The sequence below is a fragment of the Carica papaya genome, chromosome 3 (assembly GCF_054855325.1).
Source record: "Carica papaya isolate Zhongbai chromosome 3, ASM5485532v1, whole genome shotgun sequence".
Lineage (NCBI taxonomy): Eukaryota > Viridiplantae > Streptophyta > Magnoliopsida > Brassicales > Caricaceae > Carica > Carica papaya.
Window position 1 is genome coordinate 31,511,540 of NC_142311.1, and position 140,402 is coordinate 31,651,941.

General features: G+C 34.6%; 14 protein-coding genes, 1 long non-coding RNA gene and 1 other non-coding gene across 37 annotated transcripts in view; 9 read left to right on the plus strand and 7 right to left on the minus strand.

Annotated features, from left to right (window-relative positions):
- Positions 1-5,744: 5,744 nt before the first annotated feature.
- Positions 5,745-11,859, minus strand: LOC110819973 (adenylyl cyclase). 5 transcript variants are annotated; one of them, XR_002540776.2, is made up of 12 exons: positions 11,547-11,859; positions 10,879-10,986; positions 10,641-10,795; positions 10,434-10,527; positions 10,128-10,198; positions 9,929-10,035; positions 9,632-9,753; positions 8,905-8,993; positions 8,675-8,734; positions 8,113-8,214; positions 7,813-7,961; positions 5,745-6,168 (listed from the first exon to the last, which is right to left on the minus strand). XR_002540776.2 is itself a non-coding variant. In XM_022049332.2 (12 exons), exons 1-11 carry the CDS (start codon positions 11,704-11,706, stop codon positions 7,863-7,865), a joined length of 1,167 nt encoding a protein of 388 aa, XP_021905024.1. In that variant the 5' UTR covers positions 11,707-11,859; the 3' UTR covers positions 5,745-6,168; positions 7,836-7,862. The 5 variants fall into 5 exon arrangements, 3 of the variants coding, with proteins under 3 accessions (XP_021905024.1, XP_021905023.1, XP_021905025.1); XR_002540775.2 differs by having other exon boundaries at positions 5,745-6,206; XM_022049332.2 differs by having other exon boundaries at positions 7,836-7,961.
- Positions 11,860-12,075: 216 nt separating this feature from the next.
- On the plus strand, positions 12,076-16,513 carry LOC110819957 (transcription termination factor MTERF8, chloroplastic-like). 2 transcript variants are annotated; one of them, XM_088216505.1, is made up of 2 exons: positions 12,076-13,461; positions 15,676-16,513. In XM_088216505.1, the coding sequence occupies exon 1, from the start codon at positions 12,261-12,263 to the stop codon at positions 13,413-13,415; it is 1,155 nt and encodes a 384-aa protein (XP_088072631.1). In that variant the 5' UTR covers positions 12,076-12,260; the 3' UTR covers positions 13,416-13,461; positions 15,676-16,513. The 2 variants fall into 2 exon arrangements, with proteins under 2 accessions (XP_088072631.1, XP_021905004.2); XM_022049312.2 differs by having other exon boundaries at positions 15,746-16,513.
- An 819-nt stretch (positions 16,514-17,332) lies between these two features.
- Positions 17,333-21,338, minus strand: LOC110820001 (CHY-type/CTCHY-type/RING-type Zinc finger protein). 2 transcript variants are annotated; one of them, XM_088216507.1, is made up of 12 exons: positions 20,723-21,338; positions 20,524-20,611; positions 20,339-20,395; positions 20,174-20,206; positions 19,977-20,054; positions 19,741-19,784; positions 19,606-19,646; positions 18,641-18,723; positions 18,472-18,563; positions 18,290-18,359; positions 18,100-18,141; positions 17,333-17,837 (listed from the first exon to the last, which is right to left on the minus strand). In XM_088216507.1, the coding sequence occupies exons 1-12, from the start codon at positions 20,770-20,772 to the stop codon at positions 17,712-17,714; spliced, it is 804 nt and encodes a 267-aa protein (XP_088072633.1). In that variant the 5' UTR covers positions 20,773-21,338; the 3' UTR covers positions 17,333-17,711. The 2 variants fall into 2 exon arrangements, with proteins under 2 accessions (XP_088072633.1, XP_088072634.1); XM_088216508.1 differs by having other exon boundaries at positions 19,741-19,812; positions 20,723-20,775.
- Positions 21,339-24,750: 3,412 nt separating this feature from the next.
- Positions 24,751-26,089, plus strand: LOC110819982 (kinase-like protein). Its single transcript, XM_022049339.2, has 2 exons — positions 24,751-25,521; positions 25,602-26,089. Exons 1-2 carry the CDS (start codon positions 25,017-25,019, stop codon positions 25,805-25,807), a joined length of 711 nt encoding a protein of 236 aa, XP_021905031.1. The 5' UTR covers positions 24,751-25,016; the 3' UTR covers positions 25,808-26,089.
- Positions 26,090-27,111: 1,022 nt separating this feature from the next.
- On the minus strand, positions 27,112-31,845 carry LOC110819942 (lipase-like). Of its 2 annotated transcripts, none has more exons than XM_022049297.2 (11): positions 31,642-31,845; positions 31,421-31,490; positions 30,701-30,780; positions 30,070-30,135; positions 29,928-29,975; positions 29,734-29,801; positions 29,433-29,505; positions 29,144-29,305; positions 28,835-29,029; positions 27,799-27,887; positions 27,112-27,546 (listed from the first exon to the last, which is right to left on the minus strand). In XM_022049297.2, the coding sequence occupies exons 2-11, from the start codon at positions 31,485-31,487 to the stop codon at positions 27,333-27,335; spliced, it is 1,062 nt and encodes a 353-aa protein (XP_021904989.1). In that variant the 5' UTR covers positions 31,488-31,490; positions 31,642-31,845; the 3' UTR covers positions 27,112-27,332. The 2 variants fall into 2 exon arrangements, with proteins under 2 accessions (XP_021904989.1, XP_021904988.1); XM_022049296.2 differs by having other exon boundaries at positions 31,646-31,844.
- Positions 31,846-35,169: 3,324 nt separating this feature from the next.
- CHR17 (chromatin remodeling factor17) lies at positions 35,170-44,810 on the plus strand. 3 transcript variants are annotated; one of them, XR_002540763.2, is made up of 26 exons: positions 35,170-35,458; positions 36,164-36,295; positions 36,386-36,492; positions 37,547-37,659; positions 38,174-38,271; positions 38,413-38,592; positions 38,745-38,966; positions 39,591-39,725; positions 39,808-40,090; positions 40,178-40,251; positions 40,485-40,705; positions 40,780-40,867; positions 40,948-41,041; positions 41,126-41,314; positions 41,406-41,437; positions 41,529-41,605; positions 41,697-41,786; positions 41,887-41,956; positions 42,064-42,118; positions 42,202-42,260; positions 42,406-42,571; positions 43,300-43,478; positions 43,562-43,777; positions 43,981-44,082; positions 44,186-44,368; positions 44,473-44,810. XR_002540763.2 is itself a non-coding variant. In XM_022049208.2 (25 exons), exons 1-25 carry the CDS (start codon positions 35,255-35,257, stop codon positions 44,201-44,203), a joined length of 3,204 nt encoding a protein of 1,067 aa, XP_021904900.1. In that variant the 5' UTR covers positions 35,170-35,254; the 3' UTR covers positions 44,204-44,461. The 3 variants fall into 3 exon arrangements, 2 of the variants coding, with proteins under 2 accessions (XP_021904900.1, XP_021904901.1); XM_022049208.2 differs by lacking the exon at positions 44,473-44,810 and having other exon boundaries at positions 44,186-44,461; XM_022049209.2 differs by lacking the exon at positions 44,473-44,810 and having other exon boundaries at positions 42,205-42,260; positions 44,186-44,461.
- A 1,562-nt stretch (positions 44,811-46,372) lies between these two features.
- LOC110819901 (Protein kinase superfamily protein) lies at positions 46,373-54,031 on the minus strand. The gene is made up of 5 exons (XM_022049234.2): positions 53,509-54,031; positions 52,362-52,561; positions 51,423-51,612; positions 47,874-48,265; positions 46,373-47,695 (listed from the first exon to the last, which is right to left on the minus strand). The coding sequence occupies exons 1-5, from the start codon at positions 53,648-53,650 to the stop codon at positions 47,075-47,077; spliced, it is 1,545 nt and encodes a 514-aa protein (XP_021904926.2). The 5' UTR covers positions 53,651-54,031; the 3' UTR covers positions 46,373-47,074.
- Positions 54,032-55,504: 1,473 nt separating this feature from the next.
- On the plus strand, positions 55,505-76,063 carry LOC110820006 (Tetratricopeptide repeat (TPR)-like superfamily protein). 8 transcript variants are annotated; one of them, XM_088216519.1, is made up of 5 exons: positions 55,505-57,650; positions 58,047-58,540; positions 58,695-58,834; positions 70,246-70,930; positions 75,663-76,063. In XM_088216519.1, exon 1 carries the CDS (start codon positions 55,571-55,573, stop codon positions 57,347-57,349), a length of 1,779 nt encoding a protein of 592 aa, XP_088072645.1. In that variant the 5' UTR covers positions 55,505-55,570; the 3' UTR covers positions 57,350-57,650; positions 58,047-58,540; positions 58,695-58,834; positions 70,246-70,930; positions 75,663-76,063. The 8 variants fall into 8 exon arrangements, with proteins under 8 accessions (XP_088072645.1, XP_088072646.1, XP_088072649.1 ...); XM_088216520.1 differs by lacking the exon at positions 75,663-76,063 and adding an exon at positions 74,239-74,773; XM_088216523.1 differs by lacking the exon at positions 75,663-76,063 and having other exon boundaries at positions 58,047-58,114; positions 58,215-58,540; positions 70,246-74,773.
- Positions 76,064-78,090: 2,027 nt separating this feature from the next.
- On the minus strand, positions 78,091-78,919 carry LOC110819861 (Glutaredoxin family protein). Its single transcript, XM_022049183.2, has one exon. It carries the CDS (start codon positions 78,597-78,599, stop codon positions 78,291-78,293), a length of 309 nt encoding a protein of 102 aa, XP_021904875.2. The 5' UTR covers positions 78,600-78,919; the 3' UTR covers positions 78,091-78,290.
- Positions 78,920-86,946: 8,027 nt separating this feature from the next.
- On the plus strand, positions 86,947-87,838 carry LOC110812311 (Thioredoxin superfamily protein). Its single transcript, XM_022039092.2, has one exon. It carries the CDS (start codon positions 87,146-87,148, stop codon positions 87,452-87,454), a length of 309 nt encoding a protein of 102 aa, XP_021894784.1. The 5' UTR covers positions 86,947-87,145; the 3' UTR covers positions 87,455-87,838.
- Positions 87,839-92,775: 4,937 nt separating this feature from the next.
- Positions 92,776-100,131, plus strand: LOC110812104 (Galactose oxidase/kelch repeat superfamily protein). Its single transcript, XM_022038783.2, has 17 exons — positions 92,776-93,144; positions 93,271-93,346; positions 93,699-93,780; positions 93,862-94,014; positions 94,128-94,205; positions 94,359-94,463; positions 95,111-95,177; positions 95,266-95,327; positions 95,652-95,791; positions 96,190-96,316; positions 96,467-96,581; positions 96,792-96,880; positions 97,283-97,366; positions 97,443-97,793; positions 98,201-98,725; positions 98,829-98,888; positions 99,349-100,131. Exons 2-17 carry the CDS (start codon positions 93,309-93,311, stop codon positions 99,427-99,429), a joined length of 2,157 nt encoding a protein of 718 aa, XP_021894475.1. The 5' UTR covers positions 92,776-93,144; positions 93,271-93,308; the 3' UTR covers positions 99,430-100,131.
- A 298-nt stretch (positions 100,132-100,429) lies between these two features.
- Positions 100,430-108,819, minus strand: APC7 (tetratricopeptide repeat (TPR)-containing protein). 3 transcript variants are annotated; one of them, XM_088216524.1, is made up of 18 exons: positions 108,615-108,817; positions 108,445-108,513; positions 108,287-108,337; positions 107,880-108,017; positions 107,699-107,761; positions 107,220-107,335; positions 106,371-106,455; positions 105,986-106,045; positions 105,221-105,266; positions 103,497-103,582; positions 103,331-103,381; positions 103,041-103,241; positions 102,912-102,956; positions 102,691-102,784; positions 102,374-102,519; positions 102,032-102,261; positions 101,807-101,867; positions 100,430-101,103 (listed from the first exon to the last, which is right to left on the minus strand). In XM_088216524.1, the coding sequence occupies exons 1-18, from the start codon at positions 108,681-108,683 to the stop codon at positions 101,017-101,019; spliced, it is 1,698 nt and encodes a 565-aa protein (XP_088072650.1). In that variant the 5' UTR covers positions 108,684-108,817; the 3' UTR covers positions 100,430-101,016. The 3 variants fall into 3 exon arrangements, with proteins under 3 accessions (XP_088072650.1, XP_088072651.1, XP_088072652.1); XM_088216525.1 differs by lacking the exon at positions 103,497-103,582 and adding an exon at positions 104,746-104,819 and having other exon boundaries at positions 108,615-108,816; XM_088216526.1 differs by lacking the exon at positions 102,912-102,956 and having other exon boundaries at positions 108,615-108,819.
- A 13,357-nt stretch (positions 108,820-122,176) lies between these two features.
- FASS (tonneau 2 (TON2)) lies at positions 122,177-134,313 on the plus strand. Its single transcript, XM_088216528.1, has 12 exons — positions 122,177-122,516; positions 122,961-123,052; positions 123,216-123,278; positions 123,434-123,532; positions 124,206-124,364; positions 126,607-126,678; positions 126,842-126,974; positions 127,768-127,832; positions 128,344-128,419; positions 133,031-133,132; positions 133,238-133,430; positions 133,891-134,313. The coding sequence occupies exons 1-12, from the start codon at positions 122,375-122,377 to the stop codon at positions 134,126-134,128; spliced, it is 1,434 nt and encodes a 477-aa protein (XP_088072654.1). The 5' UTR covers positions 122,177-122,374; the 3' UTR covers positions 134,129-134,313.
- Positions 133,626-133,742, plus strand: LOC148268566 (small nucleolar RNA snoR104). The gene has a single exon (XR_015818178.1). It is a non-coding gene; the product is annotated as a small nucleolar RNA snoR104 (small nucleolar RNA).
- A 3,357-nt stretch (positions 134,314-137,670) lies between the features above and the next one.
- On the minus strand, positions 137,671-138,907 carry LOC110820005 (uncharacterized). The gene is made up of 2 exons (XR_002540783.2): positions 138,769-138,907; positions 137,671-137,782 (listed from the first exon to the last, which is right to left on the minus strand). It is a non-coding gene; the product is annotated as an uncharacterized LOC110820005 (long non-coding RNA).
- Positions 138,555-140,402, plus strand: part of LOC110820003 (proline-rich receptor-like protein kinase PERK13) — a 3,412-nt gene continuing 1,564 nt past the window's right edge. Inside the window, exons 1-3 of one of the 4 annotated variants that reach the window (XM_022049372.2) lie at positions 138,555-138,858; positions 139,841-140,021; positions 140,117-140,349. In XM_022049372.2, coding sequence (XP_021905064.1) covers positions 139,865-140,021; positions 140,117-140,349 — 390 coding nt within the window. In that variant the 5' untranslated portion in view covers positions 138,555-138,858; positions 139,841-139,864. Of the gene's footprint in view, positions 138,859-138,973; positions 139,694-139,785; positions 140,022-140,116; positions 140,350-140,402 lie in introns of those variants that run through there. The other 3 variants (XM_022049369.2, XM_022049367.2, XM_022049371.2) reach the window with 3 other exon arrangements.

A 140,402-nucleotide genomic window follows, 5' to 3' on the forward strand; every position in this document is an offset into this window, starting at 1 on the left:
GAAGTTAGCATAATGTTAACAAAATTTATCAGTTTTTTGTGTGAGACAATGCTATTTTCTCTTCAGAGAAAGCAGATTGTTACAATTATTATGATCTAAATTTGAATTCCTTAATTGTGCATTAGTTTAGCAACAGCATGATAATTTTCTTAATGTTTTTCCATAATGCCAAAATTAAATATAATAGATGAGAATTTAGGTAATAAGCATAGATTTTAAGTGCAAGAATTTTGTAAATTAATTGGTTAATCCTAATTAATTTCATGGGAATACTCCATGATTCTCATAAATCAGGGGGCTGAAGATCTTGCACTATAAGCTTACGTCTGTCTTATGCTGGTGTTTTCATCATTGTTCACAAGAATAATCAATCAATCTAACTTATTATCATCATAATATTAAATCCTTTTAACTGGAGAAAAAATTTCTTTATAATAGAAATTAAAATTAATAATACACTTCTTCGCTTACGATACATTTATTTTTTTATTTGATAATAACACAATAATAATTTAATTTAATTAAACTTCTTTTGCTTGCAACTAGTATAACATGTGTCTACAAAATCCCCCACATACTCTGCAGCTGTAAAATACAAAACCAAATTTCAGAAGTGAGATAAAGATAACTAAAAATTATAAGTAAGAATTGGAGAAAAATATACCGGGAGAAATGTTGCTGACAATAGAACTTGCACAATCACTAGTACAACTGTAAAGAGCTGGATTGGGATTAGTCTTGCAGCCAACCATGCAAAGACCAAAACAAAGAGCAAAGTTGATCGGTTTAGAAATTTGGAGGATGCATTTTCCCACGCACTCTTTGCCGCAAGCCCATGAAAGTTCATTTGGAACTCCACCTTGTTGCGCATGTGCCCTCAACACCATCGCCAATATAGCTAATAAGACTGTTACGAATCTGTTGAGTTTATTACATTTTCCCTCCATTTCTAAATACTTAATCTCTTTTTCTTCAAGAATTTCTTGTTTTTGTACCAGCTGTGATGATGGAAAACTAAGATTAACTCATATTTATAGATGTTTTAGCCCATGTAATATCACTTTTTACCATAATAAAAAATTTACAAATTGACTGCTAAGAGTTAATTTTCATTAACTATAAAAAGGTAAAGAAATCACTGATTAATCTCTTTATGGCAATTCATTTACATCTATATATTGCTTTCTGGGATTATGTTTCAAGTAGAAATCCATAATTTCCTTGATATAAAATTTTTTATTTCAAAAAACTTGGGTAAATTTTCTTATACACCCAGAATATTCCACGATTCTCTCAATTAAATCTGGGAATTGATCCAAAAATTTTCGAAAATCATATCTATTACTTTGTATAGTAAAGGTTCCTCAAGTGCAAATGTTTCTTCAGAATCTATAAGGAAAGAAAGATAAGGTAAGCTCATAATTCAGTGAATAATTTTAAAATAGAATTAGTATGTATTAAAGAAAAGAAAAGATTTAGGTAATTCCCAAAACAATCTTTAGTCTAAGTTTTCGACTAAATACATTAAACATTTATAACTTCAAATAAAATTTTTAAAGTCTTTAGCAGATTACGATCACATTATATTCCTGTAACAAAAAGTAAAACTATAGTTAACTCGTAGGTAAAGGTGAATTTCGGCCTTCTACTTTTTTTGTTAAAGACCAAACAACCAAACAAGTGCTTCTATATAGATCAAATACGGATGGTCTTTATTTTATGCCACCACCAACTTCAAAGATGGAGAATGTGGCATAATTGATCTTTGATGACCGGCATAGAAAATTGGAGTATCCAAATTCCAAGTCTGTGTCCAAAATAATTCAGCAAAATAACCTAGTTTCAAGTCCTTCATGCTTATCCTCCAAGTGCAATGTGTGCATTATGGGAAAAATATCCAAACATACTCTTCCTAGTGTCACTCAGCACAGTCAAGCTTTTTTGGAGTAGTATTTTATGATGTTTGGGGTCATTCCCTTACAATTTTCAATCTTGCCTTTCGCTATTTTCTTATTTTGTTGATGATTTTACCAAATATACCTGAATTTTTATTTTATTAAATATAAGAGTGATATTTGTGATTACTTTATCAAGTTTTAATTTTTAGTTGAAAACAAATTAAATTTAAAAAATTAAGACTTTTAAGTCAAATTAGGGCAGTGAATACCAAAAATTACATCACCATCTCACTAAACATGACATCCTCGATCGCCTTACATGTCCACACACGCATGAGCAAAATAAAAATTGAAAGAAAAATAACTAACTTTTGATGACCGACATAGAAAATTGAAGCATCTAAATTCCAAGTTAGTGTCCAAAATAATTCAGCAGAACAACCTAGTTTCAAATGATTCTTCCTTGGCCTCCAAGTGCATTGTGTGCATTATGAAAAAAATGTCTAAACACAATCTTCCTAATGTCACTCACCACTGTCAAGCTGTGTTAGAGCTAGTATTTTCTTATGTTTAGGGTCCTTCCCTTATAATTTTTAATCTTGGCTTTCGCTATTTTCTATATTTGTTGATGATTTTACTCGATATACCTAGATTTATTTTATTAAATATAAGATTGATGTTTGTGATTACTTCATCAAGTTTTAATTTTTAGTTGAAAACTAATTCAATTTAAAAAATCAAAGCTTTCTGGCTCGATTAGGGCAGTGAATACTGAAAATTACGTCACTATCTAACTAAACACAACATCCCCCATCGCCTTGCATGTCCACACACGCATGAACAAAATAAAAATTGAAAGAAAAATAACTGATCCTTGATGAGCAGCATAGAAAATTGGAGCATCCAAATTCTAAGTCTGTGTCCAAAATAATTCAGCAAAACAACCTAGTTTCAAGTCCTTCTTCCTTATCCTCTAAGTGATTTATTTTATTAAATATAAGATTGATGTTTGTGATCACTTTATCAAGTTTTAATCTTTAGTTGAAAACCAATTCAATTTAAAAAATCAAAGCTTTCCAGTCCTATTAGGGCTGTGAATACCGAAAATTACATCACCATCTCACTAAACACGACATCCTCCATCACCTTGCATGTCCACACACGCATGAGCAAAATAGAAATTGAAAGAAACATAACTAACTTTGATGATTGACATAGAAAATTGGAGCATTTATATTCCAAGTTAATGTCAAAAATAATTCAATAAAACAACCTAGTTTCAAATTATTCTTCTTTGGCTCCAGGTGCAATGTTTGGAGTCAGTCATTAATACTTTTGTAAGCAAGATCAAATACTAGAGGGTCTAAATTTTTATATGAAATGAAATAAGGTGTTAGTTACATCACTTGTGATATATCATATTATTTATTGATTTGCATACCTAAATTATTTATTATTATTATTTTGATTTTTTGTTCTATTTTTATTTATTTTTATTATCTTCTTTTTATCTTCTTTGTGATGTGTATATTGTACTCCATTCATTTATACTCGATTTACTATATTATTTACAAATCACAAGGGAGATGGGAATTTAAAATACATAAAATTAAAAATAAAAACTAAAACCTAAAAAACAACATTACAAATCATAAGTTCATGTATGATTATTTACCATAATGAAATAAATTGATTAAATACATTTAATTGCATATTACAAAAATTAAACCATCATAATCTCCTCTTATTAATTCATTTTATTCCTATTGTTATTATGATTTGAAGTTGAATTCCTTAATTATGCTTAGTTTAGCCACAGCAGGAGTTTCTTAATTTTTTCCACAATGCCAAGATTAAATATAATATATGAAAATTTAGATTATAAGCATAGATTTAAGAGCTAGAATTTTGTAAATTAATTTTGTAAAAAATTTTAAACTAAAATTGATAATGTACTTTTATTGCTTCATCATTTACAAACCGTACAATACATTTACTCTTATGGATAATAACACAATAATAATTTAATTTAATTTAATTTAATTCAACTTCTGTTGCTTGCAACTAGTATAACATGTGTCTACAAAATCCCCCACATACTCTGCAGCTGTAAAATACAAAAACAAATTTCAAAAGTGAGATAAAGATAACTAAAAATTATAAGTAAGAATTGGAGAAAAATATACCGGGAGAAATGTTGCCGACAATAGAACTTGCACAATCACTAGTACAACTATAAAGAGCTGGACTGGGATTAGTCTTGCAACCAACCATGCAAAGACCAAAACAAAGAGCAAAGTTGATAGGTTGAGAAATTTGGAGGATGCATTTTCCCACGCACTCTTTGCCACAAGCCCATGAAAGTTCGTTTGGAACTCCACCTTGTTGCGCATGTGCCCTCAACATCATCGCCAATATAGCTAATAAGACTGCTACGAATCTGTTGAGTTTATTACATTTTCCCTCCATTTCTAAATACTTAATCTCTTTTTCTTCAAGAATTTCTTGTTTTTGTACCAGCTGTGATGATGGAAAACTAAAATTAACTCATATTTATAGATGTTTTAGTCCCACGTAATATCACTTTTTACCATAATAAAAAATTTACATATTGACTGCTAAGAGTTAATTTTCATTAACTGTAAAATGGTGAAGGAATCACTCATTAATCTCTTTATGGCAATTCATTTACATCTATATATTGCTTTCTGGGATTATGTTTCAAGTAGAATTCTTTTTCTTCAAGAATTTATACAACACTTATTGTTCTTGCTTAGACCCTGTCGGGATGCTCATATTTATAGATGTTTCAACTAATTGTAATATCACTTATTACCATAACAAAAGATTCATACATTTAATAGCTAAGAGTTAAATTTGATTTCAATGAAAATGTAAATGAATCACTTGATTAATCTCTTTATACAAATTCATTTATATTTATATTTATATTTATGTATTGCTTTCTGGATTAAACTCAGAGTATAAATCCTTAATTTCCTCAATGTTTTATAAATTAATTTAACAAAATTAAACTCGATCCTTTACGTTATGAAAATGTCTATTTTTAGTCTATTGTATATTTCAAAGTTTTTAATTAGCAAATTTTCTAATGTAGAATTTTTTATTTCAAGAGAAAAAAATATTGAATATTACAATTCTTATACACCGAGAATATTTCATGGTTCTCTTAATTAAATCAGGGAATTAATCTTAAAATTTCAGGAAATTAAACATCGATTACTTTATGTTCTTGCCACATCCAATCTAGGCAGAAAATTATCAACTTCTTATGTTTGATTAATTAAATGACATAACACTCTAATAGTGTCTAGTAGAAAAGAAAATTAAAATTTCCAATTCCAAACTCTTATAATATATCATCTCATTCTTTAAAAAAAAAAAAAATTATAATTCATCAAAAGGTAAGCTTGATCCAAAATTTCTGAAGGAATAGGTTCAAGCTCAAGAATAAGAGGCAGGCATAGGAGGAAAGCTAATAAAGGAAGAGGCACAGAGACAATGAAGAAAAAGAGAGACATGAGAGAAAAGATATACTTTGAATTTTGATCTCCTTCAAACCATCATCTCTAATCTTCTTCCTATCATTAAATTTTCGGGTCTGTACTTTAAATTTAATTAAAATATATATACAAGGACTATATTTATTAATATGTTTTAGTAACATGGTGTCAAAACTAGATTATAATATAAAAAAAAAATAGTGATAAATGAAAATTACCATAGTAATAAAATATAATAAAATAATAACTAAATCTTCTAAGCTACCGATCGCTCCAAATAGAGGAACGTACAGTTACCTCCTATATAGAAACACATACTATATAATTGTCAATAAATAATAAGTTTATCAATTATTAAACTTTTAAAATAACAGGGGGGTTAAAGCAATCAGTTAACATGATGATCATCCCATTTTTTCATAATTTCTCTATCAACAGTTATAGGTTTCTTTAGCTTTGATTCCAAGTTGACAGATCACCTGGTTTGCTCTTTATTTTGTAAGGCTACAATACATTGAGTGAAAGTCTTGCATGCATATTAGATGCCTAAAAGGGGAGATAACAAGACTGAATAAGTCAAAGAATTCCATCTGAACTAAATGGGAGGATGCTAGATGTACTCAAATCCAAACTCCTCAATCGATGTAACTATATCCAGCAATGTAGTCTTTTTTTCCGAGATTCAATCACCAATTCGACAGTGTTGGCGCACTGCACAAGTCTTCACCATCTTCATAAACACAAGGCTGAAGATGTGGGAGCAAATCTTTCAGTCAATAATTGCCTGGTAAGACCAACAGTTACAACAGTCTTAAATGGCCATGCATACTCCATTATTGACATGACAAGAATTTTATGAGTTGGGAGGTGTTTTTTTTTTTGGGGTGGGGGGGGGAAGGGGAGGGGTTTGGGTTTATGAAAAAGGGAAATTGTATATACATAAGAAAAAAATATGATAAAGAGAAGAAATTAAAAATAAAAATGAAAAGAGATAGATGGGTCGTTGTTTTATCTTGACAAATATGTTTGGCTGGGCAGAGTAGTCAATTGGTGAGAAAGATGAAGAAAGGCAATCTTGTCGTTGATTCTTAGATCTTCCTTATTCCTGTAGTTTATTCAGAATACAAGGCGGCAAAATTATTTCTTTAGAGTATGACGTTTCTCTCTATCTCCCTCCATGTTCTGCTACAGATTAGTCATGCAAAAGAGATTTACTTGTATCACTTTTGCCTTAAGTAACTCAAGAGAGAAAAAATTGAAACTCAACTCCAATCTTGGTTTAACTCAACTAAACTCAGATTATGGAATTGTTGTAATCAAGAACAAAACAGAAAAAATTCAAAATTCGTAGCTTTTTTACAATATTTTAAACCCAAATTCTTTAATCATATTAACATTGCATATTAAACACATGCATCAAATCAAATATTCCATGCAATACTATATCTCCATAACTGTTACTCTTCAACCGCACAAGGACATTGATGCTTAGACCACATCTAGGACAAACAGAATAATTACATTGACATCCTAACACCAAAAAAGAAGAGAACCCCATGACGATGCTTTAGGCAAGGGTGGAAAATACCATATTAGATCGACAACTCTCTTAAGACACCCCAAATCCCTCTTATTGTTCTTGCTTATCCATCAGGAAGAAATAGAGGTTGATTATTTTTCTTCTCTTGGGTCAAATAGAAGTTAAGTTTGAAAACAACAAAAATACGGAAGAGATAACAGTGTGTGCAGTGTGGTGATGATAAATGAGAGAAGCAAAATCTGAAAATGTCAACTAAACCAACAAAGGGACCTATTGTTCTCCCGTTATTTCTCTCTTCTATTTCGCTCCACTATCAATCATAATTCAGGTATTTCTTTTTTCCTTTATGACCTCCTGACTAATTTCCAGGTTAGGATATTTCAAGGCACATGCAATCGCATCTCCCAGCCCTATTTGAGCCACACTTCAAATGGTCCAAACCTTGCCTATAAGGCTTTATCTTGTAAAATAAACCTCTTAAATAAGTCAGAAGAAGAAATTTCATTTAATCAATTTGTAAAACAAAAAATATTAACAGGCAATAATTTTTAACTAAATCAAGCATCAGACTGGAAATATGTGCCCATCCCAGTACCTACAAAGAATAATCAATCTCATAATGATACAACCATGCATTTGGCATAGGCAACCTTTCATAAAATGGATGCCCAATCTTGTGCTATCTATTCATCTAACCTAATTGGGCTACCAGATCTCAAGTTTCTTTGTTTTTTTAAGGCACCGAAGCATGAATTGGTTCCATCTCAAAAGCAAAAACACGAATTGGGAGGGGACAAGTAAAGAGAATAAATGGAGTTTAATGCAACTTGAAAAAGTCATTAGCAAAAACCTTGCTTCAAGTGAGAAAGGTACCAATAAATGCTCATGCAGCCTCCCACATTAGATAGGAATAGTGTCTTTCAAAGGAGCACCTAATCCAGTCTTTTGAAGATGGGTAACCATGGTAGTAACATCAGTGTTCAAAGCAGCAGCCAATCCCTGATTTCAGTATAATAAAAGGGCAAAGCCATTTGAGCAATTAGGCCAACACATTGACTAAGAAAACAAATATAGGAGTTTTCATTTTCAAATAGTTTGAATATATATATCATTGAATATATATATATATATATATCGTTGAACGCTATACCTTATCGTCCCCCATTTGGTGTTTAACAACATCCAAAGGCCATTCATTTACCAACTTCTGAAGTTCGACCATGATAACTGACTTCTTCTCATCGGGTAGAGTCTGATATAAATGTCAACAGTTCACAGAGTGAGTAAAAAAGTACAAAATACATAAGCAAAGATATGAATTTGAATTCTTAATCAGTAGGTCCAAGACATTACCTTCTTATTTGATTTTACCAGACATATCATATATAAAATGAACTTGTATAATAACTTATCTGTTTTAGATATAGTAAAGCACAGTTCTCACAGAACCAAGGAATTAGGTTTCTCCAGGTCGCAAGCATGAACCTATACCTGATATGACCAATACTGCCCCATAGAGGCCATAGAATATTTCTACACTTCAAGGTTGTTTCTTGAGTAAGGTGAAAAAGCATATTTGCTTCCCCCTTTCAATAAATGGTACAAAGAGTTGGCAAGTGCTGGCTCAAGATTCAAGAACTGCTATCACACAACTCAAACACAAAATCCTTTTATTATATAGATATACCAGAAATAAGTGACACCTAATTTACCTGATTAAGGACTTCAATAACAGCAGCAGCATCCTCAGGCTTGTGTTCAAGTAGAAGACCCTACAAAATGAGGCAGGTATTTTTATATAAAGCAAAGTTCTAGATAGTGGACACCACAGAGGTCAGCCAAACAAGAGGCCCCATGATGCTCAATCCATTGGGTAATCACAAAAACTATGAAAATTCAAATTGAACCATGACTTGAAAATAGATGATATAAGATTTATCACCTTCACACATGAAAATCCACTAGCAAGAGTGTGATGCTTGAAAGACTCGAATCTCTTCTTCTCAATTTCCCATAATGACTTATTGTCTCCTGTAATAAAGAAAATGTAATGAATTTAGAAATAAAATATTTGGCCTTAAGTGTCTCCACCAATAAAGTTAGAAACCATAATAACCAAAGCAGAGAAGAAGATTCATATAAATGAAATGCAATCAGGAAATCAAGAACCACATGCAAGGCAATTTTGCTCTTGAGGAGTTAAGCTCCCCATCTTCAGCCCTCTTGGCTCTCTGTATGAATGTGGGTGGGTTTGCCATAACAGCTCTCCTTTTCAACCATCCAGAGACATGCTAGCAACAACAATATTTACTTCAAATGGCCAGCAGAATACATCTACAAATGCAATATATGAGAAGCATCTGATGTGATGCAACGAAAAACTAACCATTCAATAAATACTAATAATCCTAAAGGTAAATAATCCTAAAGGTGAGTCTGCAGTATCAAAACCAGTAAAACAACCATATATAAGATCTTCTAACAGACATTGATCATGCCATAATTTCTAACTCTTCAGATACATAGATCTATTTCTTCCATGTTGTCCCAACCAGACCATGCTTGCCAATAAGACACTAAAATTCATGTTTAATATGTGACAATAAATGGCAGGATATAAACAGAAATGGAACAATGAACTAGCGTGAAACAATGTCACTTGCAGAGACCTATTTTGGCAGCAAATGTCATCCATGTGTCAAATGTCGTTTTCCGAAATTTAACTCCAGCTTTTGCAAACCTTTTTGAATACTTGGTCAGCAACTCCCAATTATTCAGATCGTAACAAATCCTGCATATGAGCATTTTAATATAATGTTAGTATCTTCTTAAACAGTCCAAATATATTGTGTCTACATGCATATAATACATATAAAGTGAATGATACATACTTCTTGGTAAGTACAGAATCTGGCATTTCCGGAAAGCAAAACAAAAGAATAAAGTCATAGTAACTTCCAATATACCTAAAAACAATATCAGCCGTGCCAGGTTGTAATGGTAAACCATTCCTCGTCACTAGTTTTAGAATTTCAACCATGAGCTCTAAATCCTTGTGATCTTGAGCATATGACTGCAGTCCAATAGCAAATATTTAAAGATTGTGAAACACAGATCACAAAAAAATGCCAAATGCATAAAAGAAGACTCAGTTGCCCCTAATACCAGTAAATGGTGGGCCGAACCAATACTAGGACTCAATCCATATACGTTATGTTTGCACAAAGTTTTCTTTCCTGCATTCAACATTTTAGGAATGTCAATATCATTATAGGCTGTTAGTTATACACTACACAAAACTTCTTTTCTAAGTTTTGCTGATGCAAAATTTTAAATGCAAGAAAGAGAGGATTAATATTATGTTCATATTTTTGTAAAGCCCTGATTTAAAGTAATGGAACAGCTTAATGATGTCCACATTATCAGTAAAAATCAGGTTTCAAGCATCGAAAAGACAGTGGAAAGGCATACCAAAGTCAAGGGCCCCAACACGAACACATGTCTTAGCAATTTCTCTGCAAAGATTGCAATTAAAATTGGCATGAATGTGAAGATTTGACAATCTCTGCAACCAAAAACCAGCATCTTGAAGTATCAATAGTTAACAACTAAATTTTGCATTTAGAAAGACAAATATAGAAATATAACATATTAAAAATGGGTGCAACAGGAACTAACAAATCTTCGAAGATTCTGCAAAATGTCAAATAAAAGTTCAATATCATCTTGATTCTGACAATTTTCAATCAGTGACCACAACCAGGCATTTGGGGGCATTGATCGCTTAACATTTACAGATTCCAGCATTTTATCATATAGTTCCTTCACAGCCTCTGCATTCAGAAATTCAAAGCAATTAACATAAAACAAACTTAACAAACATTCACAAATGAATTGTGCAGAGAAACTCAAGAACCTGTTGGACTGCTCTCAGCACTTCCTGCTTTCGTAGAAAAAGACGCCCCCCATGTCATTGAATAAACCGGCACAGATGGTATCTGGACATAACTGCCTTGACTAAAGCCTGCAAAACTAAGTACATTAATATTGCCAAATCATTATCTCAGTTGGAGACTCCATTATATTAAAGAGAAAAGTATCGTGGTCAATATTTTTTGACAGATTATAATTTCTATGTTCAAACAATTATTTGAACCACAGAGATGCTCTACTTAATTGAGAATAACACAGTTCTTTGACCTATTTATGTGGCAAATTTTCATTTTCCAGCCGCATAAACAAGTAACTAGCTAGTCTGTTCGTGTGTATGTGTGTATGTGTGTATGTGGTTATATATATAACCTCCAAAAATTTCAATACTTTACTTCATTTATACTTCTTTCGTCTTCTAAATGTTCTTCAACTCTAGGAGAAATCCTAAAAACCCAATCATTTTTATACACTACGAACTCTTAAAAAAGTAAAATAGAAAACAAAATGCTCTCATCAAGTAATCAGAGTTAAGGGAAAGCAGCTCAATCTTCAAGCATCACAGCCAACACAGACGACATGAAAACAACCAGAAACAAACGCATAATCAATTTATGTCAGTGGCAACGCATACATGAAATATCCATGTGGTACCTGAAAAGAACGAAATTTGAGAAAAGAAAGCTTCTTGGCCTTGCCATTGAGGAGAATGAAGGATTTGAGAAAGAGAAGGAAGAGCTCCGTGATTGGTGTCGCCGATAATTGGGGGTTTCAAAACCCTAGCGAGCTTGCGCGATTTTGAGAGCGCTTGCATTGGACCGAGTGGGTAACTGAAAAGGAAATGAATTCTCTGAGTTAATTTGGAGGATGTTTGGAGGGAGCAATGCGCCTTACAGGCCTATGGCTAGTCGTGTACTGTGAAATCTAATCAGGGTTTAAGGTAGAAGAAAGGGAGATCAGAATCACATACTCCCCACCCTATCGTTTGTACCATGGACTTGCATTTTTCTGATTGACTAAACTCACTTTGGTCATCACTCATCATCTGATTAAAACTTAAAAGTAGTTTAAAAAATGTTTAATACTTAATCATAGGTATTAATAACTTTTACAAATTTTCTAATATATAAACTTTACAAAAAATTAATTCGATAAATTTATAAATAAAATTAAATATTTTACAAACTGCACTTAAACTGTGCGTTTTAACTGGTCTGTCTCTTCGAGTTTGACAGTGTCGAGCCAGTTTCCCCGCTGAACCCTCTCGTCAAATCTCTATGATTTTTCTTCTGGCGGGATCCAATTTTGGTTTTCTTCTGTCCTTTCGGAGTTTCCGAATTCTCATATACTCTTCCATTTCAATCTTCAATGTCTTTTATTCATCTTCTTCGCAAAACCATCAATATCACATCATCAGGTATCCCTAAACTTCACGTTCTTCAACATTGGGAGTTCTTAGTGTTATCTTCTAGATACATTTGCAGCGAACCAAAGGAGCATCGATTTTCAGTCACATACCTTATAAACAAATGTGGGTTATCTCCAGAATCTGCTTTTTCAGCTTCAAGGTATGTTAATTTTGAAACCCCGGATAAAGCCGACTCTGTTCTTGCTCTCTTCGAGAATTATGGCTTCTCGAAAACGCAGATAGGAATTCTCGTTAAGGGTCTTCCTCAAGTGCTTTCATCTGATCCTGCAAAGACCCTTCTCCCCAAACTCGAGTTTTTCCGCTCTAGATGTGTTTCGACTACTGACATCACGAAGATCTTCTGCTACAATCCGGGACTATTGAAAAGAAGCTTAGAGAAGCATATAATCCCTTCGTTTAATATCTTGAAAGAGTTGCTAAAATCAGAGGAGAAGACTATTGCTTCGATCAAACGATTTGGAAAGATTCTGTTGATTGATCTTGACACTTTCTTTGTACCGAATATCAACGTGTTGAGAGAATATGGAGTGCCTGAGTCGAAAATCATCACTCTAATTCACTACCAGCCAAGGTCGATTGCAGGCAAGACCCATATATTCAGAGAGAATGTTGAGGAAGTAAAGAAAATGGGATTCAATCCTTTGAGGTTGAAGTTTGTTCTGGCAGTGTATGCATTGAGGACAATGAGCAGATCCACATGGGACACCAAGTTCAAGGTTTATAAAAGATGGGGTTGGTCTGAGAAAGATATAATTGAAGCTTTTAAGAGGCATCCATGGTGTATGATGGTGTCTGAGAAAAAGATTATGGGAGTAATGGATGTTCTTGTAAAAGATTTGGATATTGATTACTCTGAGATTGTTCGACGTCCTAGTATTATTTCATTGAGTTTGGAGAAGAGAATTGTTCCGAGGGGTTTAGTTGCTCGAGCTTTGTTATTGAAAGGCTTGCTTAAGAAAGGTTTCAGCTTGGCTAAATTTTTTGAGACTACAGAGGAAGTTTTCCTTAAGAGCTTTATAAACTGTCATGAAGATAAGGATGAAGTTTCTCAGCTGTTAAAAATATATGAAGAAAACTTGATTCTTTCAAGATAATGCAGAACTGGGTGACAAAGAAAGTGCAGAGTGCGGCTTTTATGGTGTATGTTCCGGTTCCCTTGATTAACAAATTGATTTAGTTTTAGATATTATCTAGTTTTTATTCTATGTGAATGCTATACTAATTCATTTACTAATCCAATTTACCTCCCTACTATCCTGCATGGAGTTTTCAATTGATTGTTGTGTCACATCATGTGATCATAGAGCTATCTGCTTTTGAATTTGAAGTTTATCTTGCTTATGGTTGCTAGTGAATTATCTTTTAACTCAACAGAATACATACTTACATTATATGTCCCGTACGTTTCTTTCTCACTTCTATTTGTGGAGCTTATTTTATGATGGTTTTGTTGCATTGAGTTAGACTTCCACTTCATTGCTTTATAGTTATTGCAGTGAGATTAATTATGCTTCTAGCAGAGGCAACTTGCACATGATATTTTTCCTTTAGTATTATATTTACCTTAGCCTGGAAAGTTTTGAATGAGCAGTAGTGTGGTGCTCTTGGCTGATATAGTTGTTTCTGAACATATATAAAAATAATGCCAAAATACTAAATTCATCTCTGTATTATAAACTTAATGTCTGTACTTTTAAAAATATTCTGATTTAGTTCTTAATCGCAAATGCACACTAATGCTATTGGTGGTTGTGTCACGTTGTAATGAATTGAACACATGTCACATTCTGGTTAGAAGAATTTGCACGTTAGATGTCACGTGTATACTGATGTGGCATTGGACATAGCAAGTTTTAAAAATCTATAAACCCGTGAAACGGTCCAAAAATAAATAAATAAAACTGGTTTGAACCAATCTGTATGCTGTCCCAACAAATGATGAGCTGGACAATTCCAATAACTTCCTCATTGACTTCCTCAATCAATGATGAGCTGGAAGTCGTGCAGAAGGAGAGGAGTCTTTACAAGTCAATACTGCAACTTATCGCAACTTGATAAGATGCACGAGGCCTATAGGAAGCTCTTAAAGGGGGCAGATGCAAGGCGCAAGAGGATTTATGAGTTAGCAGAGAAGGTTGCGGACGGTGTTCTCCGCTAACTCATAAATCCTCTTGCGCCTTGCATCTGCCCCCTTTAAGAGCTTCCTATAGGCCTCGTGCATCTTATCAAGTTGCAGTATTGACTTGTAAAGACTCCTCTCCTTCTGCATGACTTCGAGCACTGTTTGTTCTTCCCCACCGTGAGAGACTGTCACTGGAGGCAGTCCACGTTAGCAGGGTGTGGGGAAAGGACTAGTTCCTCAAGTGATTTAAAGAGGGAAGAGTTGATCTCCTCCAATTTTGCTTAGGCCCTATCAATAGTCTCATGGTTGGGGTGAGGCCCCAATGTGCAAAGGACGAATTGGATCTGGGTAACATCAGATATAACGTTGATCAATGAAGCCAAGGCCTTGGATTGGTTGAGGTGGCGCATCCAGGTAACAGTTTCTTGGGTTTGATGTGGAAATGAAGGAGGAGGAGGAAGAGGACAGAGAGTGTGGGGTGGCAGTGACCATGGAGGAGGAGAAATATAGATTAGGGGTTATGTAAAATTTGAAGAGAAATGGAGGTAGGATACCAGAGCGATGAAGCCTATTTGCCACTGCAAAAGGAGTGGAACTTAATAAAGAAAAAAGAAAGATAACACCATAGAAGAAGATGCAGGAATGCTCCTGCATCTTCTCTTTCAATTAAACGCTAATATTGAATCTATAGGGAAAAGATGCAGAACTCCCAATGGTAAGGAAGCAGAGGAGAGGAGAAACAAACATGGAAGAAAAGCAGTGCGGAGTTTATATATAGACCGGTTCAATTGATAAAAACTGGTTTTCTTTATTTTTTTAACTGATTCATGGGTTCCAAATTTCCAAAATTTTAAAACTCGTTACATTAGGTATCATATCGCCAATGTATCATATCGCCGGACACATAACATTTGATGTACATATTAATCCAACTAGAATGTGGCATATGTCCAACTTGTTATGTGACTACCATTAACAGTAATAGTCTGCATTAATAGTTATTGATTAAATCAGAAAATTTTTTAAAATACAGAGACTAGATTTGCAAAACAAATTAGTATACAAAGCAATTTGAATATTTTAAAATAATATAAAGACTAATCTAATATTTTAGTGTAAGAATAAGTATTTAAGAGAAATATGCATAAGATATGAGAGGTTGAATTACATTCAAACAAGATCATAAAGATATTAGAAAGGAATCACTAATTTTTTTTCCATTGGATTCTCAGGATGCATTAGGAAAGTAGTGATACCAGAAAATAACATCCTATTCACTGATAGCCATTTTCCCATCCACAGGACCAGAGACAGAAAGAGAATACGTACAAGGAGGCCAAAGAACATTTATTAACAAAAGGAATCTGAGATGTCGTTATTCATGATGATGAAGCTCCATTGGCATTCCTTTGCTGTGTGAACCACTTGCATACAGTTTCCAAGTCTGCGCCATCACCAGTTAAGAAAAGATGGTCTGGACCAATTTCCGCTGCATGAATTTGTCTTCTGGCAAAAGAACCTTCGGCCGAGTGCATTTGTGTTCTCGCAAAAGAACCTTTCCTCTCCATGAAAGAAGGAAACTCATACACAAACGAACACAGTTATACTCCCAAGAGCAGCAAAATATGCGGTGACTTTGCCATGATAAATGCCCTTAAAACCAACAATTCCATGTTCTTGTTTATGTGAGCACACTTTTGGCAGGCCTTCGTTGTGGATGATGATTGTCCACTCTTATGCAGTCTTGTCCACTGAAGGCGTGATCAAGTAATCAACCCAGTAGAGAGGGGAAGTGACAGGGTTGGTGCAGATCTCCGCCAACCAAAAAGGGTTAGAATCAGCCGAGCAAGAAACTCTGTTCCACCAGAACTCACTCGAAAGAATATATGGATTTGTAGCAGGAAACAGAAGTTGTTAGGGAATGGAACATAGTGATCTGTGTTGAGTAGAAAAACACAGAGCAGATCAGAAGGTGAAGGTGATGGCTTTTCTTTTTCTCTTTTGAAGATGACGAAAATTGAAAAGTTCAATTAATTTTTCTATTCAATGTTAAATGTCATGTTATCTTAATGATTTTAAACTAAAATGTATCTTGGTGAGAAAACAAAAATATGAAATGGGTCCCTTTTATTTTCGTCTAATCTTTAATCCGAAACAAAAAAAAAAAGTCATTCTAATCTTTTACTCAGAAGCAAAAATCACATCTTTGATTCATGGTTTGAAGAGAATGAACACACTGCATTACGTTTTTCTGTTGCCACTATTCATAAATGTCAATATCTTAGTTTGAAAATTAAGCAAATAAAAAGATTGATGAACAGTGTGTAACAAATGACAAAGCCAAAAACCATATTAGATAGGCTACAGCTTACTGGTAAATAAGTATTTCAATCTATATGCATATGGATTTGCGCTCACGGGATGTGTTTAAAAGAAAGTACATATATATATATGTATACAGATATATATTTCTGTTGCCACTATTCATAAATGTCAATATCTTAGTTTGAAAATTAAGCAAATAAAAATATTGATGAACAGTGCAACAAATGACAAAGCCAAAAATCATATTAGATAGGCTACAGCTTACTGGTAAATACGTATTTCAATCTATATGCATATGAATTTGCGCTCACGGGATGTGTTTGAAAGAAAGCACCTATATATATATATATGTATACAGAGATATATAGATATAGAGAGAGAGAGAAAGCAATCATTGATCTACTTTACCCCTACCATATAATGATAATGAGGATAAGAACTCAGTAACTGCCAACCAAAAGAGCATCTTTTTGGGGATTCACAAGTGAGAATCATACAAATCCAATCTCAACAGAGAATCAAATGGAAATCATAACTGAAACATAAGAAAGAAATGCCTGAAAATAGAAAAACCACATCAAGATTCTGCATTTATCAATTTCAAAAACCATTGTAATCCATAAAAGGCAAACAATGCTCCCTTGAATATCTGTATGTATAGTTTTTACATCGACCTAGATGGGTTTGGGTTTCAATTTTGGAACTCCATAAATTGGAGGAAAGAATAACCTGGGGAAAGTCACTGGTGCACATGGTCAATCATTTTAATCTTATGATACATGATAAGATTACAGAATCGATGTTTTAAAATTATATATGTATGGATACTACTGTTGGACTGACTTGGACATACAACGAAGAATCATCCACCACTTATGTTTTCATTCTCAGGATGCTTCAAATGTGCCTACCTTACAGATACATTCCTAAAACCACCATCTTGTCATTGAGGAAGAACTGGAGGAGCAATTGTGCGAGTATTGTATGATTTGCAATGGCTGCATTTCTGACCAATTATGTGAAAGTAAACTTCAGTTGTGTCATTGCAATCATTACAGAGGATCCAAACCTGCAATTTCATCTCTTTCACTTAGCCTTCAAGTAAGTTATAGTTGCTATGAATAGAAACTCTTTAGATGATAACTTGGGATCCCATGTTGATTCAGACCAAATAATGATATTATGCTCACTTGACATAACGTCATGCATTTCAGGAATTTAGTTTAGCCAGAGCCCTTGAATAAATAAAATATATGCATCTTCACAAAGACAATAATGAGATGTGTGGCATCCAGTTAATAAGAGGAATAAGGAGAAAAACTTGTTGGCACCTTTCTGTCGCGGTAGTCATCAGGCATGACAGTGTTTTCTATCTGTAACAATAGATTACAACAAATATTATCTTAGGATGAATCTGTCACAAGCTAGCTTGACCAACATATCATCAGATCTTAAATGCAGAAATACAAAGTTCCCCTGCAACCATACTCAATTTGAAAAGCTAATACAAAAGAAGCTCACCTCCTCATCTATTCGCTGCCATGTTTTGGACATGTCAATCACTGACTTGGAGCATATTGGACAACAATATCTGTGTGGCATCACAAAAATCTAAGTAATCAAATTCAGATGCTTTGATTTGTATCTGACAAAAATGTTCAAATACCACAGATTAGGCAACAAGAGGAACAAGGATCACTCACTTGTCACGCTTTATCATTTCATGGTAACACTCTGAATGCATCGTGTGCCCACATTTCATTACCGCAGTGTCTTTCAGCGAATCAAAGAGGTACTGCAGGGTGAGCTTGCAAATGTTAGAACTCTGAGAAACTTTCCACTTCATAATTGGATGAGTTTGTAAACACAAACCTCAAAACATATGGGACAGTGGTGACGCATAGAGTTCTCAACACACAAATGATTATTGCGCAGGCCAATCGAATAGCATGACCCTGCTCCAAAACAACACTCATAATGTAGAAGATCGTAAAAAAATTTATTAGACTAGAAATAACTATTCAATAGTATAATAGAAAAGAAACAGTAGACAAATATAGGTGGAAGGAAATTCAGATATTAGTTCCTAGCACATCAAAGGATATTCTCCACTTATGTCAAACTCAATAAGTTTAAGTTGACATAATCCACCCGTTGCACATTCTAATTTTCCATTTCTTGACGTCTTTTTCATAAGAGCACGGGGTAACAAGTGGCTAAAAGTTCCAGAATGTAGGCCCATATTTGATTACCCTTTTTAATATGGCAAAATTCCAAATTCTTCTCCTCTATCTTTTTTTGTTATTATAGCAACTTTCCAATGTAACCAACCTTTTTTTTTTGTGAAATACAAAAACCCCCATCATTAGAAAATATCTGGAACAATCTATCTCGCACTGCTAAAATTCCGGCAGCCAAGAGCTGGTTATGTGGACCAATTTTGTTGTCTGCAGCTGTGTTAACTTACTGCCTGGGTAATACTAAACCCAGCCAGCTCGGCCAGCTGCACACTGACATAACAAATTTTTATCAAATACTTAACAGTTATGCTAAGCATATGACTCAAGTTGATGCTTATAAGCTCTAAGCAGTTACAACCTAAATAGAAAAAACCAATCCAAAACGGCCCAAATTGTTCAAACAAGCAAAGCCAAGACCCAATTACTCCATTGAAACCCAACACATTTCTTGCAACAATTGTTTAAGATACTTATGTTACCCAACAACTAAACGAATTGAACTCATTCATAAGATAACCAATTGGGAATAAATATATTTTAGTAAAATGAAGTGTCCCTATTAATAATGAGAAAAGGAATACTGCACTGAATGCTTACCGCACTTCTTGCAGTGAAAGAAGTTCTCGCGGCCACCAATTCTGTTTTGAACATGATCAAAAGTCGGTATTAATGTCATAAATTCATAAAAGGTCATGAGGAACAAAGCCATATGGGTTCATCTGAGCTACTGACCTGCAAATCCCACAATCATCACAATGAAACTGCCCTTTCTTGGTCTGCAGCAAGCATAAAGGAAAGTTAAACCTACAGAACATAATGATGAAAATGATACAACAATTGTCACATCTAAATACAGTACAACTCAAACCAGAGAGAATTACAAATCAATTAGAATATTATAGATATTCCACTGAAATATATTCCTTTGTCCTAATTTTAGTGGTTAAATCTGCAAGTAGAACCCTTACATCATCGTCATAGAATCTGCAAATCTCACAGAAATATTCCCCCATGCTAACACCGCAGTTTGTACAAACTTGAGCAACCTGAAAAATATGTTGAGAAGTATAATGTTAAATTAAATAAATTAAGATTGTAAAATCATTCCATGCCAAATCAAGACCTCATAAAGAAACTCATTATAAAAATCTAGATAGATATATACCGGCTGCTCTGTATCACAAACTGAACATATAACCTGCAAGATCATTGCAAACCCCATACATCCAATTGTTAACAGCCTTCTTATGTATATGAACTTCATGAAAAGTGAAAAAAAGAAAATAATAACAGAAATTGAACAAGAAAGGAAGACTCGCATGAATCATACTTGGCTAACATCTTGTCGAACAATCTCATGGCGATCACTGAAGTTTCTCAACATGCTCTAAACAATCCAAAGCATAGCCAAGCATAATAAAGAAAAAACACCCAGATCAAGATATGGCAAATAAAGTACTATTGAGCTAACAGATCAATAGACCAAACCAAAGCAATAACCAGTTATGGCCATACCGTGGCCTCGTTATGACAATGGCGACAAGAGAAGACCTCGTTGCAACAAGGAGCTCTTATCCTGCATCTCCTCCTATAATGCTTGCATCTACAAGAAACGGGACAAAACCCATAAAATCAAGCGTAAACAGAAATTCATACCAATATGTAAAAAGAAAACAAATGAATGAAACCCGAATCAATCAAGAAGTGAAAATACCCATAACCCATCTTCCCAAAATGAAGGCGTTCATTAGCGGAGGCTTCCATTACAACAGAGAAACTAATTTTGCAGAGCCCAGAAGAGAGAGGAAGGTACGGAGGGAGGAAGTGTTTCCAGATTTGGAAGATGGGTTTCCTTTTGGTTGTTTGTCCCAGTCCTCGAAAGGGAAAAGATTAGTCCATTTCAGAAATATATATTATATTTATATGATTATCAATTCAGAGAAAATAAAATTAAATATTATAATAAGACACTGTTAAATGAGATTGACACAGGATAAGGTGGTGACTTGGATGGAAAGGGTGCGGGCGCCGAAACAGCAGCGAATAGAATCGGAGTGAAGGTTCGTTTTGTGGGCATTTTTGCAAACAGCTGGAAGACGCAGTAAAACAAAACGAAGGATTTCCAATTAAACAGCTAAAATGGCGATAAATACAACCAAACTGAAAAGCAAACAGACGCCATTTTTAAGTTTTATGTAAAAGTGACTTGGACTTAGTTTTCTTCAAGAAAGAGAAAAGGAGATTTTGGGCATTTTGTTTTGGCCGATTGGAGAGTTGGAATCGGGAATCGTTAATGGCGGTGATGAGTGTTACTGAAAAAGACAAGTACGAGACGGCCAATGAGAAAATGGAAGCGTATAGATGAAGTGTTTATAATTGATAATCAGTACTCTTTTCTATAATTCATATGTAAATCTCATTTTTTTTAATCTAAAATTAACAGTAAATTTCAAAATACAAATTAAATATTATGTGTATATATATATATATATGTAATTGGCACATATATTATTTTTAATTATTTTTTCAAACATATATATATTAACATAGTTAATGATTTTCTCATGTATTAACAAATTAAATACTAAATATTCAACTATTAATTAACCAATTTTTTACTCGGTATCTAATTTATAAAAAAATTATTTAATTTTTCAATTATCTTTAATAAAATATAAAAAATTAAAAAAGTTATCTGTATAAATTAAATTTTTTAGTTTTTTATTATATTAAAAAATTAAATTTTTACGATCTAAAATCAAATATAAAAATTTACTCAATTAAAAATAATACTGCGTGAAAAATTTATTAATAATATTTAACCAACATAATTCAGTCATATATATATATATATATATATATATTGGAATTACAATGATTGTGTCATTTTAAAAGTAGTATTTTTACAACCAACAAAAATAAAATGAAACTAACTTAACGTCCATAAAAAAAGAATACATATATTTTTTTTTTTTCTTAGTTTAAGACAAAATATGAGAGAAAAGCTGAAAGAAGCAAAATAAAATGTAAGTATATATGTATATATATATATATATGTATGTATGTATATGAAATGACATGAGCAGATCCGAAGAGTTGCAGGGGGAAGTGTATTTTTCTCGTACACTTTCCCAGTTGTGAGTGATGAGATTTGGTATTTGCTTCAATGCCCAAAATTCCTTTTCAAAAAGTTGTAAACTCCCTTTGCTGCCGCATCTACTTGCCTTGCGTTTTCAGATACGTCAAAAACTGTATATATATATATATATATATATATATAATTATACCTTGGTTAGCAATATATCTTAAATTTAATATTTTATAATAATAATAATGGGTTATATATCAAATTATTATGAAATATTTAAAATTTATTATAAAAGCTTAAATATCATAATATTTTTCTAAATAAATCTTTTAAAAAATAAATATATATACACACAAACAACAACATTAATAATAATAATAATAAATCTTATAAAGAAAACATTAGATGTTTCATGATCTGATATATATATATATATATATATATGTGTGTGTGTGTATAGATATAAATAATAATATAATAATTAAATAGTTGTTTGTATTAATTAATGTATGCAAGTTGACATATGAAGGTGATCATGGGTATCTTGCAAGTTGGCTATTTCTCTTCTCTTCTCTCTTTCTCATCCATCCCCATCAACAAATTATAATCTTTAAAAGAAATTGAGTAGCTACAACATGTTCGTATTATATTATATACGATACTTGTAACATTTTTTCGATCAATTTAAATATTTAAAACGAAAAAATAAAATGATATCAGAATTTATTAGGATAATTTAATTATCATAACTCATAAATACGTAAACACATGAAGTATTTGTTTGTTTTTTAAATTAAATGTTTATCTTTTTCTTTTTAAAAAAATAATTTTAGATTAATTATTTATAAATTGTTGGTTATATATATTTGGGAATTTCAAATTTTTACATTTTGTATTATTTGCATTAAAATATTTTTTTTAAAAAAAATAGTAAATTAATTAATAAGTAGAAGAAGTGTATTGATTAGAGGGTTGGAATATATTGTATTAGAAGATTTATGGGAGGCCACATTGAAAGTGTGATATTGGCATCAATTATGACAATATTTTTTATATAATTAATTAAAATTATATTTATAGAAAACTAATCTTACTCCCTTCTAACTCTTTCATTTCAAAAAATTTATTCTCTTCTATATTATCAAGCAAATAATCATTCAAGATCGGTAATCATTATATGAATGAGAGTTAAAAAGTAATTTAATCTTGTTGTAATTATTAAAAAAATAAATTTTATAATTAAATAAATATTTAAAAGAATACAAATTTTACAATACTCATTAGACAATTTCACATTCAAACTCGTTATGCATTCATTCGTTGAAGTTAATAATTTTCTTATCTCATACCCTTATATGTTTTTTTCTCTTATGTCTTCGCTGTATATATAGACACCGAAATTGTTTCATTGTCTTTCTCTTATTTGTTGAATCTTAATTTTCTAACAAGATTAATTTCAATTCAATTTTTCAACAAAGTTAAATCAAGTTTAGTTTACGTCATTTGTATCCACCACCATCAATAGTATATACACCCCATGAGAAAGTACAATAAATACACAACAATAGCATCACGATTAAGTTATTAGTAGTCAAAGCTAGTAACATTAGCACTACCAAAGAACTCATCCTAGCAGGAAAGGACTTAAATAATTATAGAAGTTGAGAATTTGTGTTAATTGATACAGTCGTTTCATTGAAATTCATATTTTCTTAAGTTACACAACAAATACCCTCCTTTATTTGAAAAATCAGTTAAGAAATATATTTTCTCCCAATAAGTATATAAACCATATCTTTCAATTGAAGAGCTTAATTTCACTTTTATCCCCTTCTAGTTCATTGAAAATTTGTGAGTTTAAGGATTTGATTTTAAATTTAATAAATTAAAAAAAATTAATTAAGATATTCGTAGCAGTCTTATTAAGTTGTCATCATACATATATATATATATATATATATATATATGGATGTTGCTCCACCCTTAAATAAGTCTTGTTATTTATTTTCAGCAGTTCAAACTGCCGTCCATATCCATAAGATTTTATGTAGAAGTGTCTTTAACCCTAATTCAAAAAACTAATTGAGGGGATCAACAAAGTATTTCATAAAATTTTTAGGCATAACAATAGGACTTCAGTTCTAAGTATAACTAATTAAGTGAAGCTTAAGGAGCTCGATAAATCGGTAGACTCAATCCAACCCAACCCAGCCCGGCCCAAACTGTCGCCCTTCACTCCCAATAGCCGAAAACTTTATACTCGAAATTGGAAATGGATGCTAATTTAAGTCTAATTCAAAGGCCTAATTGAGGTGATCAATAAAGTTATTCATAAAACTTTTAGGCATAACAATAGGATTTCAGCTCTAAGTACGAGCTTAAGGAGCTCTGACAGCATGTTAAACTCGATCTAACCTTAACCAGCCCGGCCCAAATTGCTGCTCTTCGCTGCCAGTAGCCGAAAATTTTAAACTCAAATTGGAAATGATATAATAGAATCCAGGTAATGTACTAACTGCCAACAAAGTTGGATGCTAATTAAGTTTAAAAAATGTGTTAAGCCTGCCTGCCTGCCTGCCTGCCTTAGTTTACACGCCTAAAAATAAACAAATCCCCCCCTACTCCTCCTCTTCCTCTTCCTCTTCCTCTTCCACTAATAGAGCTTGCCAATTAGACATGACAAATCTCTACCTTTAAATTCACACCAAACCCCCTCATCTATTCAACCAACGTGCCCAGCATAAATTAAACCATAACAGATCAAAACTAATCATACCCTCCATTTTCTTCTTCTTTCTCTCTCAATTTTTATATAAACCCTACCCAGATTCCTCCTCCTCCCATCTCCTCTCTCCATTCCTTCTATTCATTCATATATACATAGTTGTCTGTATTATCAACATTTTCAGAAATCAAAAACATGGGCTGTGGGAAATCAAAGCATGCCGTATCAACTGAGAACACCACCACCGTTCTCAAGAAATCTTTAAGTAGTGTTCAATCCAAGAAGATGGAAACGAACGTTGAGAAGGTCACAGCTGAGGAAAAGACTAGCACTGTCTCAATCAATAATGACAAAGCAGCCGATATCAATGGTGATGGTGATGAAAACCCAGATAAGAAAAATGAAAAAGAATTGTCTGGTGGTGATCCTGTCAAGGTTGAAGAAGATGGTCATGGCGTTAAATATGAGAAGAAGGAATCAAGTGGGGGAGATATCATTAATTGTGTTGCAGAAGATGTGAAGGATGAGGTTAAAGATCAAAAAGTGGAGGAGAAAGAGGTTGATAAGAAATTACCAGAAGGTTTGGTCTCAGAGGAATCAACAAACCAGGAGTTGATGGAGGAGGAAGAAAAAGAGGAAACTAATGCAGGTCCAGAAGGGGGACAATTGGCAGTGGAAGACATAAAAGAAGATCAAAAGGGTACGTCATGATATAAATTCAAATACATTTTTTAACTATATATTATATCTTTCGGCATATAATTTCATTCCATCTTACAGAATCCAAAGAAATCAAGACTGAAACAACAACAGGTAGAGAGGAAACCAAGATTGAAACGACAGAAACAAAAGAAGCCGAAACTACTGCAACTCCAACAACAAAGGAAGATGAAACAGAAGCTTCATCAACAGCCACTGATGAGAAGGAAAAGCAGGCGGATTCAACCGGTGTTTCGGGTACTGATCAAGAGCCAAAGACAACATGAAGGTTGAAAAACTTAATATGAAGAACTGAAGCAATTAAAATTTGTTGTTGATTCACCGTCTCTGGTCCTTTGTGATTATCAATTGTGTTGTTAATTAATTTTGTTTATCTTTTAATACTCTTTTAGAGTTTCTGCTGCTCAAAACCCCTCGTGGTATATTGATGAGGGTGTGGATAAGTTAGGCGTCAAAGTTAGAACAAGAGAAACAAGAGATTTGTCTGTAACTCTTCATATCTGTTTATGAATTGTGTATTCATTACTGAATGTTAAGAAATACAAATTATTTTTTATATGCACGATATGTATACCAGATTAATTACGTGTTTACACATATATATATATATGTATATATACACAAACACATCAAGAAGAAAAGAATAAGAAATTGACATTCGGACTAAGTGCTGTCCAATAATGAAATACTAGACGAGTGTAGCAATACTTGAGTTTGATTAAAATATTAGCTTACCCCCTTAAGTGCCTACCTCAACTTCTTATTTTTGCTATCAAAAAATATAAGTTTGAATAAACACTAAAAAAATAAAATAAGTGTTCTAAGTAAAAGTACAAAAAAAAAAAAAAAAATTAATACACATTAACTTTATATTTTATTGATTTATTATTTTAAGATTTTTAAAATACAATATTAATTTATTTTAATATTAAATTATATATATATATATATATATTGTAGATAATTTATATTAAACAATCAAAATTTATGTACAATAAATAAGATATTTTTTCAAATAATTTAAATTAGTAAAAATATTATTTAAATAATTATGATAAATTCTTTGATTTTCATAAAATGTTTTATGATTTCATTAGATATTGTTAAGTTTATAGTATAATTAATTAAATATAAAATTATATGAACAAATACTATTTTATTTTTCACGTTAAAATTATTTTTTACTTAATTTTGTTCGCGACGTTTCTCAAAGCGCAAGCGAGTCTCATACAAGTATCATAATTAAATAACTTAAAATGCTAAATATTATTCAGTATCATAATTGAGTAACTTTAGAAATGGGAGATGAAAATTAATTTATGGTCAAAATTTAGAACAAATTCGGTAGTCTTACATCACTTAGTGTTACATTCTTATAATATTTTTCTGACCGTCACAAACACTACACAAGTATGAATAAAGAGAGTGTGTGCTCAGAGATCTTCACAGTCTCTGATTCCCCGATAAATCATTAGATATTAATTCCATTTCCTCCTCAACGTATCTGTACACAAATTCAGAAAGGATCCACACAGAATTTTCCCAGAACAAGTATGGAAATGAATATTAATTTTTTTTTTTTAAAAATGTTATTTTAATTATATGGAATTTATTTAATACTATGAACAAACGTTGTTTGTACAATTTCAGTAACTATATACACAAATCCCTCCTGAAACCTAAACATCAACCATACCTTCTGAAGGGAGTTCATAAGACAAGCCGTGATGGTTATGCGTGGTGATAATACAATTCTTGCAAGAGATTTCACAAAGTGACACGAATGAGATTCTAGATATTGCTGGCCTCAGTGTGTGACTGTGCTTTCATTTCCAGTATAGGCGTGGATGGAACCCTAGACAAAACAAAATTTCCTTTCAGATCAGTTTTGCCATGCTGCCTCACCCGAGGATCCATCACAATTCTGCATGATTGCCAGTTCTTGCACATTAACTCAACACCGAAATAGACCAAATGGTCAGCAATGCTATACCCGGTCACCGACCTGCACAAAAGTTGAGAACATAATTTCACAGCAGCCCAACCACTTACACTTTGTTTAGTGATTAGTAGCCCATTCTATATAAGAACTGTTACCAAAAACAGAATGTTCCAACAACCGGGTGATGCAGAAGCCTTTTTCAGGTGCCAAGAGTTTTATAAACCTTGAACAACTCAAGTAAACGCATTTTCTTTTAAGCTAAAGTCACATCAATAAGCTTACATGAATGAAGATTACGTAAAAAGAAGCTTTTACCTGCTACAAGTTGGGTCCTCGCCAGAGCCATCACAAACCTTTTCCACTACATAGACCAAACTTCCCAATCCAACATTATAGAGCCAAACCTACAGGTGAGGAAAATACTATTGGTTTTTCAAAGTTGAAAAATGAGGTAGTGAAAATAATAGATCAATATGCTCAAGATGATTCTGCCTATTATGAGTATGTGATACAGGAGCACATAACTGCAGCTAATATTTGTCAAAAACACAAATTCTAGAAACCTTCAAGAATACCCTATATGACCTATAAGATCATTTTTCGTTTAGCTAGTATAAGATCAGCATGTAATGATGTCCCATGAACATGGCAACTTCATCCTTTTGTCAAATAACTTTATTGTAATTGAGAATAAGGACGATAATAAGAACCAATATCAGATACTATAGTGTTCTATCAAAGAGGAAAGGAATTATAATGAATTGTGGGATGAATTGTAGGAACAAAATTTATCAGGCTTAGCAGTGTCCAAGCTACATAGGTGAACTTTAAAGTCTTATGCTCCAGACAGATAAAAACCAGAAAGTGTCACCAAAAAGGTCAGCAAGCTGACTGAAGCAGTTTTCAAGAACTATTTGAAGTGACAAAGATTACGGAAAGGAAAAACTCCAAGGAACTGAAGTCATGCCAGAAAAGCTTATATCATCATATATCATTTAAAAAAAAAAAAAAAGCTTATGTCATCATATATGAACTACAAGGGACAACCTGCTTTCCATACAGTTACCTTGCAACTCTATAAATCACTAGTATAACCATTAGTACTTGTGTTGCATCTATTAAATTATAAATCATGCCAACTTGAAAAAGTAACATGGGTGCATGTAATATTGAGACATGGCACATGTAACATTGAAACACTATCACAATTATATGGAACATGTGTCGCCAGAAACAGTTTGAGATCAGAAATTTCCAGTGCCTCGTATAGGTTTTTGTTTCCGGATTATATAGAAAGTCACAGATACTAGGTTCATTTAGACAAGTCAAAATGTATAGTTTACTTCATTACCTCTCTAGGGAAATGGTGGTATGTTTTCTGTGGGAAGTAAGAATAATATGGAGGCAAATGTGGTACAATGTCATGATCATGGGTGACTCGAATTGTATTGGGTAGAAACTGTTTATAGTAAGATGCAAATGCTGCATTGCCAATACGTGGCTGTCCAAATGTCATAACCTGGACATTCTCTGCTTCACGGTTAACCTGGACACAGAAGAAAGAAAAAACATCAATGAAAGAAGCAAGTTTCTGTAAGTAACAACAAAGAGAATTTAAATGAGAAGCTTCCAGCTGCATTAAGAAAGGCTTAAAACTTACTTTTAGATCAAGTGCACAGAATGCTCCCATAGCTCCTCCCATAGAATGTCCAGTCACCATGATGGTAAGGTCTCCATAAATTTTCTTTGCTTGTTTAATAGCTTTTAAAACTCCAGGCCGTAATGTTGTGTTATGGTAAGCACTGTAAAATCCATAATGCACCTAAATCATTGAAGAAAATTTAATATTGACATCACCTCATGTTGAATAGATAACAACAAAAAATATATTACCATTCTAATTTAAAATTAACTGAACAAATAGAGAAACATGTTTCTCCAGTACATACCATTGCATCAGGCATTCCAGGATAATTTAAATCAAGCTGTTTCCAGAACAAGTCTTCAACCCAGTTCTGTATACTGTAAACATGCAGTTTTGTACATTAAACAGCAGTCAACGAAAGAATACCAAATTCTTCCACTAAACTTCTCTCATATTTTTCAATTTCTTTTTCATTTACGTTTCTCCTGCTGTATGTAGGACAGTGCAGCCAACAAGCAAAAGTTGTCCTCGTTTTCACTCAAAACTTTAGATTTAAAGGATAATTCAAGAATCAAAACATTATATAACCAATAAAACTATTGTACCTGTGCTCTTGAGTTCCTCGGAAAGCAATAACAATAGCATCCAGATCTTTTGCCACTCCAACAAATGCCTATCAGTAGGACAGTAAAAAAGAAATTAGTACCTAAGTCACAGAACCATGAATACTATTTGAAAAAAAAAAAGCAGAACTGATCCACATTATCATTTAACATACAACACAAGATAGGAAATCTACCTGTAAGCAGTTCTCTACATCAACAATCAGCTCTATTACTTCAAAACCCTGCTCCATTAATAAAGGTGGCCGGACAATTATTTTAAAGCAAAAAACCTACTAAAAAATGCAAGTTGAAAAATGTAAAGATTAAATCAGCTACCTTGGTCAACCCATCACATTTTGTGCACGTCCAAGTGAAGAGTTCGGTAACATCTGACACATACACCTAAAAGCAAAAGCTTACTTCTGTTACCAACTAATGCTCCAAACTGTCTCAAGAATGACAATCATATTATTAACATAAACCAAGGAAACTGAGGGAAAAAAAACTTACAGGAAGATAAGCTTAGAAAAACCATGTAAAATTTTCAAGGGCAAAGAGATTGAATTAATAGTCCCACACTCCCCTTTGGGTTCCTAAAGAAGCTAACATCTGTGAGTTGGGGACAACTTGCAACAAGAAATAACAACACAAACTTGTCTGTTTCTAATTCAAGGAGTCAAGTGGCTCGTTTCTAACTGAAATCAAAACTACACCTCCCTGGAAATTCAGAAACCACATCTCATTGGAGATAGCAAGCATTATTCAGCATTCTATTCCATTAATGTAAACACAAATTTGGATGGGTGACAGCTTCACATTATACAGATAACTGGACACCACAACATATGAAGAGAAGAATGACAAACAAATTTACATGAAAAATACACAAGACCAAACGTATTAACAACAACAAAATTTAAAGCCAAGACAGTTGAAGTGCTTCTAAATTAGATTCAGGATAACTTACTGCAGAAGCATATTCCACTAGTATTCTTGCAAGGGTACGGTTGTAAACTGGTTTATTAACTTCATGCTTAACCTTGAGTTCTGTAGAATCATAGCTTCATTAGAATGTGTTTCGTAATCTGAAAAAACAACCCTAAAGTCCCAAGCCACCACCACAAACCAATTCTTTTTGAAAAGAAAAAGACAACTAAGAGCAATAAACAGATGCCTCCTTATTTTCTTCGAGCTGCAATCAGAAGAAAGGCAAAGACTAGCTAGTCCCAGACTCCCAATAGGTCCTGACAACGGAAAAATTTACAGCTTTCCTCCCCAGTCGTGAACCCTACAGGAAGTAATTGACTATAATCCCACACAGTACATACTTTACCATGTTCGTTAATCCTGCATCCAGCTGTCTAAAAACCATACTAAATCTAGGTTTCAAGCCCAAAAACATTGACAAGTACAAAACTGATAAAATAAAGAGCTATTTACAGCTTTGATTTTACAAAACATACAAAGACTATAAAGCACAGTGTTGAAAAACCTACATAAGGCAGAAACAAACCCTTTCAATTCAGTTCAAGTAAAAACACAAATTAAATAATCGAAGGCACAACTTGCATGACATCAAAACGAAGATATATAATCCAACAACTCATCTAATACAATAAACCAAGATAATATGCAATTAGCTAAGGAAAAAAAAAGATTAATAAATCATGATAAGTTTCTTTAGCACCTCTCCCAGATGAACAAGCAAAAAGAAGCGCAACAATCGCCAATATCAACCAGCTTCTGTTCCCCATATTCTGCAAAGCAACATACAAACAAAATTAAAATAGAAAACCCCAAAACCAATAGCCAAACACAACCTAAATGTCTCTCTTCTTCTCGTTGACCGACAGTTAAACGATAATTATTTAATTGAACAATAAAACCCTAAATAGAAACCCGGTCGACCTACTTGCTCCGCGAAGTCCGGGTCCCGATGAGGGCCGTGGATGATAGTACAGCTCCGCTGTTGCAAAGAAACAAAGCCGCTTAAGTTTAAAAGAACTGTACAATTGACATACGGCAATTGTTGTCTGGTCTGATTGAGATAGGAGGAAGGGGAAACTTGGGGGGAAGAAGACGAAGAAGAGGAAGAGATGGATAGAGGAATATTAAAGCACACGCCAGTTTTTCTCTACGAAGTCCAGTCTGCTTTATTGTTTTATCTAAATTGCCCTCGTTGAATGGTAGACGACCGCACGTTTATTAATTTTTTTTACGGTAGTTGTAAGGGTATTAAAGTAATTACATACACGTGCGAAGCTGACGTGGTTTTTTTGCAGTTATAGCTAATCTTTATTTTGTTTCCATGTAATAAGTTTGAAATGTAAATTTACTAATATATTATATTATGTATTAATTTAATTAAATATAATTAATTAATTATGATAAAAATTTTATTATATTTTTTAATAATTTTTCAGCCATTAAATTTTTAAACGAATAATCATTATTTTTTAAAAATTCTAAAAACTTTTTTATAGCAGCCTTTATCAAATGAATTGAATTAGTGGGTTATTTATAAATGTTACATTTTAATTTTGTGGTATAAATTATTTTTACACAATGAATTTAATATTGGGTGGAAAGTTCTCGTAACTCTATAAAAAAAATATATATATATATTACAATCATTACTAACACATAAAATATCCAGAGCAAATTTTTGTCACCAATTTCGTATTTATATAGTCTCATCAAATATTTAATTTTTTATTTTACAAAAACTAACAGAGCATTTATGTATTAATATTTTGTTTTCTCAAAAGAGAAAAGCCACTTAGAAACCGAACTCAAATACCCAATTAAATGATTCCAATTTGCTTGAGATATCAAATTTTGATTTCAATCTTTTTCGAAACTCATAAACGAAACCCACCGTCAGTTATATCTTGAGGTCAAAATTTGTTTTACCGGCCGCTATATATAATTAAATTTGATTTTTATAGTTATTATGTGTCAACAAATGTTTGGAATTAAGAAATGAGACTTCACTGTGTATTGTGCTAATTATGTTCTTGTGTAAATGTGTTTAAAATTGGAAACAGAAACCACACTATCGTATCGTTGTGATGATGTGTTGCTCGAGAAACATATTTAAAATAAGTAATGTAATTTTATTGTGCATTACGATGGAGTGTTGTTTACGACGCATCAGATATATTGTAACTATCCACAAATTTTTTGTTTTAATATTTTATTTTATTTAGTGTAAAAAATAAAATAAAATTAATTGAACATTTAATTGAAAATAATTTTATAGAAAATATGTGAAAATTTAGGTTCTTTGAGTATTTTCAAAAGAAAAATAAAAAAACATAGGCCAAAACGTAATTTTGAGAAGTTTCGTCACGTCAAACGTTCGGTCAGCAGCCCTAACCAACAAGGACGCACCAAGTGGCAGAGACGCTGACGCAGGAGGCCATATGGACGATCCGTGTGCCCGTGATCGAACAGCTGAGGTCCGTTCTCGCGCGCAGGGACAACCTGGATGTGTTCACTCCCAAACGCGATCGAATGGCTAGATTCAAATACGATCGGATGGCTTATAATGAATCGTGATAGACGATCCAGATTAGATCGCAATTAACGACTCATATTCACTCTCTTTTTAATCGTGATCGGACGATCTAGATAAAACGCGATTGACGGCACAGATCAAAAGCGAATAGATATAAATAACCTCCATTCGCACCAAATCCTAACTCTAGCCACCAGAACCCCTCGCCAGAGAAGACGACCCAACTGCCGGGGAGTCGACCACCGCCACCCGCCGCCGCACCGGAACCTTTTCCGACCGCCAAAAAAGGTAAAAACTTTCTTTTTTGCACGAAATTCAATTTTGAGCTCATCCATGGCCAAATCATAGTGAAAAAATCGGTCAATTGGTCGAAAAATACCGACAAATCCCGGCGCCGCCGCCGCGAAAAATTTCACAAAACGCTTCTTATAAGACTCTTCCCGATTCTCGTTTTTCGTAATTTTTTCACTGTTGTGATCACCGTTTTCTTCTCTACACATTGACCGAAACAAAACACCCAACCGCAACATGAGTCGGAGGAGCCGTTAATTTATGTGTTAAATGTCTAATTTATTGATACATGGCATATTCTGACATGCCATATATGGTAACAATTATTTTAATTTAGATCAGTCTTAACTGGTCCAAATGAAAAAAAAAATATTGATTCCCTTAAATCCCAAAAAATATGTCCCTTCTTATTCTTTTCCTTATTTTTCCTTTTATGCATTCATTCACATTTGGTGCATCGTCGATGATCAATTTAAAGCTCGATAGAAACGGTGGATGTAACTCAATCATGTTGGAAAGATGACCATTAAAATTGCTCAATTTTAATTTTTGTAATCTAAGCCAAAAGATGATATAATTCGTCTTCAATTGGTTGACCCATAGAAGGTAAGTCCCATATCAAAGCTTATGAATTGTCCATTACAATACATATGTGGTATGAGTTATAGATACCCAATGATGATGTTAATGTTAGTCTAAATCCTACTTGTCCCATTTGAGGCGAACTAAATGAATGTTTGGTTTAAAGTTCTCATAAATGATGGTGAAGTGCCAATTATAGCAAATATCATAAATCTTTATGAAGCCATTAGATGAGATAGAGGCAAAAAATGTAAACACCTTCGTAGGTGATATTGTAAACCTCATTGTCACGGACAATGAATTGGGTATTTGACAATTTATCTCTTAATATTTTAAAGGACGTTGATGCTGGTAGTACCAGTACATTTAGACTCAGTATTTTTCTCATAAGAAGAGGCAAAAAGATCACATAAATAATTTTTTTAATTATTTATTTGGAGTATGGGTTTCTCCATCAGCGATATTGGTCAATTATATGCTCTTATCTACCATACACACACACACACAAATAGAGAGAGATGAAGGAGAGAAATTAGGGATTAGGGATGGGGCCAGTTGGGATCAAATTGGGTTTTTAAAATACAAATTAGTTTAAATTATTCTACATACATATTTTTAGTTATCACAATAGATATCACATGACATATGATGTGTATTATGACAAACTAAAGAATGACACGTGTCAATTACTTACACTTATGACACTTGTTATTAGTAGTATTAATAGAGAGTAAATAAATCAATTATTTTTTAAAATATAAAGACTAAGCTGACAAAAAATTAACATAAAAACTAATTTAAACAAAAATAAATAACATAAGAACCAAATAATTATTTTAGCAAAATGTAAACTGTTGAGTGAAGTTTGAAGGGCCAGCCATTAGATGACCAGCCCAACCCAGACGCGGGAAAAATTGCAATTTCTCTTATTTGGCGGGAAATTCCTATTTCCCGCACACGAGCCACTTATAAACCGTACATCTCGTATTCCCACAATCGGACGGCTATAAATTTACTGAACATTTAACATTTCTTCCCTTTTTATTCTGGAGACCGAATTTCTCATCTACTTAAAAGTCGGTAACTCTCTCTATCGAGAAAGAAACCCTCGATCTGAGGCAAGGAACTATGGCGAGATCCTCGAAGCAGCAGGTTTCTTCAGATGAGGCCATTTCAAACGGTTCCGATTCCTCCGAAGAGGAGCGTCTCAACGATCAGGTCAACGAGGAAGACGAAGAGGAGCTTGAAGCCGTCGCTCGCTCCGCTGGCTCCGATGAAGACAACTCACCAGCTTCCGACGATGAAGCCGCCCGGGACGAGGATGCCGATGAGGTTGATTTCCCGTTCTAATTTTTTAAATTTATGCTTATTTTAAGCTTTCCAGCTTTTCTGTAGGTTCTGCGAGTGACGTTGGGTGGATATGGGGGTGTTTGGATTTAATTTACAATTGTCGTTGTAGGTATCGAATTAGGTTGCAGGGGCCATAGTATAAGGCTTGGATTGGTTTGGAGTTTTTGTTTGGTTGACGAGAAATAGTTTGGGGTGTAGAAGGAACATTAGGGTTATTCTAATTTGATTATACATAAATGGGGAACTTACTCATAAGTTAGATATAGTGTCATCTAGTCCTGTGGCGACGTGTGAAAATGGTATCTTGCATCTTCCTCAGCTTTCACGGTGTCAAGGCGGACTAAAGTTGAAAATCTTGTCAAGTAGGGTTGCCTGGGTGCATTTTACATTCATTCTACTTACTAAGTCATCCCTCGTTAGATGCATTTCCTGTTGGATGGATAAACTTTAATGGTTTCAGTTTGTCTAGGTTTTTGAGAAGTCACTATTGGTATTGCACTCCGTATCCTTTGTTTTTTGTTATGTTGAACATACCATCTGATAAATGCAGGTGCGACGACTGATATCTTCTATATATGCATTTCGTAACATGTGTGCATGCATGTAAGCATCAGTTTTAACTGCTTAAAAGGTTGTATTGGTGTAGCATTCTTTACATGTTCTCTTGTTTGTCTGGTTTATTTACAGGAAGATGATGGTGGAGCTAGTGCTGAGATCAGCAAGCGCGAAAAAGCCAGACTTAAAGAAATGCAGAAAATGAAGAAACAGAAGATTCAGGAAATATTAGATGCACAAAATGCTACAATAGATGCTGATATGGTGCGTGTGAAATATGGCATGACCATATTTCTCACTTCTACATATGTCTAAATTGCTGGATGAGTAAATTAACATGTTGTTTAATGGCAGAACAATAGGGGGAAGGGGCGGTTGAAGTATCTTTTGCAGCAAACAGAATTATTTGCACATTTTGCAAAAGGGGATCAGTCTTCGTCCCAGAAGAGGGCAAAAGGAAGGTATGCCTAATGAATGATTGCTAGCTTTTACCTTGTTTTCTATTTTAACAAGGTTCAAAAGATCATTAAAATTATTTACTTGGTTGCATTTGTTGTAGTTTCAGTACGTGTTTTTTTGGTGGAAGTAGAGATTTTTGGTTTCGTCCTTAAGTCTTTTGATAATAGGGCATTTTGTTTCCTGTTAGAGAACTTGAAGAACCTTCTGGAATTTTTACCTGCAAAATGTTGGTCCAAAACCTTAACTGACATCCTAATTGTTATCAGTTTCTCTTGCCAATGTGTTTTGGAAAATTAAAGTGCACTCAAAGATAAAGATCTTTGAGTGGACACTCATTCTTAACAGGCTCAGTACTAATGAATTGTTGCAAATACGTAGGCCTAATTGAGCTCTATCAATATTTGTATGTCTCGTCACAATGATGAGACATAGTTTTCTATTTTTATGGTGTGTGGTGCGACATGGACATTGTGGGTGTGATAGTTTCCAGTACATATTATCTATGCAATTTTTGTTATTTTAATGGTATGTGGTTGTTGACTGTTCTTTACATGATGTAGGACTCAGGATGATACAATGTTATAAACTCTCATCTTTGGGGGGAAATTAATCTGAGCCTCTAGTTTGATTCTGGTTGTGTAACTGGCTACATAAAACTCCAAGGATCTATTAACTCAGTTTGGGTCAATATGTTATTATTGGTTTATGATTGATCAATTTTCTATATTTCTGTTCTTTGAATATGAAGCGTTGGCTGGATTTATACACACAGCCATTACACAGGAATCACTGTACAAACAGAAATCTCTTTTCATTTAATTGATTTAATGTTGGCTATCATTTTCTAATTTGCTATTCACTTGCTAATTTTCTGAGATCAGGAGAATATCTTTTGCCTTTTAAATGTTGAATAGTAACCAAACTATTAGTTGTTGTTTAACATACTCATTTTCCACTAAGAATGGAGAACCAAACCGTTTCTACTGGATACAGTTTTAACTTTTTCATTGAAAGAGTAGGGGTGCATGGTGTTTTGATTTATGTTTATTGGGATAGGGGCCGCCATGCATCAAAATTAACTGAAGAGGAAGAAGATGAAGAATGCCTCAAGGAGGAAGAAGATGGTCTGTCTGGGACAGGAAACACACGGTTGGTGATGCAACCCTCTTGTAAGTTCTCCCTCTTTCTGTATGCATGCGTGGGAATGCTTTTGTGCTTCCTCTTTTCCCATAAGATATTGCTTTATTATTGAATTTTTTTTAGAAATAGCTTTGGATTTGAAAGCTTGTTATTTAATGATGGTGATAATATCCGTGTGGACGAATCTCCAAATATATATGATTTTTAATGCATTTGCATGTTGGTGGCGTTATTTTTAGGTCATGTCGCACTTTAGTGGATATTGTATATCTTTAGTGGTTGCCAGAAGAACTTTAATACAGTTGCAATACCTGAACCCATCACCATCTATTTTTGTTGCATGGTCTATAGGTGATTGCTTATATATTTTTTTTATAATCAATGACTAAAGAAAATCTATTGGTTAGTATAGTAATTGAAAACACATTGATTAGCACTTCTGTTTAAAAACATAATACTTATTTTCATGGAAAAAATTTTCCCTGATGTTTGTAAGAATCTTCTAGGCTGGGTACATTCTTGTTTTGATGTTATTCTATACAGGTATACAAGGGAAGATGAGAGATTACCAACTTGCTGGATTGAACTGGCTCATACGACTATACGAGAATGGCATAAATGGAATCCTTGCGGATGAAATGGTGTGTGTCAGGGATCTTAAGCCTTCGGATTCACGCTTCCGTACTTGAATTTTTCCCCCAAGATTGTCTTCTGTCATGGGTGGTTTGTACTTTAGCATTTTTGATCCTCTTGCGATGTAACAATTAGTTTTTCTGATCCAGGGTCTTGGTAAAACATTACAAACTATTTCCTTGTTGGGTTATCTGCATGAATTCAGAGGAATCACTGGACCTCATATGGTAGTTGCTCCAAAGTCAACTCTTGGTAACTGGATGAATGAAATCCGCCGTTTTTGCCCTGTTCTTCGCGCTGTTAAGTTTCTTGGGAATCCTGATGAGAGAGTAAGTTGCTGATAGTGTGCCTAAGCACTAGATATTTTTTTTATTATTATATTTGCCAACTATGAATTTTTGCAGAAGTACATACAGGAATGCTATTGCTTATACTAGGTACTTTCTTGGTTATAATAGTTGGCAACAATTAATTTTTGCAGAAGTACATACGAGAAGAGTTACTGGTTGCAGGCAAGTTTGATGTTTGTGTCACTAGTTTTGAAATGGCTATTAAAGAGAAGTCTACATTGCGTCGCTTTAGCTGGCGGTATATAATCATTGATGAAGCACATCGAATAAAGAATGAAAACTCATTGCTCTCAAAAACGATGAGAATCTATAATACAAATTACCGTCTTCTTATTACTGGTACTCCGCTTCAGGTATATATAAAAATCTTCTGGCCTATGACCTACATAATTGGGTTATTGGAATGTGATGCCATTAGCTGTTTGGCTTGTATGTGTTTGACCTTCCATGGTCTTATGGAGGAAGGTTGGCTAGCTGTAGTCGAACAGTCCATTAGGGTCGGACATCAATCTGGTTCTTATTCTATGTGATTAGTATTGAGGGAGGTACCATCCTTCGAAAAGTTTTTCATATAGTGAAAAGCAGAGGCAAATATTCTGGCAGATAACAAATATAACCCCTTTTTTGGGTCACATTTTTTTTTATCAAATACAGTATCTATTTTGTTATGATGTGTATGTTTATTTTTCTCCTTTTCCTAGAATCTGGTTGAGGATGATGAGATAGTTTCATTGTTAAAAAATGTTTTAGCGGAGCTTCATTGTTGGTTACGGTGTATGAGTAGGAGTTGCTCCAATGTGTTAAACTGGATGATCTTATGCTTATTTATATCTTTTGCCCATTTGTTCTTGTTTTAAGCCTGATTTGTTCTCCAACAGGTTTTAAGGAGAGTGAATTTAAATGTTGGAAGTTTTAACTCTTTAAAATTTCGTTATTATGTTCTAATGATTGTTTTTGCTATTGTTTTTCAAATGTAGAATAATCTTCATGAACTATGGTCCCTTCTCAACTTTTTGCTTCCTGAGATTTTTAGTTCAGCTGAGACTTTTGATGAGTGGTTTCAAATTTCTGGTGAAAATGACCAGCAGGAAGTTGTTCAGCAGCTTCACAAGGTAGGAACAGTAGCCTCTTATATTTTAGCTTCATGACTTTATTTTCATTTGGAAAAATTAACATTGTATCTGCATCTTTAAGGTCCTCCGGCCGTTTCTTCTTAGGAGATTAAAGTCAGATGTTGAGAAAGGTTTACCTCCAAAGAAAGAGACTATACTTAAAGTAGGTATGTCGCAGATGCAAAAGCAATACTACAGGGCTTTACTGCAGAAAGATCTTGAAGTTGTTAATGCTGGTGGAGAACGCAAGCGTCTTTTGAACATAGCAATGCAGCTGCGTAAATGCTGTAATCATCCATATCTCTTCCAGGGTGCTGAACCTGGCCCACCTTATACGACGGGGGAGCATCTTATAACAAATGCTGGTTAGATTTGCTTTGATGTAGTGTTTACTTTACATAATGGACTGAAATTGTATATAGATGACTATTCTCTCATATTTTCATTTTCAGGTAAAATGGTTCTTTTGGATAAGTTGCTTCCAAAGCTAAAGGAGCGTGATTCTAGAGTTCTGATATTTTCACAGGTAAGTACTGTCAGTTCTCTATAAGATATATTATTTTAAACAAGCATAGAGTGTAATTTATGTTTACCAGTCACTTAATCATGTTTGTTATGGTGGTTTCTTAATTTATGTTTACCAGTCACTTAACCATGTTTGTTATGGTGGTTTCTTATATGTTCCTTCATTGTGAAAAATATTAAGCTTTTTTGGGTTCTTTGGTGTGTAATTTTGTTCATCTTGGGATTCCATTTTAGATGACAAGGCTACTGGATATTCTTGAGGACTACCTAATGTTCCGTGGATACCAGTATTGCCGGATTGATGGAAATACTGGTGGGGAAGATCGTGATGCTTCCATAGATGCATTCAATAAGCCAGGAAGTGAGAAGTTTGTTTTCTTGTTATCTACAAGAGCTGGAGGGCTTGGTATTAATCTCGCTACTGCAGATGTTGTCATCCTTTATGATAGTGATTGGTTAGTTCTTATCCTCTATCTATTGTTGTTTGGTTCCATCTTTCAGATTGATGATCCTAGGGGTTTTTTTGCAGGAATCCTCAAGTTGATTTGCAAGCACAGGACCGTGCACATAGGATTGGTCAAAAGAAAGAAGTTCAAGTCTTCCGGTTTTGCACAGAGGTTAAAATTTTTCTTTTTTGTTTATTAAATTTGAGGAGCTCTTCTGTAGTGATATAGACTCCATTTTTCTTGTTAAACAGTATACTATTGAGGAAAAAGTGATTGAGAGAGCTTACAAGAAGTTAGCACTTGATGCTTTGGTGATTCAACAAGGACGACTCGCAGAACAGAAAAGTAAGTGGTTCCTAATAGAAATATTGATTTATGAATTACTAGGTCTTTGTCAGTAACATTTGTATGCTTCTTTCGCCAATGCAGCTGTTAATAAGGATGAGTTGCTTCAAATGGTGAGGTTTGGTGCGGAGATGGTTTTCAGTTCCAAAGACAGCACAATTACGGATGAAGATATTGACAGAATCATTGCTAAAGGAGAGGAGGCAACAGCTGAACTTGATGCCAAGATGAAAAAATTTACAGAAGATGCAATTAAGTTTAAAATGGATGACAGTATGCAAATTAATGGAATTACTTTAGTTTAGCTTATTGGTTTAGCTGCATTATCAGAGTGGAGGACTAACTATTAGTGCTTTTGTTGCAGCTGCTGAGTTGTATGATTTTGATGATGACAAGGTAGAAATTATGTTTGATGTCTTTGATCTAAATAGAGTGTTTGTTATTCAATGGAGTATTGGGTTTCTGATGTTTTTCTTTGTCATTGAAGGATGAAAACAAATTTGACTTTAAGAAGATTGTCAGTGAAAATTGGATTGAACCGCCAAAAAGAGAGAGGAAGCGCAAGTAATGTTTGATTTTCTAGCTTTCCCTTAAATTAGCACATGTTTCTTTTCCATATGTGAAACATTATTTTTTCCCATTATTTGTGCATCAGCTACTCAGAATCTGAATACTTTAAGCAAACAATGCGACAAGGCGCTCCAACAAAGCCAAAAGAGCCTCGAATTCCTCGTATGCCCCAATTGTTAGTGCCATTTCTAACTGTCTTAAAACTTGGATTGCAATTGTATTCTATATAAAATGTCAATATGATTCACTGCACCTCCTTTTGCTATTCCTTGCAGGCATGATTTCCAGTTTTTTAACACCCAAAGGCTGAGTGAGCTGTATGAAAAAGAAGTACGCTACCTTATGGTAGGTACCCTTAAGTTAATTGATGTCTTTTTTATTATGTCAATTGCCTGCTTATTGCTTGAGAATCTGTTCATATTTTAATCATTTTTTAATTTTTTGGCAATCAGCAAACTCACCAGAAGAATCAGTTGAAAGATACCATTGATGTTGATGAGCCTGAAGGTAAATTTCCATTGTTCTCCCTTCTCTTGTTGTGTTGACCCGCTCTTTTTTAGGTTTTTATTGACTCTGTGCTATATGCTTAGAAGGGGGAGATCCCTTGACTGCTGAGGAGTTGGAGGAAAAGGAGCGACTATTAGAAGAGGTAAGTGGAGTAGTTGATGCAGATTGAGTTTTAAACTATTGGCCTCTCACCTAATTTAGCTGCCCCTTAAGGAATTTTGTAAGTGGAACACATGGTTCAGGTTGAGGTGTTAATTATTGGTCTCTTCATTTTACTGTTGTTGTAGGGATTTTCTTCATGGAGTCGAAGGGATTTCAATACTTTCATCCGGGCTTGTGAGAAGTATGGCAGAAGCGATATAAAAAGTATTGCTTCAGAAATGGAAGGGAAAACAGAGGAAGAAGTGGAAAGATATGCAAAAGTTTTTAAAGAACGATACAAGGAGTTAAATGGCAAGTGATCTCCTAAACTTTTAGTTCTTTACAGGGATGTTATTTTATGCCTGTCAATTTTATCTCGAGAACTTTTGCTGTGTTTATGAATATGTGTTGGAAATTTCTTCAATTCATTATCCTCAAGTAGGCCTGATCTTGTGCAGGGCTTAGAATTCAAGTGGTAATAATCTTACCACTGCTTGAAACGTGTTTAAACATGAAACAGTAGCCGAGGGTTGTCCATGGGCTGCTGTCAACCTTGTGCCAAAATGTATTTGATTCTTCTAATAAGATGGGTTCACGATAGGAGTTTCCAGTCCTTCAAGGTCTCTGAATTAAGCCCTTTTGAAAATTGGAAAGTTATCCAAGACTTGCCCATCATAAGGCACCTGCCTTTGTGCATATCCAAATTGTTTCTCTTCAACAATATAAAGAGGAATTATACTGGTTCTATGGATTTGGTTAACGAGTTTCCTTTCTTTTCAAGTCTCCTGAGCTGGCACTGATAATTGGATATTTGAATGCTGTACCATGATCCTGCTTTTGTTGCTTAAGTTTGTTACAGTTCCTTCTAGTGTCAAAGAAAGTTTGGTGGTTGAACTAGAATCCATTTGTCTGTTAGTGGTTGGGACCTCTTTTTTCTTGTTTTCGGTGTTTCATTATGGTATTTTCTACCTGGAGCTGGGACAAACAATTCAAAATTATTCATTCACCTGTGTGTTCTGTAATGTGTTTTAACTGTACAGACTATGATAGAATCATCAAGAACATTGAAAGAGGAGAGGCCAGAATTTCTCGGAAAGATGAGATCATGAAAGCTATTGGGAAGAAATTGGATCGTTACAAGAACCCGTGGCTGGAATTAAAGATACAGTATGGTCAGAATAAAGGAAAGTTGTACAATGAAGAATGTGATCGTTTTATGGTGCGTTGGTCTCACTCTCTAGTCTGTGAGCTAATTATGTTATGATTTACTAATGTTTATTATGCCTTGCACGGGATACACAGATATGCATGGTTCACAAGCTTGGGTATGGTAATTGGGATGAGCTGAAGGCAGCCTTCCGCACATCTCCCTTGTTTCGTTTTGACTGGTTTGTGAAGTCTCGCACAACTCAAGAACTTGCTAGAAGATGTGATACACTCATTCGGTTGGTTGAAAAGGAAAACCAAGAGTATGATGAGAGGGAGAGGCAGGCTCGGAAGGAGAAGAAGCTTGCCAAGGTTCTGCTTTTCTTCCCTCATCTTCCTATCCAACCAAATTATAAGCACTCGTGCTCATTTGTGATTCCTGCTTTTGTCATTCTGCATTTTGTTTGCTTTTTAATCATTACTCTCGATGTCTGGGCCCTGAGTTTCCAAGAATGTCCAGTATGTTGTTTCCTTTTCTAACTTTTTTTTTTTTTGTTTTTATTTTTTATTCTCAGAACCTGACTCCATCAAAACGAGCATCTGGGAGGCAGCCGACTGAGAGCCCAACTTCACAAAAGAAGCGGAAGCAATTGTCAATGGATGATTACCTGAGCTCAGTATGTTCTGATGTCTGAGTCTATACGGTGACATGAAGATTTGATTCTTATATGGTAGAGGAGCAACAGCTGAAATAACTGGAATTGATCTTGTTTTTTGCAGGGAAAGAGGAGGAAATGAAATCAGAGATAGAATTAGAAGAATCTTAGGCAACTTAGTGATATTTTGTTGTAGCAGAAATATTACAGTGTGGGGATGCCGACAATATGAGCAGGAGTTTGCATGATGGAGCTATGCCCTTGGAGATTTTTCATTTCGATTTTTTGAGGGTGCAAGAAGCCCATGGTACCGGCAGTAGAAAATTGTAGTAGATGTTTTCGATAGTAGGTGTATAAATTAACTTCACAAATCTCTACTAATGCCAATTTACTTACTTGATTCTTTTGTAGCATACCCCAAATGATTTATCTACATAGTTTCCAGTGTTCAGTAGCCAGTCACTTGCAAGACCATGTGCCAAGATGAAAAAGAGGTAACCATCAACATTGGATTGAAAAATCGCGAGACAAACACCAGCTAGAGAAATCCTGTTTGTATAAATCTAATGTAATGTCTTGTGTGATAGAAAAAGATAGTACCAGTTGTCAGTAATAAAAAAAATTAAAAAAATATTGGGAAGTAAAAATTTATTCTAGTATCTGGAAGAATATGTATGCACTGCAGAACTGCTGAGTGCCCATATATATATATACATGTATATGAAAGGATATGTATGCTTTATAATCCATTTACCACCTCTGCTTCTTCCTCTCCTTAACAGCTGCAATCCGGGCCTCATAATCTGTTTCCCATTCGTCAGCTGTCGAATCATCAAATTCCTATCACTAAACTTGAATATCATCTGACCTTCGCTCAACTTTCCTGTCACTTCCACTTCCAAAATTCAATCAAAGACCTTTCGAAAATCATGTTGTATCTCGAACCCATCTGCCTAATGAACTCAGTCTTGGACTTGGACTATCTCCCTGAAATACGTGTAACTTAGGATTCTCGCTAACCGTAATCAGCTTTCCCTTATGTGGCTCATCAGTATTTTGGTCAATGTTGCCTCGATTGAGTATCCAACTTCCGTCAGTACAAGCACAAGAAATTCGAGAAGGAACTGAGGGTACTGTGGCTCATGAAATAAGTAGCGAGCACGCTGAACGCATTGAACACAAAATAGTTGCATTAATTGAGCATTTAACTTTCATCAGCACGTTGTGCTTATCCTATTAAGCACAAGATATTCAATAAGGAATCGAGGAGTGCCTTGAACTAACGGTAATTGTATTTCAAGATTGTCAACATGACACTTCTACCGGACAAACTCAGTCAACGATACATGTTTTTTAAAAGATGAAAAACTTCTATTGAAGATTGACAATCGGGTGGCGGACGGATACATCGTGTTTAACTCTTATTTTAATTTAAAATTTTTTAGTCATAATTCTATATACAGTAATTTCGCGTCATTATTTTTTTAACTAAGCGTGATGACTAATTGTACGAATCAATAATTTCCCTCGTATTGAAGACAAAGAGAGTCATGATCTCATATGGTATAGACCACAATTGTGCTAAAAAATGATCTATACAATATTATCAAATCATGAACTATGCTTAATTTTAAATTACAAAATTTGTTTTTATTGATAAATTACATTAAATACAGTACTTTTTGAGCTTCGTCTCATTGAACCATAACCTTTTAGAGCAAAATAATATTCTGTGTTAGTTGAGTTGCTTTGCAGGCTAATAATGTTTCTTTTAATTTCAAGGTTTTGAGGTCAACAATTTTAGAGGGGAAAGAAATTGAAGAACTTGCAAGTTACAGAAACAATTCAAAAGTTTAGTGTCAAATGCTGTATATATTCACAAGTTCACATCATACTTGCAATGATCTCTCACGCACAGAATGAAAATAAAAAAAATAGGAATATAATATTTATGGTTTATATAATTCAAAACCACTCTAGTCCTTTATGTTCTTAAAAGAAAAGTTTGTCAAATGTTTAACATTGATAATTTCGAACACCCCATAGACAGGGAGTTACTATCGTTGCAGCATAAGTTGGATCCACAGATCCAAGAGAATTCTCCAACCCTCAAGTTAATAATATAAGTCAAAACTTAAATAATAAATTGAGCATAAAGACCAATCTGTAGCGTTTGGCCCTTATGATATCACCCATATATAATCTCTCTTGTGATGTTCCGAGGTCAATTTGCATTATGAAAAAGTTGCACATACCTGGATGTCTCTTCCCATTAGCATTTAGTTAGTTGAAAACAACCCAATAACACATCTAAAAGATAAGTCTCCTACCATTACCTTGTATATGTAATTTGATCTTCTGCAACAACCAATTCAATGAAATTGCGAGAGAGGGTATACAAGTTGTTATGAATATACATGGAGAACTATCATGAAACCCTTTTCTGTATAAGCCGAAAACATGACCTGACTCAGAAATCCAACAAGATGGTATGAGAGTACATGATGTAATGACAATGAGAGAGAGAGAGAGAGAGAGAGAGAGAGAGAGAGACAGAGAGAGAGGAGAGAGAGCCACACCAAAGTCACTCAGGTCTCCCCATGTACAGACAACATATATGGGGCAAAAATTTAGACATCTCCCCAGATTCCTGTAAAAGCCCTACATACATCATAAGATCAAGATGTTCCATACATCATTTCTCAAGAGGGAGATTTTTTACCTGAAACCAAACAGTCCTCATCCCCTCATCCTTTCTTTTACTCTCTTTCCTTCAACCACATAATTGAAGCATTCACTTACAAACCTCCACTACAGGAATGACATTGGGCAACCAATAACAGTCAGTGGTGGATACATGCAAGAAAACCCTTATTCCTTGGGTTCAAGTTTCAAACCAAGACATTAAAGGAAAGGATGGTGTTTCTTCAACTTTTTTTTTTTCTCTTTCTTCAACCTCACCCTCAGAATAAAATTACATTTCTTCTCCAAAATCTGTCATTTTCTCTCACAATCATTCATTTGTACCATCAAAGCTACCAACAGCGTGCGCTCGTTTCTTTTCTCTCCAATTCTCACCCCATACCTTTGCCTCTGCAACAGCACGTTCTCTATCTAGGTCACGATTCCTTGGAATCTCCCTTCCCCTCCCAGTATTTACAGGGCTGTCTGTCTGAGATTCCTGTCTCTCTAAATCATCCAAATCCCACTTTCTCCCTGACACTCCACCAGTTTCACTGCAGACTAAGTCTGAAGCAGTGCTCAACTCCCTAACAGTATCCCTTCTCCTGTAGTCAGGCGAATTTTTATGAGTTGAAGGAGAACCATGTCGCCCACGTTCATCTGGGCTGTCCAGCCCATCTGCCATATTCCTCCGGTCATCCTTACTCCTGGGTGTAGATGGGCCAACTCTATTATTTTGAGCACTGGATGCGTTGGGATCATAGGTTTGAGAGGCTAAATATGTGAGAGCAGTTACAACATCTCCTATCAAAGGCCTTGTAGCTGCTTGCTCCTGCAAACACATGGCTGCAACAGCAAGAGCTTGATATAGTCCACGCATTGGATAGCGACCTTGAAGTAGTGGGTCAGCCATTTTTGGAAATTTCCTTCTATCCTTGAATAGTGGCCGTGCCTACAAAAAGAAAGACAGAAGGTATTCCCATCAGATAGCTATTGTTATATACCAACTTTATGTTCAAGTGTTTAATTTATATTATTAATTACTGCTACAATTAAATTGAATGGAAACTTTAAGATTTTTTTTAAAATCAAAATTAAGGAACTTCCCAATGCAAAATGGAGAAACTTACCCATGCAACAAGATTGTGCTCTCCAGGACCACGTGTATTATCAATTGCCTTCCGCCCGGTGATAAGTTCAAGAAATACAACACCAAAACTATAGACATCTGACTTTAGAGTAAGCTGACCAGTCATTGCATATTCCGGAGCACAATAACCATATGTACCCATAACACGTGTTGAGACATGGGTTTTATCACCAACAGGACCGAGTTTTGCAAGCCCAAAATCTGATAATTTTGGGTGATAGCCTTCATCAAGGAGAATGTTGGATGACTTTAGGTCCCTGTATATTACAGGAGGATTTGCTTTGTCATGCAGGTATTCTAACCCCTTGGCAGCACCAGCTGCAATCTTCATCCTTGTATTCCAATCCAGCGGGTCCTTGTCTTGTGGAAGATCTGAAAACAGTCACAGAGAAACAGCAAGATTGAGTTGATATGGAAAGTGAGCTACAAAATTTGATAAAGAATATACAGCTAATGCTGACTGCAAGTTAAAATATTACAGAAACTCTTAAAAACCCATGAGAAAAAAGTATGAAATCTAATTTATCAAGATGTAAACAATTTGAAGTCGTGATAATTACTAGTTAAAATTATTTCTCATCTTAGCAGTTGTCAGAGAATAAGCAAATGTTCAAAATTCCAATCAAACACTAGACATTGTCAAAGAACTCTGTTTTTACTGAGCAACTGAGACACATCCATTTTCTTAGTAGCTGACCTTGGGAAAAGACAAAGCAAGAGTAATGTGTCAAGTTCAGATGCTTTATTAAAAAAAATAAGGACATAAGTAGAAAAGGCCAAACATGACCACTTTTTAAGGGGGAAAAAAAACATATGTAAACAAGGCACCTTGGGATTTCACCAGTGTGAAAATACTTTATAAATCTGTTAAAATATCTATTAAGCCCCCTCTTCCCTCCATAAGTCCTCAGGAAGGAAAGAGAATATGACCCTTAAAGGAAATCGGGGCTGCTGTAAATTCCTAACCATAACTAAAGAGGAAAACAGTGCCCATAAAAGCGCTCCTATTTTCTTCAATATGGCCTTGCTAAGGCCAAATCTCATCAACCACGTAACTTGCCATCACCTAGCTCAAACTGAAGAACTCAAAGACAATGTGCAAAGGCCAAAGGAGAAAGGATACTGCAAAGAAAGATGATCAGGGCCTCGGCCACACTCTTGTACAGATAGCAACCATTTTCCTAGAACCTCTCCTCTTTTATGAAAATTGTCAATGGAGAAAATCCTCCTTGTCACTGTCTCTCAAGCAAAAAAAGATGAGTATACAAATTACATTTGCCTAATATGCTCCCAAGGGAAGTCACTACGGGCTGAAAGGAAATGAGTCAGGCGTGATATAGAAAGATTTCACAGTAGAGGAAGCATTAGGGCCAAGTTTCTGAACCAGCTTATTAACCCATCAACCACATACGAACACTTAACAATCATTAGATATCATGTTTCAGGAGTGAAAGGGAGTTCTAATTCCTCAAGTGCTCAAACTTTCTTAGATGTACACAAGAGTTTGTGCTCCATTTTGTGCATGAAAACATTTTCCAGTTTTCATTTTCTAAACTCATCCTCAATTTATTAAAAAAAAAATTGTATTCCATTCTCAACAACATACAAGTTAATTAACAATAAAAAGAACAATATTGAAAATTATGCTAAAATTAGAAAATTTTCTAAAATGCTGCTTTAGTGTTTTTTGGAAAACTATTTTGTTCATACTCTAGTTTCATAAATGAGCAACTCTTACATGCTTCCACAAATAAAAATATGCATAAACCACAAATGAATTTATAAAAAAGGAAACTAGAAAAAGTTCTTATGTACCAAATGGAGCCTAAACTTTCTATCAAGTTTCTTAAGGGCATGTTTAGAGCCAACAAACTATTCTTGTAAAATTATTTAGGAGATTTTACTTAATCCAAATATAAAAGATAAAATTTGAATCCTAAACAAATTCTGAGTGAAAGAATATATTTCGGAACTCATCAAAATTGATGTAAATTTGTTACCCTATTTGATCAATCAAAATCCCATAACAAGATCCTAAGTAGTGATCTTAATATTTGGCATACAGCCTATTCTTATTGTTGATCTATGATATAGCCAGCAAAAAATTGAGAACTTTTTATAAGATAGTAAGTGAGGACCACAACAAACTTAAAAGTGAGTTATGATGATTTAACGAGATGTTGATTCATTTCTTTGCTTCATATTTTTACAGAACCATCTAGGGTATACTGAATGGGACATCAAAACTCTAATTTTCAAGTGAATTATGATGATAATATTTCCATTTGCATGTATCAAATGCTCCATTATGTTCTACATCAAACTAAATAAGCCAAAATGCATATATTGCCAGACAATGACAGACATTAATTGGTTATTCCAGAAATCTAATGGCCACAGGACCAAAGATTCTGGTTCTTATATCATCTGTGGCTGGTTGACACCTCATCTCGTGGAATACACTTCATTTCATTTTCCTACAGAAAATTCAATTAAAATATAGATTGCAATGTCTTGCATAAATTACGGACAAAATTAACTTCCTTTCTTCCCTTTTCTGTTCTCAATGCACATAGATGACATCTCCTGAATCTTTCCTTTTGTCCCTCCAAAATGTTATGGTTACAGAAATCTTTTGATTTCCACTTCTTTTACTCCCTCCTCCACACGTTGCACATGGAACAATCCAACCTAGCTGTGTAGCTATACATATATATATTCGAACACTCATTATTAAAGAATCTCAAGATAAAACACTTATTTCTCCTCCAACCTTATGATGCAACATGAACTAACAACCATAACATTGTTGCAGATTAACCAAAAAAACTAAGTTAGGGGACACACTTTAAGGCAGAATGCATAAAAGGATGACCCAGTGGCATCTAATGGATATTTGGAGATTTAGCCTGTTCTTTTATGAGCTGGCTTAGATGAACATAAATCTTATAAGGGTCACCACTCACCTGACAACAATCTCTTGGAGGAACATATCCGAACCCAATTGCATTACTCTAAGTTACTAAAATTTTGTCAGCATCGTACCACTTGAGGAAAGGACTCTTCATCACCAACTAAAAGACCATAATGCACAGTTGCCATTCCAACAGATATAGAACTCCTTTAATTATTACAATTTTGTTGCTCGAGTCACTGAACATAAGCAATCATTCAGTAGAGAATATCCATCGCGTTCACTCAATTGAAAAGTTGTACAATCCATTCTACATACTCATCTACATGCGCCCTAGCAAAGATTCCAATAATGAAGGAGCAGATGTTTCCACTAGTACACACAGAGAACAATTAAACTCTGAGTTTCTTCATGTTGTAATGAATGAAAATTGCTACCAAAAGAACCTCTAACAAACATGGCAAAATTGCATGATTTTCACGAAAAAGCAACATAGTAGACCTTGACAAGCAAGGATAACACCCATCATCATTATGTGCATAAAGGCTGATACGATCTAAGTTAATGAGATTTGAGAAACATCAACAACAGGCATAAGAAGGATGGGAAACTTACCATGTAGATGATCTTCTAATGATCCCAATGGCATAAACTCATAAACAAGGAGGCGTTGGTCTCCATCAGCACAATAACCAATCAAATTAACGAGGTTTGGATGGTGCAAGAGGCTAAGCATCAGAACTTCTACCAGAAATTCTCTATTTCCTTGAAGGCCATTACGGTCAAGCTGTTTCACAGCAACTACCTGCAAAATAACCATTTCATTGTAGAAGAACAGTTTAAAATATTAGTCATTGACATGCTTTGATATTAAAACATTATAGTAGGTACTTAAAAGAGAAAGAAACATAAAATGTGAAATGTTGGGTTTGGTTCAAACATTAATTCTATTAAACAAAAATATAAAAGCGGTATCAATTATTTTTAAACTATTGCGTGGCTACAATTTAAATGCAAGACAAGTAATACCATAAACAAGCTAACAATATACTAGGGCTGGGTTTGGTTCAAACGTTAATACTATTGAACAAGAATGCAAACACAATACAAATGAGATAACTATTTCAATTAAAATATTCTTAACTCAAAAGAAATTTCAATATCAATTTAAGTAAAGGGTTTTCATGACCCCTCCCCTGGAAAGAAAGAAAATAAATTCATCATTGTGAAATTAAATTATAGGAAGATAAATATAATGCAAAGAGGATAAATATTGTAATTAAAATATACTAATTCTAAGAAAATTCCACACTCAATTCAAATCAGGTACTTCCATGATCACTCCTTTATAAGTAAATATAAATTAATCACTGGGAAATTTAACATATAAGTGACGTCGGTTTTGATATGCATTAGATGTGCAAATTATAAATAAATTCTATAAATTAAATAACTACAACTTATGAATAGGATAGACTTGAACCAAATAGACCATAAAACATGTTTGAAAAATGGAGTCTCAGTGGCATCAATTTGAAATAACAAAGGAAGTACCTGTCCTGTGCTTTCCAAGCGACCTTTGTAAACACGTCCAAAACCCCCTTCTCCCAGGAGACATTCTGGCCTAAAGTTCTTGGTGGCAGCCGCCAGTTCTCTAAATGTAAATGTTTGTGCAGCAATATGTGCTGTTGTCCCATCCTTTGGAACCACTGGTTCCTTCTTATGATCAGAACCACTCCGAGATTTTGATTTGTCTAAACATATTAGAGAATAATATATGACTTGAAGAATCAAAGAAGATGCCAAGAATGTCATTCGTATGTAAGAATTAAAGCCAAACGGAAGATAAACTTCAGGCCACAAAATGTTACATGTATGTAGGAAAAATTCTTGGGAATATAGCCTCGTAGTTCCATGGAAGCAGGTAAACAATTAGACCAGAAACCTTTGCATTTTTACATGAATAATTGACTTAAAACAGCCCCAAAATAAAATCATAAAACTACACCAATCACTCCGCATTCAATTACAAACCCACCAATCACTCATTGAATTTTCTACCGAGGATGGGGAGGGGTTAGTAAATAGGGTTCGTCCTTGGCTACCCAACACTTTAATTTATGCTGATTACATCTCTCAAACCCTAATATATATTTTACATTTTCTGCATAAGTAAAATACATTTTAGTCAAAGCTTCTCTGCTCATTTCCTTTCTGTTGCTTTCTATACTTGTAAAATGGTTCCGAATTCTCGATCAGGGTGCAATTACTACATTTTTTTTTTTTTCTGTTTACGATGTCAATTATGAATGAAAAGAAGAAAATAATTTAATGAAAACAAGATAATTGAGCGTATTAAAAGTAAGAGTAGATCTTTAAAGTGATAATAACCAAATAAAAGAAAAAAGAATCAAAATTGACAAACCAAGAAATTCATCAAGAAACTAGTAATATTTCAAGCTTACAAAACCCAATACGGGAAACGACCGAGAAAACAGAAGCAAGCACCGATGAAGCAGATCAAAGTGAAAACGAATTCTAGCAGCAAGCCGCCGTCAAACCACACAAAAGAAACGCACAAAACACAAAATTCAAGAAAAACCAGCGATATTGAAAACTGAACAAAAATGGGGGAAAAGAAAAGAAAAAAGAAAGAAGAAAGACTGTTTGACTAAAATTGAGAAAGCAAAGACTCTTTTACCTGAACTAACTCTGCTTACATGGTGAGACTGAGCAACTGAACAGTCTTTAGATGAATCTTTCTTCGACAATTCTTTCACAGCACCACCACTACTACTACCCTCCTTGTCCGATGATCCAAAACAAGGAAAACACCCACCCATATCAAATCCAATCAAATCAAACCAGACCCCCCAAAAAGAAAAATAAACAAAGAAACCAAGAAAAAAGCTTAAATACTTGTCGCCATCTCTTATCTCCCTCTCATCACAAAATTCCACCGCAACCTAATCACTCTCTCAGCTTTTCACTCACCATTTTCTCTCTCTCTCTATAATATCGAGTGGATATTAAAGAGAAAGATCGAGAGACCCAAAGCAGATCAACAAATCGAAGAAAACTGATGTTGGTGCGGGAAGAAAGAAGAGAAGGTAAAGAAAGAAAGAAGTAAACTTAAAAAATTAATGAAATAAAAAACAGTTGTTTGGAGTTTAAAACAAAAATCTGGGAATTAATTATCTACTTAATCAGTGATTAATGCAATGTAATCTGTTTGGCACAATTCCAAGATGCCACCACTGCTGCCTTTTTGTTTTCTCTTTTGCTTCTCTCTACTTGACTTAAAAAATTTTTTCTTTATTTTCATTTTAACCCCTTAACTTTTTCAAATTTACCGTTTGGGTTAATAATCATCATCACTGTCGGACGCTGTGGGTCCCACCTAAGGAATGTGCTTCCACACTTGTGATGGACATTCTCAACACATGTTTAAATTTCTTTTTTTTTTTTTTTCAAAAAATTTTTTAACGTAAATTATTTTTTAAATTAAAAATATTATTATTTATATTAAGGGGGGGGGGGGTAGTGATCCCATGCGGTGAGGAGTAATATCATTGGGTGTTCGGTGTTTGTCTCTCTGCCGTCTGATGACGCGGTGGAAAAAGGCACGACGTCATTTTGTTTGATCCAACTTCTTTGAATTTTGGATTTCTTCCCGGTGCCCCAGTACTAATTTAATATTATATTAATTTTTCGAAAAACGTTATTTTGTTTTGGAAAAAAAGCTGGAGAAAATATTATTTTTATATTTTATTTTTAGATTTTTCCCAAAGCGACAATGTTGACTATATAATACACGGTTGAGTATTATATTATTTATTTGTTTTAATTAAAATAATAATAATAATATTTTTTAATTTAAATTATAATTTTTTGAATATAATATTTAAGGAAAAAAATATTTTTGTACAATATGCAATATTGGGTTTTTCTTTTTATTTTTTTAAAAAAATTAAATTACAAAAGAGCCCAATTGAGAATGTCATTTTTTTGGTAGATTAGGTGTTACTTTTCTTTTCTTTTCTCTTCTTTTTTTTTTTTTTTTTTAAAAAAAAGGAGTGTGGAATTGTTGAATGGGGAAGTCAAAGTTTGACCAAATAATTGTGGTAACTTTTTATTATTATAATAACATTTTTATGGATGGTAAAATCAGCCTTTTGGTTTTAGGTGAGTAAATCTTTATCATTGGTAGGAGTAGGTTGTAGAATAATAATAACTCGTTCAAATAAATGGGGTAGATATTTTTAATTTTAATTAAAATATGGTTAATTAAATTTAAATGGTTACTAAATTATATTAATTTTACTATATAATTAACTATATGTCATTATAATGAAATAACTATCTAATTTTGATTAATTACATTGTTAATTTTAATATATATATATATATAGCTAGATATTTGTGTTGTCTTAAGCATTAGTTAGTTATAATTTTATAAATTAATTATATAGTGTATATTTCATAATTAATCAAAAATAAAATTTTATTTATATTTAGATAATTTAAATAAATAAATATTATATAAATCATTAAAATAAATTATCGTCAATCAAAAATCAAAATTTATCTTTATATTCAATAAAATAATTACAACTTTTTTTTTATTTTTAGATTATTGAATAAAATATTATTCAATATATATATATATACACACATACATATTAGTATTTATAGAATCTCTATTGTTAAGGAAAACGCCTGCAACGTATCTTTTTCCTTGGGTTCTTCTAAGAACCAAAGAAATGATAAAGATTGTTTCCAGTAGTGAAACTCAATTCGTTCAAGGTATTTGTGCGATTGTGCTAAAGGGTAACTGGAACAATATCTTGAGACCCAAGATCGGGACAAATATTACGTCGACAATCATAAACCAGGTACTTATACACCTCTCCCTCCGCGGCCATGGCCCTTCACTTTCTTGGACGTTCTTTAAATGGGTTGATTCAGTGTCAAATTACAAGCACTCTCTGCAAACTTCATGGACAATGGTTAGCATTCTTGCTAAACACAAGCACTTCAAGACTGCACAAAACCTGCTCGAGAAAATTGCGCACACAGATTTCTTGTCCTCTCCGTTAGTTCTGAATGCTTTGGTGAGTTCTTGTGGTGATGAACCAGATGTGAGTGCTCATATCTTGAGTTGGCTTGTGATATATTTTGCGAATTCGCGGATGACCCAGGATGCCATTCAGGTGTTTGAGCAAATGCGGAGGCACGGTTTCAAGCCTCACTTGCATGCTTGTACTGTGCTCTTGAATTCTTTAGCGAAAGAGAGGTTGACTCACATGGTCTGGAAGATTTACAAGAAGATGGTTCAGTTAGGGGTTGTCGCAAATATTCATGTCTACAATGTCTTGGTTCATGCTGGTTACAAGTCTGGTGATGCGGAGAAGGTGGAAAAATTGTTAAGCGAGATGGAAATGAAGGGCGTTTTTCCTGATCTTTTTACATACAATACGCTAATTGCATTGTATTGCAAAAAGGGTATGCATTACGAGGCTTTGTCAATTCAAGAAAGGATGGAAAGAAGTGGGGTTAGTCCTGATATTGTAACTTACAATGCTCTTATATATGGGTTTTGCAGAGAGGGCAGAATGCGAGAAGCACTTAGGTTTTTTAGGGATATTAAGGGTACTATCCCCAACCATGTGACATACACTACTTTGATTGATGGCTATTGCAGAGTCAATGACCTTGAAGAAGCATTAAGGTTGCGTGAGGTGATGGAGGCTAGAGGGTTATCTCCTGGGGTAGTTACATATAATTCGATTCTCCGTAAGTTCTGCGAAGAAGGTAGAATCCGGGAAGCTAATAGGCTCTTGATCGAGATGAGTGAAAAGAATGTCGAACCTGATAATGTCACATGTAACACATTGATTAATGCTTATTGCAAAATTGGAGATATGAGGTCTGCATTGAAGGTGAAGAACAAGATGTTGGAGTCTGGACTGAAGTTAGACCAGTTCACATACAAGGCATTGATCCATGGTTTCTGCAAAGTGGAGGAAGTTGATAGTGCCAAGGAGCTCTTGTTTGGCATGATTGATGCAGGGTTTTCTCCCGGTTATTGCACCTACTCCTGGCTTATAGATGGTTACTGTAATAGGCAAAATGAAGAGGCAGTCATGAAACTTCCTGATGAGTTTGAGAAAAAAGGTCTTTGCCTTGATGTCTCAGTCTACAGGGCACTCATAAGGAGGTTTTGTAAAAGAGAGAAGGCTGATTTTGCCCAAAAGACATTTGAGCATATGCAAGCAAAGGGTGTATGTGGAGATAGTGTAATATATACCAGCTTGGCATATGCTTATTGGAAAATGGGGGAAGTTAATGCTGCTTTTAGTTTGTTAGATGATATGGCTCTGCGGAAATTGATGATAAATCTCAAAGTCTATAGAAGTTTCGATGCTTCTTATGCTGGTGATGGCAACACCTTAAGCCTTTTCTGGAATCATGTTGCTGAAAGAGCTTTAATGACTAAAGATATTTTAAAGGAAATGCACCAGAGGAGTTTTTATGCATAAAGGAACTTCGGATGTTCCTTGAGTTGTGATGCTTCTTCGCCAGGTTGCAGTATATCCAAAATTATTCTGCCTGTGATGCATGCAAAAACTGGATTCACAATGGACGATTTCAAACAGGACGTTACAATCAGCAGAAAAGATTGAGAACCTTGTGCCATACTGGATGGCTGGCTCATAGAGGACTGCAAGTGCCATGCAAAATGGAATGCAGCAGCTTCATGAGGTGTTTGGGGCTCGTCTAAGATTGACTTCTGTGCTTCTAGCACTAAAAAAGACCGATTTCTTGGCTTTTGAAGTACAGGTAAGAGCCATGAATCCAAGCCATATCTTCAGCTTCACATTTTCTGTTTTGGTGCAATACATTGTTTAAGTTTGTTTTAGCTCCGAGTTAGTTGTGTTTTTAAGTTATCAGGTTATCGCCAACATCCTTCTAGGAACATAGCAGCATATTTTATGATCCAGTTACTACTGTGAGGGAAAGTTGGGTCTGGTTTGCAAAGTAAATCATCATTAGCAGGTCCTCCTTAGTGAACCATAAACATAAATGTACCATGTTTCCTGATTTTTAAAGCACTTATATTTGGAAAAGATCTTTACTTTTCCTAGTGTTTCCTGATTTTTAAAGCACTTATATTTGGAAAAGATCTTTACTTTTCCTAGTATTGAAATCAATCTCACATTAACTTTAACCTTGCAGGTTTATTGCCACAAACTAGAATCTGACATGAAGTGTCATGAAGAGCACATTTATCTAAATAGGCACTGGTAATAACACTTTAAGAACACAGATGTATGAACAAATTCTGCCCACAATAGTTGATTTTAACACTTTCTCTGGTTGGCCATTGAAATGGATGGAATGAAGGCATTCGAAGAGATGAAAGATCAATTATTATGATGAAAATGATGAAGAGCAGAGGTTCTCTTGAGGATAGCAGGAGAAACAGACAGCAAATAATTCTAATTTTCTTTGCAATATTGAATTGTGTCGTATACAGAGGTGATGGTGTTACACTGAAAGCAAGGAGAGACAAGTTGCTGGCCTAGCATTGATTGAAAGAGAAAGTTCCTTCTCAATTAAAATTTTAGGTTTTTTCCTTTTAAATCCATCTCTTTCTATTTGGTCAAAGGCTTGGCGGAGTTTTCAAATTTACTACCTGGTTGGAAATCAATAGAATTGAGTAGAAAAAGGTGAGAGAAACTACATTCTGTCGATGACATTTTTATTTATTGTTATTTTTTGGTTGATGCCAAGTGATGCTTGAGAGTTGCTTCTTTACAAAATTGATTAAATTCAATAACATATTTTCACGTAAAAAACTAGAGACTGCATCATTATTTGCAGGAGTTGAAGCTCTTACATTCTCTTGCAAAGGAGAGTTTAACCCCACAGTTTGTGAATGAACTTATGGGATGGAGATCTTTAATCTTGAGGTTTGGAGGCATGAAACATGCACAGAGCAGTACCAATACTGGCAGAACTTGGTATGCATTTCTTTTTTTGGATCTGCAGTGTTGATTACTGTTAAAACTTTATATGTACTTGATCTTGTGTTAGAGTGTATCTCTAATTTTAATCCTGCAATCAGGAAAAGATTAGATAGATACACTTTGAAGTAGCAATTAAAGATGCGGGTAATTTTGGGTTAACATATTTGAAAATACTTTTCTCAAAACATATTTGGTAAGTCTACCTAAAGTTAAATATAGAATGTAGTTTCTCCTTTCCTTTCCTGAGAGAGTAAGTATTATTAACAGGAACTGAAGGGTGCCCTAGAAACTCACAGAAGATCAGAAGTCATAATTGATCAGATTCCTACGTCCTTTGACACAGTTCATAACTCAATCCTTAAGACAGACACACTATGGCTTACTTATGTTTGTGGGACCCGTGACAGTAGAAAGAAGAAATCTGCTTCTGCTTCTGCATGATGGTAGTTGCGATTTTGTATGAGAAATGCGTATAATTTTGGAATGAACTTTATTTTTACTGTTAATAGAAGTTGTTTTAGGAGTTGGATTTTAGCCTTGACTTTAGGAAGCCAATTACTGTGGCTTAACTATATATGTACTGTGCTGATTGCATCATTAAGCGCATGAGGAAATAATTATAACATAGGTTTGGAGTCCTAAACTCTAGAGATAGATGGGTTCTCCCTATTGAGGCTGAAGCTCTAGGTCAATATAGGTTAAAAAGGAAGTCAGTCAGTAAAACAAGCTGCATACTGACGTCAAGACTTCAACCCAAATAAACCCATAACTAGATTCCATACGTAAGACCATAATATATATTTCTTTTTTAAAGAATAACATCAATAGTTCATTAAATCAAGCATGACAAATACCATCTTACGCAAGCAGAGGAACTAAAAAATTAAGTTGTCTTCAGAGCTTCTATAGCCAAAGCATATGTTATCTAATTACACGTTTTACAGACCCATGAACACAAAAAACAATAAAAATACCGAGTGAAATCCAAATACATCCTCCAATAACTATCTAACCTCCAATAGCCCATGTGGTTTTGCATAGAGAAAGAGAACTGGCAGGATCAGCCAGGTGGCATTCCTTCATGACAACGAATCCACATAGACCAAATGAAAACTAACATTTAAGGAGAGACCAAGACAGTCGCTGTCCTCGTTCGAAAATGTGGGACAAATCGGACAATATGAAAACCAGTCTTACTCCCTCTTTGTTTTTTCTGCATCTAAGAGAATAACTACAGACCCAATGCATCAGAGCAGCTTTATGAGGCGTGGAGCATGCCAAAGGCACAAGGCCTTGTTGTATTCTACCTCACGTTCTAGTAGAAATGCAATGCAGAACACAACACACTACTTGATTATTCCCTCCAAATAGGTACACAACACAAGATCCCGCTTAGCGTCTAAAACATTCATCATAACAGGGGATTAAAAGGAAGTGAAACGCAAATCAACATCGATGCACTGAGCATAGAGCTTATCAACACGTACAACCTAGGCCCCACTCACACACTACATGTACAACAGGCAATGAGCACGCCAAATGAATTGAATACAAGAGAATTTCCTTGACAGATTATCCAATTTCAGTCAACATGCTCCACCTATGCCGTTAAGCGAGAAAAAGCCTAGAAGGAACCAGGTGTACCAAATTGCATAACATAAGCAAGAAGCATGCAGGACAAATTGAAAACAAGAGAGTTGCATCAATCGAGTGTCCAACTTCCATCAGTGTGATGACCTACACCCTAAACACAAGAAACGAGAGAAGGAATTGTGGGTATCGTGCCACACAGAATACACAATGACCTTGCTGAACGAATTGAACACAAAAGAGTTACCTTAATTGAGCATCCACCTTCCATCAGGATGTTACATTTACACCATTAAGCGCAAGAAACTCGATAAAGAACTGGGAACACCATGCCTCATGATGTAAGTAGCGAGCACGCTGAACGAATTGAACGCAAGAGAGTTGCATCAATTGAATATCCAACTTCCATTTCCACGTCGTACCTACACTATTGAGCACAAGATACCCGAAAAGGAGCTTAGAAACGCCTTGAATGAATGGGAATTGTACTTCATAATGGCCAGCAGGAGCCATTGCATTAGAGCAACATAAAAACCAGTTCTATTCTATTTGAAAATGTGGGACAAATTGAACAATATGAAAGCTAGTCCTACTCGCCCTCTATTTTTTCTCTATCCAAGAGAACAACTGTAGTCCCAATGCATTAGAGTAGCTTTACGAGGGCCTGGAGCATGCCAAACATGAGGCCCAATTGGAGTCCATCCCACGCTCCAATAGAAAAGCAACGTAGAACATAACACACTACTCGATTATTTCATCAGAATAGGTACACAACACAAAATCCTGCGTTGCCCCTAAAGCACTCATCATAATAGGAGATTAGAAGGAAGTGAAACACAAATCAATACCGGTGCACAAAGTATGGAGCCTACTAACACGTATAATTGAGTCACCACTCACACACTGCATGTACAATAGACAATGAGCATGTTGAACAAATTGAGTACGATAGAGTTCTCAATTGAGTATCCAAATTCTGTTAACACGCCCTTATGCTGTTAAATGGGAAAAAACTGAGAAGGAACCAAGTGTACCGCATTGCACAACATAAGCAATAATCACGCTGGACGGATTGAACACAAGAAAGTTGCATCAATTGAGTCTTCAACATTCATAAGCTCGGTGACCTACATCGCTAATGCAAAAAACAAGAGAAGAAACTGTAGATACCATACCGCACGACATAAGCAATGATTATACTAAATGAATTGAACACAAGAGAGTTACCTCAATTTTAGCATCCAACTTCCGTTAGTATATTGCATCTACACCATTAAGTGTAAGAAACTAAAAAAGGAATTGGGGGCACCGTGCCTCATGGCATAAGTAGCCAGCACGCTGAATGAATTGAATACAAGAGAGTTGCATCGATTGAGTATCCAACTTTTGTCAACACGTCGTACCTACACTGATGAGCGCAAGATACCCGAAAAGGAACCGGTGAGCGCCTTGAACTAATAGGAACTGTACTTTAAGGTGGCCAACATGACACTTCCACCGTGCAAGCTAGGCCAATGACACATGCCTTTAGAGTATAGGAACCCCCTATTTGAGGGTTGACAATCGGGTGGTGGACATGTGTGTCGTTTTTAGCTCAGGTTCTAACTTAAAAGCATTCTGTTAACACGGTAGTTTCGCACCATTACTTTTTCAACTAAGCCTAGTGACTAATTGTGCGAATCAACGATTACTATCGTATAAGAGGTAAAAAGAATCATGATCTTATGTGGTATAGACCGCAATAGTGCAAAGAAGTGATTTATACAATATTCTCCATTATGAGCTATGCTTAGCTTTAGGATTAAAAGATATGTTTTTATTGGTAACATTGTGTCATGATAAATAACATCAACACAATGGTCAAATAGTTAAGTTTTTTGCAATCTGCTTCAAGGTGTTTGAACCTTAGTGAAGACATTAAACACAATACTTTTTGAGCTTCATCTCATTGAACTATAACCTTTTGGAGCAAAATAATATTCTATGTTGGTTAAGTTGCTTTTTGTTGGGTAATCATTTTTCTTTTAATTTCAAGGTTTTGGGGTTAACAATTTTGTAGGGGAAAGAAAATATCTAATAGTAGATTATTATGGAAATTAATTTTCTTTCAACAAGAAACTGAAGTACTTGCAAGTTACAGAAACAATTCAAAAGTTTAGTGTCAAATGCTGTATATATTCACAAGTTCACATCATACTTGCAATGGTATCTCACGCACTCAATGAAAAAGAAAAAAATAGGAATATAATATTTATGGTGTATATAATTCAAAACCACTCTAGTCTTTGTGTTATTAAAAGAAAAGTTTAAGTCAAATGTTTAACATTGATATTATGTTGGAATCATTAAGTTTGACATTACTTGGGATCGTAATAAATTTTTTAATTATATTCATAATTGCGAAGGTGAAGTATAGATTGAATAGACAGGGAGTTACAATTGTTGTAGGATAAGTTGGATCCACATATTCTGGTATGCAATCTAAACAAACCCGACCCCCAAATATTATCCTACAGAATACTCCAACGCTCTGTTAAACCTAAATAACAAGTGACAGTTCTCAGTGGTGAGCATAAGTACCAATCTGTAGCCAGTAGCCTCTGTTATCACCTATATATAACCTCTCTTGTGATGTTCAGAGGTCAATTTGGATTATGAAAGAGTCGCAAATATCTGTCTTTTCCCATTAGCATTTGGTTAGTTAAAAGCAACCAATAACACATCTAAAAGATGTCTCCTATCATTACTTTGTATATGTAACTTTGATCTTCTGCGACAACCAATTAAATGATATTAAGCTAGAGGGTCTGCAAGTTGTAGTAGATATACATGGAGAATTATATCATATAACCCTTTTTTGTATAAGCTGAAAACATGACCTGCTTATTCCTGCAAACACATGGCTGCAACAGCAAGAGCTTGATAGTCAATGTATTGGAAATTTTCTTCTATCCTTGAATAGTGGTCGTGCCTATAAAAACCATGGCCCGCAAATAAAAAGAAAGACAGAAGATATCCCCATCAGATACCTATTGTTATATAACAACTTTACGTTCAAGGGTTTAATTTATAGTATTAATTGTTGCTACAATTAAATTAAAAGGAAACTTTTTAAGATTTTTTTTTTTTTATTTTAAAAATTCAACATTAAGGAACTTCGTAATCCAAAGTGGAGAAACTTACCCATGCAACAAGATTGTGCACTCCAGGAGCACGGCTATTATCAATTGCTTTCTGCCCAGTGGTAAGTTCAAGAAATACAACACCAAAACTATAGAGATCAGACTTTACAGTGAGTTGACCTGTCATTGAATATTCTGGAGCACAATAACAGTATGTACCCATAACACGTGGAGACATGGGTTTTATCACGAACAGGACCGATTTTTGCAAGCCCAAAATTTGGTAATTTTGGGTGATAGCCTTCATCAAGAAGAACGTTGGATGACTTTTGGTCCCTGTACATTACACAGGAGGATTTGCTTTATCATGCAGGTATTCTAACCCCTTGGCAGTACCAGCTGCAATCTTCATCCTTGTATTCCAATCGAGCGAGGTCCTTGTCTGGTGGAAGATCTGAAAACAGTTTTAGAGAAACAGCAAGATTGAGAGTAGTGTCATGAAAGGTGAGCTACATTATTAGATTGAAGAACATACAGCTAATGCTGACTGCGAGTCAAAATATTACAGAAACTCTCAAAAGACCCATGAGAAAAAAGTTTGAAATATAATTTATCAAGATGTAAACAATTTAGAGCCACGCAATAATTATTAGTTAAATTGACAATTATTTCTCGTCTTAGCAGTTTTAAGAGAATAAGGAAATGTTCAAAACTCTAATGCAAACCCAGACATTGTCAAATGTCTCTAACATTTTTCAATATACTATCTACTTTTTTTTCGGAGTTACCAGATTCAATTTTTCTTTCTCCCTTGAATTTTTCCGGATCCTTTACTTTCGAAGAATGTTCTTCGAGCCACTTGTTCTAGTTCTACTCTTCTTTCTAGATTCATCTAAAGTCAGGTGCTTTGAGGATTTGATACAGAATCTCGGGAAAGTCCTTGAGGTACACGAAATCAGTGATTGGATTGACATTAAGAGCCAGGGCTTTCAGGTGGTTCTTGTGGAGTCAACAAGCCACCGTATAAAAACCTTCTTTATGAGGTTGCAGATGAGTTTTAAGGTGGTCAGAGCATCATGAGCCTAGGACAATTTGAGCCATTGGATCAATTGGTCGGACAGCATATCGGGCACAACCTTTGGTCGACAAATTATGCATATCTCTTGCCATTGTAATCTCCATCCCATGTCTCAAAACCATATCCTCCGCCATATCTATTGAGTTTGGAGTGCAGATTCACCTCATCCCAGCAAATATAACTCTACCATGCCCGACTATGGATATCAACCCCAATCTCGTCCATTCTTTGTTTCCAACTGACTCAGCAGAATTGAGTTCGGAAAAGCCTTCCTATGGTAGAGCCCATGTGCTAATGGGATGTACACCCTCTTCAATCATAATCAATGTCACTTGTATCTCTTCCGGTGTGTTAATAGTCTCTTTAATCTCAATAAATTGTCGTTGTAATTTCAAGGAGAAGGAATAAGGTTCTACCAGCTTACTTGTGTGGGTCCACTGATTTCAACTACATCATATTCCGCATGAAGGTAACATGAACCATACTCAGTGCTAGGAAATGTGATGACTGCAAATTATTGGACAACCACAGAAGAAAACGAAAATCAACATTGTTTATTCCCCAAGTAAATTCCAATATGTAATAACAGTATTTACATCCATTTATCTCCTAAAACTGAAGTTGGAAATTATCAAAATTGTATTTAAACATATTCATAATAAAGAGCCATTGTTCGTCATATTAGAAGTAAAACTATGCGTTAAAATTCACTAACCTAAATAAGAGATTTTTAAGGTTCAAAGTGATACAAAGTAAGAATATGCAAGACATCTATACCCTCTGGGGTAGATTAATTGACTATATGTTTGTATTAGTACATATACTAATTACAATATTAGTATGTAGTATTGACATTCATCCCTCATAAAATTCTACTAATTATAATATTCACAAATTGAATGGGGGAGGGGAGATCTGAAAAATACATGAAGAGGAAAACAAGGCAAAATTAAATGAAACAGAATCCCAATTGCTTCTCGGCTTAAGAGTTTTTATTCGATATCTCAGTACTTTCTTTTTAGACGGAGGATTCGACCTTGTAATTACTCATATCATGCATATTAATCCACAAACAAAAGAAGACTATTTTCTTTCTTTTATTTTTTTTTTTAAATTTTTATTATATTTTTTGAGCATGCATATAATCTAGTCACAATGATAACAAATTAGACAGTCACAAATATGAAAACTGAAGGTTTTTTATGTTTCTATTTTCAATGGTCATGAATCATTTGATATTATGATTACTTATTGCTACACAATATATCTCAATGTACAAACTAAAAAAAGGCAAAAAAGAATAAATGATTCAGTCGCATACATACTGCAATTTGAAATTCCAGCCACAAAATCCTTTGAACAAGTATACACAAATTTATGAATCGAAAGCCAATAAAATTTCACCATAATCTATAACATGAGCAAATTTCTTTACTTTTTTTAACCATTTACTTTTTTTTTTTTAACAGAAAGGTACAATATAAAAAGTAGTAGGGGGATGCAACTCTGCATACAAAAATATCTACAGATTAAATAAATTATGTTAATTAGATCCTCAAAATCCTCACTAGTATAAAACGGGTGACTGTTTAACAAAAAACTCAAGATCTAAGACTATAAATCCTTAAACCTATTAAAGTTATATTCTGTTCTTCAAAAACTCTTCTATTTTTCTTTTTCCAAATGACTCAAAAATAATCAAAGGATTTTGCCTTAATTTCTTATCACCTTTGATGCCACTTCAAGCCAGTAACTTTTCTTTAACTAAACTAGCTATCACCCAACTCACTCCTAAGAATTCGTGGGGCAAAGGCTAAATTCGATGAACATGCGGGTACCATAAAAGAACGTATTCCATGATTTTGCATTTTTCTTGTACAGATAACACCCGTTCACTAAAATCTTTCTCCTATTAATTAACTTACTCAGTATAAAAAGCTTTCTGCCATAACTTCTCTAGGATTTGCATTAACCTTCTAGATCAAGTTGCCAAAAACTCATTATGGTTTCTCCTTCCCATGTTCAAATGCCAATAAAACAATTTCACTGAGATGATACCCGATGCATTCAACTTCTGAACTCGACATAGTGCAATGACAAAGATACTCCCTCCTACTCAAGGATTGATAGATTTCTAGTCAGTCAAGATTTTCACATGAACATGTCGGGTCTCTCTTTAAAGATACTCACTAGACCACTTTCTAATCGCTTTCTTATTTGTCTTGATCCTGGGGTATTAAATGAGGTCCTACACCTTTTAGAATTGACAATAAATGATCCAAGTCTGATAATTTCAAATCCATGGTTGAGATGGTTTGGAAAAATACTTTCTGCAAAGGAACTCCTAGTTACTACCTTACCTTCAAACTCAAAATTATAAAAGAGAAAATCAAAATATGGGCAAGAGATGTGGAAAAAGCTGAGGAAAACAATATTCACAGTCTTATAACTGAGCTAGATTTTCTGAAAAATGTGTGGAAGGTGATCTGGGTCTGTCCCTTATTGACAGAGAAAGAAAAACAATCTTAAATTGGAGCTTGCCAATAAACTCAATCTCGAAGCCATCTTTTGGAAACAAAAAGTCATGGCTAAAAAATGGGGACAAAAATACCAACTATTTCCATTGTCTTGCAAACTACAGAGGAAGTATTAATTATGTGGAAGAACTTCTCATTGGAAATACCAGCATTGTGGCCAACATTGAACTGCGAGAGGAGGCATACAATTATTTTTATAATATGTTCACTGAAAAATACTCATGGAGACCGAAATAAAGAAATTTCAACTTTAATAGGTTAGATGATGTGGCGGTCTCTTAACTGGAATATGAATTTATAGAATTTGATATTTATGATTGTTTAAAAAATTATGATGGTGACAAAGTATCAGGTCTTGATGGCTTTAACATAAAGTTTTTCCAAGTATTTTGGAGTGTTGTTAAAGATGATATTATGACATTTTTCGACGACTTTCATCAAAGTTCTTTGTTGTCAAATCAATTAATTCTACTTTTATGGTCTTGATTTCGAAAAAAAAAAATGCATCCAACATTAAAGATTTTCGCCCTATTAGTTTGGTCGGTTGTATTTACAAGCTCATCTCAAAAGTGCTGGCAAGCATATTGTCTAAAGTCATCGGTTCAATCATCGGGGAAAAACGAACAAACTTTTGTCTATGGGTGCCAAATTATTGATGTTATCCTTATGGCAAATGAGGTGGTTGATGATGTTATTAGAAATAAAAAAAGAGGTGTTTTATGCAAATTAGACATGGATAAAGCTTTTGATCATGTCTCTTGGGACTTTATTGATCATATACTTGAGAACTTCAGTTTTGGGTTCAAATGGAGATGCTGGATCAAAGAATGTATTACAACCACATGTTTTGCTGTTTTAATTAATGGTGGCCCATCTAAATTCTTTAAAGCTTCATGGGGCTTAAGTTAAGGTGATTCCCTCTCCTTTTTATTATTTATTATTATTATAGCAATACTCAACAAACTTGTAATGCAAGCTAGAGACTCGAGGCTGTTGAGAGGCTGATGTAAGGAATACATCAACTTGAATTTTCTCACTTATTTTTTGCGTATGACACTCTTTTTTTCTGCCAGGCTGATATAAGGAATATTCTTCATCTTAGATGCATTTTTCTTTGTTTCCAAGCAGTCTCCGGCCTCAAACTCAATATGGAAAAATCTGAATTGATAATGCTTGGGATGAATTCAGACGGTACCATTGCCAAAACCCTCAGATGTAAATCTGCCCAACTCCCTATAAGATATTTGGATGTTCCTCTTGATGCCAGACAAAAAATCAACCAAAGTTGGGAGCCGGTCATTGATGCTTTTCAAAATAAACTAGCATGTTAGAAAAGTAAATATCTATATAAAGGTGGGAGGCTTACTTTAATCAATAGCACCCTGTATAACGTTCCTATCTATTATCTCTCAGTGCTCACTATACCCAAAAAAGTTGCTAAGCAACTTGAAACCATTCAATGCTGTTTTCTTTGGGGCGATGACGACTTTAACAGAAAGATCCACCTGATTAAATGGGAGCAACTGAAGAAATCAAAGAAAGATTGTGGGTTAGGCATTAAATCCATCTCTGGTCTCAATAAAGCTTTATATGGTAAGTGGATTTTGAGGTTTTGGAATGAAAATAACAGTATTTGGAAGAAAGTCATTATGTGTAAATGGTTTGGCAGCAATGTGTATGACCCTGCTGTTTTGGAGAAAAACACGTTTGGCCTCAGCCTATGGAAGAGTAGTTGGAATTCTAGTAAAATGATCCTAAATAATTCCAAATGGATTGTTGGAAAAGGTGACAAAATTCAGTTTTAGCAAGATACTTGGTGTGGTTAAATGAGTCTCCAAAGCCAATTTCCTCACATTTTTGTTATCGCAAGAAACAAAGATATTCTTTTGGAAAATGTTTATGGAATCAGCTATTCTTTGTCTTGGAATGTAGTTGTCACCAGGAATTTGAATGATTGGGAGGTTGAAGAATATGAAAATCTTCTCCAAATTCTTGCAAATGTTAAAATGGGTAACTGAAACTGATAAATTAAGATAAAATTTAAGCAAAAATGGTTCTTTTACTGTCAAATCTCTATATAGAAACTTGATGGACATAAATCACTCTACTGCTGTTTTTCCTTATAAAATCATTTGGAATAGTTCCATTCCACTCAAAATTTCGGTGTTTGCTTGGGAAGCAGCTATAGATTCTATTCTCACGCTTGACAACCTTATGAGAAGAGGTTTTATGTTGACTAATTGGTGTATTTTATGCAAGCAGAATATGGAATCTTGTAGCCATCTTCTTCTTTTGTGCCTAACTTCCTATGAACTGTGGATAATGGTATATAAGTTGCTTGGTGTCTCTTAGGTTATGGTCAGTTCGGTCATAGGTGAATTGTTAGCTTGGGAAGGACTCACTTCGGGTAAAAAATTGCATATGGTCATTCCTTTAACAATACTATAGATTATATAGAAAGAAAAAAATTATAGGATTTTTGAGGGCAAAGAAACAAATTTTGCCACTATTAAGGATAGATCACTTTATTTTTTTTGGCTCCATCATCATTGGTCGCAACCTTAACTCTTTTGATGATATTGGAAACATTGTAGATATATTTGATGATATGTAAATACTATTTTTTGTACATGGGTTCGCTCCCTCGGCGCTCTAATTAATATTACTACTGACTTTTATCTCAAAAAAAATGTTAATTTTGAAGAAAAAATATAAACTTTATTTCTCACTGTTTATGTTGTTACATGTAGGTATTTATAGAATTCTTAACCTGTAGAAAAAGAAATTACTATTTTAGTATAATTCTAATTACATGATATTACAATTCTAGTAGAATTTTAATTGTATCATCTCAACTAATAAAATAATAAAATAATAAAATAATAAAATATTCTAATTAACACAATCTCTTAAGTTTATGCAAAATTATCACACACAACCAACTTGCAGACCAAATTTTAAAGAGATTTGTTGCTTCTATCATGGTTTAAAGTAAGAGAAAAAAAAAACACCAAGTAGCTAATTTAACAGAGATAAAAACAAATTTTTAACCAACACCCACAAAGTTATAAATAACAGGATTGGGCCGGAAAGGGGAATAAGCTGCGAGTCTAGAGTTAGTGATCGAAAATAGACTGATCCAACAAGAAAGTGTCGGTATTACAAAACAAGAGTTGCGGAGGAGCCGGAAAAAGGACAAGAGAAGGTTGGTCGAAGCGGCTCATATGTGGAGGAACCAGATCGACACTGGTATTGGAAAACCAAAGGCGAATGTGTGCGAAGTTGGAAAAAAAGACCAGAGAAGGCTAGTCAGAGCAGCTTACGCACAAAGAAGCCAGATTAGTACTGGATCGCGAAACTAGAAGATGGATTAGAGCCGAAAGAGAAGATATGTTCAACGCGATCTGATCTGTTGGTGTGCAACACTGCAGCGGGGAGTGCGATCAGCTCTGCAAGCGGGAGAAGGTCAGATTTTATTGGATTTGGCCAGAGAAGATGAACCAAGCGCGGCGGCCGACAATTGCACGAAATTAGATTCATGGCTTTTTTGGTCGCTTTTTGGCGCGTTTACACCAGATTTGGGCCGGATCTGAGGGTGTGTACGGTTTGTGGTGATTTTCGATGAGATCTTGTGGCGGCACATGGTGGCCAGCCACTGCACATACGACTTACGTGCTCTGTGAACGGTCACCTGAGTCGGGGGGCAGGCCAACGGTAAGGCTGCAACTCTATCTAGGGTGATGATAGGATTAAATCCTGATAGGTGAGTACTAACTCAATATTTTTGGTTATTTTTAGAGTTTGGAAAAAGTTTTAAAATTAGAACTCTAAACTAATTTTATTTTAATTTTGATATAATTTTGATTTTGGAAGAAAAAAATATAAATTTTATTTTTCACTCTTTATGCTGTTACACTTAAGGTATTTATAGAATTTTTAACCTACAAATAAAAAAATTATTATTCTAGTAAAATTTTAATTAAATGAGATTATTATTATAATATAATTCTAATTATATTATCTCAACTAATTAAATAATAAAATATCTTAGTCAACAAAATCCATACGTGATCTCAAGCTCAAACCTCCATCATAGAGTGGTTGTTTAACATTATCCCAAGTCACATCCTTTGATCTAAATTGCCTAACAAAATCTAAATTGCCTCATAAAAATCTAAATTGCATTTTGTCTAATTAGTTACGCTAGAAGGGATAATAGTTAAGGGTGAGCATCGATCTGGAGCCATACTAGACTGGACCAATGTCACATTGATATAGACTGAAGATTGAAAAATTTATGTTTTTGATGACTATCCCCTAGAGTGTGGTTAAGAAGTTGGAAGTCTTATAGAGCAGATTCATATAGGGGGATATTGAAGATAATTGGAAGTATCATTTAATGGCTTGGAGTGAGATCAAGAAACCTCTTTCCTTTGGCGGTCTAGGTTTACAGTCTATGTAAAAAATGAATGAAACACTTTTAGGCAAATGACTTAGGAGATTTCTTACCGAGGAAGGCGTGTTGTGGAGAAAAGTTATTATGTCAAAATTTGACAATGAGGACGCAAGTTAGTTCACCATAGAGATTTTTAGACTAGATGGTAGATGCATGTGTAAGAAGATTATGAAGAGGAAACCCAACTTTTAAGACTGTATTCGATGGAAAGTGGATAGGGGTAATAGAGTAAGGTTTTGGGAAGACATATGAACGGAAGGGGGCACCTTGAAAGTACGTTATTATTAGATTTATGAATTAGCTCAGCAGAAAAATGTGAAGTTAGTGAAACTTTTGTGGACAATATTGGCAGAGGGACGGAGTGGCAGGTGATTGTATCAAGATTGGTGAATATGAGGATCTCCTTCAGAATTTAGCATCCATCTCTTTTGACGTTAGCATTGATATTCCAGAATGGTGCCTCACATTCAATGGGACTTTTATCGTCAAATCTTTCTATTAAAAGTTGTACAAATGTAGTGATAATGAACTTCATTTTCTTGTTAAGCATATTTGAAAGACTAGAGTTTCCCTTTGAATTTCCCTTTTTTTTTTGCTTGGAGGCTAGCAGAGGATATTTTTTGACTATTAACAATTTGAACATAAGAGGAAAGATTTGTCAACGCATCTTTGTTTTGCAAGAGTGATGAGGAGCCCTGTAAGTATGTGTTATTGCATTGCCCAATGGTATACAAGCTTTGAACCATGGTGTACGGATTGTTAAAATCAGTTGGGTGATGGTAGGTTCAGTAAGGGAAGAAGTTTGGGCATGGAAGGATATCAAAGGCAAGGGAAATTGTTAGATTTTTTTCCACTATCAATTTTTTAGGTTATTTGGAAAGAGAGGAATAAAAAAACTCTTTAGTGGGTTAAGGAATTTAATATTTTAATATATTTTTTCTAAAATAAAAAGTGTAAAAAATGATATTTACAAGGTACCAAGAGAATATCTCTCATTTACAAAAAATGTACAATTCTATTAAAGTATCTATAATTTCACCAAAATCTTCAATTTTATGTATGTCATATCCCAAAATCAAAGACAAAAAAAATATGTAACTATTTATCCCTAATTTTAGTCATTTCACCCTCAATACCTTTAAAAACCCTACTATTTCTTTTTTTTCCCCCCATAAAATCCAGAATATAGTAAGTGGAATGAGATTTACAACTTGTCTTTTCTTGTGTAAACCTTCCCACGCCGAAAGTTCATCTCTCATCGACCCCATAATAACCCAATTAATTCTTAACAATCCATAAACCATTGTCCATAATTCATAGACAATATGACACCATAAAAGAATGTGATTATATGATTCAACACCTTTCTTACACATGTACCACCCATTAACCATTATTTTGTCTCTTTTCATAAGCTTATCAATTGTCAATACCTCAGCTCACCTCCCATGCAAAAAAAACTACCATTAAATGTGTTTTGACTTTCTAAATATGATGAGATGGGAAGTTAGGAATCCCATCATGCTCACGACCCACTAGGTGCTTATAAGAAGAATTGACAATGAATTTCCCATTTTGATTAAAGCTTCCATTCAACTTGATCCTTATTTTCATTGACATGCACCTAAAAAGGAGCTGTATTAGAGTTTCAAATTCTTCAACTTCCTAGTCATTCAGTTTCTTGGTCACGTTCACCATCCATTCTATACTGCCATTATTATCTCTGTAAGCATCTTTAATAAGCATGTTGTTCGATTGGATGATGGTTTATATTATCGGGAATTGTCTCTTGAGGCTACCATCAACTACCCACTCATCCAACAAGAAATAAATTCTATGACCTCTCCTAGCCTCCATCTAATTCAGTCCTGAATCTTATGCTGGTTCATCAAAATTTTCCTCTAAAGCCCTAACTCGTGCCTTCCCCTTCCCCTTTTGACACCCATCAGATCTCCCCCACTGAGCCTCAATCACTTTTCTCCGCATTCTTTCCTCCTTCAAGAATCTCTACATCCACTTGCCTTGAGGGGACACATTGATCTTTATACCAATCCCTTTTATTTAATAGAAAGTTTAACATCCTCTCGTTTCACTAAATGATATCTCACTTTTCCATTGTCATCACCTCAAAAGAAACTGACACTGTATAGCTTCTAGTTTTAGAATTTCAAGATACTTCATCGTAAGATTCACTGGTTTGCAACCTAACACTCCCAGAAGATCACTCTTAATGGTTTTGATATCATAATGAATAGATGGTCTAGACTCTTGGTTTTTTGTTAGAGATTCATTCTCTGGTTACTCTGAAGGATTTTACGGAACTCATTGATTTGTTAATAGACTTGTAATATTTATAAATGGATAACATTTTCTTGCTACTTTATCAATGTACGATATTATTTATATTTTAGAAAAGAAAAAACAAATGAAGTTATATACGAAACATAATTGTTTCTCACTTTAGGTCTCCATGATGCTACTCCCTAGTTTCATTCTACTTCCAATCTGTTCTCTCTTATACTTCTCTCTCTCTCTCTCTCTCTCTCTCTCTCTCTCTCTCTATCTCTCTCTCTTTCGTATCCGCGAGTTATCTCACTTTGGGCATTCTTGTCTAGCTCCTCATCGAACTTGCAATATCTCTCCTTCCCCTTGGCTTCTCACTCCATGATCCCCTCCTCGACTTTGGACTTCAACTTTTATAGGAGAAGGAATATAATTATCAATGCCTTCACGTGGGAAATCCTCCAAATATTAGGTGATTTCATCTCTTCCTCCACGTGCGACGTGCATGTCTCTTCCCTTATCCTCTCTCTTCTCCCCATCTTGTGTTATTGCCTAGATGCCTCTCTCTATCTTCTCAGAACAGTTTGAAAGAACGACATTGTCTCACTTTTATTTCTAACTATTTCCATACAAAATGATGACGTTTTCATATGCTGGGTTCAGGCTTGCGTACTGGGCTAATAGCATGGGTGGGCTGGATGCGTGGCGGGTTGGGTTTTTCATCTTTTCTTTTTCTTCTTTTTCTTTTCTTTTTTTTTTCTTCTTCTTTCTTTGGGCTAGGTTTATGGCTCCTCTTGGGCTTCTGGTTCCTTTTTAACTCTCCCTTTTCTTCTTCTTCTTTTCATTTTGGACTTTCGTTTTTTTTTTTTTTTTTCATGATTCTTTTTTAAAATAAAAATAAAACGAAACATAATAATTATAAACAATAATTATGATGATAATAATAATAATAATAATGAAAAACAATCTTACAATAACAAAAAAATTTGTTATTATTTTATTATTATTATTAATTGCTCATTATTATTTCTTATATTATTTTATTTTAAGAATATTATATTTTTGACAAAATTAGAGTAAAACACGCAATCAACTTTGAAGATTTAATTCTCACATAAAAGATAAAATTGAGATATAATTTTTTCATACTCATTAATTAGACGAGTTGAAGCAGAATTTAGAAGAAATAGATAATCAAGAAATCATTGGACGACAAAGATCTGGAAGCCCAAAATTGTTAAAATATATTTCGCAGAATTTAGCAGTCGTAAATATTAAAAAATGATCAACTTATTCAATTCTCATCTCAATCATATAATTTTGGTGTCTGTGAAAAGTTAATGATATGTAGATATGTATATTTAGTTGCTGGAAGAAGAATAGAATAATTGGGGAAGTCATTTCTCAAATCTTGGCTTTTTTTTTTTTCTTTCTCATCTTCTAACCAGTTATAATGCATAAATACTATGATGTTGAATTGTAATAGTTTACGTGATCATAAATCGGTCTTCTTCTATTCTCTTCTCTTCTTTAAAAAAAGTTTTCAGATTCTCAGACAAAATCTTAACGAAATAAACGTTTAATTATAGCTTGATTTTCTATCTCATAATAAAAAATCCTAAGAAATTAATCTAAATTTTGTAAAATAACCATACAAGTAGTCTTTGATAAATGGCTAAATAGTAATTAGATATCAAGAATTGGTAAGTTGTAGAAAAAAACGAGAAAGTCTCTGAAGCGTTGGATTTGTTATTAGGTTCTTCAACAACTCCATGGTATACACCATTGGAGAAGTAAATACTCCATGGGAACAATTTATTCTTCTTTTTGTTGGTGTGGGAAAAAGCAGAATCAATTCCGTTGCACATTAATAGACAAAGTGAATATCATGCCTATCCATATATCTAGCTTTTTGGGAAAATGGAAGAAATGCAAAGACACCCATCAAAAGTTGAAGTATCACATATATTTTGGCTCTTCCTTTTGTTTCTCTTCATTTTCTTTTTTATTTGGGTAAATTTTTTCATTTGCTATCATCCATTCTGTGTTAATCTCTCGGTATGTATGGTTAGGTCATTACTTATAGAGTTTGATTTATGTATACCCTTGGAAACCCTTTTCCTTTCCCTTTGAAACATAAACATGTTGTAATTCATATGTCAAGCATAATATGAAAGATGAAGGTAAAGATTAAATATAAGTAGAGTGAAAATTAAACTGAGGGCTGTAGTTTATTAAAGAGATAAAGGAGTTAAGATAACCATGAAAGTGAGAAGAGAGAAAGGACAAAAAGAAAAAAAAAAAAAAACACAGAAAGCAATGTTATGTAGATGAGATCATCAAATATGAATAGTGGAGCCTTGGTCCTCTCTCTCTCTCTCTCTCTCTCTCTCTTCTTTTCTTGTGGATTTATATTATGTAGACCTTTTGTAAAGTTAGTGAACAAAATTGTGAAAACGATGATACATTTTTTTCTAAATTTTCACCATCTTCTTCCTTTTTAGAGGTGGGGAAGAACATAAAAGACATTTGTGGAGATAGCTTCAGCAAATTTATCATTATCTAAATAAAAAAATATATTAAAGTCAATTATTTTTACTATAAGATTAGAAGAATTAAAGAAAAAAGTAACTTCTATATGTGATGTAGTACAAAGAATCCATTTATGTACACCTGGTTTTTTTTAATATATGTACTGTGTATAGAATTTTCTTTAAAGTATACTCCAATGTTATATATATATATATATATATATACATGTATTATATGATATCCCAACAAATAATTAATTAAGGAAAACTTTTATACGTATACTTTTGTACAAAGAATCCTTTTGGTGAATGAAAAAAGCTATGAAATAAAAAACTGAAGGTCATGGTGGAACATGTGATCATAGTGAAATATTAAACTACTCATCCACATATATATATATATATATAATATCAAATTCTTGAGTTGTCAAATACACATACTGAGAATCTTTAGTGAAATTGTTATACAAATAAAATATACAAGTAACTACCAACCGAAAACAGAAAGAAAAAAAAAAAAAAGAACTTTTCAATCAATATTATAACTTAATAACATTCGTCCAAGAAATAGATGAACATATATGAGGAGATCAAGAGAATTCCATGGAAATTAATTTGAAAATCTCGAAAATTCGGAAAAATAATGACGAATGACAAATCTACAGTATATATATATATATATATGCAAAGATTCAGACATGTCATATAAATCCTGATGCTGTCCGGATGAACCCTACCATCATTTTAAAGGTCACGCCAAATCACACTTATATATGTGTATATATATTACCAAGAATATAATTCCACCCAAAATAAATAAAAAATAATTAATTTTGTTATAAATATATTTATATTGATGGAAGAATATATGCATTTCCAAAAATATATTAACTTTGCAAAACCATTAACAAAAAGGATACGCCACCTACTCCCCTTCGAATTTCAGACTTTTATTCTAATTAATGAAAACTAGTATGAGGCTCTTATAGTACAACTGGATTCTGCACTCACATTTCGTCCAATCAATCAAATATATATACATGCATATGTATCTATAAGTGTGTGTGTGTGTGTGTCTGTGTGTATATATGCTCCCTCTTAATTAATTTATATTCCTTCCAAGAGATGTGTAATGGAATGTGCGTATATAAAATTACAAGGCAAAGTTAAAATTATTACTCTCTAAATTATTCTTATGCCTTTTTGATGTAGTAACATATATTTTTCTTCTATTTATTACACCAAAAAATATGTTAAAAAGCTCACCAAAAATATATACTACGTATATATATATATATATATATATATATATAGTTTTTAAAATAATGGGACAAGTTTGGCAAGAAGTCAACCAATAGTCAAATTAACTGTTAACTAAATTAATTAGTGAATAATTGTATATTTCTTCTAAGATATATAAGAATGTGCAGTGTATGTATATAGAATTTTAAATGATTAGAGGGCCGGTGATTAGTGTTAGATACTATATTCATATATTCTCTTGATCATCATTACCTAGAGAATCAGGCGTATGCACCGTGTCAGTATATATAGGATTCATATGTATGTGTATGTTATATAATTAAATATGTATTACTATGTAATATATAATTAGTATTGATTAATTTCAATTAAGAGAAGGAAATGCCTCAGTAAACAAAAACAGAAAGTTGATCTCTATAGATATCTCATTACAAAAGAAGCCTGGACATTACTTCTCAGATACTTTGACCTTATTTAAAGCTTAAATTTTAGTGTATACATTTTATCACCAGACATATATATATATATATATGTATATATGTGTGTATGTAAATTACAGATATAGAGCTGAGTGGTGGGTTAAGTTCTGATTAAAGCCATATAGCTCCTGCTTCTTTGAGTAACCTTTTCAAGGAGCCATTGAGCTGAAGAGTCATGATGGTGTTGGCACAGCCTATAAACTTTCCGCCAATAAAGACAGCCGGAACAGCAGGGTTGCAGCCCAACCTAATCAATGCACGCTCCATTTCTTTCCCTCTCGAGTCCTGGTCCAGCTCGTAGATCGCCGGACTCACACCCTGCTCGTAAAACAGTCTCTTGATTGCATGGCTCATGCAGCACGAGCTCTTGCTGAAAATCACCACTGCCTTTTGTGATCCTAACTTTGCCACCCGATCCATTATATCAATATAAAAAAAGAATGTGAACGAAATGTAAGTGATTTATCACTTAAGTATAGCTCTCTTTATATATATTCTGCCAATATAACCAAGACAAATAGGAAAGAAGCTTTACAAATGACTAGCTAATTATTATCTAGTGATTAAGGGTTGACTAATTTGGATGATGAAATAAATGATCAAGAATATGGGTAGAAGAGTAGTGTGTGTGTGTGTGTGTGTATATATATTTTTGTGGGTGGATATAATTTGAAACTCTAAGGAGATATATAAAGATATATATAGGGGTATGATATATGGGCATGGAGATAGTGGGGCTGGTGAATATATGTATGTAATATAGAAATATTGAATTGTTTAATGCAAAGTAAGACGGTACAATAGAAAAAGGTGAAGGTTCTTTTAGATATTTGGATTGATGCGCAAAAACGCCTGTGATTTTGATAGCGACTTGTGTGGTTTCTGTATCAAATGTTTTCCTAGTTGTGCCAAGAATCTTGAAAACTAAATGGATAAGCCAAACGATGCCGAAAGTAATTGGATTAAAACCCCAAAATGTGCACTATAGATTCTATGGCTGATCGAATACGTCCTTTTTGATGATTACGTGTGAGTTTGTGAGGGTGTTTGGGAGGAGATCGAATGTCAACTTTGAATATATATATATACACATCATCACTATGATACAGAAAACATATAATTAAGCTGCAAATAATTATATAATTAATTAATTTCTTTTATGGATAAATACTACATCTTTTTTTTTTGAAAAAAATATATATTACATATGCTTAGATAACGAGAGAACAATATGTGCATTATTATATGTGAGTGAATATGTATTGTCTTGATCAACCTATCTATAATAAGTTTTATAATTTAAATAAAAAAAATTATAAATAAGGGATGTAAAATATTTTACGATCATAATTAATAAGATTGTAATCTAAGCACTCAAATTGTGGTTACATCTTCTTTTAAACTCAGTGTGGTATATATTAGAATTTAAAACAGTTAAAACTTTTTTGCAGTATATATAACGACAAAGGAACTATGAATTATCCATTTCTTGAGTCGTGTTTAGTGATATAATAAGTGAGAGCTCCTTTATTGTAGCTCTTTCCTTAGTGAATAGTTCTTTTATGGATGAATAATGTCTTCTTGTCCTTAATGAGAAACTAAAAAGCATAAAATGATTTTTTTTTTCTAAAAAGAACAAATGGAAAATTATTTGGAAGATCGACTTGCAAAGTTCGATGTTAATCAACTCTTCAAAAAAAATTTTGGTATTGATTAATATTATCTTATATTTTAATTTCTTTTGAGAGTTTTAAGCTCTTTCTAAATATATCATTTTAAATCCTATAAGATAAGTACTTTAAATAAGTTTCTCGTCTTTTGATTTATCTTTTTAGTTTAAGTTATTGTTTTAGACTTTTTTATGTTGCTATTATTCACTGATGCTTTCATTTAGGTTGTTCTTCTTCCTTTTTGTCTATAAAATAATCTAATTAATAAATTTATTATCTTTTTACTTATAAAAAAAGTTTAATGGTAAAATAAATGGCCTTTTTTAGCTTCTTGTAATCAAAATATCATTGATATAAACCTATACAATACTAGAGATGCTTTTAGCATAATAGATAAATAACAAAGTGTTTGCCCTGAATTGAGTAAAGTGAAAATTCATCAGAAACCTACTTAGCTCTTGAAACTATATTTATGAAAATTGCTTTGAGTCCTATACAAATTTATTTAACTTGCATACATAGTAATAGAAATGTTTGTTAACACACCCTTGAGGATGGAACCTTTAAACTTCTTCTTTTACATTCCATGCAAAAATACATTTGGAAACATCTAATCATCGTATACCTCACCCCTTAGTTAACACAATAAAAAAAAAACCAAAGAGATTGACTTGGTGGAAATATCCTTAGTGCTCTGTTAGCATGTTAATGTAATTATTTGAAAAATATGTTTGGGAAACAAATTTCTCATTGTTTTGTCATTGTCTTGTGATGCATATTTGAGTAGGCGTAATAAAATTTTAAAATAAAATAAAAATTAGAATCATAATTAAATACATGAGGTTAGAACTAGTTAAACTGACAATTTTTAGAGAAATATGAATTTGATAGCTTGAAGTATCAAAAAGGTAAATCCAATGCTTGCAAGTGCAAGACTCCAGCATGACCAGGCTTCTATGCATTTATGATATTATACTCTAAAATATTCTAAATTTAAACTATCAAGATGGTTTATGTATTCTAAGAACGACAAATATGTCAAATTTTGGCTCAATTATAATGATACTTTAGCTCAATTATAAAAGAAATGACATATAAGACCCTCATTTATAAGGGATTCACTTTTAATTTAAATCTCCAAAACCATGTGATTGCCATAACTTTATTCAATACTTTTCAATTTCACTAAGCCAAGGCCTGTTTATGCCTTGTCTAGACAAACAATGCTCCAATTAGCTATATGAATTTTCCTTGCATCTAATCCACCTCCCAATAGATATCTCATGAATAGTTTCTCCAGCTTTAGTGTCGTATAGGCTAAAATTTGCACTAAAAATATAAAAAAAGTGAGTAGGGCAGACAATATATATGCGATCGTTGTTGTCTTAAAATAAAAATTTTTTGTTCAACTAGCAAGTTTCAACCTTATCAAGCATAAGTTTCCACATATGGATAGAGGAATGATTCAGCCTAAATAAAAAGGACCAAGTAGGTGAAACGAAGAGATTATATTTACATATAATCGCATCTGCCTACCCTATAACATCATTTCTCCAAAGTGAAATTTTATATAAACAAATATTTTCTAAAATTAATTCTTAACCCTAATATCATCTCGTAATACTCAAAAGCCTTTTTACCCTTATGATTTCTTTCTTTTCAAACTTGTGAAAAAGTTATGGTATCTTCTGTAAATTATAAAAAAGATTGATGCTCATCCTTCAGTGCCCACCTAGATCTTGGTCAAAAGTCCTATTTGTAGTGCTTATGTATAATATATAATATATATTTAAACAATTATGTTAATCAGTTCGGACCAAAACTAAATAAGGATAAAATTGAGATTGGATATACAATATACCAGTCTTCTTGTTCCATGTCCTTTTATATTGGGGACCAATTGCAATATTATCCAATTCAATATGCTACTGAACAAGTTAGTCTAATTTAATTTTTTTAGTTTGAACATGATTGTTCATATCCCTACTATCATACATTATTTTGTTAGTTGTATTTTATGGTGTTGTCAGCACTTCTTGTTCTTAGTCATGAAACACCAACTAGGTAACCTTTTCTAGAAAAATTATTTGACTTTTTTTTTCAACATTGATGCTTTTTTTTGGGATCTCTTTAGTCTACTTACCAATTAAATCCATCTAAGGTTAGTTTGTGATTTTGATGTCTGTATAAGTTACATTATCTTGAATTTGTAAAATTTCATGTTATTACACCATATGTCTCTTCTGAACAAGATTATATTGGTGCGTTATAAAATTTTATACTCTGGATGTGGACATTGTCGGTGACGTATGAGATATCTTCAATATAAGTTGTATATTTCAAAAAGAAAAAAACGATTATAGTTAGAATACAAATTGCATAATATTTTTTTAAAAGTAAAAGATGTTTGTTGAGTTAAAAAAATTATATAATCATCATAGGTATTTATTACGGATCTGCGTAAGAAATAGTCAATATTATAAACGGTATACTATAATATAAGTTTATATATACGACAAACAATACAAAAGATGACATTAGGCACAATCTCTCTCCTCCATATTGTTTTTTGCTCTAAGGATGCCTTGGAACAAATTCTCTAAATCATAATCAAGAAGTGATTGTAGGACATTTGTTTTTCACCAGCATTGTGGCAAATAAATTTAGCCCATTTCAAAATAACGAAAATGGTCAAAAGCCAAATAAATAATTTATTTAAAAAAATGAAACATGAAAAGAAAATAAAGCAATTAGTTGGATAGAATATTAGAAAAAAGAGTCATTTAATCTTAAAGTTCAAAATTTCATGTGACTCTTGGGCCACACAAATTCTGGCCGAATATTAGAACATGAAAATTCTACACTAAATTCATTCTAAAAAGCAATACCAAATTTTATATATAGTCTTGATTCAATTAACCAATACGAACGTAGTACGTACTAGAAAAACTATAAATACACTTGCTACGTTTCGGCGCCGCGGTCCTCTCTCAGTCATATTCATATACATATGCATATATATATATATATATATATGTGTGTGTGTGTAATGTACTTGACTGATTGCTTTGAACTCCAAGTCATATTCGTATACATATGCATTTATATATATAATATGTATGTAGTATACTTGACTGATTGCTCCTGAATTCTAATAGATCGTTTATAGAATTGGAACTTAAAATTTAAATCAAGATGTTTAATTACGTGTATGCATAATAATACTTATATATATGTGCGTTTATATATACATAACAGTGATACAATATTCATTACTATATAATTAAAAGATCATGTGCAATCTTAGTCTAACAGTAAATTAATTCTCTGATTATTATTGATCAGAGAACACCATTTTAATCAAGATCTCTATGAGAGATTTGGCTAACATCTAAAATGATTCCCAATCCATGCATGTGAATTAAGGATTGCTGACAACCACTAGATCATGTTAATTTAAACCAAAACAACTCGAATCAAAATCAATGATATATGAACACAATATTTATGTATATATATATATATATATATATATATATTCACGAGCGAAGCACTAACAAACATATATGCATGAAAATAACATGTAATAATTAATGCAGAGAGATAATCTCGGGGGATCATATATATATTTTGTTCGATATATAATCTAAAGGATTGAGTAAGGCTGAGAGATCAGAATAATTTTTTATCTTCTTTTTCTCTCTATGCTTTTCAATTTTTTGATGTGGGAAGGTATTCCTTGTGTCTGTATATCTATTATATATATACACATATATTTAAAGCAACTAATAAAGCTATATGTTCCTTGTCATTTCCCTTTCTCCTTTTCTTGATAAAGGAATAAGGGAGAGCAATTTGCATGTTGTACACCCCTGTACCTCACCAATCCTATATAATATATGTATTCATATATATATAAAATATGTATTCATATTATATATATATATATAAAATATATATAACTGTGCGTGTGATGCCACGATCCGTCCTCGCAATCTTTCTTTTATCTTTGGCGTAAAGTTGACATTCTTTTTCTGACTCTACCCATTCTCATTTCTCCTTCCTTTTCACTTATCTTTTTTCGACCACACGTGCAAGCACACGTGTGCTCATCCCCACACTCAAATTAAGTAGATATATATACTTTCCCACGGCATTGTAATTGTAACATACATGACCTATATGTACATCTGATACACTGTAATATTTATCGTAAAAGATTGAACAACATGGACGAATAATACAATCAATCGCTTTAATCTTGGCCAATAACCCTATTTATCTCAAACCTCAAAATATCACGGTAATAATGGAGAAATCATATGGATATTTTTCCCTGGTTAATATATACAATTACACATGTATTTTTGATAGTCATGTGTGCATGCATGCATGGCTAGCGACGTACTACCTTATTACGTACGATCAAGTAACCCTACAAACTAAACTGGCTCTTGGCCCCTCTGTTGAGCCGGTTATGGACCTTTTTTTTTTTGGCCTTGATCTGTATGTATAGATATATACACAATATTATGCTTCTTTTTGCAACTGATGTATTCATGGCCACATGTGAGACGCGAAAACTACATATCATAAGGAGTATATATGTATATGATATAAAATACAATTTTTTGACTTTATAACATCCAAAATTACCAAGATTCGAGTTGGTGATGACAAAAAGTTGATTTGTTTTTTAAAAAAATGAAAAAAAAAAAGGTGATGGATTTATCAACTTGTTAGCTTTTAATTGTGGAGAGAGTTTTCTAGACAAGGCATGCATGCATGCATTCTCGAGTTTTCAAGAAATTCAGTCATGGCAGATTAACCATAATAGTTTGTGTGTATATGCGTTCCTCGTTATCATTATAGGTGAATTTTTTTATAATTATAGATGAAGGAAAATATTAAAAATAATAAAAATAAAAGAAAAGAATTAATGGATGATATTGGGGACCTCAAGGCATAAGATCACTTTTCTTGGAAAAAAAAGCCGTGTGCTTGAAAGCGAGGGGATGCTTAGCTCACTAGCCTTTCTTTTAAGAAACAAACAATAATATTACATAACACATATACATATATATATGTACAGGAAAAATAGAAAATTTGGCGAAGAAAATGTGATGCAGATCTATTATTCTTGACGAACTGACATCATTTCACAGCCATAGGAAACATATATTATATATTTTGTTTTCTTGTAATCACCTATATTTTGGTCTAGTTAAAATATCAATTTATATTTTATTATAATTAACTTTTGTTTATGTCATTTATCATTTAACAATTTGTTCTTTTTGAAATGGGAATAAGATTTTGTTTTTTAGGTCGATAATTAGAATTTTTTTTTGCTACTAAATGAAAAAAAAAAAAAATAAAATAAACTGATCTCTAAATTTTTACGAGACGAGTCTTCAAAGTATCATAATAGTCAAGATATATCATATACTTCAGCTTATCACGTGTATGATAAATAAGATCGGTCAAACGATCTATTCAAGTATTACCCTCATGAATATATAAATGGTCTCTACGGTCAAGTCGCGACACTTTCTCTCATAATTAATAAAAAAATAATATAATACTAGAAGTCACATAAAATACCTAATTTTCTTCGACACTAAAAGAGTTCAAATATTTTTTCAATTAACCTTCAAGGTTGGCAGAGAATGGAATTAGGTTGATTTAGTAATAACCTTCACGTTGCCAAACAAGTTTATCCTGAATCTTATTCTCCATTCTAATTCTAGAATTAGCAACTTCAATACAAGTGCATGTTATTTGAGAAGAACATAAGAATTCACTCTACGGTCAAGTGCATGTTAGAAATAGAACTTCAAAATTATAATTTATATATATTTATAATTAATTACCATAAAATAAAAATAAGCTACTAACTATAATCCAACTGTTAATTAATTACCATAAGGTAATTACCAAAACGTAAAAACCATCCACTAAACATAATCAAACTCTTAACTATAATTATCCGTGAGGTTATTGAAAAACAACAATCTAATACAATCTTAAACTGCATTAAGATTCTGGTTTGATTGAAAAAAATTCAAAAATATAATCAGTCATTACATTAATAATAACCATGGATTAAAATTCTGTCTCTCACTACAATAATAATAATATAGATATATATAGCTGCTAGGCTGTATGTTTTTCTTTTTTCTTCAATTGGATGCGAATCTTATTACAGCAACGGAGAAGAAAAAAGAAAAGGTCCCCCTTTTGGATAATCCTAATGCTTTCTCTCCAACTCAACAGATGCCTACGAGATAGATATGGGCAAAAAATTACACCTTGTAAACTTTTTAACATTACTAAATCACATATGAAAATCTTTATATATATATATATATATATACACATACATACACACACACAGGACTATATATTTAATCCATATTATTTAAACTAGTTACCCAAATCTATTTAATCTATAGAGGTCCTTATATATATATATATATAGGACTCTTAACTATTTATATACACGAAACAATAATTTATTAGAAAATAAACTAAATTAATTCTCCCAAAATTTAAAATTAAAAGAATATAAGCTATTGTTTATGTAAATTTATAGGAAACATTCCGGACGCAGAACTCAACCAGATTTTAGAAAGACAGAAAAGCACATAAATTTAACAAAAACATGCAAATAGAATAAGAAATAATTTTAATTTTGCATGGATCCAACTAAATTCTGCTTTCTCGTTAATCCAAGTTATTAAGAAGAAGTTTGTAACAACAAGAACAAAGCAAAAAGTATCAGGAGTGAATATAAATATATAGATGTACATATATATATATATATGGTAAATTGTAAGTAGATAATAGTTCTAATAATGCGAAGCCGTACAAAGGACACACACGTCTCTAAAAAATTTTCCGTATACAAAAGATTCGTCACCTTCTTCTTTCACTTTCAAGTGATGATCGATGAGTTAATACGAAACCGACCCAAAAATCTGTGGAACATTCTCATTGTAATTTTCTTCACCACCAAAACTTTTTTTTAATTTCTTTTTAAAATTATTTTCAGTATTTGAAATGCTGATATTCATCATCCTCAACACTATATATACAAACCCTCCTACTAGCTTTCAAATCATCCTCAACAACAAAACTTCAAAGCCTTCAAGTTACTCACACCTCTTCTACCATTTCCTCACGCCTAATCGTTTACCGATACTTTTTATTATAACTTGCATTTTATACCCATTAAAGTCTGTCTCCTTCGTCCATTAATCAGATCATATATATAGAGTTTAGTGGTTTGTGGCGATGGAGAGATTGACAAAGATGGTGCAAGAGAAGCCGGTGGTGATCTTTAGCAAGAGCTCTTGCTGCATGTGCCACACGGTCAAGACTCTGATATGTGACTTCGGGGTGAATCCGGCGGTGCACGAGCTGGATGAGATACCAAGAGGGCGGGAGATCGAGCAGGCTCTGGCTCGGCTTGGGTGCAGTCCGACGGTGCCGGCGGTGTTCATAGGTGGTGAGCTTGTGGGTGGAGCCAGTGAAGTGATGAGTCTTCACCTCAGTCGCTCCTTAATCCCCCTGCTTAAAAGGGCTGGAGCTTTATGGGTTTAAAGTTGATTAATTAAATTAATCGGCGGCACCCATAATAAGCATCGTGTTCCTGTGATGATGATCATTTGCTAACTGGTTATTTACATATAGTGTATATCTATACACTTTGAAGATGACATATGAGATATCAGTAGGTAGGTGCCGGATGGAATATTATTAAAAACTACGTAATGGTACTAAATATTGCGAGTCCTTTATATATATATATATGAGTGTAGTAATGGTCTTTTTTGGTAATGTAATATATATATATATATATGTATATGTATTTACTGTTATATATACATATGGTCTCTTTTTCGTAATATGTAATGTTCCATGTATGATCCCTTTTGGTGATGTAACTTATTCAGCTTATAATAATAAATTAGTTACCGTTAATTAGCTCGGACTTCGTCATTTTCTCTATTTCTTTTTATTTGTATATTGACATGTGTGTTTAGATATATCAATTAAGAAGGCAAACAAAAGAAAATTGTATTCATTTAGTTTTTTTTTTTTTGGTAGGGAGTGGGTGAAGAGATAGATCTTCATTGATGAATATGATCGGGCTTGCTCTAATAGAAAAACTATATAGTTCATATATAGTCATTTAATAATTAAGTAATTTATGTGTCTCCTTATCTAAGATTATAATTTAAGAATTTAAATTAAATTAAAAGTAATATTAATGTTCTGACAACAACAAAACATATTCTATAAATACGTTAACTTTAAAATTCAAAAATATGGTCATAATGAGGATTGAACAACAAATTGATGTTAATATCGAAAGACATACACGAGGATGAATATTTCAATTTGAATTACAAATACATAAGATTATTAAAAAAACAAAAACAAAGATTTGCTTTTTGAAAATAAAGAATAGATTTCTTGAATAAAAAAATAATAATAACATCAAAAAAGAGGATACAAGAGATCCAAAAACAAAAAGACTACAACAAGAAGGGTCCAAAACAACACCAAAGTCACGAGAAGAAGTGAATACAATACATAAATAAACTAAAAAGGACATTATAATAAAAAATACAAACGCACCATAAAAACAAGGATAAACATGCTCAAAATTGCCCCTTCCTTGACAAATAAGCTCTCATAAATAAATTAGATTGTTTTCTAAAATATGGCATATACTACGAGGCTCTAAGACCTAATGTTCAAGTCATTGGATGACTGAAGTACCAACGTTTGGTGGTTGGATGCAATCCTCCATCGCTCAATAAAACTAGCTTTAAGCACCACACACTTGAGATTTAAAGCACAAGAAAATCTCTTAACACCACAACCCTCCATTAGTATCTGTTGAAAGTTACTAACTCTTCTGTATATCTACCTTTCACTTTTTGTATTAAAGATCATCATAATACCAACCATGATTGGTCATGTTAGAAATAACTCAAGAATATCATAGTAAATTACATAATAATTAAGTCTAAATTAAAAGATTGAGAAAAAATCTAAATAAGTAAATTACGTAATAATTAGTGCATATATAACAAGCATAAGATAATAATTAATCCATCAATTGCAAGTTGACTCACAAGTGGAGAAACAATTATTTATACAAAGATTAAATAGAGATAATGACTTAATTTTTAATAAATTATAGGAACCTAAAGTACTTTAATTACAACCTATTCCCAATCGAAGTGATAGTTGATTTAAAAATGTTTGATATTGACATGGATAACTAAAATTTGAGCTTAATAAATTGCTCTTCTATCGTCCCACCACAATACAAGAAAATGATTAGATGGAAGACCAAGTTTTTGAAATGTATAAATCACAGAAGCTCAATAATAATATAGCAACACTATTTGTATTCACTTCTAATGTAGGTATGGACAATCTTATTTTTTTTATTTTTTATAAAATAATATTAAACATCTCTTATAAAGAAAAAATTAGATTGGAACCATGATAGATTGCAAAATCAATAGTAAAGTGTTAATCATTAAGACAACCAATAAAATAAAATTCTAGTAAACATTACGCTTTGTTTTTTTTTTTTAAGTAAGCTAAGTTTATTAGTAAGAATAAACACAGAGTGCCAAGAGATGCAAAAACAAGTTTACACAACAGCCTATAAGAAGCAATTTATACACAATAGAATCGAGAAGGTCCAACAAAAACAACCAATAAAATCACTCAAGTAGGAGCACTCTCCTAAATAGGAGTAGGAAGGAAGATGCAAGTAAAACAAACATCTAAGACCTGAAATATGAAGAAATGAGGAGTAAATAAAGGTAAAAAAAAAATTACGCAATTACAAGTAGAACAAGACTATAAGTAAATCAAGTAGTTGGCAAGAAATGAGCCAAGAGAAAATTGTTAATGTTGTAGGTATGAGCTAATATGAACAAAAAGATCTTACTTTATAATATTTCAGTTTAAGACACGTTTTTTTTATACATTTAAATAGAGTTTTTTAATTAGCTAATAGTTTACACTTTTATAGTTGAGAGAGGTTGCTTTATGATTATGACATATTTTACTCAGTATAACTCTTAGAGTTTTTCTTGTCTTTATGTGGAATTGAGTTTTTTATCCATGAAGGTTTTGTTGTTGAGCATGATCAAAGTGATTTAAATGTATGAATTATGTTATATTTCACATTTGATATGTGTTTGAATGGTGAGAGACCTTCTTTTTCAGGTTGGCATTCAAGGTTGTAGGTGGTTTACTTTTATCCCTAGCCATGGTTTTGTGTTATTAATCCTTTGTTGGATTGTTCTCTAGTTGATTGATATTTCATTAATCTTATATTGTGTAACAATTATAATATTAACTGACTATTTATTGATAAAATTATTTTTTGATTTTAAAAGTTATAATTACCTCTATAAAAACAAGGAAAAAAAAAACAATTGTAACCCATAATGGAGTGATTGTTAGCATGACAAAGAGGTCTTTTCATAGTTGCCTAGTGTTTAGTTAACAAGTTATGCATTAATTAATATAGTTTATGAACAAAGAGTATAAAGTCTAAGTAGGTAAGCATATTAAAGTAAAAATATAAATAATTGAATGTCTATTGACAATTTGTAAACCTCATTTTAAACTTAACTACAAAGTTAAAATATATAGATTTAAAGAGTAAAACAAGATTCAAATCTTCTTTGATTGGATGATTGGTACTTCCCTCATTCTATTAAAAGATTGTGATTTTGAATTAGGTTGTGTATTTTTCATATATTTTTATTGGGAAGTTGTGTTAAGATTTATGTTTATGTGTCACCTAATTAATAAAAAGTACAAATTTTTCACACTTGTACAAACGTTTGTAATCTTGCCTTAAGTGAGTAACCTATGAGATAAAATTCAAACAAGAATCTTAAATTAGTTCACAATATTTTCCTTTTTTTTCAAACTTCAATACATTAGAATTACCATTAAGTCTTTGGTTGGACAGTTGATACATCTCTTCCTTTTGTAAGAGGTTATAAATTCGAGTTGAATTATACATTTTCGTAGGTTATGGATAGAAAGTTATGTTATTATTGTTATACATGTATCATCTAATTAATAAAATATATGCATTTCTACTAAAAATACATTAATTAGAGCTCATTATAAAATAGACATGTTTGTACTAAAGAACAATGTATATCAACCACTTCTTCATTTTATGAAGAGTATAATGATGTATTGGTTAATTTCTTTTTAGTTTAACTTTTGAAGAAAAAAAATTAATTGTAATCAATTATTTTACATGGTCTAAGATCAAGAGAATTTGGATTGTTTAAAACCTTGTCCTCTCTTACATATTATACTCAATCGTTGTTTTCTTCATATGATTGGAACTTTAAGTTGCACTCATCAATATTTAATCATCCTGTGGCTTCTCGCTTATTTTCTAGCTTTAATATCTTTTCGAGTCTTAATCAGTGTACTAAGTTTAAGAATCTCTCTTACATGTGAAAAGACAAGTTGAGATAATTTATTTTTATAATCAATTATTTTACGCTATTATATTGTAGAATTTCAAAGTAATTAGCTTCTCTAGAATCAATTCTCAAAATATTGATGTCTCATGTTAGGTTGCCCTTCCATATATTGTTAGGTATTTTGTTATTGTAATCACAAATTTAATATCATAAAAGAGCTTAGTTACATCCTCCTATATATGGTTAAGAAAATATGTAAGTGGTTTTCTTTATTTATAATGTTTGAGATATTATTATTATTATTATTATAACTATATATTATATTGATGCGGGAGTAGTAATTTATTACTCTTTTAAACTCTATGATTATGTTTGCTATATTAGATTGGATAGAGCAAGATAGAACACAATGTGGTAAGGTTTATTATCCTACTATACCTAATATTTAGAAGTAAATTTTTTACAGATAAAATAAGTTAACAAGAGTTAGAAAATTATTAATATTTTGAAAGGATTACAATGAATATACCTAAACTTTTTATTTCAATATATATACCTCCCGGTAAGAATGCCAAAATCCTCACTCCATTACTCCCCTTATTACAACCATTGTCACTATTACCATCACCACTCCCGTTTTGATACTTTTGTAGTTATCGAGCACGACTAACATACTCTCATCGTCATTGCCTTCGCAAACATCCTCCTTGTTATCGTGGTTACCATTACTATTGTTGTCGTAATCATTATAATTATTATATAACTTCGGAACTTTTTACTCAATTATTTGTTATCATTACTAATGTTATCACTATTATTTTTGTGATGGTTAACCATTATCGTCGCAACTCTACATGCAACTGCACACACTGGCACCACCTTTGATTAGCAAAAAGTGATTAACAATAGAATAGAGTTTTAAATTTAAAATACATATTAAGAAGATGAATAATTAAAATGTTATTTAAAATTTTTAAAAATAATTTATAAGAAAAGGAGCTTAAATCCTGTCCATTCAATTTCACGGACTTGATCCAAATTGGATCTTACTGGGCCGCTCCTAAAATTATAGGAGAGAGCTGTCTGGTGTTTTTTTTTATTATTTATTAAAAAAGTAATAATAAATTTGGGGTTACACGTGGATAGAAAAAAGAAAGATTCGCCGGATCAGACGACTCAGAGAAGACGTCACAAGTCCCAAGACAGACTGTGGGCCCCACTCTGCACAGCCAATGAATGTCTCACTCATCACATTAAACCCACTAATCACTTCATTAATCACACTAACCACCCTACGTTAATCTCCTTGTCTTCTCCTTCTCCTTTTTCTTCTTCTTCTTCTTCGTCTTGTTCCTTCTTCTGCTGATTATTATAATTATTATTACAAAAACCTTCTACTCGTTTTCACTGTTCTTTTTTTTTTTTTTGTCTTTTCCTCAGTTACCCGCACAAATTCCTGTAACCAAACACGCCCTGACAATACAACTAATCTGTCTCTCTCTCTCTCTCTCTCTCTCTCTCTCTCTCTCTCTCTATTTCTCTCTTTCTCTGTCTCTCTCTTCGCTCCGGTTTACAGCTCACAACTAGACAGTACTGCTATCATTTTAGTACTTTCGTCTTTATTCAGCTATTACTACAGTTGTCACAAGATACGACGTCGTATCTTTCGGGGGCTACACACGGATATACTTGCTTCTTCTTCTTCTTCTCTCTCGTTGTTTCCATTTTCTGTTTACCAAACACCGACTTCTCTCTGCTTATCCACTGCTTCCTCTTCCGCATTGAGGGTCAAAGCTTACGGTTTGCTCGCTGGGCTCTTTCTTTTAGTTTTGTTTTGTACTGTTTCTGAGAGTTGGGTGAGTTTCTTCTTTGTTTGGATTTGATCTTGTGGAAGATAATGTAGGTTTCTTTTGTGGATATTTTTAGGGTTCGGTGTTGAAGGTAGTTCTGAGTGGAGAAAAAAAATGTTTACTTTCACTCGGAGACGCATGAAACTTGGCAGGTACTAACTTTTTGCTTTTTGCTTTTTGCCTTTCTGCTATCTTTTATTTTTTTAAAAAAATTCCTGTTTGTGATTTCCATTTTTTGAAATCTCTACACTGTTTTGGTCCAATGCAGAAATTTTAAACAAGAATTGACGCTTGTAATTGTTGAAATACTAACCATTTATCCCCCAAAATCAGAACCTTTTGTTCACTCATTTTACTATATTGCATTTGCATGTGAAATCTTTGAGCAAATAGTCAATCTTTGTCAAATTTGAAACATAGATTTGTATGCCATTTGGCTATTAATTGAAGAGTAAATTGATATTTTCCTATTTTCTCTTTTTTATGATTGCTGTTGTGCCTCAGAGTAAAAAAGGTCCAGCTTTCGGATTTTGCTCATGGGATGAGAAGTCCCTTAAGACCAACAAAACGTCTTAACAATCTCAACGTGAGACTTTTTAATTTGCTTGTTTATGGTGCATTAGTGGGTATGAACACAGTGTGCTTAATATTCTTCCATGGTATGCAGTCCGAAGGTGCCGTGCCTGCTAATAGTCAGTCTGATGAAAACGATTACCAGTGTTCTTCTGCTGCACCTGAGATTAGTAACTGTACATCAGGGAACTCCGAGAATTGGATGGTATTGTCGGTATCTGGGGACAAACCAACACCTCGTTTCAATGTATGTTTTGATAGATCTTTTATTCTAAAGTTTGACATATTAGATGCAATTTAAGTTAGAGTTGTGAAGCTGTTGTGACACAATATAGAACTTTTGTCTCCTTTTCTGTATAGCATGCAGCAGCTGTCATCGGGAACAAGATGGTTGTGGTTGGTGGTGAATCTGGGACGGGATTGTTAGATGATGTACAGGTAAAAAGTTATCTAATCATGCAACTACGAGGGAACTGTTTGTCTATATATATTAATGATAACAGTGATTCTAAATTGTTTTTCAAGTGATTCTATCTGGGCGGATATCATAAACGGTTGCCTTTCCCTTTATGTCTTTTTTTTTTGGGTCAGGTGCTTAATTTCGATAATTTCATGTGGACGACAGCTTCATCAAAACTTTACTTGTCGCCAAGTAGTTTGCCGCTAAAGATCCCTGCATGGAAGGGCCACTGTCTGGTATTATCATATATCTATAGTACTCAGATGTCATTCAGTCTTTTTTCTTGTCTTCTATTAAATCTCATTGCCGATCTACTACTTTATGTCTGCTATCTGCTGGTGGAGTGCTGTTATCTTCTGCTGTTCATGGGATGTTATATCAATTTATGCATTAAGATGAACAGAAAACTCAGGATGAGAGTGGAAGGGTAACTTTGCATCTAGATAGAAAGGCTTTTACTTCCCAAGGATGATCTCATGACTGTAAAGCTATAATAGCTTATAACAGAGAAACAAAATGTCTTTGCAACTTCCACATAGTCGCAAAAGATGCCTCTCCCGGATAGATTACAAATAGAACAATAGGAATGTCCTTTGCAAATTTTCATTTGTAAATTCATTTGCTAAGAAGTAATTGTGAAACAAAAAATTCCCAGTAAAAATGTCTTAACTTCGACAATATCCAAGGGATTATAGAGTCCATGTGACAGTAACTAGTTATTGCTTTCTTGTATCTCCTTTGGTCATTGGTCATAGACCTGTTAACACTAGTTTTTCTTTTCTTTTTTATTCTCCTTAATAAGTTACGATCTATAGCAGGCAGGCTGCAAGAACGTCGAAACTAATGATCAAACAATATTCTTTCTGTTTTTTGTCTTGTCTAGGTTTCTTGGGGGAAAAAGATGCTTCTAGTTGGAGGAAAAACAGATCCTGCTAGTGACAGAGTTTCAGGTATCTCTTCAGTAAAACCGAATGTTCTGTGATTTGTATTCTTGACATGGCACTAAATTGCTTCACTTTTCATTTTTGTTATTTGTAGTATGGGCATTTGACACGGAAACTGAATGTTGGTCACTTTTGGAAGCAAAGGGAGACATACCGGTACTCTTTCTGACCTATTAGTGCCAGAAACTCATTATTTTTTTTTTTGTACCATTACTTGCATAGCAAACATAATGATGATCATGCATTAAATACAAAGATTTAATTTTTTTTTAAATCTGAATTGGACAAAATTTTCTTGATGAGATCTTTTTTAAATCTTCATTAAGAAAAGACCTTTTTCTTTTTTTTTTTTCTTTTTTCTGTGTCATTTCATCTGTTTGATTTAGTTCCATTGTGCCTAGTTCTAGAATTCAATGCATACTTTGTGGGTGTTTATCATGTAAAGATACCAAATTTAACCTAATATGTTATGCATTACAGGTTGCTCGCAGTGGTCACACTGTGGTTAGAGCAAACTCAGTCTTAATCCTTTTTGGGGGAGAAGATGCCAAAAAGAAGAAACTAAATGACCTACATATGTTTGATCTGAAGTCTTTAACATGGCTTCCTCTTCATTGCACGTGAGTTGGTTTTGATATAATATGTAATACCTATATATATATTTTCCACTCAAACCCATCTTATACTAAATGATAACATGAAGATAGAGATTTTGGATCTTTGCTTTGCTGTGATACATAAAGGGATAAAATTTTAACATGTATTCATAGTTTGGATGTATTACCAACATTATAATTGTTGTATCATTAGGAATCTACAACCTAATGTTTTATAAAATTAGAACTCTACGTACTAATAACATTATAAGTAGCACAATTTTGTGGTAAATACAATCAATTGTGAATATTGGTTCATATTCCTTTATAGTACACATTAAATTTCATCCCTTTAATTACCCTATCCTAGGATGTTCAGACAAGTGATTTCAAAAGCAATGACATAAATCTTTTATGATCAGAGGAACTGGACCATCTCCAAGAACCAACCATGTGGCTGCTCTTTATGATGATAAAACCCTCCTCATTTTTGGAGGAGCATCAAAGTCCAAAACATTGAATGACTTGTACTCACTTGACTTTGAAACGGTATTGACACCTCTTTCAAGTTTACTGCAGATGTTAGACGGTTACTTATCCAAACAATTTTGTCTATTTTTCTAAACAAATTTGATATTTTACTGATGCAATTATCTTTTTCCTCGCCACGATACTTAGAAACTTTTTTTTTTCTCTCAGATGATATGGTCGAGAATAAAGATACGGGGTTTTCACCCATCTCCAAGAGCTGGTTGTTGTGGAGTTTTATGTGGAACTCAGTGGTATATAGCAGGGGGAGGAAGCAGGAAAAAGCGTATGAACAGCCTTTAATTATCTTTGACCAGTCTCTCTTATTTGATTATATCCATAGATTGTGGCTGCTCAGCGTTTTTAACCAGTTGAAAATCAGTTAATGCAAAGTGTTAACTGTTCCAATATGATTTGTTTGGCTTATTAACTCTTTCAATTTCGTCTTGGATTTATTTGCATTTATCTTATAACATATATACATGCTTGTTTCCAGGACATGCAGAGACATTGATCTTTGATGTTTTAAAGCTTGAGTGGTCTGTGGCTTGTACATCTCTTCCGACTTCAATCACCACCTACAAGGTGTGCTTTGTCAAATTGATACTTTCTATGGTTAAGAGTTGTAGCTCCAGTGTTAGCTTTTTGCTGTGTCTATGAAGGACAATTTGACTGTGCATCTAAATGTCACTTCTGACACATAAAGATTTGTGATTATTTTTGCTGTGTCCATGAAGGACATTTGACTGTGCGTGGTTTCTAAATGTCACTTCTGGCACATATTAGATTTGTGATTAATTTCCACTTACACCAGAGATTGGTAAGCTTAAAGGAAGTGAAAGCATGTCATGTAGAAGAAAGTTACCGGATTAGATTTAAGATTTTAGTTCTCTCAAATTTCTTTAATTTTAATGGGCTTGATATTCTGCCTTTCACACGGTTTTCTAAAGTGCTGTCTTAGACTCTTAAGTTTGTCATTTCGTTCAGGGTTTTAGCCTAGTACTTGTTCATCACAAGGAGAAAGATTTTCTTGTTGCATTTGGAGGGTCCAAGAAGGAGCCATCAAATCAGGTTGGCGTTTGTTTACATGTATTCACATCTTAATAGCTTTAATAAACAATTGATTTTTCTTCATGCTGTTTTGCAGGTCGAAGTTCTAATCATGGAGAAGCATGAATTATCCATGGGTCGACAATCAACACCTAGCAAATGTCCTGGACAACAGCTATTCAAAAAACGTTCATCATCCAGAGGGTTAGCTACCCAATTGAGTAATGACTCTTCTACACGTTCGGTTGAGTCTGTTGCTAAGCAGAATCTAGCATCTGTAATTGAACAGCATGGTTCTGGTAGAAAATCATTGTCAGAGTTCTCCATTGTTGATACAAATCCTCTCTCTGGAAATGTCTCACTTCGGAAGCAATTTCATAACGAGGAAGAACATAATGTATCTGTTAAAATGTCAAAAAGTTCAGAAGATGAGAGTCCTATTCCCCAGGTAGAATGCAGAAGTTTCTGAATATACTCGACTTCTGTTATCACTCTTTTTTAGTAGTTACTTATATTTTACATTTCCACATAGTCTGTTTTTCAATGTCTCTTAAATATCTTATACATTGTTTTCAATTATCTTGGGGCACATTTCAAGAACTCGTAAAATGTATTAAGCTGCAAACTAGTTCTATATTCTTCTCATAACCATTTATCTTACATATTCTTTTCAGTTATTGGCCTATTCCCATCCAAGTACATGATAGACACTGATTAGCATGACATTGTAGTGTTTGTGTAGGCTGTCTTGTGTCTGAAGAAAAAATCTGTAGATAATTATTAAATGCCACATTCTATTTTGCATCACCTGAAATATCCATCTTCCATTTACATAACAAGTTGACTTGACTTCAGGTAACAGAGCAAAGAGTAAATGAATCAGACAAAGGGATGCAGACCAATATTCCCATGAGCAGGATCAATTCGGAAGAGGCATCTACTATGCTTGTATCAGAAAGTTCAAATTCCCTGATTCAGAGAATTGGAAACCTTACTGCTGATAATGACGATTTAATATTTCCAGAAATTGATGGTAAATCAGGAGCATTATCAGGTCCATCCAGCACATATCAATTTTATGAGTCCAAAATGGCTGCTTTGATAAAGAGAAATGGAATTTTAGAGGCCCATTTGGCAGCTGCATTGGCAAGCCGAGAAGCTGCGGAGAAAAATTTGTCTTCTGCACTGAGGAGTAAACAGGATATGGAGAAAAAGTTGGCAGATACCATTAAGGAAATGGAATTGCTAAAAGAGAAGCTTGCTGGGGTAGAACTAGCACAAGAAGAGACCAACAGTCTATCAAATATTGTCCACTCTGACAACGTAAGGCTGGAGCATGATGTAGCATTTCTCAAGGCAGTTTTGGATGACACGCAGAAGGTAAGAAAAAAATTTTCAATCATCCAATCTGAGGTTGTTATTGTCATGTCCCTTTTATGTTGGTTTTCTGTGCGTTCATGTGCTGATTGATTATTTATGATAGGAGCTGCACTCAACTAGAGGAGTCCTTGCTGGGGAGAGAGCAAGAGCATTCCAACTACAGGTGAGGCTTTGGAATGAATTTCTTTATAGGCTTTGGGATTGCTTTGATACTTACAAGCAACTTTAAACACTCTCTTAGAATTTACCCATTTGGTAATGCAATAGACAATGTACTTACTAGAGGTGCTTAAAAGTAAAGTTAAGCTACCTATTTCCAACTTTTTGCTGGTGCTTATTCTTTTTGTGTCCCTATTGATTAGCTTCTTTGTCCCTTTAATATATGCTTATTTATCTTCCTAAAAACAGTTATTGCTTTAAGTAACTTAAAATAACTATTAGTTTAAGTAGCTTAAAGAATAATTTTTCAAGCATATCTCAGATACCTCAAAGTACATGCTATGAGCTTCATGGCTATCTGTTACTTAGACAAAGATAAAAATGTTTCATTATCTTATATTTTCCTTCAGACTATTTATCGTACTGTGTTTTCTTCACTGGATTAACTGAGTGGTGCAATGCAGGTTGAAGTTTTTCATCTTAAACAAAGATTGCAATCTATGGAGAACCGTGCACCCACGCCTAGGAAACCTTTCCACGTGTAGCATGAGGAATCTAAAACAATTGAATTAGATCATACACTGTAGGGAGGAGGGGTCACACCATTGGAGTAATCACTGGTAAACTGCTGGGATAAACAGCCTACCAGCCAAGATGTAATTGTTTCTCTGTATATATGTAAATTAACCATTGTATTGGCATATTTCTGTTCTATAATATGCTTTAGGAGCTTTTTAACTTGGAAAAGATAAGGGAAAAAAGAAAGTAGTGCTTCCGCACCTATTGGCATTAGATGGAGGATGCTGTTTTACGACTATGAGGTTATTGCTTGACTTGGTAGGTAACCCAGTTGGCTGCTTGGTGTTATTTTGGACTTTCTTTTTAGTTCTTTTTCATAAAGAAAAGAGGATGGGAAGAGACTTCCTGTAGGGATTACTGTAGGCAGCAGAATATCTCATTGAATTTGTCATTGCAGTCTTAACTGAAAGAGTCTGTCTTTGTCATCTTACTAGAATGTAAAAGATTCTTTTTCAGAAGTACTCAGACGGCAGGAAAGTTGGAAACTGACATCTTTGTCGGAAGAATAAAGCTTTTTACCACTTTGGCTAAGATTATAGTGGCCTACCGTGGACTTATGTGTAATAAAGTATCAAGAACCAGCTAACTGGTCGTATGTTACTGTTGCTAATACAATTTATTGACACTGCTTTTTGTAGCACCCGGTTATCGACGCAACTTCTGCATTATCTTCCGAGTTCTTACTGTTTACTGATTAAATTTTGGTGGTAAGATCTATGTCCATTTACCAATTAAACTTTCTTGAGATCTATGCATTCCTAGTTGGATTATATGTTCGAAATGGCAGTGTAATATAGTTTTTCGATTTGGTTAAATTCACAGGCAAATTGAACCTAATCCACACAATTTATATAGCATTACATATATATTTCATGTGTATCATCTTGCAATATCAAAGTAAATTTGTCAACCGCGTGAAATGAAAAGAGTTGCACCCTAGATGAGAAAAGTCTTACGCGAATGAGATGAGAGAAGTTGAATAACTAAAAGGAGAAAACGGCAGCAACATTCAAGCACTATTATCAACTGGCTAGGAGCATGAATCTATGATAATGCTCAGATGTGATCAGCAAAGTCGGAGCCTTTTGAGAAACACGGTCAGTACATGCTCCTGATCAAAGTAAGAACTAGAAAAATACAACTGCAATCATCTTTACATCATGAACTTCAAGGACTCCATGCGTAACCTTTCAGAAGACATGTTGAGGTAGTTAGAACAATCAAAGTTTCCTTCAGCGTACATGCAACACCCTGGACTCCAAATCATCTAGCAAGTAGAAACTTCATTTCACACTCTTCTACTCGCACCTCCTGTTTTATCTTCAAATCAGTCTAGGCCTCCAGACTCCATGGAACCATGTCAAGTTATGTGCTGCTCTGAATTGGTGGAGGTTAGAGGCACAACAAATCACAGAACATTTCTGCGGGACAATTTACTACAACAACAATACGGCAAAATATTTCCCGCAGTAGGTTCTTTTGATGCCATCTTACTACAACAAATGTGGCAAAGGTATCATGTTATCATCTCCGAGAATCAGTTTAGCTTGACCTCACAAAAGCTCGGCATCTTCAGGGTCTCCATCTGCATCTTCAACCTCATTCTCTTCATCTTCCTCAGGTGCATCAGGGTCCATTCCCTGTAAGAAGTCAATAATCTAGTTAATGCATGCAAAAATTTCGTAAAACCTACACCAGTTAAAACCCCAACCTGTAACCAGTTTGCTTGCTCCACTTTCTTCCTTCAATTCTATGCTTCCATTTAACAATCATATAAGCATATTTATTAATTTTTTTAAGGGATAATATCAAAAAATACCCTTGCGCTTTGCAGTTCTGTTAAATTACACCTTACATTTTTAATTGTATCAATATGCACTTTAAACTATCACAATATATTAAATTAACTCCTGTTAAAAATCTGTTAAAATTAACAAAACTCTATTCTTTTACAAATTAAATAAAAATATTATAAATAAAAAAGGAGAGAAAAATGTGAGGAAAATAAGAGAAATGAGTATATTGTTTTTTAATTTCAATAATATTTTTATTTAATGCGTAAAAAACTAGAGTATTGTTAATTTTCACGGAATTTTTTAACAAGAGGTGCAATTTAATATTTTTTTAATAGTTTAAGATGCACAATGACATAATTAAAATTATATGGTGCAAATTGAGATGAATATAGAAATAGATGGGGTTTTTTTTTCATATTATGCATTTTCTTATACATATTTACTTTAAAGGATATTTCTGAAAATTCTGAGCAAAAAGCACAAGGTGGAACTGGGAAAAAAAATGAACTTGCTGGTGATGAAGGTATAAAAAGCAGGAAGGACAAACCTTCATCTGCTTTTCCAAGCGATCTAACCCCTTTTTAGCAGCTTCATTCTGTGGATTTATTCTGTAAGACATAATGAGCACAAAGGTGAAGAAATTAAGGCGGCATGAAATATTGATAACAGCACATCACAGCTTTGCAAAAGCTACGAGAAAACATTAAACTAGAGCGAAAATAATAGACCTAAGCAAAGAAACCTAGAGCAGATTTTGAATATAGTATCTAACCTCAATGCAGCTTGATAATGGGATAAAGCATCTTGTAGCAAATTTGTGGCAGCAAACACTTGCGCCAACTTGACATGAAGGGAGTCATCCGCCCAATCTTTGAGATATCGCTCAAGCAGAGACACAGCATCTCCATTCCGGCCCTCAATGACATGGAGTTCAGCTAAAGCTAAAGCAGCTCCAAGGTATCCAGGTTCCAGCCTGAGTGCTGATTCGTAGAACTTCTTGGCCTGTAGTAAATTCAGTTAAAAGCATCCTTTTCTTATCTAATCAACCGAAAACTAGCGAGCCAATTATTTTTAAGGCAAGTTTAGGGTCATGCTAAAACTAGCTGTTATTTACCTTTTCTCTCCCACCAGAATTACTAGCATGTACGTCCCCAACTAATTTTAGAGCCTTTGCAGACTGAGGCATTGCCTTCATTGCCTCCCTAGCAGCACATAAAGCCTCTTTGACTTTTCCAAATGCCAAATAAGAATGAACTAACCCTGAGATTGTAAATTAGGATCATAATTATCAGATACTTATATTTTCCAAAAAAGTATTGGATAAATACATTTCTTCTTTTTTGTTAAAAATATGCACACCAGTAGACAAAGAATAAATTATGATCTGAAGTAGAAAATATTAGTAACTCATCTTTTCCTTACAAATGATACCTTGATATGAACGAAGATCAGGTCTCAATTCTTGAGCTGCCCTGAAAGCAACAACAGCAGCTTCTGGCCGCTTTGTAGATAAAAGCAGGTTACCCTAACCATAACGAAAATTGAAGTGATAATTGAATACCAGATAAACGAATGTTCTCGAAATAACAAAAAAAAAGGAGTATTTGATAAGAATAATATCCATTCGCCCAGGAATAAAAGCTGTTCAATACCTTCATAATGTAACCTGGTATGTGCCTCTCATCTATCCGGATGCTCTTAACGCATAATGGATAAGTCAGGTACACAAATATGCATGAAAGAGGGAAAAAGAACAGATGACTCGAGATCAACTAGCTAACCTTCTCAGCATAAGATAATGCTCCTCTTGCATCTTTTCTTTCCCACAGCACAGACAAAGCTACAAAGACTTCTGGCCTTGTAGGATCAATATTTAATAAATCGTGAACTAACTTGTTAAGCTTGGAATAATCAGACTTCATCTCTAGAAGCATTGCATACTCATCCATATAAGTTACAACATAAGGATCAATTGCTCGAACCTGCAAAAGGACATAGACTTTAAATATGCTAGCATATCTAGCTAGATGCATTCAAAACTTAATTTTAACAGTCATAAAGTCCTTATTACCTTCTCAAAATTCATGATGGCTTCATCATTCTTTCCAATAATGGCTTCAACCTTCCACATACATTAGCATGCATTAGTCAATCAGAATCACAAATGAAACAGATCTAATTTCACTACTCGAAAAAACAAACTAATTGTCAATTGTATAAACTATACAGTCAGATACCTTATCCTCAATGTTCAAGTCCTTATTTTCCCCATTCTTAATGCCTTTTTTTCCTTTTCGGTTTTTGCTCCTGTATAACTGAGTCTCTGATTAAGTAAAAGCCATGAGGAGGGTTGAAGAGCATCAATATGCATCATCCTTGTTAGCTTCTTATCATGGATTTTCACTCTCTTGAGGTTAGCATCAACTTTTTCTCTACAGTAGCACGTATTTACCTTAATCCAAATGTCTTTTTTCGCAATTTCTTTTGGTAGAATAAGTTTGGAAAAATGTCAGTGAGTGAAAGATTATTGAAGGCACCAAAGCTTAAATTGGATTTCACCCATTTCAGCCCATCCAATATACATCATCTTTGTTAGCTTCTCGTTATCATGCATCAGTCGGTAATGTTCACCCTTTTCAAGTTAAAATCATTTTTTTTTTCTCTACAGCACAACATGTTTGCCTTACTCCAGATGCTTTTTCCTTAGTTTCTTTTGATAGAATAAATTTGAAAAAAGAAAAAAATTAGCGAGTGAAAGATAAATGAAGGTGCCAAATCATCAATTTCATTTCACACATTTCATCTAACAAGTATTGGGGTTATGTTACTTCCCAATGAATAACCCATCACAACTAAGAATAATTATTGTTAATATGTTCGCCCTTTTGAAGTTAGCATCATTTTTTTTTCTCTACAGCACCACATTTTTGCCTTACTCCAGATGCTTTTTCCTTAGTTTCTTTTGATAGAACAAACTTAAAAAAAGAAAAAAGTTAGTGAGTGAAAGATAAATGAAGGTGCCAAATCATCAATTCGATTTCGCACATTTCAGCTAACAAGTATTGGGGTTATGTTACTTCCCAATGAATAACCCATCACAACTAAGAATGATTATTATAAGGTCAATTTGGTACAATTTCCATTCCATTCCTAACCAATTCCTATGAGAATCCTATAATCCAGGAATTCAAGGAGAGAATGAGGCTAGATGCACGTAAAATTAATATGGTAATTATACATATGATGACTACCATACAAAACTTTTTAGAAATTAGCTAGGAATGGGATGCTAAGTGAACCAAAATAGCCATAAGAGAAAGGCAAGATACAAATATCATCAGCATTCATTCTAAAATGTTACACATACATGTAGCCAAATTAAAAACAGGTAATGAACCATTAACGTTTCAGGCATATCTTGTGAACTCTATCACATTTGCCATGCAAAATCTACACAAAGAAATCATCACAAAGAGTATTCCTAACCTTTGCAATTTCAAGTAATAGATGTACATTATTAGGAAAACGTTGTAAAAGTTCCAGAAAGAGTTCCAAACCACCTGCAAGAAGAATTAACACTCAAACAATAAAAAAATAAATTAACACAAATCATGACTAGACAGGAGTATATATATCAAGCAAAACATTGGTATTAACAAGTTCTGTGGATGATGCATCCACAACCAGAAAGCTAGAAAATCAATAAACAAATACAAATGTTGAAACATATAGTCGAGATAATGTATTTCACGATTCTTTCTATGCCTTACTTCACAAAAGCAGTAGCTGATAATTCCACAACCCTTTTATGTCACCAATTCTCTCCACTTTTTAAATTACCCTCAGGTCAGAATAGCAGCGAACTACCTATGCCAATATACATATGCATGCTGCATGCTGCATGCAACATGGACATAAATAAATTTATTCAAGATTTCTGAACAAATAAAAGAATATTTACCTTTGTAATCATTGGAAGCAATACAACATTGAGCCTCAACATAGCGCTGCAGAAATTAATCAGATACTTAAATTGTGGAGTGAAGTTTCTAAGCAATACCACAAGCGTTGATATGAAAATAGCTCAGCTCAAGAAAAACATATAACTGGTAAAATATCACATTTTAGACTTAAATCTCCAGTCGTGCTCAACATTTTCAAAACTAAAAAACATATGCATATATCGCCTTTCCAGGTTAAGCAGTCAGGCATCCATGTTGCATGCACTCGTAAGGTTTGAGCCTGTGTGCTATCGACATTATTTTTATTTTTATTATTATTATTATTATTATTATTGTTATTGTTATTGTTATTATTATTATTATTATATTTCAAAAAAAAATTATTATTATTATTATCATCATCATTATCATCATTATTATCGTTATTATTGTTGTTGTTGTTGTTATTATTACTACTACTACTATTATTATTATTATTATTATTTGAAGAGTAGCATAAACATTATTTAACACTTTCTAAAATCAATCTAAGGTGATAAGATACACTAACCAGCCGATTTATAGAAACTTCTTCACCTTTAAGAACTGAACAAAGTCATTATTATCCATACATCCTCAGGCAGCTTTCAACCACGTAGGCAAAGCACGCTTATTATAATGTGATAGAATCCAAACATGCCTACTGTTAATGATTTTTTCTTTAGGCAAAGAAAGAGGGCTGCACATAAAAAAAAAAAAAACCCATCTATCAATCTTGTACTTACTTGCAGCCAACGATTTGAGTCAACATGATCAAATGGAGCCTTTGCACTTCTATTTGGAGCCTGGATTTATAGAGCAAGGAAAAAAAAAGATATGAAAGGTGTTTATCAATGATCCAAACAGAAGTCATTAAATTGACGACATATTATATTAAAGAGAAATAGAGATGACGAATCTTCACCATATTCAACCTTCTAGTTTTATTAAAATGTTGCAGAGCAGGAATTTGACACCAGATCTATGAAAGCTTGTCACTCATTTTAACACGAAATTTTAAGAGATAATCAAGCTATAAGACCTTTTAAATTTGAAAGGGTATCAGAAGTTAAAATGCATGTCTACTAACTGATCAACTAGATAACAATAGTCAACCCTTCCATAACAAACCTGAGCAAATAATGAAATAATATCTTTGGCACTAGCTCCCAACTCTGCCAAAGCTGTGATAGCCTCAAGTACATAAGGACAATGCCTATAAAAGGGGGAAAAAAGTGGAAGAAGAAGAAGAAACCTGCTTTTAGGAAGTTATTACATGATTAAACATTTCAAAATATATCTTTATTCAGAATATATATTGGAAAACTGAAAGTGCAATAAGAAAATAGGAAACTGCATTATCTATAAAAAGCAGCAGCAATAGGAACCCAGAGGCAAATCTAGGAAACATAAATTTCAGGAAGCAGGAGTCACAAGGTTCATAATACTTCTGAAACTTTTTTGATAAGAAAAGAAGAAAATCATATTCGTAAGAAAGAGAGAGTTCAAGAGGAGAAGATATATTACTTTTGAAACATTTGAATATATGCAGCTTAGGTACAAGAACTATGTTACAGCTACAAGACAAGAGAAAGCAAGACTGATTTATAACCTACGCTAACTTAACTTATGCTACAATTATAATTTATTGAATGACCACAATTACCTTCCATTTGATGATGAGATGTTACTAAAGCCATGGAGATATACTATTTATCTTAGAAAGCAAAACTCCATAAAGTATGCTGAACTTTTTCTTTTGGCAGATAAAATAAGACATATATCCTGTGCCTATCCCTAGAGCAGTACGCTCCAACGTTCCACTAAACATGACCGAATACATTCAATAAGAAATTATAGATCCCTGACTTGGTATAATACAAATAAGTTTGAGAAGGAGGAACAGGAAAACAAAATAATAGAATTAAGACATTTTCAGATTTATAGACTTCTCAAATAAAAGTAACCCACTTAACAAACCTTAGACATTCCTTGTAGCAAGCAACAGCTCCACGGTTATGTCTAGAATTTCGGTAAAGTTTTGCCATTAATAAACTCATCTGGAAGTTCCGTGCTTTACTAGGAATTCCTTCCATCTACAAGAGACATTCATCAAAATGCACAATGTGAAAAAACAAATAGAGTAATCAAGTGAATGGAAAAGAAAAATGTTTAAACAAACAACCGAATAAACCCCAATAAAGAAAAATTGGTTTTACAAAAGAAAAAATGTACAACAGATACTGCTAAAGCAAGTTTCCCAAGTAGAGAATATAAAAACTAACTACAGGACCATTCCTATCTTTGTTACACTCTAATTACATAGTTAAAAAATAGTAAAATATCTTTAAAAATAAGGATCCCTAAAAAATAGTAAAATATCTTTAAAAATAAGGATCCCACCATTGCAAGATTATTCAAGCAACAAATATTTTGAATCAAAAGGTAAAGAAACAAACCTCAACGAGGGCAGCTCTAGTCTCACTTAGAGCAAAATGACAAGATGCAATTTTAAATTTCACCTGCAATTTAAAAAGATAATGAAACCCCATATAAGACCGAACCTCAAATTGCAAAATTCAAGCAATAATAATTGCTACAAGACAAAAAACGATTAAGGCAGGGAAACAATTAATTTACCTCATTTTCAGTAATTGCTGAAATGTTGAAGGAATTTGGAGAAGAAGACCTGTTTGATGTTGACAACGAACTCCTAGAACTAGCTGAGTTTTGTTTAGGAATAATTTTATAGTATTGAAGCGCTTGCTTGTATGTGTGCTGCAACCAACACATGAAAAAAAAAAAGATATGCTAAGCAGCTCCAAATTTGTCCAAAAGCAAAAGTCTCCGTTGATAAAAGAGACTATGCCAGAAAATAAATTCAAGTACTATGCCATTGATTTATTTCCGGTAAAATTCTGCGTGTATATACACACACACACACACACACACACACACACACACATATATATATATATATGACAACTTGTAGAATAATAAATATGATGAAAGAAAAGAAAATGCAAAAAAAATTAAAAACAGCTCACAATTGCTCTGCGATACTCTCTCTCGCGAAGCAAAGCATCACCGAGAAGAATCTGCGACAAGACAAAACAAGCAACCGTAAACTCAAACAGCAAACAGTACATAAGCTACACCGAGCATTTAAGTGAGGGGAAAAGTAGTGCACATTAAAAATGCTAACCAGATTTTCGGCTTTGAGATGTGGAGTGGTTTCGGCACTGACAGTTGCAGATGAAACAAGAAAGCAACCCTATAAAAGAAATTGAAGTGAAAAATCAGCAGTCAGTGAAGCAGATTTGTGGTTAATCAGGCTTTTGAAATTTAAAGTTGGAGAAGAAAGTGAAAGATTACCAGCATTTGAGCTGAATTGTAGAGGCCATGATCTAGGAGAGCAGTGATTTGCTCCTTCGGAATGTCCATTTGCGAGAGCGAAGGTTGTGGCTTCTTCTTTCCAGAATGTGAAAGACAGAACCTGGAATAAAATTAAAATCTCAGTACACTGAAATTCCTAACCCGCTCTCCCTTTTTTGAACCCTTTTTCTTTACAAAAACAAAAATTAAAAAAAAAAAAAAAAATGGTTTACAGAACATATCGCTTAAACTTCAGGTTTTGCATTAATCAACATTTTAATTGATTTTGAATTATAAATTTTAATAAAATATTAGTGTTTACTAAATATTTCTACAAATTTTAAATTATCAATTTAATTTTTTTTTCTTAATTTTTAACATATACATATATATATATATTCAAGAAAATACATGTAAAACTACAAACAGTTGAAACTATTTGTCTTGTTCATACACTTATGCTAGTTCAATATTTTGGTATCTTTTATCATAACATAATATTTTTAAGATTCAACTTTTTGCTTTATTTAATTAAAACATAAATTTAATTCACATTTAGTAATATGTAAATAGAAAATTACAAAAAAATTAGATTAATTTTTACATTTAATGTAAATTAAATATTCATATAATTAATATCTAAAAAATAATAAATATGCATTAGAGTCCTCTTCTTATTCATTTTAAAAATAATATTTTATACACAATATATAATATGTTCTAGTAATATAGATAATATAATATATAAAATAATTATTGTATAAATTAATTATAATTTAATTAAATTTTAATATTTTGTTGGTTGTTTGTAATTATATAAAAATAAAAATTATTATTTGTAAAGGTCTGAAAATTAAAAAGAAATAAAGTTATAAATTAAATGCGGAAGCGAAATAATAAAATTAGGATTTACATTTCTTACATAATAATTTAGAATGCTCAATATGACTACAAAAATGTCTCTTCTAAAACAACAAACGAAAATAAAAAAAAAAATAAACGAAAAGTAAATAATTAAGTATTTTAGGACGATCTTCACTAGCTTTTGAAAGGAGTTCAAGTAGTGAATTATTCACAACCCCCTTATTGATTGGGATCTAAATTTTGGTCCTCTTGATCTTAAATAGTTAATGAAATAGTAAGTTATACTAATATAGTAAAAGTATTACACTAATCACATATACGAAAAATTGAAGATTGATAAAAATAAAAAAAAATAACCAATTGAGCCCTTAATTTAATGTAAATTCATTTACTATAAAGAAAATCATTTATTATATATTTATGTAACAAGTCTTTCTCAACAATAACTTTTAAAAACTTATATTCATGCACTATTATTTATCACATATAAAATAATAAGAAACAATCATTTTATATTTTTACCCACTTACCGGTACCTTTGAAGGTCCATAAGGATATCATCTCACTTGTAAACCCAATATCCAATTAAACAATTAACCGGTCGTTCTCATACCCCGTCTGGTAATATTCTACCACCTCGATACCCCATCTAGTATGAGAATGAACTATATATCTCAAACCTTACTGGTATGGGACTTCCCAGCCCCGTCCGACTGATGTAATGTTCACGGTAGGGTTTCTTCTGTACCGAGCCCGTTTGCCCTTTTTCGGGTACCCAATAAGTCTTTCCCACATAGATTTTTATCAGTATAACAATCAACTACGCATTAACCATATCTCATTTCATACTCACAGTTCACTTAAACAATAATATAGATTAACACAACTAAATAATCAATGACCGAAATACCGGCACACAATGTAGGGGAAACAAATAATCAAATAACTAAAAAGACCCTAAAAACTATCAATTGAGTTACGCATAGTATAATAGTAATCAAATATAGGCAATACATGAAAATAAACAGGAAATCGAAACGACCATGAACTAATCAGTTCCGGCTCCACTAATGATTTGTAATTATTTGTAGTATTCTCTAATTTTTTATAAAAATACATAATTATTAATTATTAAGCCTCAATTTGCCGTAACAGAGAAAATGGTGAGAGATCCTTACCCGGATCGGTATTTCGGGATGTCGTGTTGTCTACTACGCTTTTTAATCGGTACCAAGTCTCCTGAATTATCCCTACGGAATTCAAAACACTTGTTACGTACTTAAAAATACTATAAGAATCCAAAATCAGTGTCCAAAACTTATTTCGGCCAATTTCAGGATTTCGGCACAGCGACGCCACCGTGCTCTAGTGCCGGCTCCACTGTCAACGACGGTGATTCGCCTCGGTCTAGCCGATTTTGGCCCGTTTTGGCCTGTTTTTGAGAAGTTTTGGCTATATCCCAATAGAAAAATATGTCAAGGGCCTCGATTGGCTGAAAAATCATAGAAAACCGAACTCACAAGTGGGTCCGGGTGTGGCGGTTCTGCCGGTTCTCCTTTGCGGTTGAGATTCTTTCTTTGGCCAACCTGCACATAAAAGGACAGTGAATATAATGATCAAATAATCACGTGAAACGGGAATCGAGAAGGGGTTCATTGAAGGAATTTTGGGACTTTGGTCGCGACGGCTTCGCTGAGCTTCGTCCACGATTTTCGGCTCACCTGCCATTCTTTTTACTTTGATTTGGTCATAAGAGTGCTCGGAATCAAATTTCGAGCGAGTAGAGAAATTTTTTTATCTCTTTTGGCCGTCGTCGGTGGCTCCGGTGCGGTGGCAGTCGGCTGCCTTTTTCAGTGTCTGATTTTTCTTCTCTGGCGAGGGCTGGCAACTAGGGTTTGAGTTCTCATGTGATGCGAGATATTTATACCCATCCCGCTTTGATCTGAGCCGCCCATCTTGATCGATCTCGTCCGCTCGATCGCGCATAAGGAAAAAATGAATATGAACCGTCCATCGCGATTTGATCTTACCCGTCCAATCGCATTTAAGGAGAAAATAAATTTGAACCGTTCATCACGATTTGATCTCGACCATTCGATCGCATTTAAAGGGAGAACAAATCCAAATCGTCTACGCATGCGAGATCGATCCTAGGCCGTTCGATCACGGGGCACGCGGATCGCCCGCGTGGCATCCTACGTGGCACCGATGTCAGGGTACCTTGTCACACAGCATGCTACGATTCGTCAAGATTATTGACTTCGCGGTCCTACGTAACACAATTTTTTTTATTTGCACTCTGACCTCTAGTTTCCGATTTTTCTTTCAAAAATAACCTCCGAACCCAAATTTACATCCAGTTTTTCTAAAATTATTTTTAAATTCATTTATAACCTATTTTTTCAATAAATTTAACAAAAATTAAAATAAATTAATTTAAAAATAATTTTTTTTTATATAGTTTAAAATGTTAAAATTTATCTTGAGTCAAATTCTGGGCTCAAATATTACATTATTTTTTATTAAAAATTATTATTATTTTGTTAAAAAATTGGAGCTTGTATATTTTCGAGAATAAAAACAAATTTTTTTTTAAAAAAAAACAACGAGTTACCCACCCACCAATAATGTATACCATTTACAACAAATCAATCATTAATGCTCAAATTTTATATGTAATACTCAACTACCAAATGTTAATAAGAGAATGAGCTTATGTTAAATTATTAATAACAAAATGAATTATCAAATTTTGTAAAGATGGATATGTAAATATTTATAATTAAGAGAATGTAGTGCCAATATAGGTAGAAAATTATAAACCTATAAAGAGTATGAAGTGTATATAAAGTTAATAATATACTCATTTAGTAGAGTTTTATTCTCGGTAATTTAACATTATCAATCATATATAAAAAATTATTAGTTATTTAATTTTCATAATCGAATTAAGTTTAATATGAGACGGATATATAAATTAAGGTATCCCGCGATACCCATCCCTAATTTTTTTTTTTAATTTTCAAGTCTGATGAGCTTTTTGGGGCCATTTTTTCAAGTAGTAATTAATATTATGTAGCGCTCGGTCCGAGAAGGAGAAGGAGAAAAAAAAAAAAAAAGCCACGTCGGCAGCCACGTCAGCAGGCCCGGTCAGCAGTCCCGGCCAATCGGGGCCTGCCACGTGGCAAGACCACGTCGCCCCAAAAAGGGGCCACGTTGGTGATCCGCGTGGGTGCGATCCGACGGCCCAGATCAATCGCGCGATCGGACGGCCCAGATGCAATCGCACGAACGGCCCAGATTCAATCAAAAACGAACGGCTCAGATTAAAACGAAATGGACAGCTGAGATCAAAAGGCAAGGGGTTATAAATAGAACCCCCACACCAGACCACAAACCCTAGCCGCCTGCCGCTCGCCGGAGAAGACAAACCAGAAGCCGGCCGCCGCGCCGGGGAAATTTCCGACCGCCGATCGAGGTAAATTTCATACCCCCGACTCGTTTTTCCACGCTGATTCCTCTTGTGGCCAAATCGGAGCCAAAATCCCGGCCAAACGGCCGGAATACGCGGCCGAAGACCAGCGGCGCCGCCGCGCCCCCTCTCAGTTTTTGCCTCCGATGAGGCCCTTCCCGGCCTCCATTTGATGCAATTTTTATATCACCGTGATCACCATTCTTTTCTCTACAGGTTGACCGGAGCCGAATCACCAAAACACGAACCTCGCCGGAGAGCCGCCGCACCCGAGAGCGCCACCGCCGGTAAGCTCCGTTTTTCCATGATTTTTTGGCCCCCTGAGGGCCCTAGGGTTGTTTTCTCACAGGGACCGATGCGAGTGTGGCCGAATTTCCGGCCGAAAACAGCCAACCCGAGGCGAATCGCCGCCGCAAGCGGCGGCACCGTCGCCGGAGCACGGCGGAGCCGCTGTGCCGGAGTTGCGATATTGGCCAAAAAGGGGCCACGAGCCTAATTTGAGATTTTTTGGAACACGTGCAGGTACCGTTAGTGTGTTTCAGTTCCCAAAAAAAAAATTCAGGGAAAATTAGGGACGGCCTGTAGGCGCATTGTGAATCGTATTCGGATCCCAAAAATAAGTTAGGACCCTCACCCTATTTCCTATCACGGTATTAAAGTTCAAAATGATAAAACGGTATTTCTTGAATTAATGAATGTGTGAAATTTCTTAAGGTTGCTAATGGAGCCCGAGTCTAGTGTGATTGATGATTTACTGTTATTTGGCATGTTTTACAGCTTTAAATCCAGTATGAGGTTTGATGTGTTTATTTTATAGTTTCGTGTGCATATATTACGTTTTTATTGGTTATGGGTTGAATGACTGAAAAACTGATACCGTATGTTGTCTGTTGGCATTAATTACGATTTGCTTGTTTAAAATGTGAATTGATAATACTTACTGAGGAAGAGGAAAATGAAAGATTGTGTAGACTGATAACTGTATGATGGGGTCAGCCTGACTAGATATCCTGGGAGATGGTGGATGGACCGGGTCCGTAAGGAACCCTACCGGGATTGTGGTCTCACATGCCGGACGGGGTATGGAGATCTTATGTGTTTTGGCGCCCATACCGGACGGGGTATGGGGACGGCCCGTTTCACCCTCATACCGGACGGGGTATTGAGGTTTATGGTTTTGGCGCCCATACCGGACGGGGTATGGGGACGGCCCGTTTCACCCTCATACCGGACGGGGTATTGAGGTTTATGGTTTTGGCGCCCATACCGGACGGGGTATGGGGACGGCCCTGGAAACTGATTATAAATGTTAAAGGTTAACGGGTAGCGGGACCCCTATGGACCCCCATGGATACTAGTAGGCTGGTAAATGAGAAAAGGATATGTTGTATAATGATTGAATTACAAAAGGCGTGATAAGTGCTATGTTTTACAGCTTATATTATTCCATGATTGTGATAATGTTATTGTTTTTCTTATATTGTTTCATGAATTCCACCGAGGTAAGTGGATGGTAAAGGTTTTATCATAAATAAAAGGATTTGTTGTAAATCATGCTCCATTGGTCTTTTGTATTTTTCTACCCACCTTTACCTCCGTGACGATGAGATATCGTGATGTTCTTACTTGGCTAGTGTAGCTTACTCCTTATTTAACCATTTCAGATCAGGAAGACATGGTTTCCGAGCCCGTTCCGCAGGAGGACGACGAAGGGGATGCCTAGAGACTCTGTAGTCATACTCATAGTTTTATTTTCGAGTTTCTCTTTTAGTTAGTTTAATCCTTTATATTTTAAGTACGTTTTTGGTTTTCGTGTAAGGGATGTTAACTGAAATTTTGATCTCGCTTCCGCATTTTATGTGTTTAAATACTTATTCCATTTTAACATTTCCGGGGCCGTTACAGTTGGTATCAGAGCAGCGTTTCCTCGGACCCATCCCTTACACAATAGTGCATTAGATAAATACTCACCGATATATCGTTACTCAATCATTCCTTGTGAATGCAGGTACACGGGAATGAGAAGAGGAAGGCCCCCACTAAACCGAGCGGCCCAGGATAATTCGCTTCGGGAGGATCTTGACAGACTGTATGAGATGGTGGAGGCTCTCGTAGCTGCCTAGTGAAGGCAAGAGGAGAGAAGAGAGTTACCCGGACCTCCTCCGCTAGCGCAGGTTGAGCCCCCGCTACAGCAGGCAGATCCCGTACCACCCCGGCAGGAGCCTGTTCCTCCACAGTACCAACCGGCACCACAGCCGCGGTACGACCCGGTACCACAGCCACAGTACCAGCAGGCGCCGCCACAGCACTTTTCAGTACCCCCACCACATCAGCAGGTTCCACCACAGGGTCCCCCAGTTCACCCTCAGCCGGTCCCAGTCCCTCTACCTCGGGACCCCGCTCCTTCCTTGATCGATCCCGGCTTCATAGAGAGGTACAGGAGACTGAACCCTTCTACTTTTGCAGGGGGATCCTCTTTTGAAGAGGCCCAATATTGGCTGGCAGAGACTGAGAGAGCCTTCGAGACCTTGGGAGTAGTTCCTGAGCAGAGGGCTGCCATTGCCTCCTACATGCTGGTAGGGGAAGCAGTACGCTGGTGGGAGCTCAAGCGGGCCACCCTGCCTACACCAGTTACTTGGGAGCAGTTCCTAGCGGCCTTCCATGCGGAGTATCTCCCTAAACACATCCAACATCTAAAGGAAATGGAGTTTGCTCAATTGGTCCAGGGAAATATGACAGTGTCAGACTACGCTCGTAAGTTCCTGGAGCTGGGCCGACATGCCCCGGAGACATTGATGGATGAGGGCCGAAAGGCCAGAAAATTCCAGTGGGGTCTCCGCCCGGAGATCAGACAGCACTTACTCGTGATGGAGCTCGAGACGTATTCGGCAGTCTTGGCTAAGGTGCAGATCATAGAAAGGAGCTTTGACACCCGCCCTCAGCTAGCGGAAAGTTCCCGACTCTCAGCCCCGCTCCGCAGGCCGACACCTATCATGCCTGTCCAACCCAGTAAGAGGCCCAGACCTGCCGTCCAGGCCCCTCCTCAGGCTACGGGGGCAGCACGTGGGAAGATCTGCCAGTATTGCGGCAGGGATCACGGGGACCGACCCTGCTACCGCCTCAACGACACCTGTCGCATATGCGGCAGTGCCCAGCACTATGCAAGGGAATGCCCCAGGAACCAGAATCAGAGAAGGCCTCCAATCCAGGGCAGAGTTTACAACCTTACCCAGAAGGATGCCGACGCAGACCCGGACGTGGTACATGGTATGTATACTATCTCTAGCCATATTGCTCATGTTTTGTTTGATACTGGTGCATCACATTCTTTTATTTCACATGTTCTTGCTTCCAAAATGTGTGTATTACCTGATAGACTTGATTCATTATTGCTTGTATCTACCGCTGGGGGGGAGACATTGCTAGGAGAGGTTGTCTACAGGGCATGTGCCGTGGAGATAGCAGATAGGGAATTGAGGGTAGACCTGATAGGTTTAGACACGGGGGATTTTGATGTAATCCTAGGAATGGATTGGCTAGCAGCGTATCACGCCACCATAGACTGCTTTAACAAAAAGATTGTATTTAATCCTCCCAACGAGGAGCCATTTACAAGTTAATAAAATTATTCAGTACTGATTTCCCAAAAGGCAAGTTTTTCTCGATTTTCAGTGCCTTAATCTTGTATTTTCTCTAACTAGGTAAACCCAAGAAAGAAGTTTGTAACCAAGAGATTCCAGTAGTCCGAGACTTTCCAGACGTATTTCCGGATGAACTGCCCGGTCTACCAAGGGACAGGGAGGTCGAGTTCACCATAGACTTACAGCCGGGTACCCAGCCCATCTCAGTAGCTCCTTACCGAATGAGTCGCATCGAGATGGAAGAACTAAGAAAACAGATCACTGAGCTACAAGACAGTGGTTTCATTAGACACAGTGTTTCCCCATGGGGTACCGGGGTTACTTTTGCAAGGAAGGGAGGTGGAACGTTGAGACTGTGCATTGATTACAGAAGGATAAACAAGGTAACAATCAAGAACAAATATCCTCTTCCTCGGATTGATGACCTTTTCGATCAGTTGCAGGGTGCACAGATCTTTTCTAAAATAGATCTACGATCAGGTTACCATCAGGTAAAGGTAAGAGCAGAGGATATCTCCAAGACGGCATTCCGAACCAGGTACAGACACTACGAGTTCCTGGTTATGCCGTTTGGGCTAACCAACGCCCCGGCCATCTTTATGGATCTAATGAACAGAATATTCAGAGAGTTCTTGGATCAATTTGTCATCGTGTTCATTGATGATATCTTAGTCTACTCAAAAAGTAGAGAAGAACATGCTCATCATCTTGCCCAAGTCCTACAGGTACTCAGGGAAAAGAAGTTGTATGCAAAATTGAGCAAGTGTGGATTTTGGCTCGAGCAAACCGCCTTCCTAGGACATGTTATATCGAAGGAAGGGGTGTCAGTGAACCCCGAAAAGGTTGAAGCGGTACTTAGTTGGGAAAGGCTGACAACAGTTAAGGAAATTCGCAGTTTCCTAGGGATGGCAGGTTATTACCGCCGGTTTGTCGAAGGGTTCTCCAGTCTAGCGGCTCCTCTAACCCGACTCACAAAGAAGAATGCAAGGTTTGATTGGAATGAGAACTGCGAAAGGAGTTTTTCAGAATTGAAGAAGCGACTGACTACTGCACCCGTGCTGGCTCTACCGAGTGGATCAGGAGGGTATACAGTTTATTGTGATGCCTCCTATCTGGGCCTGGGTTGCGTCCTGATGCAGCATGGAAAGGTTATAGCATATGGGTCTAGACAGCTAAAGAATTATGAGAAGAACTATCCTACCCATGACTTGGAGCTTGCCGCAATCATACACGCCCTGAAAACCTGGTGCCATTATTTTTATGGAGAGACCTTTCAGATTTTCACTGATCATAAGAGTTTGAAGCACATCTTCACCCAGAAGGATCTCAACATGCGTCAGAAAAGGTGGATGGAACTCCTCAAGGACTATGATTGTGACATCCTATACCATCCAGGTAAGGGCAACGTGGTGGCCGATGCCCTCAGCAGGAAAAGTGCAGGCACCCTGGCCCATCTGATGGTTTCAGAATGTAGGTCTATTGGGGCTACACAGCAGGTTCGCCTGCGAGACCTGAAGAGAGTCACATGTTTGGGCCACCTAGCAGTCCAACCTGAGTTAATCCAAAGAATAAAGGAAGCGCAATCAGTCGACCCCGCCCTGGTAACCCGCAAGAAGAGTGCAGAACAGGGAGTGAGCTCAGAATTTCAGATCTCCGCCGACGGATTGATTCGTTTCAGGGACAGAGTGTGTGTCCCAGATGACAGTGAGTTAAGAAGAGACATCATGACAGAGTCCCATAGCTCAAGGTTCGCCATGCATCCAGGAAGTACGAAAATGTACCAAACTATGCGACCTCGGTTCTGGTGGAATGGGATGAAGAGAGATATAGCCGACTTTGTGTCCAAGTGTTTGGTATGTCAGCAGGTCAAAGCAGAACATCAACGCCCGGGCGGGTTACTTCAGCCTTTACCGATTCCAGAGTGGAAGTGGGAACATATCACCATGGACTTCGTATCGGGACTACCCTAGGCACGATCAGGACATGATGCTATATGGGTAATTGTTGACCGACTCACTAAGTCTTCCCATTTCCTGGCCATCAGAATGACTGATCCTTTGGACAAGTTGGCAAGAATGTATATCCGGGAGGTAGTCAGACTGCATGGAGTTCCAGTAACCGTGGTATCCGACAGGGATCCCAGATTCACTTCTCGGTTTTGGAATAGTTTCCAGCAAGCTATGGGAACAAAGCTGTCTCTTAGTACTGCTTTCCACCCCCAAACCGATGGACAATCAGAGAGGACAATTCGTACGCTGGAAGATATGCTCCGAGCTTGTGTCCTTGACTCCGGGGGCCATTGGGACGACCACCTACCCCTGATAGAGTTTGCCTACAACAACAGTTACCAAGCAAGCATCGGCATGGCCCCATACGAGGCGCTATACGGGCGTCCGTGCAGGTCGCCGATCTGTTGGGAAGAAGTGGGCGATAGAAGATTGTTTGGCCCGGATTTGGTAGAAGAGACCACCTCCAAGATAGTTAAGATCAAGAAGAACATCCAGACAGCTCAGAGTAGGCAGAAGAGTTATGCCGATACCCGAAGAAGAGACCTGACCTTTGAGAAAGGCGACCGGGTGTTTCTTAAAGTCACCCCCTTCAAGGGAATTAGCAGGTTCGGCAGGAGGGGAAAATTAAACCCCAGATATATTGGACCCTTTGAAATCTTAGACAAGATTGGTACCACTGCCTACAGACTTGCACTGCCTCCTGAGCTCTCCCGGGTTCATAATGTGTTTCATGTATCTATGCTACGTAAGTACAATCCGGACCCTTCTCATGTCTTGGCTCACGAACTGCTTCCACTCCGAGAGGACTTGTCTTATGAAGAAGTACCGGTCAGTATCACGGACCGAGAAAGCAGAATATTCCGCAACCGGAAAATATCATTTGTAAAAATCATGTGGCAGAACCACACGCCCAGGGAGGCGACTTGGGAACTGGAATCAGAATTTAGGGCTCAGTATCCCCATCTGTTTGATCAAGAGTAATGAGGCAAATTTGGGGACCAAATTTCTTTATGGGGGGGAGAGTTGTAGCGCCCGGTCCGAGAAGGAGAAGGAGAAAAAAAAAAAAAAGCCACGTCGGCAGCCACGTCAGCAGGCCCGGTCAGCAGTCCCGGCCAACCGGGGCCTGCCACGTGGCAAGACCACGTCGCCCCAAAAAGGGGCCACGTTGGCGATCCGCGTGGGTGCGATCCGACGGCCCAGATCAATCGCGCGATCGGACAGCCCAGATGCAATTGCACGGACGGCCCAGATTCAATCAAAAACGAACGGCTCAGATTAAAACGAAATGGACGGCTGAGATCAAAAGGTAAGGGGTTATAAATAGAACCCCCACACCAGACCACAAACCCTAGCCGCCTGCCGCTCGCCGGAGAAGACAAACTAGAAGCCGGCCGCCGCCACCCGCCGCCGCGCCGGGGAAATTTTCGACTTCCGATCGAGGTAAATTTCATACCCCCGACTCGTTTTTCCACGCTGATTCCTCTTGTGGCCAAATCGGAGCCAAAATCCCGGCCAAACGGCCGGAATACGCGGCCGAAGACCAGCGGCGCCGCCGCGCCCCCTCTCGGTTTTTGCCTCCGATGAGGCCCTTCCCGGCCTCCGTTTGATGCAATTTTTATATCACCGTGATCACCATTCTTTTCTCTACAGGTTGACCGGAGCCGAATCACCAAAACACGAAACTCGCCGGAGAGCCGCCGCACCCGAGAGCGCCGCCGCCGGTAAGCTCCGTTTTTCCGTGATTTTTTGGCCCCCCGAGGGCCCTAGGGTTGTTTTCTCACAGGGACCGATGCGAGTGTGGCCGAATTCGGCCGGAAACGGCCAAAAACAGCCAACCCGAGGCGAATCGCCGCCGCAAGCGGCGGCGCCATCGCCGGAGCACGGCGGAGCCGCTGTGCCGGAGTTGCGATATTGGCCAAAAAGGGGCCACGAGCCTAATTTGAGATTTTTTGGAACACGTGCAGGTACCGTTAGTGTGTTTCAGTTCCCCGGAAAAAAATTCAGAGAAAATTAGGGACGGCCTGTAGGCGCACTGTGAATCGTATTCGGATCCCGAAAACAAGTAAGGACCCCTCACCCTATTTCCTATCACGGTATTAAAGTTCAAAATGATAAAACGGTATTTCTTGAATTAACGAATGTGTGAAATTGCTTAAGGTTGCTAATGGAGCCCGAGTCTAGTGTGATTGATGATTTACTGTTATTTGGCATGTTTTACAGCTTTAAATGCAGTATGAGGTTTGATGTGTTTATTTTATAGTTTCGTGTGCATATATTACGTTTTTATTGGTTATGGGTTGAATGACTGAAAAACTGATACCGTATGTTGTCTGTTGGCATTAATTACGATTTGCTTGTTTAAAATGTGAATTGATAATACTTACTGAGGAAGAGGAAAATGAAAGATTGTGTAGACTGATAACTGTATGATGGGGTCAGCCTGACTAGATATCCTGGGAGATGGTGGACGGACCGGGTCCGTAGGGAACCCTACCGGGATTGTGGTCTCACATGCCGGACGGGGTATGGAGATCTTATGTGTTTTGGCGCCCATACCGGACGGGGTATGGGGACGGCCCGTTTCACCCTCATACCGGACGGGGTATTGAGGTTTATGGTTTTGGCGCCCATACCGGACGGGATATGGGGACGGCCCGTTTCACCCTCATACCGGACGGGGTATTGAGGTTTATGGTTTTGGCGCCCATACCGGACGGGGTATGGGGACAGCCCTGGAAATTGATTATAAATGTTAAAGGTTAACGGGTAGCGGGACCCCTATGGACCCCCATGGATACTAGTAGACTGGTAAATGAGAAAAGGATATGTTGTATAATGATTGAATTACAAAAGACGTGATAAGTGCTATGTTTTACAGCTTATATTATTCCATGATTGTGATAATGTTATTGTTTTTCTTATATTGTTTCATGAATTCCACCGAGGTAAGTGGATGGTAAAGGTTTTATCATAAATAAAAGGATTTGTTGTAAATCATGCTCCATTGGTCTTTTGTGTTTTTCTACCCACCTTTACCTCCGTGATGGTGAGATATCGTGATGTTCTTACTGGGCTAGTGTAGCTCACTCCTTATTTAACCATTTCAGATCAGGAAGACATGGTTCCCGAGCCCGTTCCGCAGGAGGACGACGAAGGGGATGCCTAGAGACTCTGTAGTCATACTCATAGTTTTATTTTCGAGTTTCTCTTTTAGTTAGTTTAATCCTTTATATTTTAAGTACGTTTTTGGTTTTCGTGTAAGGGATGTTAACTGAAATTTTGATCTCGCTTCCGCATTTTATGTGTTTAAATACTTATTCCATTTTAACATTTCCGGGGCCGTTACATATTATATATTAAATTATGTTAAATTAATAAAAATCAAATTAAAATGACATTATGCATGAAAATAAAAATAATTTTAATTAAATTAAAATAATAATCTTTCATGAAATCTATTTTTATTAAACTTTATAAAATAAATATTTCAAACAATTTAAGATTATTTTGAAAATCTTACACCTAACAAACACGGATTAATGAATTAAAAGGCAGTTAGTGGAAATTAGCAAACAAAAATATCAGTTAGAAGATTGAACTTCTTAGTCGTTGGCTCGCCTTGTATATAGAGAGCCGGAGAGCTAGGGTTTTTCAGTTGTCCTTCACTTGAAGTTAATATTGTTCGAAGTTTTTATCCTAAAAATTTAGGGCTCTGCATCGAAGCTTGAACTCGTTCAAATTGGATTCAGATAATTAAACCGGTGTAGCTCGGCCATGTATAGTGGGTCCAGTGATGGCGAGAGCCATGAGACTGCTACGCAGAGGAAGATCCCGCCGGCTTCGTCCATGCTTTGGGTTCGCAATCTCCGCAGGTTTATCGGATCCGGCGCTGGACTTGGATCCGAAGCTTTAATGGGTCCGCTTTCGTTATCGCATTTCGTCAATTCATTTTCCTCCGCATAAATTAATTATTTCAATGATTATTTCTAGTAACTTGCATGAGAATGAATAATATCAATTTTGCGAGTACAATGTGATGTACGCTGAGTTAAAATTGGGGGAGTGAATCTCCAAAACTGGGAGTAACTGCGTTACAATGTGATACATATAATCTCCTAAAATGTGATAAAACGTGATGCATATAATCTCAATTTTACATTGGACTGAACGAACCTACCGACTAATCTGATGTTCTTGGGGGCGTTGATGAATAAAGTGTGTTTACTTCTGTTGGACTGTGTCTGATTCTCCCCGCATGTTGATTGTTGAGCTTGGTCTCTGGCCTCAACAGTTTTTTTACCTTGAATTTCTGCTTCACTTAAAGCATCTTATTCAAGCGTGCTGTTTCTTTTCTATGTAGAACTTGAGACAAAGAGAATTTTGCTTGATATTTTCAAAGAGAAGCAACAGAAAAGTGTTGAAGCTGGGACGATACCTAGTTTTTATAAGAAGGCATGTGATAAATTTTTTTTCTTGGGTGACTGACTTTGAAGTTTATATATTAGTACAACGCGTGGAGTAAAGTGAGTTGTTCTTTGTATTTTTGGTAATTTTGATTTGTGATTATGCTTATTGTATGAGTTTATTGTTAAGTATTTGTGTTCTATTGGTTCAGAAGCCTGAAGAAGGATCAATTAGTCACCGGGTCCAAAGGCTTGCAAAATATCGTTTTTTGAAGGTATAATGTGTTTCCTGTTTTTTTCTTGGTAGCAATATTGAATTTTTGCTTGTATCAATTTTTTATGATATAATTTGTGTTTTCATGTTTGTTTCTTGCAACAATATATGAATTTATATACTTTACTGATTGTTTGCTTTTTTTTTTTTTTGCAGAAACAGTCTGATTTGCTGCTAAACGCTGATGATCTAGATGCAATGTGGGTTTGTTTGAGAGAAAATTGTGTGATTGATGATGCCACTGGTGCAGAAAAGGTCTGCTTATATTTTATCTTAATTACTTTCTCTACCATGCTATGCTAAGATGCCATCCAACTTCTCCTTTATTTGCTATTAGTTACTGATTGTTCTGAAACCTTACTAATCTAAGGTGCTCACTTGGCTGAATCTTAGGTGCTTTTAGTCACTCACTATTCTCTGGAATGATATTCTAGGGAGCTTAAGAGGCATATGTCCTGTTTTTGTTTATGTATTAATTTAAATTACCGATTTGCAGGTTACTAATTTGTTATTATGCCATTTTTATGGTATCATGTATCCATATATCAGCTGTCCATGCATACAAGTGGTGGTGATATTTACACCTCTATTTCCTCTTTTAGTGACAGTGAGCTCATCATAGTTGTTGAGAATGATGTGATTAATTAGGATCCTTCTCAAATTCAAAGGAAATCCTTTTTTATGGCATTTGTTATTCATCTCTAGAATGGAATATTTTTGGTTCAATTATCTCCATGTATCTATATTAATGTTGCTGCGAAGTTGTTAGTTATTCTGTTATATTCATGTAAGTTGATGCTAAACAAATGTATTAAGACTGATCTACTTTTTCTTCATTTTGACTCTAACTATTGGCTTTTTATAGTCTTCCACTATGTAATTTAATCTGTCCATAATGCTAATAAATCTTAAAATTGTCCTTTATCAGATGAACTATGAAGACTTTTGTCACATAGCTTCTGTATGTACGGAGCAAATTGGCCCAAAATGTCGACGCTTTTTTAGCCCGTCAAATTTCATGAAATTTGAGAAAGATGAGTCAGGAAGGATTGTCATTCTGCCTTTCTATTTATACGTCATGCGAACGGTGGGTTTTTCTTGATCTTTTAAGATATTCTTCTTCATATTTATTAATTTTCAGGAAACATGTTATCATGAAAATATATTCCTGCCTTGGACCTTGAATAATACTGTATTTGAAGAAAATGATCTATGAAGCTTACCTGTCTTCTAAGTATTTGGATCTTAGTTTTACTTATAATACTTAATGTGTTTTATCTTTGTTGAGGTCATTTTCCAGCCTAAATGAATAATAATTACCATGTTTTGATGGGTTGAAACAAGAGAAATCAGCAAAACAGTTGAGCAGGCTTAAATTAATCAAGTTAGTAGTTCAACTGTTCTATAGATGTTTTCAAGTTTTTAACTGATTTTCTTGACTTTCTATTTTTCTGTGAACTATTATCTATTGTTGACTTTGAAATTTATTCTTCTCAACTGTAGTCATAGGCTTTAGGATCACCTTCTTCTGACCAGACACTGAATTATAAATGTTGTTGCTCACGTCATTCCTGCACATGTCCAGAATAGAGCCAAGATTGGCTTAGAATAATTTATGCAAGCTTCGTAAGAATAAAATTGTTCCAAATAGAATCATCTTCTTTTTGAAATAAAAAGTATGATATATATACTAACAAGGTACCAAGAGGGCACCACCCTTATAAAACAGATTTATAAGTGTGTTAGAATATCAATGACATTCCCAAAATTCTCATCTCTAATAATGTCATACTCTAACAAGATGGACCCAAAAAAATGATACCATCTATTTCTCAACGTATATGATGATGATAGCTCTTTACCCTCAAAAGTTCTAAAATTACTTTCTTTCCAAATGACCCAAAAAATAGTCAATAGAATCAGTTTTACAGTCCTTTTTTTTTAATATAATCTCTCCCATGCCAAAATTTCACCCTTGACAAAGCCTGCCATCACCCAATTAATCTCCAAAAGCCCACAAATCATGCTCCATAGATCATAAGTCACTGGACCCCATAGGAGCAGATGGTTGCAAGACTCCGCTTCTTTCATGCACATGTAACATCTGTTTACCATAACGTGTCCTCTAGTCATCACCTTATCAATAGTCAGAATGCATTCCCTGCTAGCCTACTGAGCAAAAAAAGTAATTCTAGGGGTGCCTTAGATTTCCAGATGTGGTATACTGGTTGGTTGTGGCTTCTGTCAGGATCACTCATCACTAAATGCTTGTAATACGATTTGACTGGGAAATTTCCATTCTTATTCAGTTTCCACTACACCTGATCCGGACCAGAATTTATCTGTTGTGAGGCTAAAAGTAATAAAACAAACAAGGCATCTTTCGTTCTGAAATGAAACTGTGTTAATCCAAGCTTGTAATGGTGTAAATGTGACTCAGTTGGAGGGCCGCCCAACTATGGAGGCCAAAACAAATGTTCAGGCAACGACCAACATCAATCAAGATCTCAAAAATAGAAGTATGCATCAAATCTTTTTCCTTTGCCTTAGAAAAGCTACACAGATGCACCTAATTCCAAAAGTGAAGTTGTCAGTTTCACCCTTTTTGAAATGTTGCTCTTTCAAAAGGTTTCCTCTTGTTGTTTCAACTTGGCAAAATACTATAGGATGGTTCATTCTCTACCCTCGTTGCCACTTTTTGTAGGATGATAGAATATTCTCTTATGTGAAAAAAAACATGGCTCAAACCATGCTCTAATACCAATTGGTGTAGGACATATTAAGGTCAGTTTGTCTCCTTGGGAAGAAGGGGTTGCCTTTAACTAGATATGACAATTTGGATCTCTTAAGAATCACACCTAAGGAGAGGTTTGAGTGCATCACACAATTACAGTTGCATCACAGGATCATAAGCATAACTGCTCTAAATTCTCTGAATTATTGCTGTTGTCTCGAAAGAGATTATCTCTATTTAATCCTAATCTAATTAGAACTAGAAAACTTAATAAGAATCTTAAAAGAATTTAAGCATAAACGAAATCCCAATACTTTTCTACATCCTAATCTTGCCCATACTACTATAATGAGTTTCAGATATGAAAGAACTACAATTTGTAGTCAACTTAGGAAACCTACATAACTAAACTTCTACTGCATTAGATTCTGTGGTAAGGTGGAGTTTGACTGTTTTTATTCAATCGAGCATTTTAGTATGTAAGTATATGTTTTTGCCTCAGAGGATATTTACCAGTTTCCACATTCTCGCATCATTTTTTACTTGTGTCGTTTGTGCTTCTCTCTCATGGTTGCTGCTTTATATTGTTGTCCAGGTTTCACTTACACAGGCCAGGATTGATATGAGTGAGTTAGATGAGGATTCTGATGGTTTCCTTCAACCTCATGTATGGAATTTTTTTTTTCTTATTTTTCCTCTTAAAATTTCAATGCAATATTGACTCTTTGATATAAAGCATTTGCAGTGTTTATCTGGGGAGGTATTAGTTGTTTCATTCCTAATAACAATAAAATTTTATTTGCAAATAATTATACTTTGTTTCTTTACAGGAAATGGAGGCCTATATACGTGGTTTAATTCCTAACCTTGCACAACTTCGGGAAATGCCTGCTGCCTTTGTTCAAATGTATTGTCGCATAGCTGCTCACAAGTTCTTCTTCTTTTGTGATCCTCACAGACGAGGTTTGCATAGCCAATCTAAAAGTGCCATTTTCATTGAAATTCTACTTACGAAGAAAACCGTTTGGCGTCATATATATTAAATCATTTGAAGCTCATATTGCATGAAACCCATTAGTTATTTCAAAAAGAAAAATGCATGAAACCCATTGGCATTAGTAATTGGTTTATCATAAAATGAGGTTCTTTTACTGACAGAAATTTGTAATCATTTACTAAAACATCAGTTTGTTTTTCTTTGGCTAAAAAGTAATATTATGAGGAAGAAGAGAAATAGTACCGAACTAAGGAATAAGATTTTTAACTTCCCCACAAGCCACAAGATTTCTGTTCTGTATTATTTGTGTTAAAGAAGGAAAATCTAATTGTAATGTCATGGTGGAAGAAATGTGAATCAATCATCTTTTAGAAAAGGGTAAGTGCATTAACACAGTGTCCAGGATGCCACTCATATGTAAAATAATTGTTTACATGTTTTCTTAATATCAACAAGGTCTCCTAGATCCTCCTCAGCAGAGAGGAGATGATCTCTAGATCATTTGGAGCCAACATCTCTAATCCTACCGAAAGGGTAGCGGGTCAATTTGATGGATTTGATTGATGTGATTCGGATCTGTGACTGATGTGAACTGTTCTTTTCTTAAAAGTGGTGTGGACAAATTATTGATTCCTTGGAACACAGTTGGTGCCAATGTTAATTTCTGCAGAATGCATTTGTTTTAATATGTAGGAGTTAATATTTTTGTGTTAAACTTTTATATATTCAAATGAGTTGACACATTAGTTTTACTTACAGGGAAAGCCTGCATAAAGAAGGTGCTGCTTAGTAACTGCCTACAAGAACTAATGGAGTTGCACCAGGTAGATTTTAATGGACATGTCTCAATTTTATAGTGTGAGATATACCACAACTTGTTCTGTGTTTCCATGATTTTTGTCAAATTTTTTTTTTCCAGTTGTGATGTTTCTTGTGATTGCTCTAGCTTTTTTTAGAATCTTCATGTCCTTGGCAGTATTGTTGGATGCAAAGTAGCAGAAAGCATTTCAAATTTATTTAGAATATTTTTTTTTTATGTGACAGAGATGAAACCCTTTAGCTGTTCTTTTTTTTTTGTTTCTTGCATCTGTGAAAGGTTGGGAAGTGCTAGACGAATAAGATTTCTGTAAGGCTTGCATGTGATTTTTTATATCAGAAGCATGATTGACATTTGAAAATAAGATTTCAAGTTGCTTTGCTGCTTTTCTAAGAACTTGCTCTGAGGTGCATCACAGTTGGTTTTCTAGTTTGGCTGACTAATTAAGAAGTTGAAATTTAGAGTTGTATTTATAGTCGCTCTAAGTAATTGAATCTTTACCAAAACTTCTATGGCAGGAAAGTGAGGAAGAAGTTACTGACACTGAGCAAGCTGAAAATTGGTTCTCGTTGACATCTGCTCAACGTATATGTGGTGAGTGCTTCTGCTTTTTATGTTCCTAGTTAGATATTTTTTCTATTGAAAGTTTATATTACTACATTACATGTTGGTCTCCAACTTTAAGATCAACTCCACATTTTAAATTTGGAACTAAGACAGTGTTCTAATCTACTCGATCAAGTCCCAACTGTTCATTCATTTTCAGTTAATTCCTTACGTTAGGCAAATCTAGCCTTTTCTTTTCTTTTCTTTTTTTTTCCGCAAATCTAGCCTTAGTAGATGGCAGCCATGTGAATGTTCATTAAATAACGGTTTGTTAGACAAAAGGGCTTGATTGAGAGTGGATTGAATCATTGCTTTCATAATTTTAAGAGTTTGTTTTACTACTTTTCATTTGAAAAAAAAAATAATTTTAAGAGTTTGTTGATGGCTATGGCTAATTTAGTTTTTTTTTGGGAAAAAAATGAGTAATGTAAAATTAGCATAAAATTGAAGGATAAAATGTGTAATTTAGCATTTTACGATTTCATCTTTTTTATCTGTGAAATATATATATATATATATATATATTAAGCTGCAAGTTTCTAATGTTCAAAATTGTAGTTTATTTTTCTTTTCTTTGTTGGAAGCAGAAGGCTTCCTTTTGATATTGGAACTCGTTTAAGCATTTTAAAGTAAACATTAATAAGGAAAGTGAAGAATTGAGTCTTATTAATAATCTATTTTCATCTGTTAATAAGCTTATGAAATCAAATTTATGTAGCAAATGTGTATAGTGAGGAGAAGTAATTGGTAATATGCAGCAATATAAAAAAAAGTCTTTATGTAAAATTGACTTAAAAAGTTGATGACAGCAGCCTACTTATATTTAGGTTTCACTTTATTTAATTATTTAATTCGTTAGGATTTACTTTATGTTTTACTAAGTTAATTATGATTGGTGCTCCTATTCTAATATTAGTAGTATTTATTTCCTTGGAGTGTTTATTATTTTTTTGAGAAGACCTTGAAGTGTTATTATTAGTGTCTTCTTATCTAAAATGATTACTTCTGAAAAAATAATGTCTAAAATGACAAAAAGTTGATTTCATATATTAGTACATGTAAAATGAAACAGTGAATTCCAACTTATATTAGAAAGGAAAATAGTTCTTTGATCTTGTATTGCCAAAAAGTGTCTTTTATTTCCACAGCTTGGCCTGGCAGTAACCAGGTGAGTCTTTTATTTCCACATGGAGATGAATAATGCATGCCTATCCGACATCCAATTCTTTTTTTTTTTTGAAATAAAAACATGTCTATTACGCATGTGACACCGAGGGGGTGTCGCCCCTATGCAGAATTATTTACAAATAATTTATAATATTTAAAACCCTCTCAAAATCATTCCACCCATACACATCGTGTCCCAGAATTAGAGACCCAAAAGAGTGACTATCCCACATCCAATTCTATGAGCTCACTTTTTTTTTATTATCTAATATAATTCACATAATTTCTTAATTAACTAAGTATAGTTTGCCAATAATTTTCACAACTTTTGTCGATTTGTTTCAAGCATATCCTCCTATAAATACCTTTATTATCTTTATTCAAGAAAAAAATAGATTTATTGTTTTGCATTTGAGATCCTTTTGTAGCACCCGGAAAGGAGGAGGAAAAAAAAAAAAAAAAAAAAGGGGGGGGGGGGGGGGCCACGTCAGCAGCCACGTCAGCAGGCCCGGTCAGCAGTCCCGGCCAACCGGGGCCTGCCACGTGGCAAGATCGCGTCACTCCAAAAGGAGCCACGTTGGCGATCCGCGTGGGTGCGATCCGACGGCCCAGATCAATCGCGCGATCGGACGATCCAGATTCAAACGCACGAACGGCCCAGATTCAATCAAAAACGAACGGCCCAGATTAAAACGAAACGAACGGCTGTGATCAAAAGGCAATGGGTTATAAATAGAACCCCCACACCAGACCACAAACCCTAGCCGCCAGCCGCTCGCCGGAGAAGACGAACCAGAGGCCGACCGCCGCCACCCGCCGCCACTCGCCGCCGCACCGGGGAAATTTCCGACCGCCGATCGAGGTAAATTTCATACCCCCGACTCGTTTTTCCCCACTGATTCCTCCTATGGCCAAATCGAAGCCGAAATCCCGGCCAAACGGCCGGAATACGCGGCCGAAGCCCAGCGGCGCCGCCGCGCCCCCTCTCGGTTTTTGCCTCCGACGAGGCCCTTCCCGGCCTCCGTTCGATGCAATTTTTATATCACCGTGATCACCATTCTTTTCTCTACAGGTTGACCGAAGCCAAATCACCAAAACACGAACCTCGCCGGAGAGTCGCCGTACCCGAGAGCGTCGCCGCCGGTAAGCTCCGCTTTTCCGTGATTTTTTTGGCCCCCCGAGGGCCCTAGGGTTGTTTTCTGACAAGGACCAATGCGAGTGTGGCCGAATTCGGCCAAAAACGGCCGAAAACAGTCAACCCGAGGCGACTCGCCGCCGTCAGCGGCGGCGCCGTCGCCGGAGCACGGCGGAGCCGCCGTGCCGGAGTTGCGATTTGGGCCGAAAGAGGCCCTGGGCCTAATTTGGATTTTTTTTGGAACACGTGCAGGTACTGTTAGTGTGTTTCAGTTCCCCGGAAAAAATTCAGGGAAAATTAGGGACAGCCTGCAGGCGCACTGTGAATCGTATTCGGATCCCGAAAACAAGTAAGGACCCCTCACCTTATTTCCTATCACGGTATTAAAGTTCAAAATGATAAAACGGTATTTCTTGAATTAATACATGTGTGAAATTGCTTAAGGTAGCTAATGGAGCCCGAGTCTAGTGTGATTGGTGGTTTACTGTTATTTGGCCTGTTTACAGCTTTAAATGCAAAATGAGGTTTGATGTGTTTATTTTACAGATTTGTGTGCATTTACTACGTTTTTATTAATCATGGGTTGAATGACTGAAAAACCGATACTGTATGTTGTCTGTTTGGCATGAACTACTGTTTGCTTGTTTGTATGTGAATTGATGATGCTTATTGAGGAAAAGGAAAATGAAAGATTGTGTAGACTGATAATTGTATGATGGGGTTAGCCTGACTAGATATCCTGGGAGATGGTGGACGGACCGGGTCCGTAGGGAACCCTACCGGGATTGTGGTCTCACATGCCGGACGGGGTATGGAGATCTTATGGTTTTGGCGCCCATACCGGACGGGGTATGGGGACGGCCCGTTTCACCCTCATACCGGACGGGGTATTGAGGTTCATGGTTTTGGCGCCCATACCGGACGGGGTATGGGGACGGCCCTGGAAACTGATTATGAATGTTAAAAGATTAACGGGTAGCGGAACCCCTATGGACCCCCACGGATACTAGTAGGCTGGTAAATGAGAAAAGGATATGTTGTATAATGATTGAATTACAAAAGGCGTGATAAGTGCTATGTTTTACAGCTTATATTATTCCATGATTGTGATAATGTTATTATTTTTCTTATATTGTTTTCATAAATTCCACCGAGGTAAGTGGATGGTAAAGGTTTTCATGTTAATAAACGAGTTTATTGTAAATTATGCTCCATTGGTCTTTTTGTGGTTTTCTACCCACCTTTATCTCCGTGACGGTGAGATATCGTGATGTTCTTACTGGGCTAGTGTAGCTCACTCCTTAATTAACCATTTCAGATCAGGAAGACATGGTTCCCGAGCTCGTTCCGCAGGAGGACGACGAAGGGGATGCCTAGAGACTCTGTAGTCATACGCATAGTTTATTTTCGAGTTTTCTTTCTTAGTTAGTTTAACCTTTTATATTTTAAGTACGTTTTTTTTTTGGTTTTTTCGTGTAAGGGATGTTAACTGAAATTTTGATCTCGCTTCCGCATTCGATATATTTAAATACTCATTTCTTTTTTAATATTTTCCGGGGCCGTTACACCTTTTCTGACAACACAAATTACTGAGAATTTTTTCAATGTCTTGTTCATGTGATTCAATCAATTCTTAAATGTAATACTTAGGAACTGCATGTGGTATCCATTTTACCCCAAACCACTATGTAGGGAGATTACCAAATTTCTCCCACATCAGTAGTGCTGTGACTTCTATGCACTAGAATGGATGGGAGCAACAGAGACTCAAGCAACTTCTTCTCTTGTGTCTTGTGTTCTATCAACTGTGGTGTTTGGCTTTCAGTCTGTCGGGTGGGAACTGGCTTGTGGGTGGATCAGTCAAAAAAGAAGTTTGAGCATTGGAAGGCATCCAGGGCCTTAGTGCTAAAATGCTGTACAGGCCTTATCCGTTTGGCTACCATATGGAAAAAGAAAAACATGAGAGCTTTTTAGGCTACATAGTTGTCTTTTAACAGAATCAAGGATACTTGGTTCAAGATCCTAAGTTTTTTGGTAAAGGATCATCCTCTTTGTACTATTGAGTGTTTAGTGGATTGCATTAATATTTTATAGACTTGTAAATAATTCTGTATAAGAGTTGTAACCCCTTGGTGCTAATTGATACTAGATTTTTTCTTTCAAACAATAAATAAAAAAAAAACAAAGACTTCTATGCACTAATTGCTTGTGTTGAGTAGCTTGATGTTCGTTCTCTTTCAGAGCATCTTACTAGCATCGTTGTGATTTATACTCACTGCATAATTATCTTAGTGTAGATATGTATCTTGCCCTTGACAAGGATATGAATGGAACGCTGAGCAAGCAGGAGCTTAAAGAATATGCAGATGGGACACTGACTGAAATCTTCATAGAAAGAGGTAGGACTGATGCAGTTCTCCTTGTGATTTGTGAAGTATTCCGGATTTTTTCTCTTTATTTTAAGTTTCTTCTCTTCAAATTTCATTTTACTATGCTCGCTGTAGTATTTGATGAGCATGTCCGGCGCGGCAAAAGTGGAGGAGGAAATGCTAGGGAGATGGACTTCGAGAGTTTCCTTGACTTTGTTCTTGCCTTAGAAAACAAGGATACTCCAGAAGGGTTGACATATTTATTTCATTGTCTGGACCTTCATGGTCGGGGATTCCTTACGACTGCTGACATTCACTCTCTTTTCAGGTAAAGAAATCATGCAGATTAACTTGTAGGTTTCAATAGGGGGTTAATAATTTTTCTCACTAGTCATTCTAGGTTGTTCTTAAAAGAAAAATATTGAAATGTCACTTTTTATCTTAAAAGAAAAAACACAAGTATTGAAATGTAGCATTTTTCTTGGCAAGATATAAAGTTTAAGCTGCATATGGAAGTAAAGAAGGGGAACATCCAAAAGCTGAGATGTTACCTGATACAATCTTCCTATAGAAAACTCTGAACTTCCTGCTTCTAGTACTTGAGCTAGTACTACAAGTCTCATATCTTACAGAGACATGAATCCTGAAGTGTAGACTTTGAAACACGTTGGTTCTGCATCACTTTTTATTGTTCATACTTAGTTTTTGTATAAATTTGTATTTGAGTGTTATCCCCTGCATATTAGCATTGTCAGCTGGAAATTATCTTGTCTCAAAAATTGTCACAGAGATGTACACCAGAAATGGATTGAGGGTGGGAACTATGAATTGTGCATTGAGGATGTGAGGGATGAGATCTGGGATATGGTCAAGCCGGCTGATCCATTGAGGATTTCACTCTCTGATCTACTAGCTTGTAAACAAGGTGGGACTGTGGCCAGCATGCTGATCGATGTGCGTGGCTTTTGGGCCCATGACAATAGAGAAAATCTGCTCCAAGAAGAGGAAGAACCAGAAGAAGAATGATGGTTTCTTGTATTATTTTGACGCTTGCCTATGTACTAACAAAGCGGTTGTCCAGAACAGGTATTACGTCTACATGTTGCTTTATGCGTATGTATGTATGTTGATCTTAATGTAGAAGAAACCAATAGCGTCAATATTAATATGTTTTACTTATGTTTATTGAAAATAAAAAGGAAATTTACTGATTTTACTGTTTTATGTGCTATTTTTTTTTTAAACTAAGGAAAATTACTTGATTGATTTTGATTAAGACATAAAAAGTATATACTGATATAAAGATATGAATGCAAGTATTCAAGTGTAATGATAATTAGCCCATATTGAATTGGCCTTGGCTCAGAACAATTTCCTCGCAGTAGACTGGTTCAGCCAGCATGTTACATCCGCATTCTTATCTGTGTAATAATGGAACACATACCATTAAATTTATAGAATGCATTAAATGGACTAATGTAGTATGATTATACGTGTAAAAAAATTAATTACAGATTGATGTAAGAATATAATGGACAGTGCATGTCAAGTAAACCGTGGATCAGACTAAATTCTCATTCTATCATATAATCAAGTGGAATAAGTAGATTAGCTTCTTCCTTATTATATACTTAGAATGATTAGGCACCAATCATGTCATTCTTCTTTTTTCTTTTAGCTCATATTAAATAATAGAGGCAATAATGATAACAGAATTTATATAGACAGTTTGATGGTGACAGACAACAACAGTAACAATATTAATAAAAGCAAATATGACGGATAATAAAAATAGTATTAATAGTACTTATAGAGCGTGACAATAGTAAGAATGATAGTAGTGATGATAGTGACAATAATAATTATGATGGTAGTGCGAAATGGATAATATTGATAATAATTACAATGACGATAGTAATACTAGTGAAAAAAAGGGTAGTGAAATAGTAACATTGATGTTCGTGATTATAATAGGGTGAGAATACAATTATATAGTGATAATGACAGTGATAATCTCAATGACAATAAAGATAATATTTATTTATTTTTGTAGAAACAATAATAGTAGTAGTGATAATAATAATGATAATAATGAATAAGACAGTAACCATAGCAATAATAATAATAATAAAAACGATACTAATAATAATAGTGTTAATAATATTTTTGTAAAAAAATTTATTTTATACTTTTCGAAGCTTGATAGTACTCCTCTCATATAGGCCTAAAAGCATTATTATTATTATTATTATTTTTCTTGAAGAGAAATAGCTTTACCCTTCTTAATGTGAAATTAATTACTTACAAACGGACGGCAATGAAGCCTTGTCCACCCTTTAGAATTACCCTTAAATATAATTTTTATATGCTATATATATATATATATTTGTACACATATATTTAATTCTATTAAATGATACAACACATTTAGTTAAACAACATAATAATCATTTTTAGACATTCAATTACTCAAAAGTTAAATTAATTTAGTAAATAAAGTTTGCAAAAATTTGAATCATTACTTCACTATTAATTTTTACATATGAAATGATGAAGAAAAAGACTATTCGTATCAATACAAAAAATAAAAAAAATAAAAAAAAAGGAGAATTATGCTACTTTTGATTTTTTTAATTTATAATTATTTAGAAAATAAGGATAATTATATTATTTAATATTAAAGTAGAAAAAATGGAATCCAAGACTCCCAAGATATATATGAGTTTTGAGTTGGTGTGAAATTATCTTGTAAATTATTATGTAATATTAAATGTTTCTAAAATTAATACTATAAAACATATTACATATTGTTTGAATAATATAGACTCTTATAATTAATTATATATATATATATATATATATATTAAATGATAAAAATATAAAAAAAACTTTTTAGGTTCAATGAATTCATCAATTGAGTCGAGTTGAGTTGATAAATTTTTTTAAAAGAAAAATAATATTATAAATAAGGGACCAAGGTGGTACCACCTATATTTATAAGATAATAAATTTTATAAACATCAAATAAAAAATAAAATATTTATAAAGCTTCCTAAATTGAGTATATTTATTAAATTAAAAAAAAAATCAATATCCGAAGGAATAAATAACTAATAATTTTATGATAAAATTATATGTATGAGGAATAAAATATGATAATTTAAATATAATTTTGTACATATATATATATTTTATCATTTCATAAGTTGCAAAGAAAAAAAAAAAAACTTATATACACATAATTATTAATTTTAGAAATAATTCAAACATGAGTGGTGTATCTTAAAATGCAATTTGTAAATTTAAGAATTAATATGTGTAATATATTACATTATAAATTATATTTTTATAATTATCTTATAAAATATTTTTGATAAAATAATTTGAATTTTCTTATAACTATAATTAATTGCATGAGATTAGATGGAGACAAATTTTCAACATAACACGTCTTATTTGGAAGCATCATTTCAAAAATTCAGAAAAAAGAATTTTCAAAAGCTTTGGTGCCAATTACATCAGATTTCCCTGTACGCCGCCGACAATTATCAGTAACAGTAAAAGTATTTGAATACAAAAAACCCACATGAAATTTCAAATCTAAAAAAAAAGCATATAAACTTGAAAAACATTTTCTTTTCTCAATTCAAATCTTGACCATATAAAACCATTTTCCAGATTCGTGTTAATCATATTGGGGTCAAGCATCTCATCAGATCTCCACCCTGTCTTGTGTTTTTCCATTTCAATTTTTACACTTTTGTTTTTATTTTCGATTTGTCTTTTTCTTTCATTATTCTGGGTACTCAGAAGAAAAAAAAAAAAAAGTAATCTACTTGTACGAAGATACGTTCTTTATCTTAATATAGGACTTAAGTCTTGTACTTACCGAGAAGTTTTTGAATGAATGGTACGTACGTTTCATTTAAAAGTTTAAAATTTAAGTAAAATTATACGTTTTCATGTATTCTCGTTAGAAAACTGTGTTGTGACGAGTACATACGTGTTTACCGACTAAAAAATGATTTTTTTTTTTTAAAATAAAATTATGAAAAAGAAAGTATAATCTTAAAATAATATGAAAAGAAATTGAATTTTTGTGTGGGAAAGTTGGTATCAAGATAATCTTAGGGTAAAAAACAAAGGGGAAAAAAGGGTTGGGGGGGGGAACAAAGGAGGGCCAAATTTTTTGACTGCACTGTTTTGGTTATCATGATTTTGTTTGTTAAGGTAACAAGCTTCTTTATATTTGTCTGCAGAAGTAAGGAGAGCCCACTAACAAAACTATTTACTGCTTTTCAACTATTTGCTTATTGATAATTTGTCTTTTCTTTTCTTGCTACTTAAGAATCTGAAGGTGAGAGCAGACAGTGATTAATGATTCAAGGTTTTCAGGTAACATAAATCTGTCTAGAGAAAGAGAGAAAGAGAGAAAAAAGCTGAATAAAAGATGCGTGATTAGCTGAACATTATGCCTATATGTATAGTTTTCAAAAATTTATGTATGGATGATGTTTGGTTTAATCCGTGAATATTTGACCAGAGAACACTTTCAGAAAAATATCATGTTCTCGAAGAAACAAATTTAGATTATGTCAGGTGATATTAGAGTGTAAAAGAGGGAAAAGAAAAGCAAAATAGCATTGATCCTGTATTGGATTGCCCACAACAATCATTTTCCTGCATGTAAAAGAAAAAATAAAAGAAAAATCAGATCCTCCAGGTAAATTGAGTAGAGAATAATGGACCACAAAAGCAGATCCTAAGATTACACCGACTCCATTGTTAACTACTACAGCCTCCTGGTTTAATTAACCACACAGGGCAGAGGTAAGATGGTCCCCCATGAAACAGATCTCATTTGGACTACACAAAACAAAAGCATGTATAGATAATATATATAATAGAAAGATCAGTCTTTGACTACTCTGGCAGGTTACTCAATGATCAGAAACAAAGTAATGTACTAAAGTAGGAGAGGAAATGAATAATTAATTGTAATTTTTTAATGTTTTTTTTTCTTTGGGGGGTGTTATAATAGGTTCATTCATCCAATGAAGATAACAAAAGAGTTCATAACAAGAACAAGAACAATTAAGTCAAGGAAATCAGGCCAGGCTATCTACTGAGATTACTATTTGTTTGTTGCTGCCACGCTCAGACAACATGTGTATCCAAACAACATACCATTGAACAAATCAACCTCCCTTCTCCTCCTCTCTCTCTCTCTCTCTCTCTCTCTCTCTTTCTGACATGTCCTCTTCTGTACAAGTCTTTTCTTTATTTATGAATTGATCCTGTATTTCAGTTTACAGAGATGCACAAGATGACAACCCTTTTTTTAACCAATGCCCTTTTTGTTTACAGCCCAATTAAAAAGACACCAAATTTAGGAGAACAACAAAATAAATAAATGGGAAAGGGAGAGAGAGAGAGAGAGAGAGAGAGAGAGAGAGAGAGAGAGAGAGAGAGTTACAGCTCAATGAGCTTCCCCACCCTTCTATCACAGCTAAGCCATAAACGTACAAGAAATAAATATGCCCAAAAGCAGGCAGAAGGGAGAGGAAAATTCAATTTCCTAATTGGCAAAGACAGCAAATATCAATTCTCAAGTAATAAAACCAACAACATCTCTGATTCTTGTATGCCATGGAAAAATTGAGGACCTGCTAAATCTGGTGTGGTAATGTCTTGTTTGGCGCAGCTGTCATGACCCCATCAGAGGAGGAATCCCATCTCTGCGTACCTCAAAACAGGTACCATCTCTTTTCTTTCCAGATCAGATGACAAAAAGAGGCAAAAAGGAAGATAGTGAATTCAGGGAAGAGACTTGAAATTGGTAGTCTGATAACTACCTTTTCTTTTGATCCCCTTCAATAATTATGTCTTCCAGTGCCCCTCCAACTTATGTCACTTTCTTACCCGTCCATATCCACGTAGTAAAATCAATAAAACATTTTTACAGTTGGTAACAACACCACTCCCACATGGGTATTCATTTTCTGGCGGACAAAGATTCTTGCTCAGCTGCTACACAGCTACCTAGCTCACTGAGCTTTAATAATTTCTCGGCTATGTCTTATATTGTCACTCCATAGGTCTTTTCTCTTTCACCTGACAGAACTTCTTGCCATGCACCACAACCAGGGAAATTCTAACGTGCCTTTTCCATCTGCACCAGGTACTTCATCTTGTCTTTCTTTTTACTTAGGAGAGACTGATTGTGAGGTTTCTGTGGAGTAGTCAGTGCCAAATTATATATCCCACCATGAAACTCTATCAGTGGTAAGAAATAGAGTAATAACTTCTGCTTGAGTTTTACTTGTTTGCCTCCTGCTCTATCTCTTATCGATCCCTTCAAATGAGAAAATTAAAAACAGAGACAAGTCTGGACCATTTAGGATTATCAGCCGCATTGACATCCCAAATAACTATTCCCAAAATGGATGCTTAATGTCACGCCAGTGTCTTTCTGAATACCTGTCCGACACCAAGCGCTTCAAGTGCTAGCTGTTGATATAATGCCACCGTAAACAATAGCCGTATCAAGTCAGAAGTAGTATTCGATTCGTGGTTGAAATTACAGTACAGGTAGTGAAATCTCAAATTTCCATATATCAAATCTGGTCTCCAGTTGCAGGGTTGAATGATGCAATGGCTCCTTCATTTTGCTGTTGAAATAGGCATCCTCAGCTTGTTTAATACTGAAACTGAAAAGCATATATTCTGGTGTGGCAGTTTCAATGTGCAAGTTTTTCGAAGATGTCGAAGCCATATGCAACTTACATAATTGGAGGTTCAGCAGGAGCACTTGCATTTGTTGTTATAGTCATTGGAATCATTTGGTTCTGCAAATCACATTGCAAATATTTCTCAAATAAGAACTCCGAAACAGGCTCCTCAGATCCATCAGCACAAGGTAATACCCTGCTAAAAGAAAAAAAAATTGAGAACCTTTTCTAATAGCTAATCAAATACCTTCTCTTGTCTGTGAATCTGTTTGCTGCATTACAGCGGAGTGGAATAGGGGAGGTGGAGCCAGCTCCAGTGGAGGCCAGCCCCTGTTTGGGCCACAGGGAGCAAGGCAATTCTCGGAGGAAGAGTTGGCACAAGCCACCAAGCAATTCAGTGAAAATAATCTGATAGGATATGGAAATTTTGGTCAGGTTTACAAAGGCTTGCTCCGTGATACAGTTGTAGCTATCAAAAGGCGGCCAGGAAATCCTCGACAGGCATTTGTTGCAGAGGTATAAGAAAGTTCCAACTCATGTTCAAACTGATACTCAAGGTCTCTATTAAC

What these genes read in the sequence shown, in the direction of transcription:
- LOC110820001 (XM_088216507.1), bottom strand. Translation starts at nt 20,772, where the DNA reads ATGGAAGCCTCCGCTAATGAACGCCTTCATTTTGGGAAGATGGGTTAT. An exon ending in ATTGTCATAACGAGGCCACG is followed by an intron (nt 20,396 to 20,523) that starts GTATGGCCATAA and finishes TGGATTGTTTAG; the next exon opens with AGCATGTTGAGAAACTTCAG. An exon ending in CTTTCACTGCAAGAAGTGCG is followed by an intron (nt 18,724 to 19,605) that starts GTAAGCATTCAG and finishes GTTTTGGAGCAG; the next exon opens with GGTCATGCTATTCGATTGGC.
- FASS (XM_088216528.1), top strand. Translation starts at nt 122,375, where the DNA reads ATGTATAGTGGGTCCAGTGATGGCGAGAGCCATGAGACTGCTACGCAG. An exon ending in TGGATCCGAAGCTTTAATGG is followed by an intron (nt 122,517 to 122,960) that starts GTCCGCTTTCGT and finishes TTTTCTATGTAG; the next exon opens with AACTTGAGACAAAGAGAATT. An exon ending in TGAAATCTTCATAGAAAGAG is followed by an intron (nt 133,133 to 133,237) that starts GTAGGACTGATG and finishes TGCTCGCTGTAG; the next exon opens with TATTTGATGAGCATGTCCGG.
- LOC110819861 (XM_022049183.2), bottom strand. Translation starts at nt 78,599, where the DNA reads ATGGATCGGGTGGCAAAGTTAGGATCACAAAAGGCAGTGGTGATTTTC.
- LOC110819901 (XM_022049234.2), bottom strand. Translation starts at nt 53,650, where the DNA reads ATGGGTGGGTGTTTTCCTTGTTTTGGATCATCGGACAAGGAGGGTAGT. An exon ending in TGTAAGCAGAGTTAGTTCAG is followed by an intron (nt 52,562 to 53,508) that starts GTAAAAGAGTCT and finishes TAATATGTTTAG; the next exon opens with ACAAATCAAAATCTCGGAGT. An exon ending in GCTTGGAAAGCACAGGACAG is followed by an intron (nt 51,613 to 52,361) that starts GTACTTCCTTTG and finishes GTTATTTTGCAG; the next exon opens with GTAGTTGCTGTGAAACAGCT.
- LOC110812311 (XM_022039092.2), top strand. Translation starts at nt 87,146, where the DNA reads ATGGAGAGATTGACAAAGATGGTGCAAGAGAAGCCGGTGGTGATCTTT.
- LOC110819957 (XM_088216505.1), top strand. Translation starts at nt 12,261, where the DNA reads ATGTCTTTTATTCATCTTCTTCGCAAAACCATCAATATCACATCATCA.
- APC7 (XM_088216524.1), bottom strand. Translation starts at nt 108,683, where the DNA reads ATGGACATTCCGAAGGAGCAAATCACTGCTCTCCTAGATCATGGCCTC. An exon ending in TTATTTCATTATTTGCTCAG is followed by an intron (nt 106,046 to 106,370) that starts GTTTGTTATGGA and finishes CTATAAATCCAG; the next exon opens with GCTCCAAATAGAAGTGCAAA. An exon ending in ATTCTGGTGGGAGAGAAAAG is followed by an intron (nt 102,262 to 102,373) that starts GTAAATAACAGC and finishes AATTTACTACAG; the next exon opens with GCCAAGAAGTTCTACGAATC.
- LOC110819973 (XM_022049332.2), bottom strand. Translation starts at nt 11,706, where the DNA reads ATGCAAGCGCTCTCAAAATCGCGCAAGCTCGCTAGGGTTTTGAAACCC. An exon ending in TCAAATTTCGTTCTTTTCAG is followed by an intron (nt 10,987 to 11,546) that starts GTACCACATGGA and finishes TTAGTTTTGCAG; the next exon opens with GCTTTAGTCAAGGCAGTTAT. An exon ending in ACCAAATGGGGGACGATAAG is followed by an intron (nt 7,962 to 8,112) that starts GTATAGCGTTCA and finishes TACTGAAATCAG; the next exon opens with GGATTGGCTGCTGCTTTGAA.
- LOC110820006 (XM_088216519.1), top strand. Translation starts at nt 55,571, where the DNA reads ATGATAAAGATTGTTTCCAGTAGTGAAACTCAATTCGTTCAAGGTATT.
- LOC110819942 (XM_022049297.2), bottom strand. Translation starts at nt 31,487, where the DNA reads ATGGGGAACAGAAGCTGGTTGATATTGGCGATTGTTGCGCTTCTTTTT. An exon ending in TGCTTGTTCATCTGGGAGAG is followed by an intron (nt 30,781 to 31,420) that starts GTGCTAAAGAAA and finishes ATGATTCTACAG; the next exon opens with AACTCAAGGTTAAGCATGAA. An exon ending in AATGTGATGGGTTGACCAAG is followed by an intron (nt 29,976 to 30,069) that starts GTAGCTGATTTA and finishes TTAATGGAGCAG; the next exon opens with GGTTTTGAAGTAATAGAGCT.
- LOC110812104 (XM_022038783.2), top strand. Translation starts at nt 93,309, where the DNA reads ATGTTTACTTTCACTCGGAGACGCATGAAACTTGGCAG. An exon ending in AACCAACACCTCGTTTCAAT is followed by an intron (nt 94,015 to 94,127) that starts GTATGTTTTGAT and finishes TTTTCTGTATAG; the next exon opens with CATGCAGCAGCTGTCATCGG. An exon ending in GGGAGGAAGCAGGAAAAAGC is followed by an intron (nt 96,582 to 96,791) that starts GTATGAACAGCC and finishes GCTTGTTTCCAG; the next exon opens with GACATGCAGAGACATTGATC.
- CHR17 (XM_022049208.2), top strand. Translation starts at nt 35,255, where the DNA reads ATGGCGAGATCCTCGAAGCAGCAGGTTTCTTCAGATGAGGCCATTTCA. An exon ending in GTTGGTGATGCAACCCTCTT is followed by an intron (nt 37,660 to 38,173) that starts GTAAGTTCTCCC and finishes TATTCTATACAG; the next exon opens with GTATACAAGGGAAGATGAGA. An exon ending in AAGAAGTACGCTACCTTATG is followed by an intron (nt 41,957 to 42,063) that starts GTAGGTACCCTT and finishes TTTGGCAATCAG; the next exon opens with CAAACTCACCAGAAGAATCA.
- LOC110819982 (XM_022049339.2), top strand. Translation starts at nt 25,017, where the DNA reads ATGGGCTGTGGGAAATCAAAGCATGCCGTATCAACTGAGAACACCACC. An exon ending in CATAAAAGAAGATCAAAAGG is followed by an intron (nt 25,522 to 25,601) that starts GTACGTCATGAT and finishes TCCATCTTACAG; the next exon opens with AATCCAAAGAAATCAAGACT.